Source organism: Lynx canadensis, chromosome C2 (genome assembly GCF_007474595.2).
Source record: "Lynx canadensis isolate LIC74 chromosome C2, mLynCan4.pri.v2, whole genome shotgun sequence".
NCBI classification, from domain to species: Eukaryota; Metazoa; Chordata; class Mammalia; order Carnivora; family Felidae; genus Lynx; species Lynx canadensis.
In genome coordinates this window covers 59064706-59208884 of record NC_044311.2, presented here as the reverse complement: position 1 = coordinate 59208884, position 144179 = coordinate 59064706, and the positions used below count along the sequence as shown (strand labels likewise).

General features: G+C 35.7%; 1 protein-coding gene across 1 annotated transcript; it reads left to right on the top strand.

Annotated features, from left to right (window-relative positions):
• Positions 1-45155: 45155 nt before the first annotated feature.
• Positions 45156-111690, top strand: BCHE (butyrylcholinesterase). Its single transcript, XM_030330461.2, has 4 exons — positions 45156-45288; positions 51007-52531; positions 102495-102661; positions 109204-111690. The coding sequence occupies exons 2-4, from the start codon at positions 51015-51017 to the stop codon at positions 109326-109328; spliced, it is 1809 nt and encodes a 602-aa protein (XP_030186321.1). The 5' UTR covers positions 45156-45288; positions 51007-51014; the 3' UTR covers positions 109329-111690.
• Positions 111691-144179: the final 32489 nt, after the last annotated feature.

Sequence of the window (144179 nt, the reverse complement as noted above, 5' to 3'; positions counted from 1 at the left end):
CACACATATATACCAGAATACCATTTAGCCATAAAATGGAAGAAATCTTGCCTTTTGTGACAACATGGATGGGTCCAGAAACTATGAGGCTAAGCCTTATAGGGAAAGACAAACATTGTTTGATTTAACTTATATGTGGAATCTAAAGAAATAGAACAAATGAACAAACAAAACAGAACAGAAACAGACTCATAAACACAGAAAACAAACTGTCATTTACCAGACGACAGAGAGGCCAGGGGGCAGGCAAAATAGATGAAGAGGATTAAGAGGTCCAATTTTCAGTCATAAAGTCAATAAGTCATGGGGATGTAATGTACAATATAGGGAATATAGGTGATAATATTGTAATAACTTTGTATGGTCACAGATGGTAACTAGACTTACCACGGGGATCACTTTGTAATTATAAAATTATTAGATCACTATGATGTACACCTGAAGCTAACAGGATATGATATGTCACTTATCCTTCAGCTAAAAAGAACGAAAAAGAAGACATGAGGGCGAGAAGGTGGAAAAGGGAAAGGAATGGAGTCTCCCCCTGAGCCTTTCCTTTCTGAAGGAATGCTGCCCCTCCAACACTTGGATTTTCACACAGCAAGACCACTTAGAACTTTTGTCCTCTGGACTGTAAGACATAAATTTGTGTTGTTTTAAGCCACTATGTGGTAATTTGTTGCAACAGCTATAGGAAAATAATGAATGAGGTCACCACATACAAGTGAGATGGGTGCTTCACTGTAAAGAGGCACATGAAATAAAAAGCACAGGAGAGTCAGCCACACATCTTTATTTCCAGGAACGTGACCAGCCCCCACAGCTTGAATTGAAACTATCTCATGGACTCTTAAACATATTTCAAGCATCTCCACAACAGTGGGGAAATGTCACGCTCTCTCTTTAAAATCGAGTCAGTTCTTTTTGTCTCTACTTACACCCTTCCTGTGGCTACTATTAACTCTTCACTTTTAGTCTGCATATCTATGCTGCACTTCATGGCTTTCGCTTAATCTTAGCTTCTGGTTATGCATGACTTTCCTTCCTCCTTGTAGGTTTGACACACATGTCTATCCTCTGCCATTTCTGTTTCTCTTTCAGTTCTGCTTCCAAATGCCTGTCCTCATCTCCACATCTCTAGGTCAGTATCTGGAGGAAGAGCATATAAGTGGTCCAGATCTTATCGGTTCTTCTGTTTGGATTCAGCTTTCATGTCAGTCCTCGTTAGGAGTCATAGCTGGCCAACAGTTACTGGCTTGGCTTGCTCTGGCACATATGTGACTTTCGGTTCACTACATTTATGCTTTGCCTCTAGAACGTGATTACAAGAACTTTGATGTCTAGGACCAAATATTATACTGTATTCAACCCATCATCCTATAACTTGGGGCCCAGAGTACCTAGGTTTTAATTAATTATTTTGTCAACTGAGGAAGATTGAGAGTATTGACATCACTCCTATTAATGAATAAGAAAATGACAAAATATATTTCTGCCAAGTCTGCCACTTCTTCATTGTAAGGTAGATGATGAGTACCACAAACTTAATTCTTAAATATTGTCATCATTTTTCATATTTATATATATATATACATATATATACATATATAATAAATATGCACATGTATATATTAAATATACACATACACACATGTATATAGGTCCATAACTGAAAATATATGTATACATGTGTATCATTGGAAACATGTTCTATAGTTTATTTATAATGCTGCAAGTTCAACAAATATGTAAATTCTCATTGACTTCCCAGTTAAAATATCTAATCAGTTACTGTTTCATAAGAATTTTAACTTCAAAGTATCCATGTTACTAGAAGATATGAACTTTATCCCTAAATAAAGTTTACACATTGTCCTATGGTCATATTTCTTTTAAATTAATGACCAGGTGTAACACTACAGAAACTCATGTAACATGATAACATTGATATAGATATAAACTTGATTAATTTTGCTCTATATTTTGATACTCTACTCATGTTATATTAGGTCCCATTACTGATGCCTCTCATTTAACTAGAAAATAAACAATCATAGTTTCCTAAACAATGAATATAGCTAGTTTAATTTATATGCTTAAATATTAGTTTTATTTAAAAAGGAGAAACAGACACCAAGATAAACTAAGAATCATACTTTGTCAGGATAAATTTCATGAAACACACTAGAGAAAAATAACTTGCTTTACAATAGACATATTTTATATTCATATATAATGAAGCTTAGATTGTGTCTAGAAAATTACATTTTTTGCCAGAAAAGGAGCATGAATTCACATGAAGCACCCGTTAATAATGTCTTATTATGAAGAGTTTTAAATGATAATGTGTTTCTATTATTATTTATCAGGAATGTACCTTTCCTCTTATAGAGCTCAAATACCACTACAGAAAAGCATATTTTATAATGTTATACATACAGTTAAATTCTCCCTTGGTAGGAAAATCTTCCTGAAAGGGATTTAGGAACCTTGGTATGCAAATTTCTCTTTTGTGCTATCATTTCATAAATAATTGATTAATTAGAATATAGAGCATATGTCTCATTTTTTTTATGCACAGAGACTAGATAGTTCACCAGCTTTCAAATGAAACAGATGAGCAATGAACCCCATAATGCTTCTTTCAAGTAAGTGGTAAGTAGTGCAGAGAGTGAAATTGATAGCGTTCTCACTATTGCATAGAGAACATTATTTTTTTTAAACATGATTGGTCCCTATCATGAAGTGCTTTCTATCTCTTCTTTAAGTAGGAACAATAAAACTACTATTTAAAAACTCTAAAGAGCAACAAATAGTCTGAAGATAACTCACTCTGGAGGTAGTTGTTTTCTTCAAGTCCGTTTTTTACTTCCTTTCAGATACCTGATGCAAGGATAAGAAAATGAAAGTGAAAAATTGCAAATGAATAACAAAGGAAGATCATAGATTTGTTGCAATATCCTCTTGATTACACCCTTCAACTTTTTGTGGAGGTTAAAGACCTCATGGCACTTTCACTCACTCCATAACATTTCGGAGTCATACACTGTTGAGAAGTCCGTGTGCTCATAGCTTATAGTGCAGCTTTCTGTAAGGGGTGATGTTTTTGTACCTTTTCAGTCACCTAAAATCTAAAAAGTGAGTCTTAATGATATTGTTTGTCTGCCTGATGGCAGCCAGAGAGCAGGGACTGAGGGGATGGGCAAAATGAGTAAAACGGGGTGGAAAGTACAGGCTTCCAGTTATAGAATGAGTAAGTCATAGGGAAAAAAAGTACAACATAGGGAATACAGTCAACAGTATTAGAATGGCCATTGTGTGGTGACAGATGGTAGCTATATTCCTGGTGAGCACATCATAACATATAGAGATGTTGAATCACATGTTGTACACCTGAAACTAATGTAATATTGTATGGCAACCATATTCCCGTGTTAAAAAGTATTGTTTGTCTACTTGTTCCAGATTTACTGCAAAATTAATACAAAAGTAATAACTCTTTTGACCAGGTTCCTTATAAAAGAAAATGCATTGTTTAAATTTTTTTTTCAACGTTTATTTATTTTTGGGACAGAGAGAGACAGAGCATGAACGGGGGAGGGGCAGAGAGAGAGGGAGACACAGAATCGGAAACAGGCTCCAGGCTCTGAGCCATCAGCCCAGAGCCCGACGCGGGGCTCGAACTCACGGACCGCGAGATCGTGACCTGGCTGAAGTCGGACGCTTAACCGACTGCGCCACCCAGGCGCCCCGAAAATGCATTGTTTAAATTCAAGTGGCATTGTATTAATTTAGGGCAACAACTAGAAATAGAACAAGAAAGGTAAAAGTTTCTGTGACTGGCATGTTTTGTTTCTCTTGACTGGTCAATTTTGTAATCAGCAATAATAATGTTAATAGCTAATATTAAATTAGAACTTAGGAATCCTGATAGGAAACTTTTACATGCTTATTTTTATAAAATTCTTTGAATAATTTCATAAAATAGATCTGAGAAACTAAATCTTGGAAAACTTTGTGTACATTTATGGTGTTTTTCTGTGACTGGAGATGTGTGAGCAAAGAGAAGAGCTAGCATAGGGAGAGATAAGGTTGGAGAAGGGGTCGCTGCATTGAAAATAGACTGAAGCAGAACAAGTGTGAAATGGAGAGATCACGGAGAAGCTCTTGCAATCATCCACATGAAGCATGATGATAGCTGGGACACGTGATAGAAGTGGGCAGAAACTGGAAATGTTTAGAAGGTGTCTCCGATAAGAATTACTTACAGCTTCTATGGATGTGAGAGAAGAGCCAAAGATAACACTATTTTTGCCCCCAAATAATTGAAAGGATGAAATTGCTTTCACTAAAATCACAAAATTATCATTCAGTGGTCTCTCCCTTGTTAGGTTCCAGTCACACTGACCTACTTTCCTTTTATCCAACAGATAAATCTCTATCTCCCTTCAGGACTTTCAAACTTTCTGTTCTATTGCTTGAAGTGCTCCCCTGCCCCTCTTCCTTTAACTAGCTTTTGCTCAACCTTGAGGTGTTAGCATGAATATTGACTCCCAAGAGCCAGGTTCCCTGATGGCCCAATCTGAAGTAGAATATTCTGTTATTTGTTAACTCACCTACCTTCCCTTATAGTACAGGCACATATCATTTCATTGTGCTTTGCTATATTGAACTTCATAGATACTGTGTTTTGTGTGCGTGTATGTGTGTGTGTGTGTGTGTGTGTGTGTGTGTGTTTTATATTGAAGGTTTGTGGCAACGCTGTGTTCAGCAAGTCTGTTGGCACCGTTTTTCCAAAATAATTTGTTCACTTCATATATCTGTGTCACATTTTGGTAATTCTCACAATATGCCAAAATTTCTTATTATATTTGTTGTGGTGATCTGTGATCAGTGATCTTTGATGTTACCATTGGAATTGTTTGGGGGCTCCACAATAAAGGCTGATGATATAAGATGGCAAACTTACACAATAAATGTACATGTTCTATTTCCCCATCTTTCTCCCTCTGCTCAGACATCCCTATTCCCAGAGAGCCAACAATATTGAAATTGGACGAATTAATAACTCTACAATGGCCTCTAAGTCCTCAAGTGAAAGGAAAAGTCACATGTCTCTCACTTTAAATCAAAAGCTAAAAATAACTAAGCTTAGTGAGGAAGTCGTGTCAAAAGCTGAGGTAAGCTGAAAGCAAGGTCCTTGCACCAAACAGTTATTCAAGCAGTGAGTGCAAAAGAAAAGTTCTTGGAGGAAATTAAAAATGCTACTCCAATGCACACACAAATGATTAGAAAAAGAAACATCCTTATTGTTACTAGGGAGGAAGTCTGACTTATCTGGACAGAAGATCAAACCAGCCGCAGCATTCCCTTAAGCCAAAACCTAATCCAGAGCAAGGCCTAACTCTCTTCAATCTATGAAGGCTGAGAGAGGTGAGGAAGCTGCAGACAGAAAGGTGGAAGCTAACAGAGATTAGTTCATGAGGTTGAAAGAAAGAAGCCATCTCTATCACATAAAAATGCAAGGTGAAGCAGCAAGTGCTGATGTAGAAGCCACAGTAACTTATCAAGATCTAGCTAAGATAACTAATGAGGGTGACTAAGCTAAACAGCAGATTTCCAGTGTAGACAAAACAGCCTTCTATTGGAAGACAATGCCATTTAGGACTTTCATAGTTAGAGAGAAGTCAATTCCTGGCTTCAAAGCTCCAAATGACAGGCTGACCTTCTTGTTAGAGGCTAATGGAGTTGGTGACTTTAAGCTGAAGCTAATGCTCTTTGGCCATTTTGAAAACCCTAGGGTGCTTAAAAATTATGCTGAATCTACTCTGCCTATGTTCTATAAACTGAACAACAAAACCTGGCTGACAGCATATCCATTTACAATATGGTTTCCCAAATATTTTAAGCCCCATTGTTGAGAACTACTGCTAAAAAAAAAGATTTCTTTCAAAATATGACTGCTTATTGACAATGCACCTGATCACCCAAGAGCTCTGATGGAGATGTACAATAAGATTAACGTAGTTTTCATGCCTGCTAAGTTAGTAATCATTCTGTAGCCCATGGATCAAGGAATAACTTTGAATTTCAAGTCTTGTTATTAAGAAATACATTTTGTAGAGTTATGACTGCCATAAATAGTAATTCCTCTGATGGATCTGTGCAGAGTAAATTCTATATTCTAGGATGTCATTTTATACTCTAGATGCCATTAAGAACATTCATGATTCATGCAAGAAGGCAAAATATCAACACGAACAGGAGTTAGGAAGAAGTTTATTTCAAACTTCATGGAAAACTTGAGGGGTTCAAGACTTCAGTGGAGGAAGTAATTGCAGTTATGGTGAGGATAGCAAGAGAACTAGAATCAGAAGTGAAGCCTGAAGATGTGACTGAATTGCCACAATCTCATGTTAAATTTGAATGTATGAAGAGTTGTTTCTAGGGATGAAGAAAGAATGTGGTTTCTTAAGATGGCCTTACTCTTAATAAAGATGCTATGAAGATTGTTGAAATTACAACAAAGTATTAAAAATATTCAATAAATTTAATTGATAAAGAACTGGCAGGGTTTGACAAGATTGATTCCAATTTTGAAAGCAGTTCTACTTTGGGTAAAATGCTATCAAACAGCATCACCTACTACAGAAAAAATTACTCATGAAAGGGATAGTTAATGGCTGTGCAAACTTTATTGTTGTTTTATTTTTTTAAATTGCCACAGCCACTCCATTGTTTAGCAACCACCTGATCAGTCAGCGGCCATCACCATCAAAGCAGGACCCTCTACCAGCAAAAAGATTACAACTCACTAAAAGTTCACATGATGGCTAGCAACTTTAAGCAATAAAGCATTTTTAAATTAGGGTAGGTATGCACACTGTTTTTTTTTAAATAAATGTTTATTCATTTTTTGAGAGAGAGAGAGAAAGAGAGAGCATGAGTTGGAGACGGGTAGAGAGAGAGAGAGAGGACAGAGGATCCCAAGTGGGCTCTGCACTGACAGCAGTGAGCCTGGTGCAAGTCTCGAACTCATGAACCGTGAGGTCATGACCTGAGCTGAAGTGGGACACTCAACCGACTGAGCCACCCAGGCACCTCAGTATATACACTAGTTTTTAAAACATAATGCTATTGCACACTTAATGGACTTCAGTGTACTGTAAACATCATTTGTATATGCACTGGGAAACCACAACAATTCGTTTGACTTACTTTATTACAATATTCGCTTTATAGCATAGGTCTGAAACTGAACCGCAGTATCTCCAAGATATGCTCATATATTCATACATCTGAATATACATACATACATATGGGGATATATTTGCATATATTAGCACATACTATATACATTTATATATGACAATCTTATAAACATTTTTGTTTACTAGATGCTTATTTATTTATTTAATTTTTGTTTATCCATTCAATTTTAGACCATGAGGATAGGATTTACTTCTGTATCCTCAAAAATTATCACAGACCTTTGACCATAGAATATGTGGACTAATTAATTTACTTGCTTTGGTGATATCTTGTTCTTCCTTTAGTAACCACGTTTCACTTCATTCTGTATTAAAGAGACTTTATTGAAGCTTAATCTGGTCAACCATACCTTGGTGTCACCTTCCCTTTTAAGATGACTCAGCAGAACTCTGTTTTGATTTTGTAAATTTATAGTCCGTCATTTTACTATAGGAGATAATTTTTTTCAATTTCTAGATTTAGGAAAACACCTGTGGCAGTTATTAACTGATTCTATCACCTAAATTTTATTTTATTTGTTTTTTTGTTTATTTATTTATTGAGAGACAGACAGAGTGTGAGCAGGAGACAGGGATAGGGAAACAAAGGGAGAGAATCTTAAGCAGGCTCCATGCTCAGCAAGGAGCCTGATGAGGGGCTCAATTCCACAACTCTGGGATAATGACCTGGGATCATGAGATGAAATCAAGAGTTGGATGCTCAACTGACGGAGCCACCCACGCACCCCAATCACCTAAATTTCAAATCAGCCTTTTGTTAACGTGACTAAAAGCTTGAACATACTTTCTTCATGACAGCCAATTGGGTGTATAGTGGCGAAACTCTGGAATGAATAAGTCCATCTACAATGCAAATACTTTAAAACAGTCCAAAGAGGGACTACATCTTTATTGGTAAAATTGTCTGATTTACCACTGGAGTCACAGAAACTTCTCTTTAAAGTAATCCTGCTGATTAATGCAAGATTAACAGAATCAGGAGATTCTGTTTAGTTGATTCTCAGGTTGTGTGCCTCTGTATAAGGAAAGATTACATCCAATTCTTTTTTAATAACTATTCTATTCTTAATTCTTTGAAAATTGAGGATCATTTCAGATAATGACAATATTCAGTGCACGAGAGCATTATTTTCTTTACCTCTCACACTTTTTCCTACACAGGCCAACTCTTGGGAAATCACTCAATTAGTATCAACAATTATGAGGTCCTTTGGGAGCCCCAAATAGTTTATGTAGGAAAGGTAAAGGAAAATAAGACAGACTCTTAGTCTGACTTTTAGATGCTATATTGATTATTATATTTAGGTATTAATATTGAGGACAATTTATTGCAGTAAAAGACAAAGAATTGAAGTGTCAAATGATTTAAGGAGGCCATGGTAGCAAAAAGAGAGATGAATTGTAATTAAAGAATACGGGAAACTTTAACAGTGATAATTTTACTTAGAAATTTCATTGTCTGTTCATCTTGTATTCAGAAAGAACAAATGGAATAACTAATACAAAAAACTACTGGTACAAATGAGGTGAGTTCCTGCTTAAGGACTAGCACTAGAAAATTCTCTGGATTCATTTTTTTTCTTAATAAACGAAATAATCCCCATTCCTTTTTTATCTGGAAACATCATATGTTAAAATAGATTTTTTCTTTATTGTTCCAGCTTTCAGTGAACCTATTTGTAAATTACATCAGCCCACATTTCCATTTTTGCAGGTAAGAGTTAATACAATGTATTTGTATTTTAGAATTTATGTTGTATAAGTATCTTAGGTTCACCTTCTTGAACGGCTGTTAAGATCACACCCTGTATTGTTTTTAGTAGATTGTCTAAATGCAAAAATATTCCGTAGTTTAGAATTAAAAATCAGTTAGTTTTGTTATATTTTTTTTCACAGCTCTCTTTTGGTAAAAGAAAGAAAATTGTATTTAGCTGAAAGGTCTAGCTATTGGGGTTTAATAAGCAAAACATTAATGCTAACAGAAACATAAGATATACTTTGATTCATAATTTCTAATTAATATAGGAATATATTAATTATTTATGTGTTATCAATTATAATTTGACATCACTAATATCTAAAAATGTTAGTCTAACTTGGGTTTGAAAAATGAAGTAATATAGCTCAATTAATAGCATTTGAGAATATTTATTTAACTTAGAATTTTACTGAATCCATCTTTGTACTTCCATATCCTTTGTCTGTGATGTAGGCTTACAAAAAATCCTGCCCAGATTTTCTGACTTTGGTTTGGCAATCTAATTCCAGACACACAGAAACATGGTCAAGTGAGATATTAGAAGACTTACTACTTCAGCCTCTAATTCCTTCCCATCCCACATAACCCTGAATATCAACAAGAAAGCTCTATCATAAAACCTCCACTATAAGATCCTTAATAAGAATCAAAGCCCATTCAGACTCTGTTTGAAAATGTTCAAGAAGGAGAGAGCTGACTTCATATTGAATGCATGACCCACAATCTTATGTTGGAAATGTATTTTGAAACAACGCACTATGTTTCAAGAGAGTCTTAACCCTGCACCAGTGGGGCACGCAGAACAGTGTGTAGACGCTACCTCTAACTCCCTCTATCCTAACTTACAGTGTTCCTCACCGGGTAACCTAAGGTTGAATCCTGATCGCTATAGTTCTGAGATGCTCAGTAAAGTCTGGGAGCATGCTGACATTTTCCTCTCCTGCCTATTCAGTGCCTTGCACAGAGTAGATAGTGAATAAGTGTATTAAATAATTCTCACAATGTATGAGAGAGAAGAACCTTGAAGCATTGTAATTCAGCCACATCCCCATGAGAAAATGCTTTTTAAATTTTTGTGTTTTTGAGACAAGTGCTTATGACAACTATAAATAGCCTAGTTCTGTGATAACGGCTCGTGGAAACCACAGGTCCTTGCTCTCCCATGGTTTATATCACGAAAGCGGAATGCTTGTTTTCATAACCTCTTTGCTCGGGTCATTCATGTGAAGAGCAAATACGGGCAAGTACAATTTTTACTCAAAATCTACCACTGTCAAGTCTCTATGCTACAAACAGGGAAACAAAGATAACACTGTGACTCTACCTTCAAAGAGCTTATATTTTAGTAGGATTGATAAAAGATGTTCACAGAGACGTGCCGCACAGACAAGATTTCAAGAGGCAATGTGCTGTGTGAAAGTTACAAAGAAAATGATGGTTTCTGACACTCTCTTGTGACAGTACCTATATTGTTGTGGGAAGGTAGAGCCATGATTATAGACACATGTCTAAGGGGCATCCATTTACCAATAAAAAAAAATTAATTCAAACATTGCTTGAAATTTGATGGCAAAAAAAGTAGTTTTTTTTCTTTTATATCACTCTTTTCTGTAGATTTAAAAAGAGGAAAATAGTTGATATGTCACTGATACATTCATGAACATATAACACTCCGGTTTCTGAGTAATGACTCAGCCTTGACAATTATGGCTTTTTAACATATGGATCATTACTGATTTCATCTTAATTGATATGACACTTTCCTCTACACTCTGTAGCAACATTTGGCATTGTGGTTTTATTCAGAATAAGTAACTCAAATATCTGACAGTGTAATTTGGAGATATCTGTCAGTCTAAACTAGAAGTGATCATTGATTTTTCAGCATCAAAATATTTAGAACGTAAAGTGATAAAGTACAAAATAATCTCTGAAATAATTGAACTTTGATTACAAATTATATATTCATACCAAACAGAATATTCTATGTCAAAAAGGACAATATTTTATAAATCACTTTTTATTTATAAATATTATAATTTGTACAGTAAAATTTATTAACTATAATTTTGTGTGGAAACAATACACTTTCCCTGTCACTGAAGAGCAAATTGGTTTTGGTCCTCCTCTAATGAAACAAGATAAAATGGACTCTTCTCTCAGCTAGTTTCTGAAAATCTTGTGGTTCAGTTGCTATACAGATGATGCTCGATTTACAAATAAATACTTTTATGAATATTGCCAGTAATATATTCTGCGATTTTTTTTTTACCAAGATTCAAAATAGCACACTATTGAAATTAGCAGTAGTAGTGGTTGACAAAAATGACACCAAGGATTCTCAGCTAAACCAGGGGTTGTATCAGAATGATGTAAGGAGATCATTTTAATTAAGCAGGCCCCCCACCAACAGTGTTCTTCTTATACACATCTTATTCGATGCTTTAGTCAGCCACTCTTACTGACAGTGCATTCTATTACTTAGGTGTGTGGAGGGACAGGCAAATAGTTGAAAATCATTGGATTCTAATACATTAAAAATAATTTCATATTTAGTAAAAACAAACTCACTTCTTCTAATGCCATAGTATTTGGCCAATTTTCATAGATAATGAAAGTAGACATAAATTGTTTCTACCCCATTCCAAAATCTGACTTAATAGAGAAATTGGTCTTATTATTTATTCCTTGTCTTTGCAGATATGTTATTTATTCCTTGTCTTTAGCTCTTATGAGAACATACGCACTGGAGTTGTTTTAAGAATTACTGTGAATTGAGCCAATTTTAATTATTACCTTTAGATGAACACATAAAGGAGCTGGTGTGAGGCCAAAGAGTGCGTGTTTCATGAACGCTGGTGCAAATGGTTCATAGGTCATGCGCATTGCCATGAGAGTTGAGTTGAAGGTCTTTGGACTCATACTGTTTAGTTTTGATTACTGGCTCCGCTGCTTTTCAGTTGGGCCACCACAGGTATCTATAATTTAACAGAGTTCAGTCTCAGTTAATTTTTTTAAGTTTATTTGTTTATTTTGAGAGAGAGAGAGAGAGAGAGAGAGCAGAGTAGAGGCAGAAAGAGAGGGAGAGAGAGAATTCCAAACAGGCTCCATGCTGCGAGTGCAGCGCCCGACATGGAGCTTGATGTCACAAACCTGGAGATCATGAGCTGAGCCAAAATCGAGAGTCAGATGCTCAACCAACTGAGCACCCAGGCTCCCGGATGTCTCAGTTAATTTAACCACAAACCAGGGATAATAATGATGCTTATTTCCAGGTAAGGATGCAATGAGGTGATTCATGTAAAGCATTTACCTAAGAGTCTGGCACTAGGAAGGAGCCATTAAGTTCTGCTATCATCATCATCACCATCTAACGGGCATAGAACAGCACTCTATATTACAGATGTTTAGAAGCAGCTTCCCTTAATGCTTACTATTTATTTTGATAATATATTATTTAAAATTTCATTTAATCTGTTTGAGTTATTTGAGTTTTGTTTTGTTTCTTGGTTGATAATTTTCTTAACATATAATATCTTTAGAGCTATTTTTATGACAGCAATTTGCATTTTTGTAAATGTTGCAAATTGCCAAGCCATTTTAGGGGAGCAAAAAACAAAATATCAAAATATGTCTAGCTGGAAAACTTCAGCTGAAATGTCTAGAAAGAGTGAGTAATTTGTTAATCTTCATGAGTGAATTTTTATTTCCTTCCTTTTGATGAAAGCACACATTATGCTCAGTGAAATAACTCATACAGAGAAAGACAAATACTATATGAGATCACTTACATGTGGAGTCTAAAAAGACAAATGCATAGGAAGAGAGAACAGAATGGTTACCAGAGGCTGGGGGTTGTGAGAAATGGGGTGATATTGGTCAGAGGGTACAAACTTGCAATTAGAAGATGAGTAAAATCTAGGGATCTAAGATATAGTATGCTGATTGTAGTTCACAATACTATATCATATATATGAAAGTTGCTAAGAGAATACAACTTAAATGTTCTCACCACACACACAGACACACACACACACACACACACACAAACAGTAATGATATGATAGAATGTATTAACTAATTCCGTGGTAATCATTTTTCAATATATACTTGTATCAAATCATCACCTTATACACCTTTTGCTTACACAACGATATGTAGCAATTATATCTCAATATCTGGGAGGGGGGAGTAAACATCCCAAGAGTGGTAGAAACCCTTCTACAGAGAGGACCCACCCACACAGATAGCTCTTTTCTCCCTTGTACCACACAGGGGAGACAACTGATAAGATGGAGAGATGCGCTGTCACTTAGCTAAACTACATCTATCTTTCAGTTGGGTCTAACAAGAAAGGTCTCAGGTTTCACGACTTCTGCCTTGAAACCAACAAATAGATAAAGTCTATTTTTGTGTTTAAGATTAATGTTTCCACAAGAGATACTGGTTGAGAGACACTGAGGAAGTATCATGTTGCTTTATGGGGACTTATTATTATTTCATTAAATGTTCTACATTCCCCCCCCATTTTTTTTCTATTAATAGTATTCATTTGCACAACACAGTCTCATCAGTAACACTCCACAGGCCAAGCTAGTATATCTACTCCCGCCTCCTCCTTGTGATTCATGGGGAGGCATATTTTTTGAACTATACTTAATCTTGGATAGCCTCTTGTTTTCTAAATAAGGTCTTTTCCCACTTTTGTGTGTAAAATTCCCCTTAAAATTAAGAACAGGTAATATAAAAAAAAATCATATAATGTAAAAGTTACCTGAAAGTTTCCGAGGTAATGGAAGTGTTATTTGTATCAGTTGGGTTGTTGGCTTTATGGGTATATGCATTGGTAATAGCTCACTGATTTACACAAATGAGATCTATGCATAAATTCCTCATATATAAATGTCGTCAAAAAATAGAGTGATCTATGCTGATGTCTTTTGTTTGGATTTTAAGATAGAGTTTTACACTGGTCATTTTTCTGTGTCATAAATGATATGCTTACTTATTCCAGCTCAATCAAAAGAGTTGAAGCCTTGAAGTCTAGACTATGTGGCAATATTATCATCTAGTAGCAGCATATTACCATTGCAAAAAAAAAATGAAACTTAAAAGGAAAATTGCAGCACATAGCTGCAAACAATGGCAAATCATGGCTTCTCAAGGATCTTATCTTTTAGTTACCATAGTTCCAAATATTTTGTTTCTTGAGACCAATGTAATATTTCAATCTATGAAGAGTATCTAGGACTTGAAGAGACCTAATAAACATTTCTGACCACCCCCAACATTCCTAGCATTGAGAAAAAGATAAAAAAAAGTCCAAAATGTCAGCTTTCCAAAGCTACCTTGGTGAATACAGTTTAAAAACAAGAGTCAAATGGATTAACCCTCAGTTCAGGTTTTTGCAAAAGGTTGAAGACTGTAGAGCAAACATGCTTATTCTGTTGTCTGTCTTATACTGGTTTGACATGGAGGTGCAGAAGAAATAAAATTCCCAATGCTTGTATTTTTTGATACACAGGTCAAACCAAAAAATTCATTATAATACCTATTATCTAGCAACCAGATAATTGGTTCTGCCTGTGTGAGTAAAAGTAGTGGTGGAAGAAGAAGAAAGAAATGTCCAGGGAACATTGAAATCAGGAGCATAAAAGAAGGCCCTTCTCTATTTATGAAAGAGACAAAATGCATATGAAGAAAATATGTGAAATCAGGACATGAATTGTAGGCATCACTGGCTGCAGTCTTGGACCTTATGTAACACAGATCACTATCACTGGAGTTTGGTGATATACAAATTCTTTAAAAGAGTTCTTTGCGGACTTCGACAGATTTTTTAAATGTTATTACAATACCAAAACATCAATGTGAAAAATAAAGTAAAAAGACATTCATCCAGTAACGTTTGGTTAAAAGGGTATTTGTCAATCCCTGTGTATTATTTTCCAAGCCATATTAAAAGAATGCATGTGGCTATCTGCTGCTGAAGTTGAGGGCAGATACAAGGTCAGGAGACTTCTGTATGTCTGATAGGATTATTATTGCTTGCAGGTAGAAAGGCATAGAGACAGAAATCACTGACAAGGGAAGACCCTGAAGCCTGATTGTAGGTGTAACATAGGACTAATGAAATCTCTGGGCTTCTTGTCGTTTGTCAAAACTTTCCAGGGGCTTCTCATTTACTCAGGGTAAAAGCCCAAACCCTATTAATGGCCTACAAGATCCGACCTGATAAGGTTTCCTATTACCTTCTATCCTAATCTACAACTACTTACCCTCTTGTTCACTCCACCCAGACACATGTGCCTCCTTGCTATTCCTCATACACAGCAGGTATGATCCCACTTCAGAGTATATCTGTTCAGCTCGTACCCTCACTTCCTTCAAGATTTTTTTTTTTTTAATGTCACCGTCTCAGTGAAGACTAATAATTAGCTCACTACTCCTGGAAACCCTTGCCCTATTACTTGTTTCCCAAGGAACTCATCACCTATCACCATATAATATACATATTTATTATGTTAGAGTTGGATTCCCTTGACTGGAATATAAACTCCAGGAGAGAAGGCATTCTTGTCTCTTTAATTCACTGCCATATCTGATGAATGAATGAGTAGTCACACATAAGATGACAAAAGCAAAGGGCGTTCAGGATTCCCTGGTGCTGCAGGATACATGCCTTCTATCCGCCATACTCTGTTATACCCCTGACACATGCGGCGAGCTAATCGAGCAGCAAGAAATCATCCATAGACACAACCCAGTTGTTGGGTATTTTCCCAGGATAACACTTCAAAGGCCCTCGTGCTTAGCCAGCTCTCTGAACCTGTCTTTTTTGGTCCCTGGCTTCATACTTCAGGCCTGTACCTCAGCCTCTGTTCCCTTCATGTCGATGATTTGTTTGGGCTCTAGTTGGGCTCTTTGCTCTTTCATCCAGATCTTTATATTGCGTCCATGCTCACCTCCATCCAGGGTCACCCCTCATCTTGCACAAAGGGGGAGAAATAGGGAGCAGCCTGCTTCCTTTTTACATTTTTAAAATATGCAGCCCTCAGGGAAGTAATTTGCCACCTACAATTTTGTACTTATAGCCATGTCTGAAATTTTAAAAATCCCAGATATAACATGCAGAACATAAGGAGGAGAGACTTTTTTTTTTTCATTTTAATCATATTATTTTCTCTGTTCTTCAATTTTCCTCTGCTCTCTATTGAGTTATTTTATTTTCTGCTTGCCTCGGGGTCTCTTTTCCCTGAAAGTATCCTAGGGGCGTATTTCCCATGGCTTGCATCTCTATATGTTAAATTTCAGAAGCAGGTGTGGAGTGCAGGCATCTGAAACACATCATCTACCAACAAGGTACAGGGGTGAATACTGAGTGGAGGCCAGGGATGAAGGGGGAGTGGGAGGTGGAACCAGGGTGGAACTGGCCTATGATGCTGAAAGGTGCAATAAAAGTCACAGAACCAAGAGAAAGAGCCAGATATAAACTTTTCACCGTACTAAGATTTTCCTTCCAGGAACAAGAAAGATTTATTGTTAAGTCTTAGTGTCATTATTTGCTAGTGGTGTAAGACTTGAGAGAAAATTTTAGTTCAGCTGTTTTCATCTGGGGATGATAAAACCTATCTCTACTGAACACAGCTGACATACTCTAAGATCCCTCTGTTCCTACACTGTGATTCCAGCCAACTGAGATCCATGCTTTTGTGGAAAACTCTCCCTCTGAGTGTGGATAGAACCACACTTGCTTCTAACCAACAGACTTGCTTCTAACCAACAGAAACTGGCAAAGGTAGATGATGGATATCACTCCTGTGGATATGTTACATTAAATAAAATTCCGTCTCTCTAGCATACTTGCTCTAGACTCTCCTTGTTGACTTGATAAGGTTAAATGATATGTTGGGAAAGCCACTGTGACTAGCAACTGGGCAACCTCTAGGAACTAGGGCAACTCCTAGCAGCTGAGGATGACCTTGAACTTTTAGCCAGCTACATTAAGAGAGGCAGTCAACCCTATAGCTGCGAAGAAATGAAGTCTGTCAAAAACCTGAGTGTGTTTGAAAACAGATTCTTTCCCAATAAAGCCTCCAGATGAGAATGCATCACCAGCTGACCTGTATGGCAGCCTTATGAGACTGTAATATTTAATGATTATATCATTATAAGCAAATAGTTTATACCTTATAAGCAAATAAGGAGGCTAAGCTGCACCCAGACTCCTGACCCGTGGAAGCTTTAAGATAACAAATCTGTGTTGTTTTAAGCCTCTAAATTTGCAGTAATTTGCTGTACAGCAGTAGCTAACTAATACACTGAGTTTGCAAACCTTGGTGGTTTGCCCATGGTAAAAACACTTAAAGGATGCTGTCAACAGTGATTTTTACCAAAGGAATCCATTTCTCCTACTTTCCCAGTCACATTCTACCATACTAGGATTGGGCAACTGCTAGTTCATAAACTAAAAGATATGACTTTGGTAATCTTGCTTGAAAACTGAACTATGCCAGTTAGATTTTCTTCACCCAGTGAACACTAAAGAGCGCCTTAAATTGTCACAGATTTTTGGGAGGAAGATCAAGTTTGAGAGCATAATGAATGTATTTACTACAATATGCAGTTCTATCTACATATGAGGTATTGATAATTTATTCTTATAATTTTCGAAATAAAAGGTACATAAATATCAAATATAACCTTTACAATCAATATTAATTTACATTTGTCTCTACCCACTTGTGTTGGTATTTCTATGTTAGATATCTTTTTGACAATATTACATAATGAATGCATTTATATTATTAAACACTTGCTAATGACAGATACTTAAATCAGAATCTTTTTGATGAGAAGAAATAAAGATAGCACGGGGCTCCTGAATTTAGTCATATATAAAAATGTGTAGGTGGCAAAGTGGGTGTTAAAAAGTGCTGAGGGTATAGAAGAGCAAATTTGTAATTTTATTATGGTTAACATTGGTAGAAATCCAAAACCAAACCTTTTTAGTAGCCATCCCATAGTATATCTGATTTATTTAGTGTTTTTAAAATAACAATTATTGGGTAGTAAATTATAGCAGATAACAGGTACCACTGATAGATGAATGAGACACAATACATTTAATCAAATATTTTACACTCAGAGAAATGAACATTATATATTTCAAATACATTTTTTCAGTCCTTAATAAAATTGTTGAAATCAAATGCCACATTCTTGAGAAAACCTTGAAGGAAAGCTTGATATTATATCTTAAAATATAACATTGGATAAACATTACTTTTTTAATAAAGAAGGAAAGAAACATTAACAAATATAGCTGTCATAGTGAAATCTACACTTACGCTCATCAGAAAGTTGAATTCTATTTCACTTAATACATTTCCCAAGGTCAGTCCTAAGGACTGAAAAGTTTCCTTTTGTAGTTCCAGACATTTTTGACTAGTGCTTTGATAGTATGAATACTATTCATAGGGAACTAAGTGTGTTAGGATATTTATTGGGAAGATATTGATCCACTTAAACTTGTAAACGATGCCATAGGAGATAGGCAGGATTGCAACATGTACATGGTGCTCTGGGAACACGGAGAAAGGGGAGCCAACAGAAAATAGAAGAGCAAGAAATGGTTAAGTTTCGCTTTGAAAAATAAACATCAGTCAAAAGCAGAGAAGGAGTAGGAGAAATGGACACAGAAATACAAAAGAATGGCATATTAAGGGCTTAAATGTACATTTAATTAAAATATATTGTCACTGGGGCACGTGAGTGGCTCAGCTGTCTGAGCACCCAGCTCTTGATTTTGGTTTAGGTCATGATCATGTTTAGGCTTAGGTCATGGAATTGAGCCCCAAGTCAGGCTCTAGGCTGCACCTGGAGCCTGCTTAAGATTTATTCTCTCTTTCCTTCTGCCCCCCTCGCCCCCCCGCTCGCACATGTGCCCTTGTTCTCTCTCTCTCTAGAATAAAAACAAGATATGGTGTCACCAAGTCTATTTGAGAAGGTTCCTTTAAACGTATGTGATTTATGGTGCAAACGTTTTAGTAATATTCTTACTCTTATAAATTAATGTACTTTTTTTTTTATTTTTTTTAAATTTTTTTTTCAACGTTTATTTATTTTGGGGGGGACAGAGAGAGACAGAGCATGAACGGAGGAGGAGAGAGGGAGACACAGAATCGAAACAGGCTCCAGGCTCCGAGCCACCAGCCCAGAGCCTGACGCGGGGCTCGAACTCACGGACCGCGAGATCGTGACCTGGCTGAAGTCGGACGCTTAACCGACTGCGCCACCCAGGCGCCCCATGTACTTTTTCTTTTAAAATAGATCTAGAGTAAAGATTACATACAGATTTTATAAGCAGTGTAAAAAATTCTAGACAAATGTATTATCTAGTATTTATTCAACATCTTAAAACCAATTACTTAAGTAGGCATCTTAGTTCAGTTAATAGGGAAGTCATACACTTAAGACATTTTTTAAACATATACTTTGTAATGCCAATTTCATACTGAATTCCTTAAAGGGCAGGTGTTGTGTAACAAATACTTGTGGGAGAAAATATATAAAAACCCAAACAGTTCTCCAATCATTGTTAATAAAACATTGAAGGTGCAGCATATACATTAGTGTGATGGTTAATTTTTACGTGTCAGGTTGGTTCAGTGGTAGTGCCTAGAGATTTGGCCAATCATTATTCTGGAAGTTTCAGTGAAGGCGTGTTTTTGATGAGGTTAACATTTAAATCATTAAATTTGACTACAGCAGATTACTTTATAATATGGGTAAGCCTCATCCGATCAGTTGAAGGCCTTAAAAGAGCAAAGACTGACCTGTCTTAAGCAAGAAGGAATTCTGTCAGTGTACTGCCTTTGGATTCAGGCTATAGTTCTTCCCTGGGTCTCTGGCATGCTGGCCTGCCCTACAGATTTTAGACTTGCACCTTCACAGTTAGGTGAGCCAATTCCTTGAATTCTATCTGTTTCTTTGTTTCTCTCCATTTCTTTGGAAAACCCAGACTAATACAACTATCTCTGTCACATGAATACTTAATCACACTGAATACTAATTTCCCCATCAATAAAAGAACCAGACTGGATGACTTCAAAATTCCTTATAGCCAGAATTTCTATGAGCCACAATTTAAGGTGAGATATGAGATATGAGATCTTGCAGGACTTGGATTCTATTTTCATTGTTGATCACAATGTGCTTGGGAGCAAAAGTTGTAATTACATACAAATTAAGTAATTATGTATATAGACTCTGTTTCTAAGGAAATAAGTTATATCCATATGATACCAGTACAAATGGCAAGAGACAAAAATAAAATCTAGATACAAAGACTTTTTTCCCCAAATATTGTCACTTTGTTACCTTTCTTCATACTGTTTTTCTTCATGAACTGACCAGAACAACTAATACATGGTTATCATTTTCATTAAGAGTCATTGCTTTGATTGGAATTATGTTTATTTTCAAGGATTACTCCATCTTTGCAATGTTATTTGGCCTTTAGAAGCTAATGATCTATGGAGACTTCACATGCATATATCATCAAGAGCATTTGCATAAAGACACAAAATAATTTATTTTCTTGATCATCCATCCATATTGGCAACCATGTTTTTTAAACAGATGGCACTATGATAAATTATCCAGTATGTAGAAATCATGGCATGACTCTGGAAACTTTGCACAGATGCTTGTAATGAGATGTTCATGATCACATACCACTTGCACATTCAGAGAACGACAGAGCCTCCTGTTGTGCAAGACGCTTAAATGGTGAGATTCCCTTTAGTAATGTTTAGAGATGCTGCTTGCTTTAAGGGTGATGCATTCCCTAGGAAGTAAATATATTTAGTGGTCTCAGTCATTCAGGTAGAATATTTCTAAGAGAAGTTTTTGATGGAAAAGATCAATTTAGAGTTTATTCATTTTAATAAAAGGAGATGAAAACACTCAGGCTTCAAGGAATTTACAAAACTAGCTTCCCAGATCTCAATAAGATTTTCATTTCCAACCACAGTGCTCTCCAGGCTGTCAGGAGAAAAACTTCAATTTGTTATATGGAGAAAATGTTGTTTCAAGTGAAAAATAAAATGTTGATATCAAGACATATGAATTATGGTGCTATGTTAATTCTCCTTGAAATACAGGTCACAGAATAGCAGGTTAACTGGGCCACTCTGGAAAAAATATTTTATTCCAAAAGCACAGAGGCACTCAACTTGAGTTGTAAAAGACTTTAAGATGATATTAATAGGGAGCTAGTGACTTAGAATGTTGAGTGATGATTCCCAAGAAAGGCAGATAAATCACTTGACATAATATGAATACAAATAACTGGCAGAAACATGGATCATAACAATCTATATCTTGGTTCTTTGCTATTGAAATATTTAAGAATCTAACATTCTGGCGTATGAATCTTAGCTCCAAACACAATTATTAGTTTCTCTGGTTTATATATGGAGAAAAACACATGAATCCTAGCATATTCTAGGCCCTAATTTACTTACATTTACTATATGTCTCTTTGCCTTTCTGTCTTTGTCTCTCATACACGTAGCACATGTACATACAAACATGCTTTCTAAAAATTCAGTGAGGCAGACATGGGACCATAAGGAACATACACAAATATTACTAATTATTTTAACTTCATTTTAAACTTGACATTTCTAAGTTATACATGAGAAATTCTCATCTGTCCATATATATATCATATTGGCAGTCATTATTGAACTTTACGTCTGCAAATCAATAGTGATGAATTGCAAACTAAATTATGTGCCACCTGTCTTTGGTTTTATATTTCTAAACTGAATTACGAACACTTGTTACCTAGGCACACTTGAGAGTTGCTTGAACAAGGTATAAACTTGATTGACATATAATAACTTCCATGTCTCTATTATAAAATTTTTAAATGTTATCAGTGACTTCCATGGAGACAAACTGTGATAATATTGAAAACTGGAACTTAAACTCTGTAATATTTTGATTTAATTTATGTGGACCATAAATTATCATTTTCTGATTAAGAGGAATATAATAATACCTTACTTAGTCAATAAAAAAATGTAGGAGCTATTTTTAATTCCTTGAATTTATTGTATTTTTATTAATTTTCCTCTCTTCACTCTTTACTTTTACTTATTTTTCTCATGTTGAGGTATTGTGTTTAGTTGTTATAACAAAACAAGAAAACTGTCAAGAAATAACCAAGTCAACATTTAAAAAATATGGTCTAGGGATCCCTGGGTTTCAAGGAGACTTTTTCAGGGGTTCTATAATGTCAAAACTATTTTCATGACATGGAGACTTTATTTGCCTTTTTCACACTCTTTAGCTTATGAGTGTACAGTGGAGTTTTCCAGAAGCTACATGACATGTGATATCACAGCGGATTGAATGTTGAAACAGATGTGGAAATCCTACCGTCTGTTAAGACAGACATTACAAATATTTTCAAAAATATCAACACTGCTTTTCTGACTAAACTGTTTTGTGATCTAGAAAGCCGAGTTATTTTGTTTAAAATGGATTTAAATGAACATGTGATGGGCTTATTACTATTTTAAATGAATTCATACATTTTAAACATTTCTCTATCTTAAATTCTAGTACTGTGAATATTAATATATACAAATCACATCAAAAAGCTATTTGAAATTCTCAATGATTTTTAAATATATAGAAGAATCCAAAATTCAAAAACTTTAAGAAACTCTACCATAAGTTAATCTTCAGTACCTGAGATTATTGCCATTTTCCATAACAACTAAAGTGGCCAGGAATGCCTAGTATACACATCTACCTCTTCTGTTAATTTATTTAATTAAAAAAATTGAAATTCATCATTTTAAAATCACTGTGCTAATTACTGGGTGTAGAATGATCAACAAGACCTTATGTCTATCATTGAAGGAAACTGTCCTGCATTATCATGTTCTTACAACTAAGAGGTATCCTCTTGTGAAATTGGAGCATGTATCTGATAAGAAGCATTGTTTACTGAATCCTGCGTTTTGCATTTTTATATTAATTATTATGCCTTAGCTATTATTTAACTGGAATTATAGCAACGAATCAAGGTGACTGCTTTTCTGCACCTAACGTCATGTTGCCTTAGTTACAGAAGTTCCAGACCACACTGGGGCTACGCATACTGACTTGAGAAATGCTATTATGGCAGAAATAGAAAAAGAAGTAAAGGAAAATATCCTTACAATATAGGCTTTGGGGAGCCTATTTTAAAGTCAAAGCTTTTGGGACATCTGGATGGCTCAGAGAGTTGACTCTTGATTTTGGCTCAGGTCATGATCTGTGCTGAGTGTGGAGCCTGCTTGGGATCCCTTCTCTCCCTCTGCCCCTCTCCCACACTTGTGCTCTCTCTTTTTCTAAAATATACTATAATAATATAATATATAATATAATATAATATAATATAATATAACATAATATAGTCAAAGCTTTTGATTATAAGGGATGGGCTTTGTTAAGAGAACACAGTATTCTTGAAAAGCTAAATTGAAGGCACTTAGCATAGAAGAACATAAGCTTATGTCACAATAAAATTTGAAGAGATGATAAAGAAAGACATATTACTTAGACCCAGGAAGATGTACCTTATCTGGCATGGAATGGGGTTTAGGATAAGACACTGCTATAAGAGATGAGACTTAATGGAGGCCATGTATGGAGAAGCAAATACAGTATCATAAGCCTGGCCAGCATGGGTCACACCACCATCAGAGTTACATGGGATTCTCACCAATACATGAAGCATTGTCTGTTCCCACATGAGCACGTGCTTCATGTGTGCTGGGCTGAGGAATCATGTAGGCTATACTTCTCATCATCACCTGATAAGGGCTTTCATCAACAATTTCCTGCAGGTTGCTCGTGAGTCATCTCAGGAAAATGATTCTCATCTGTGCTGCAAGATTTTTCAGAACTCCATCCAAAACAACCAACACAGTGCTCCAATATTTATTTCTGGACTTTTTGTAAGCCTTTTGAATAACACAGAGAATTTATGAAGTTAGAATGATATGAAGGGAAAGACCTTAGCTACTGGACTATAGAGGTGTAAACATCCCAGACTCGTTACTCATGGGGATTTATGTTGGCACCACAGAGGTATTACTAATCCCCGGGAAAGAAAATAGAAGCCTAGTCATTTGAACCCAAGGTCATGACCCTTTAAGGAATAAAAGTATTATGCCAAGGAAAAATCAGGTTATTCATGGGTGGGTGGGAGTGGAAGGACAAAGAAAAAAAGGAGAAAAGAAAAATAAAGGGCATAGAAAACAACCTTTAAACTTGGTTCTTGGAATTAGAACTTTCAAAATATGGTACCTCTTTTTGGATACAGAATACAAGTTTCCACAGCTCAATCCCTTAGTGTTTTGGCCTAAAGAATATGTGAAGAGGTTGGAATATGTAGGAAAATATTGGTATTCATAATCAGCTTAGAAAGAAAATGTGCTATTGGTAAGGCAGACACTAAGTCCCTCTGGAGATGTCTTGGGAAGTCAGTGAAGAGTCTTGTCATTATTTAGGATGTAAGGTCACTTGCATTCCTCTTGAATCAGATGCAATTGTGACTCATAACTGGAAAAACGCTGCATAACTACTCAAAGAAAGTTTTGCCTATGCTGGTGGCGTAGCTACTGGTGAAGGAAATGAACATTCTTAGGCCCACTGCAGACCTACTGAACCAGAAACTCTGAGACTAGTTCCTAGGGATTTGCTCCACCAAGCCCTGAAAATGATTCTGATGTAATTTGAAAATCACTGTTCTAGGATAAGACTAATGTCCTCTAGTGTTCAGATGTTGGAGAAATGGCAAGTGATAGAAAAATCAAGTTTGACAATACTTAGCCCTCAACGTCTAGTACAAAATGGCATAAGACTAAGTATTTTACACCTTACATAAGATTAAGGGTCTTTTTCAAGAAAATATTGTTTTACTGGGGTAGGATGAAATTGAGGTAATATAATAGAATTCTATTCCCAATATCTCAGTTGTATCTTGGCTTCCATACCCATTGATTGTGCATTAGTTTCAGAAGAAGTTTAAATTCAGCCTAAATAAAGTATGCATTGATTAATTTTGAATTTCAAGTTAGATATTTTTTAATCTACCAGAAGATAATAAACATGGTCTTTATTTTTTCGTGCTTTTTAAGAGCTTATTTTTAAATATCGAGATGAAATTTAGAGGTCTGAGCATGACATTTTGCCAACACCAACGTATAGAGAGAACATAGTATATAAATGATATCAGGACAGCTTTACTGTGACTTAGAAAGGAAATAAGTGTACGTAACAGTGACAGAAATATAAATATATACAATAGAAGGCTTGTTAAGTTATTGAGTAGGTCTCTGATAAGGGATCAAAGGCCCCATCGGGGATGAGGAAAAGCTGGAGCAAGCTGAAAGAGAAGATCTGGAACCTGACACTCATTGCAACCACAGGAGAATAGAACTAGCAGCTTGACATTCACAAGCAGAAGGAGAACTGGAGATGGTGCCACTGGGATCTATCTCACAGCTTGCTTAAGCATGCAAGAGCTACAGAGCTCTTCAATTACTCTCTGAGCATGCAAACACGAGGTAACCCCGAGAATTTGTGACCTGCAAGGTGCCTCAAGGTGAAATAAGGGAGCAGCAGAATCTGGTAAACCTTGTGATGTGAGGCAGTGGAGCTACCCAGTGTCATCAATGAGTACCAGCCTGATGGTCTAAAACCAGACCAAACTTGCTACACCAGGGCGGACATCAGTTCAAGAGTGACTGTCAGCTCAGAGATCAGGGAGGACAGGAAGATGTGCATAGACAATGCCTTCCACAGAGATTAAAAAGTTTCACTCTGAACCAAGGTATCAAAATGGAGAGTCATGATAAGAAGAGACCTTTGAAACAGAAAATATCCTGATAGTATGCTTAAACTTTATATGGACTAAATATTTAAGGAAAACAACTATATTAAACCAAAAGAGATCAAATTATACTTAATAAGCCAATGAAAGGTCCACTCCTCCGTCAACACCATCAGCAGGAAAATATGCTCCAAGAGACAATGAGGTGAATTACAGATAATAAAGTCATGTTTTCAGAGTTAAAATGTATAACAAAACCAGAAGCAGTAGGACTCATGGACTTATCTTCTCTAATAAACTTCTCGGATCTTCCAAGTAAAGCCTGCCCTTGCAGCAAGTGAGGCATTTTGTTAATTTCTCAGATAAATAGATCAATTCCATGTCCAAAGTGATATTATATTGCACCCAAGTAAATGCACACTATCTTAAAAAACAAAAACAAAAAACAGTTACAGGTCATCCATGCATTTTAAATAACAGCAATAAGTTGTATTTGTTGAAGCAGAATTTTCACTAACATACCAGAATCTCTTAAAATAAATTTGAGAAGCTATAACAATTGACGAGTTTCCCAGGAATATTTTTGAAAAGTCAGAATGATTTAGTTACCAAAACTAAGCTGAGTAATCTGACATGTGTATTTTTCAAATATTGGCATCCATTCTAAGGCCATCAGATAAAGCTTATAGCCAAAGTTTGAGTGCAAACAATTCAAGATATGCTATATAAAATGATGCCAAATACAATAATAAATGCCTTCTATAAAAACAAGACTTACTCATAAAAGACATTCTTTGTGGACAGATAACTCATGCTGACAGCTTGTGAATTCCAGAATTCTTCAGGCAACGCTTCTATTGGCTATCCTCTTTGGCCCAAGTTTACAATGTTGACTGATTATCACAAAAAGGTGACTAAGAATGCATTTTAAGGAGAGGGTGGATAATTTTGGATTTGCGGTGGCAGACAACGGAGACCTTTAACATGTTATATTATCCTTCTAGATGTGTAGACAAGAGGATTAAGCACTAAAAAAATGGATTCCAGCAAAGCACGCATGGTTATATAATTAAGACTGTAGCCTTATCCTACAAACAAAACTTTCCGAACAGCACACATTTAAAAATGCAGCCATAAATCTATTTAAAGGGCTTCTTCATTCAGGCCTGCAAACATAGCATTGTCTTTGTCAATTTGTCTGTAGTCCATTCTGGTAGGTGACATTGTTCTTGAGTACTAATCAATTGATGTCTCCGTGCCATCTGGCATTTTGTTGCTAAGCACAGCTGCAACACTGTACGGTGAAGTGTGAGTGGCAAGAAGCAAGGTTTGTGTTCATCACGATGTCACAGTCCAGACTACACAGTCAATAAATCCTTGGTATGCCAGGCTTATCCTACCAAGGGAAGAAATGCCTTGGCGATGCATTGAAGAAAATATGATGAAAAGTAATTGCTCCAGTGAGATTCTGAAGATCTTTTGCTTTGTTTATAGAGTGACCTCAAGAAAGGATACTGTTTTTTACTTATTAACATCTAAATCACTACATAAAAGGACACTTACTAAAAAATCTGAGTTCATATTTGCTCTTTACCAGTTGGCTACATGTATAATATTTCTCAGTGACTCATTTTTAACTATCAGTAGGGGCCTTTATAATTTGTTTTTCAATTTCTGAGAGTGGAAGGCAGCATGCAGAGAAAACAGGCATATACCAGGAGTGACCTAGACAAATATAATACGAGTCTACAATTTGGGAAAATGGAATCCATTAAATATTGTAATGTTCAAGTAAAAACTTAAGTTCTTATCAAAATGTTTTCAAAATACTGATGGTTTGTTTCCAGAACTTCATAAATAATCAGCTGTTGTTAAGCTTGGGGTGGTAAAATTTTACACAAATCTTCCTTAAAGTAATAATGGTAAGGTGTTGATTTCAGTAATAATTACTAATGCATAAGATCAAGAGTTATGGTGTACCTATCCATTCCATGAAGTCTCTCTTTGCAGTTATGTTTCATGATACCACAATCAGCATCCCTACCACCTTAGAAATATGTGTGACTAGATCAAGAACATCTTGAATTTTATACTCCGAATCTCCTATTGCATTCTTTAGACAAAAGGCACAAGACTAACCTTCAAATAAATCACTTCATTGAGTGTATCCAGCTGGAATGGAAGGTGTTCAGAAAACACCTTTGGGAAAGATACTGAGAAATTCCTATAGTAGATAACCACCTATAACAGTTGAATGGTTTCAAAGAAATCCCCAGTGATGGGAAACATTTCTTGCTTAAAAAAAATGTTTTCTCCTTCTAACAATGAAACTCTTAGAGAAATAGGCACATTGTACATTTAAATGGTTTTGAGTAAATTGTTCTATATGTTTTATACATTCCTTTATACATTCAAACAACTACCAAGTTTTTATACGGTACTTAGTATATACCAAGGAATTTGCAAGGTGCTGAGAATACAAATACAAACATAAACAAAATTATGCCCATTTTATAAATCCAAATGCAAAGGGTGACACAAGAAAATCAACTTAAACTACAATAAAGTATTTACTCTAAAAGCATGCCCCCTCTTTTTTCTCTGATGCCCTCACTCATGATGGCCTGTTCAGATGTTTTAACTGAAGCAATCAGTGAGTACAATATTCATTTCAAGGCTACTGTTTATTTGAGTAGTATCAAAGGGAGAAGAAATAGAAATAGGAGTAAGCATCTGTCCTTCTATTTTCACATCCTTGCTTCAAAAGTGATATATTCTTACAATATGGCCATCCTTCCTCAAGATCATTGTGACTGCCCATAAATGTGCTTACGTTTGCTCTTGTATCTTGACGTGGCTGCTTCCGGAAATCCTCCAGTGACTGGTGTCATAACAGAAATGGGCATTTCTCTGGGCGCCTGGGTGGCGCAGTCGGTTAAGTGTCCGACTTCAGCCAGGTCACGATCTCGCGGTCCGTGAGTTCGAGCCCCACGTCAGGCTGTGGGCTGATGGCTCAGAGCCTGGAGCCTGTTTCCGATTCTGTGTCTCCCTCTCTCTCTGCCCCTCCCCCGTTCATGCTCTGTCTCTCTCTGTCCCAAAAATAAATAAAAACGTTGAAAAAAAAAAAAAAAGAAATGGGCATTTCTCGCTTTTGTAAGACCAAGTGCAAAGAGTGGCACTAGATCCTTACTAGCACTGCAATGTTATTGTGCTTCTGGAGACACAGTATGATTACCAACAGACATAAAAATATTTTCCGGTCATTTATATGTATAAACTATAAAGTTGAGAATGATAATTCACCACATCCTTTCCTTACATTACCTCATGTGATTTTTCACAAAATTGAATAAAATAGACAAAACAGAAGTACATGTTCTCTGCTGAAGGCTCTTCATGTCTTATCTATATCTAGTAATAAAATTACACATCCATAAGTTAATAACTACTGCATAAAAATAAGCTAGATATGTATAATCTACTTGTAGAAGAATACTTTGCAAGGTCTACAAATAGGTCACCCTTTCATATTATATTTCTTGGTATTTGTAGTACTAATTCATGCTTTATGTCACGTTGCTTATTTAAACAGAGCCAGAAATTTGACATCAGAGGAATGATTGATGGCACAGAGAAGTAAAATGCCATCTGATGGGTTTAAGGAAGAAATCAAAGGTAGAACCATAGCTTGGAGGCAGTAAATTATCTTAAGTTTTCTCGCGGCCCCCAAAATAAGCTTCTCCATGTTTAAGACTACACTCTGAATAAATTTCCTTTATATGGTTAAATGATTCTGTGAATGTAATCACCAAATATGAACAGACCGAAAAACAATATTAAGATGCAGACGGTACTCAGACATGGTAAGATTAATTATTAGTTGCCTGATTATATTTAGTAACTGCAGTCATGCCCCAGCAATCCAGCCCTCCGCTAAGCGTCAGACTCTTTCGGCAACACGTGCACACTCCAGCTGCACAGCAAAGGTGAGTCTCAGCAGTTTACAATTTCTGCATTGCGGCTTTGACTCTATTTCTCCTTACTCTCTCCAAAAATAATAAGATTTAAATACTGGCATTTGAAAAGTCATCCTGAGGTGATAAAAATAGTTGCTCTTAAAAAAAAAAGGCAGAAAGAGATCTATGGAAATATTGCAGAGATGATGAAGGGAAAGAAGATACAGGAGACAGAAGTTGGGGGTGGGAGGAACTGAGGAGACATTACCCTGGGAATGAAGGCAGGATCTTCCTGGGGAGGGGCCACCGTTGCTCTTTTTTTTTTTTTTTTTTTTTTTTTTTTTTTTTTTTTTCAACGTTTATTTATTTCTGGGACAGAGAGAGACAGAGCATGAACAGGGGAGGGGCAGAGAGAGAGGGAGACACAGAATCAGAAACAGGCTCCAGGCTCTGAGCCATCAGCCCAGAGCCCGACGCGGGGCTCGAACTCCCGGACCGCGAGATCGTGACCTGGCTGAAGTCAGACGCTTAACCGACTGCGCCACCCAGGCGCCCCATCTCTTTTTTAACTCTTGTGTCAGAAGTCGCTGTATGACTCCAAAATGTGCTCCTGTAAGGATTAAAATTATTTTATAAGAAGCTTATTTTTAATTAAACATATTATGTGTAAATTAGAAAAGTTTTCAATTACGGAAGTGAAGAAAGCAAAAGGTTACAATTTCCCACCTCAGAAATATAGTAGCATAACTATTTTATTTTATACCACATAAATCTCTCTCCTTTTTCCATTGTAGGTCTCTCTGCGTATTTTTGCAGCCAGTGTCTCTGAGTACTTACACACACACACACACACACACACACACACACACACGTGCACGCGCACAGTCACACATACATTTGTTCCAGAATCATTGAAAAACAATGTTAGTCTATACTACCAAACTCAACCTTGAGGATTCTCAGGAGGGATTTACACCTCACTACAAGTATCTTCCCTTCCTGAAAGTTTTTCTTATGTATGTAACTCCCCAACAATTGCACTCTTTAGGGCAGTTCCCCAAATCGCTTCCCTCTCCTTAGCTTGTTCACCTCACCCACCCTAAAATCTCCTTGCTTCAGCTTCTTTAAACTGCAACTTCTTGTTTTGTTTTTCTTTTTTTGCCCTTAACTTATTTTGCCATGAAGTTTGTATCATTTAAAAAATATCAGCTGGGTAGCTTTTCCTCTTTCCAATTCCCTAAACCAGTTAACACGCGCTAAGATCTCATTAGATCACCTGAGTGTGAGGTCCATGGTGGAATTGTTTCACCGCTATTTATTTAAATTTGACTCTCTATCTGGGTATATATACATAATGATTATAGGATTATAGGAACAATAATTTTGCATTACAGAAAACTGGAAAACATAGAGAAACAAACATTTAGAAGTAAATATTATATATACTCACTACACAGCTGCAACCACCATTAATATCTTAATGCACATCCTTTCAAATCTTTCTCTGTATATGTATGTGTGTGTGCACTACCACAATGGGATGCATTTCATAATGTTCTGTGACCCACTTCTTTTAATCAAGAATTTTCACCACAGTTTTTCTCATCTAATGTAACACCCAATAATTATTCAGATTTTCAAAAATGACCCCCCAAATAACCTTTCTGATATTCAAACCCATTTCTATTCTGTGCCACACACTGTGTCTGATTATGTCCTTTATGTGTTGTCCAATCTTACATAACAGAACCCTTCTTCACTGTTTGGTTGAAATTACCAGGCCCAAATATTCCACTTTCTGGAGTTGTCTGGTTATTTCATTGTGATATAATTTATTTTCTCATTATTTTCTTTATTTCATATAAAGTATAAGTCATATCTTAAAGCTTGGTGATGAAACATTTAATTTAAAATTTTTTAGGTACACTAGATGCTGTTCTATGCCAGATGTTCCATTGATCCCACTATCCATGATGCTAAATTTGACCCCCTGCTTAAATAATGAAATTCTGAACATAATTCAGGTTTCTTGGGAATATCAAACATCCAGTTCTCCATCAATCATATACCTAATGATTTTAATATCAATTGTTAATTGTTGCCTGACTCAATATTTTCACCAGGGTTTGTCAAATTTTTGCTTCTAGCATATTATTCCTTCTATGTTTATTAGTTGTCTTTTTTTAAGTTAGCCTTGCCCCTCGATAACAGAGCTGTTCAGTTGTGTTCTATTTAGCACACTGCTGATTGAATTCACTTATATCAACAGCCAGAGGATTTTCATAGATTTTATAGGACAGTTTAGGGTAAAGGATATCCTTTTATTTGTTTGTTAGTTGCAAATAACACTGAAATAACTCAGAAAAAAATAAGAGGCACATATGTATACATGCACATATATTATCATATACATATACGTGAAGAAAAAATGATATTGAAATGGGTCAAAATATTAACATGTGAATCTGGGTAAAGGTATCTGAGACTTTAAACAGTTTTGAAACTTTTTCATTCATTTGAAATTACATCTAAGTAAAAGTTACATTTCAGAAAACTAATAAACACAAGAAAATCGTAGCAATAAGCAAATGAATTAAACATAATAATATTTTATCAAGTGAAATGGGAAAATAAATAACAATCCATTTTCTTTGAGCATTAGAAAAGAAACATTTTCTTAATTTGCATTGGAAATTTAAATTGATAATACTTTGTAGGTAGTTGGTTATATATGTCTTAGCCATAAACTGTAAATTACTTTTGAACAATTCGGATTTAGGTAATTATTCCATGAAAAACAATAGATGTATAAAGATATTTGCAATTATTATGTCCATTTTTATATTACTATCCATGATAAATTTAAAACAATCTACCTTTATAATGAAAATGAGTTAGTAACATTATAGTAAAACCATAAAACCAGTTAAAATACAGGCAATAAAATTAAGCTGAAAAGAAATAAATGATAGCAGTTATGTGAAAGCCTACTACAAAATATTATATTTGACACATTTCCAAGTTAGCGTAAAGTTAAAGATATAATTGCACATGAGTAGATAGGAGGAAAAAGATAAACTGTACATATGATAGACTAACAATTTCCTGAGGAACCCAACCCTGGAACCCTGCCTCTTACAGTGTGGTCTGTGAACTTCCCTAGTCAACCCCACAGAGGAGGCTAGTTTAGAAGATCCCACCGCTGATCTTCTAAAGCCAAAGCCCAAGGATGTGGTCCAGGAATCTGGATCTTCAAAGAGCACTTGGATTGATTCTGTGGCATGTTAATGTACAGTTTTTCTGAAAGTAGAACTCCAAGATGAATCAAATGTTTGGCAAGAGTATATTGAAGCCAGTTCAATAACTTAGATGATAAACAAGGAAAGGTGCCGCTTCTTTTCCCTTTTTTCATGTTTAGAACAATGAGTTTCTCTTTCTTTGTTTAAGCCCTGTGTGATTTAGTTTCAGAGTGTGTTTCCTTAGAGTCTAGTGTTCTAGACTCTAACCAAATTGTTGGTGCCTACAAATCTCTATCCAGAACTCCTTTATATAAACTACCTGTATACCCATATAAATAGCACAGGGTTACTTCAGACTCCCCTTCATCCAGTCTTGCTTAACTCCAAAAGATCTCTGTTGTAGCTCTAATTGTTGCCACTGCCTGCAGGCACTTCCATATTTGCTACCTCCACACTCTTAAATAATTTTATTGTTTGCAGGGCTAGGCCCACTTCTAAAATTTGTCCAAAAATCCACTTTTAAGCACCTTCCACACCCAGGTATTTGAATGTACTGTCTCTTGGCTCCAGAGACTTCCTCAGATTTATTCTGATTAAGAAGATTTCCCCTTTTTTTTGCCAGAAGGTGGGAACTTTTTTTTTTTTTTTTTTTTGAGAGAAAGAGAGAGAGAGAGCACCAGTGGGCAAGGGACAGAAGAAATCTTAACCAGGTTCCATGCCCAGAGCAGTCTCCATCTCAGCACTGTGAGATCATGACTCTAAGATCATGACCTGAGCTGAAATCAAGAGTCAGACACTTAAGGGACTGAGCCACCCAGGAGCCCCTGGAAACCTATTCTTATTTAAAAGTCTGTGGAGGCTCTCAGAAGATTGCAAAAAAAATAATTTATTTTGTACTAGTCATATTCAGTTATTCCAATTCTGGGAAAATAAATTAAGAAAATAAGCAAAAGTTACATCTAAATATCCATATACAAATCTGTCAATTGTAATAGTGTTTACATAAAAAATACTAGAAAATAGTTTTATTACCTGTATGATTTTTGTCAAGTTTCCTAAAACTTTCATGGCTAAATTTCCACAACTGTAAAATGAGGATAAAAACTGTCTTATTTAAAAGGTGTTTTTAAATTTTAAATGAGTTAATATATTTAAAGTTCTTGGAACAATGTTTGCAAGCAGTAGTTATTAGCTAAAATTATTATAATAAATATAACAAATGTGCAATAAATTATGGTACATTCACTATAATATATCACTCGGTCATTAAAATATTTTAATAAAAAATAATATCATGATAAATTTTTAAAAGGAAACAAATTATGATAACCTATTTGACTACTGCTATATATAACTCTATAATTATGTATACATTTTTTAGAATAAAATACATCACATGATTTTTTCCATCTCTGTGATATGTAAAATGTAAAAATGTCCTTTCTGTAATCCATATTTTCTTTAGAGAAGGCATTATTCTTGTCAAAAAACAAAGTATTAATAAAAGATTAGGACATTTTGTGGCATCAGTATACCTAAGGAAGACTAATGTGTAATATGGGATTAGGATTCCCCACTCTTTCAAATCTCCTTGAATGCTGCTCTCTAGAAAACAACTAGCTCAGTGGTACCTAAGTTACAATGAAAACTTAAAGGCAAAAAGCCACCATGATAGACTAACTGAAAATGAGCATAGAGTCAAGACCACAATGGTTGTCTTGCCTGAGCTTCAGCATATGTGGCTGCCAAATCTGAGCAGTGTCCTATGATATTTCAGCAGCATCACTTACAAGGCATACTCAACAGATAAAGCATGAGCCCCGCTTAGGGTGAGCTCAGCCCCCTTTGGGTGAACGGGAGCTCTGCATGGGGTGAATACAAGCTCTGCTTCAGGTGAGCCCTGCTTCTCTCTCTCTCTCTCTCTCTCTCTCTCTCTCTGCTCCTCCTGGGATTCTCTCCCTCTCTCTGTCCCTCACTCACTTGTGCCCTCTCTCTCTCAAAAACAAAACAAAAGCAAAACAAAAAACAACAACAACAACAAAACACAACTCACTGCCTTTGACCTACATGGTCGGCTGGATATATGTAAAAGAAAAAAAAAAAAATAATGACATCACAGAAGTAAAACAGCTCTCCCTAAGGAGAGAAAAAAGAGGAGAGAAAAGAAAAAAAGAAAAAAACTTCAAGGTAACCTGGCTATGCGCCTACGTGACAACATCCCTCATGACCTTGTAAACTGCGACTAAATCAGCCTACATGTTTGTGTGTGTTACCATGTATGGGAGACAAAGAAACAGAAAATGTATTTAAAAAAAAAAAAAACAAACAAAACAAAACAAAACAAAACAAAAAAAAAACTATGCCCTGGGACGTTCGGGGCTCAGTTCTTCAGGTGTGAACCTAACTGAGCAGTAATGGCAGGAATAAAGTTGCTTCCCGGAAAGAAAGGCTTCGGTGTCACCACTCTCTGTGCGAGAATCCTGCTACATTACCTGGGGGCTCGCGTCCAGGATTCGGAGATGGTGTGTTTCCACCTCCTTTGCCAAAGAGGATATGACCTCAGGGCACCGGGAGAGGCAGCTCACCTGGCGACAGTGGACCACTTGATTTGCAGGAGACTATCCCTCCTGGCGCACCGGGGTGAGGATGCCGTGTGCACCAACAGAATCTGTGAGGCCCAGGAACCAGCTTAAGGAGCACTGCCCGTCAGACTGGTAAGAATCAGGGTTTGTTTTGGCAGACCTGTCCCTAAGAGACAGAAGGGGAGCCTGATCACCTCCTAGAGTTGCCCTAGTAGTCCCACAAGGGACGAGGAATGAAGCTGCAACTCTAAGGCACTGGGCACTGGGTAGCAGGTTGGAGTCGCCTTGTGACTGCTTGTGGGGACTTGTCTCTCCTTCATTTCCTGGGTCAATGACAATTATAATTAGAGCCAACTGTCTCTGGTTATTCTACCTTAGAAAGGGCACTTTAAGGAATATTCCTAAGCAGTTGCCGAAACTCCCTTTGTTTTGGGGAAATTCCCTATCTTCTCTGGACTGACATGGACTGCCTAATTCCACTAATGGAAAACAAACCAAAAAAAAGAAACCTGGAGTCTGCTCCTCTGTCTGAGTTGACAAGATTTAAAACAGGGGATTCTCTTTCTCTACCTTCTGTTGGCACCTCTCCTCTTCTGCCCTCCCTTCCCCTGCTCCTTTACTGCACCACCTGGGGGGGCAGCCTGCATAACTGGCTCCTCAATGCCTCAGGCACTGTCAACTCCTCCTCCCACCCTAGAGGTCTTGGAGCAAAGACCACACACTTCAGATTTCCCCACTGATGCCCCAGGTAAAAATAGACAATGGGGAACAAATTGATTAACTTTTAAATGGATGCAGATGGAACATATTTGGTATTTAAGTGCAGTTAAGTTTTTTGGTCTTTATATATCTTTAGAGTTATCAGCATTAAATATATAAAACTTTTTTCTACCTAAGGTTTTCTAAAGATCAAATAAGCTCTTGTTAACTCTGTTGTAATCTGTTAGCAAAAAGGTGACTTAAAATGATGGTTAATTTTGTCTGTCTCAAAGTTTTCATGGGTAATTGTTAAGACAGCTTTCAAAGTCTTTGGTAACCCAAAATGTTAAATGTTTCCTTGCATGATAAATTAAGACTGAATTCATTGGATATCTAAGGAGATAAGAGGCTAAAGCACTAATTACAAGATGTAGGTTTGTGCTTCTGACTTGCTGCAGAGAAACTAATGCTATATGGATCTATGGGAAAACATATTTTATGCTTAATGGTTTATAAGTTTGCCATCTAAAAAAATTCTGATGTAACATAGAGTTCACTATTGGTTGCTACTTAGTTTTCACTGGAGACTTAGGTTTATAAGAGTTAAAATTCTCCTAAATGTAGTTAAAATGTAGTTAAAACTGATAAAAATTTAAAAAAGCAACTCTGTACGTAGAAATGTAGGAGATATGAAAGAAATAAGAAATGGAAATATATTTTTGTTGAAGGTAAAAGAAAGTAATTTTGTCCTAAATGAGACTGGTTATTTGGAGAGAAATGGCTTGGGACAAAATCTAAATGCAAAGAAAAGTTGTAGAAGGTTCATGAAGGAAAATCTTTAAAAAGAAGTTTTAGGGGCGCCTGGGTGGCGCAGTCGGTTAAGCGTCCGACTTCAGCCAGGTCACGATCTCGTGGTCTGTGAGTTCGAGCCCCGCGTCAGGCTCTGGGCTGATGGCTCCGAGCCTGGAGCCTGTTTCCGATTCTGTGTCTCCCTCTCTCTCTGCCCCTCCCCCGTTCATGCTCTGTCTCTCTCTGTCCCAAAAATAAATAAACATTGAAAAAAAAAATTAAAAAAAAAAAGAAAAAAAAAAAGAAAGAAGTTTTATGTGTGGTCAGGACAGATTAAGGTTAAAATAAATGGATTTTAAAAGTACACTGGGTTAAGATTAAAATTCCTCCTGATTTGATCCAAAGGCTGCGAAAATGATGGTAATACCCTTGGTGCCAGCCTCCAAATCCTCCACGTTTGTGTTGTTCCTGTTTAGCAGAGTAATGGATGCCTCTGCCATATGAGTGATGAGTGATAAATGAAGGGCTTTTGCTAAGATACATAGGAGTCATTTTACTAAAGTTAGCCCGCTGTATGCCAAAAATGGATATCCACATGGCTGAAACATATTTATGCGGGCATTGTTGAAAAAAGAAGTGAAATAGACCTTGATGTTGGCCCCTTAACCTCCTTCCTCAATGGCCAGTGAGCAATATGTAAGTTACTGTTGGGTCAAAGTAAAATTAGTGCATCCTACGATAGCCAGGAAAGTCTTGCTTGATCACAGTCCATTCCCCCAAGATCCTGCAGGCAGGAAATGGAGGGGTAAGAGAAAAATAGGAAAGACCAGGTCAGCTCTCCGAGATAGGGTCAAGCCAGGTTAAGAATGACTACTCCCAGCACCTCGGGAGACTGACAGGGCTTTTGGCTGCCAGTCGCATAGCCAGCCAGAAACCTCATCTCCTGGCCAGCTATAGGAAACTGAGAGAAGAGCCAGCTTTCTTCCTTTTTCCTATAGATGGGTAATTCCCCAACCAAGGCCATTATTCCTTTGGAATGCATTATGACTCATTTTCTTTTGCACAAAGGCTTGGCCCCAATACATATTGGAATAGGGGACCTGGCTGCCAGGGGGAAATTTCACTGACAATACTGTTCTACAATTGGACTTGTTTTGCAAATGTGAAGGGAAATGGGGAGAATTCCCATATGTTCATGGTTTTGGGGCCTTAATAAAAGAAATCAAGATATATGTAAGCAATGTAAGGTGGATCCTGATTTAATGGCAACCCTTTCTGAAGTCCAGCAATCAGGAGGGGAAACAATTAGGGACCCCTTACCTGTATCCAAACCAGACCTAGAGAAGGAGGAAGGGAAGGGAAGGGAAATCTTCCACCTCAACCTCCTCCTCCTCGGGTCCTGGGTCTATATTTAAAAACAAAACACAATTCTGCGCCCTGCCACCCACCTTATTCAGACCATCCCCGTAATGTAACAAACATGTTTCCCTTACAATAAGCTAAAATGCCAGAAGAAAAACCCTTTACATTACAAGGTTTAAGACAGATAAAAGAAGATCTAGGTAAATTTTCTGATCAGACAAGTATATAAATGCTTTTTCAGAATATTATGTATGTTTTTGAGTTGACCTGGAAAGATACAATGCTTTTGTTAAATCAGACTCTTAATGAGACAGATGTTTTGAAAAAATAAATAAATAAATAAGTAAATAAATAAATAAATAAGGAAATCTAAGATTTAACCCTTAAATTATGCTAAATTAGCCACTATTTTACAAACACAAAGTGAGAGCCCAAGGGCCTTCCTGGAGAGGTTGTGGGAGGCTGTCATTAAATATATGGCTATCTTCCCTGACACCCCTAAAGCTGAGATGATTTTAAAGGACAAATTTGTCACTCAATCAGCCCTAGATATTCAGAGAAAATGCAAAAATTGGCTGTTGGCCTTGAAGGGACCCTAGAGGAGCTCTTATGAGCTGCCAGTTGGGTATATTACAACCAAGATCAAGAGGAGGAAAAAAAAATACAGAAAAGGAGGCTTAAAAAAAAAAATCTGAGGCCTTAGTTGTGGCCTTATGTACTATGTCAGACCAGACTTCCCAAGGTCCTGGCACCAGGTGCCATTTATATGGCCGTTCGGAGCACTAAAATGAGAATGTCCTCAGAGGGGACAACCAAAATGAAAACCCCATAAGCCATGTCCCTTATGTGGAGACAATCACTGGATATCTGAATGCCCTCGGGGACCTCTATCTGTGAGGGTTCCGATAACCAATGTCCCTGGAAAGGGACTAACTGGGGCCTAGGGCTCTTCACTGTGGCTCCCCTAAACCAACTGTCTATCAGAAACCCAGAACCTCAGGTAACTCTAAATACAGAAGGAAAACTGGTTGATTTCCTTCTTAACACCAGAGCTACCCTTTCTGTCCTCCTTTCCACTCCAGGCCAGCTATCCAAATGCAGCATAACGATTACAGGCATCTCTGGAAAACTTCTAACTAAATTTTTCTCTCAGCCCCTGGGATGTATATGGGAAAACCAATTTTTTTTTTTTCTTCTCATTCTTTCCTGATAATGCCAGAGAGCCTTACTCCCTTGCTAGAAATGGACATTGCTACTAACTCCAGGACAGAATAAACAATGATGTGAGTTTTGGGAAATTACTAGATATTTTAGGCTGTAGATACCAGGGTTCAGGAAAATAGTTTGCCTGCTATATCAATTATTAAAGGAGACTCAATCCGACCTACTCTCCCCACCCCCCCCCCAAAAAAAAACAAAAAACTGGGGTTTGACTCCTAGACAATGTCTCCAGCCCTTGGAATGGTTACAAACATAGCAGGGCAATTATTATTACCAAGCTCACAGGGCTAAAAGATCATTAAAACACAGCATCGAGCCTTTCATTTAGGGAGAGACAAAACTTACCAAATGGCCCAAAGGATGTTTACTGAAAGTAGTATCAGCCTGTAAGGTCAACCACAAACTTGCTCTCCCAGGCAATCAAGAAACTGGAGGCTCTCCAGAAAAGACTGACAATTAGGTTTCAATACTTTTACTAATTGGGTAAAGACCTTCCCCTTCAAGACAGAAAAGGCACAAAAAGTAATAAAAATCCTGCTTTATAAAATAATACCCAGGTTTGGCTTACCTAAAAATTTACCAATTAATAATGGTAAATAGCTGCCTTGACTCTTTCTCTAGGAGAACGCCTTGCTCTTGGAAAAGTTTTACACCTCAAAATAAAGCAAACTGTCAGCCCATACTCAGGAAATCTCTAAATAACACCTCACAAGCATTAGATGCTTTAATTTTTTTTTAAATTAAGTTAGGACCAAACTCTTAAAAATAGAACCACCATTAATTACTTACTACTCCTGCTTCTCCATCACCTGGGTTATGAGAGATTCCCTGACATGTGTTTACATAGCCAGGGTCTCTCCTAGATTGTTGGACAGGTTTGGAAACTATATACATTATCTTAAGATGCCATCTTGTTGGTCAATATAATCTTTACTTTGTTTTTCTCTTTGTGTCTCCTAACGTTTATGCTCTCTTATGCCTGCCAGCCTTCCTATAAAACCATACTGTGGGCCACTTGACTGACCCTTGGGAAGACTCTAACTGCTGTACCCTACACCGCCCCTTATCAGCTTGCAGAAGCCAGAGCGGTCATCATCCCTTTTTCCTAACAGCAGTTACAGGCCCTATTTCAGGGGAGAAATACATAGGGAGAGGGTTAACATTAGGCAGGGAGAGATAAGGGACCTTCAGGGAGGCAGACTGCAACTGCAGGTGGGAGGCTAAAGCAGATGGGGTTCTCCCTTTATAAAATCCTTTATGGGCACCAAGGGCATAAGGCAGGGGGATCTAAGTGAGACAGGCAATGTAACCCTAAGACAACAGATGCGGGCCCTTGGCTTTACCTTAACCACCTTACACCACTGAGTCAGGGAGCGATAACATATGAATCTGACCACAGACACTCACCCCTTTAAACCAGGAGATGCAATATGGATAAAGGAGTGAAATAACCAAACCCTAAAACCCCTCTGGAGGGGCCCATTCACTGCCATTTTGTCCACCCCTACTGCAGTAAAGGTGGCCAAAGTGGGTCCCTGGATTCACTATAGCAGAGTGAAGCTGCCCTCTCGAAACTGGGAGTGTATTCCTGATTCATCAACGCTGTGCAAGCTGACCATAGGAAGAAGCAATCTGCAACTCCCCAGGCTCCAACAGACTGGAGTCCTGCTAATCTACGTATGGCAAAAGCTTGAGGAATCCACGATCTGGTGAAATGAAAGACTGTCCTTATTTTCTATATCTGTTTCCTTACTCTGATGCACTGTCACGCTTTAGTTCTCACTATTATTGTGATTCTTGCTCTACTCTTTGCCATAAGATTGGCCGAGGCTGCCTGGCCAGCTGGAAATGTGGTGAGAGGTTTCTGTTGACACTCACCTTCCTTTTGTGGAAAGGATACTTCATTGGCACTGACATGGGGCAACAATGGCCATTAGAGCCTAGAAAATTAGATCGCCACAAACCTTATAGTAAAACAAAATACCCCAGTCCTACTACTGGGGTTTGGCTTCTCAAGAGCTCAATTATTGGGAAAAACTGTCTTGAGTAGTGGGGAAAAAGTTCACTGTTGTCTCTTTTAAAAACTTAACATGCCTACGCCAAAGATTTTATAACTCAACTACCCGAAAAACCCAATTGTCGGGGGGGACCCCAGATCACCTTGAGCCAGATCCCCACCCCTTGTCTAACTTGTCTCATCTCTGAGAGGCCTGAGACAATGTCACAGCCATCAAATGGCAGGTCCAGGTGGACTATACTAGATCTGTGGAAGGACATCCTATATAATACTTCCCTGAGCCTGGTCAGGGTCATATGTGCTGGAAACTATTCGTCCATCTTTCTCCCTGCTCCCACTTGCCAGAGGGAAATATTTGGGAGTCCAAGTGTATAGGGACAGGGAGACTTAAAGGAAGCAGTGTGCCTTACAAATTGGCAATTAAAAAGATGATAAATGGCCTCCTGAGCATATAATCCAGTATTATGGCCCTGCCAACTGGGCAGAGGATGGGTCCTGGGGCTGCTGCACTCCCATTTACGTGCTAAACCACATAATCAGACTGCAAGCAGTTGTAGAAATTATAACCAATGAAACTGCCAGAGCTCTTAACTTACTAGCCACGTGGCAAACCAAAGTGCACAAGGCCATCTATCAAAATCGCTTGGCCTTAGATTACCTGCTTTGCTTCTGAGGGAGGTGTTTGTGGAAAACTTAACCTGAGCAACTGCTGCCTACAGAGAGATGATGAGGGAAAAGTCACAGAGGACATCACAGATCAAATGGGAAAGGTTGCTCAAGTCCCAGTCCAGACTTGGAATGGTTGGAAACCCGGGGAGTTATTTAGAGGATGGTTTTCAACTCTCAGGGGATTCAAAACCTTCGTGGGAATTACTCTTCTAATTTGGGGAGGGTGCTTAATCTTACCCTGCTTAGCTCCCTTGATTGTACAGTCTGTCTCCAGTCTCACTGAGGCCATGATTTAAAAAGGATGGCCATTCATGTAATAATGCTATAAAAATATAAACCTCTAAACCAAGATGATGCTCTTTGACCCAAAATAGAGGGTTTTGAGCATCAAAGGGGGGAATGCGGTAGGGTGCCCTCCCTAAGGAGAGAAAAAAGAGAGAGAAAAGAAAAAAAAAATCAAGGTAACCTGGCTATGTGCCTACTTCACAACAACCCTCATGACCTTGTAAACTGAGACTACTTAATTTTGTGTGTGTTACCATATATGGGAGACAAAGAAATAGAAAATGTATTTACAAAAAACAAAAAAAAACAAAAAAAACTGTGCCATGGGATGTTCCTTCGGGGCTCAGTTCTTCTGGTATGAACCCAACTGAGCAGTGCTGACAGGAATAAAGTTGCTTCCTGGAAAGAAAAGTCTCTGTGTGAGGACTCTGCGAGATTCCTGCTACATTGTATGTTGAGCCACAATGGAAGAAACCTTCAAATAAAACAGGAGGAAGAAATGCACTGAAATAATGCATCAGATAATGTAGGATAGCTGAGAAATCAAAGAAAACAAACTAAAGGGGCAGTGGCTAAAGATGCTTCACTGAAGTGAAAATACTGAACTGAGGAAAAATTGCCAGGTTTTGTAGTCAGCTGATGCTGCTAGTCAGCCAACGCAAACATGTGTTCAAAATAAAAATCTGCTTGCAACAGATTATTTTATTGTTTGGCTTCTTGTTTACCAGATGAAAATGAAATATGTGTATTATCCATGTGCTATATTTTACCTGGTGGTGAATGGATAGTAGGAGTGTGCAAAATGCTCTGCCGAATTCGCTAATATCAAAAACATCCCTTGACAATTGCAGGATTTGAGAATAAGTCATGCTGGTCCAGAAAACAGTGCAACAGAGCTGTGTTGGAGAGAGTTTTGACATTTGCATACCAAATCACATTTATTAAACCAATGAATGCTCTTTCGCCAGAATGACTACATTTTAAACAGAAATGCCATCACTTTACAAAGCATTGCTTAATTGTCAGTGTACTCCCTTTTAAAAAGCCCTCCTTCCTTTTAGATAGACCGTGTATTTTGTAACTTTTTTTGTGACTAGGTAATCATTATATAAACTACATTCTAAATGCATTAGGGATCATTGTGATTGGGAATTTTTTATGTCATAAATACCTCCTGGGCAGCAATTTTTGCAGAAAAGATCATTTTTAAGACCAAAATTGCTGTTATCTTAGAAATGGTTACCATAACATGACATCAGGCAAATCAAAGTTAAAATTTTGATTCCAACAATTACTAGCGGTAGGATATATATAACAAGTTTCTTATCTTTGTAAGCCTTAGCTTCTTCATTGAGAAATATGACTAGTGATATTTAACTTATATATTTTTTGGAATAAAATAAAATAATTTATGTAACTGTCTATTATAATGACTGGAACAAGATAGTATGCATAACAGATGACAGCTCTTATGTTTGCATGTTTGATATTTCAGCACAATATTAAAAACAAAAATGGGTTTATCTATAAGTACATGCCTACTGATTAGTCCTCAGTGAGCCCAATAGTGAGAGATTTAAAAGTTAAAACTCATTTGCAACAGATAAAGAAATAACTGCACTGAGAAAGAGGCATTCAAGTTTATTTTTTTCATTTTCCTAAATATATATTTCAAGGAAGATAAAAGCCCGAAAGTTATAAATACATCCCTGGGAATTCATACTCTTCCAGCTGATAAATGTGTCTTTTTAAGAGTTTGGTGAAGATTGTTCATTGTATTTTTGTTTTGACGAGAAAATTGTTGCTTCTCATCACACTTGACTGCTTGCAGGGCCCCTGAATAGGAAATTACCAATGCTGAGATTTGTATAACTTAAAGAAAGTATCGGGGCACAGTGCTTGGAAGGACATAACTAATAGAGACATACATTCAGTTAGTATAAGTAATCTTTTGATTTGCATAGTTTTATCTACAGAGTAATTATTTTGTTTCCTATTTCCTCTTTTGCACTCCTTTATAACTACATGCAAGGCACAGATTGAAGGTACAAAGAATTTCAATACCACACTTCTTCAGGACAATGTGCACGTCTTTAAATCTTAAAATAAGCACAAAAATTTCATATTCTATAAAAGAGGAAAAACACTTAAAAGTTCTGGTAGTGTTTAAAAAAGGAAAACACGTGCATTTTCTGTTCAATATCAGCTTCTGTTAGTTAAAGCAGCTTCTCTTTTTTTCCCCTCACTCTGAAACTAGCGCCTGCAATTCGTAAAGAACCTGGTGATACTTTTGTAAATGAATCACTATTGCATTCGTACCATTAGCCTCTGAACAGATGTCAGAGTGTAAAGATTGGCTGCCTCTAGATTAAGTTGCTGCTGCCAACTCTCGCGAGCTTTGTCAGTAACAGTTGATTGTAATGTCAGTGCAGTCCAATTTACAGGCTGGAGCAGCAGCTGCATTCTGCATTTCCCTGAAGTATTCCATGACTTCCACTCCTTGCAAACTTTATCATCTTTTGTTGCAGTGAGTCAGGTAAGCTGCTCAGAATTTACGTGTTCGTGTAGAGATGCAACTTGCGGTGAACCTCATTCTGTAGGAGGATTGTTATCCCTTCACTTGTCTGCTGTGCCCCTTTGGTGCTCTGTGGAGGACAGTTATTGCAAATGGGACAGATGAAGCGAGCCAGCAGACACATGCATCAAATCTGCCTATTATTCAAAGAACGCAAACTGAGTCCATTTAACTGCTGAGAAAATAATGAATTTATTCAACTTTGTGTAAAGGACCGCAGCACTTGTGGAATCACTGTGATGTATGTTCTCAGGGCACTCCCTGAAGGAAATATTTTTATGCTCTATTTTGCCCTTAAAAGCACGATTTAGTGAATCTCTCCTGAAAAGGGTAATAAAAGTGGTCTTTGACCTGTCTTAGTCTATTTTTTTTTCTTTTTTTCTTTTTTAAGTGGAATGAAATGAATAGTCCTCTTATTGTCTGGCCTGACAGGGTACTTTTCTTAATCAACATTTTGTCATCTGAAACTTTACCAGTATCAAACTGGCAAAGAATGAGGTGTAAGTTTCTTGTATCTAAAAGAAAATTCTGTTTTCTAATTTCATTTACGAACTCCCCCCACCTTTGTCCTGTTCGTCCTCTTTTTTTTTTTAATATGTGCATTTAAAGTATAGCAAAATATTGGAAATTTTCTATTATTACTATTATTATGGAAACAATTAGAAATATAGATTTTCTATTCATCCTGTCGTCTGGCAAATCTACTCTTATTTTGATGATATCAGTACTTATTTAATCAGAGTATTGAACATTGAGTGTAATATGTATGAATGATAAAAGTAAACTGAAATGTGAACAAAATTATTTCATTGTTTATGATTTCCATATATAATTTCCTTTTATTTCAAGAGTAGGCCTTCCCAATCTTTATGAGTGTATAACATAGTAATAAACTCAACCCGAAGTTTCTATCCCTAGTCTATGTAATATCTTCCATAATATAAACTATCTCATACTGATGGTAAGCTTAATTATATTTCATTTATGTAAATAGGAACTTTCTTAAGGATGAACATGAGTTTTTAAATGTCTTTATACTTTAAATGAAGATCTTCAGAAATTCTCTGTGATTTTGAAATAACATTATCTTTGAATGACAAATAAAATTTCTAATTGGATTTGCAAAGTTGTTTTATTCTCCTAGATTTGTTGTTCTTTCGTTGTTTTTTGTTTTTAATGCTCTGCTTCTTTAACCTTAAGAAACTGCTTGAGATCTATTCCACATTTCAGTTTTTGAAATATAAGTTAATAATATCTTAGCAAGTCACATCTTGTTTATAAATTTAGTTTCTGCTTTGAGTCGTTTTTTGATAAAAATTAATAACATGTTTAAATTACATGTTGTCTTCATACTGATGCTTTCATGCCAAAATCTGCTTATTCTTAGAAACTGAACTGTACAGGATGTTAGAGAATTATAGTTGAATAGATGTCAACCTAAGACCAGACTCAACTTTCAAAGAAGACCCAAGTTATCTCTCTAATATTAAATGTTTGATTTATTCACACAAGGAAGACTTTGTGAATATTCTTCCGAGTTGAGGAGAGATACAGATCTTAACATTTCTAATACGTAACATCGTGTCTTCTATCTGTACACATTCTTTTATTGCCTAAAAGATATCAGAAAGATCCCTGAAAGGCAGTGGTAGAGTCTATTATAAACAGACTTCCTCAATTGCCCACTTCAGATAGCCTGCAACAAAACAAGCTTTTTAGGTTTGGTATAAAGGTTTAACTGTCTTACTTTGGCCAAATACATCTTAGAGACGCTTGTTCTAGATCATATCATCTAGATGTCTCCTGCCCGACTATTTTAAGAAGCTTTATTTTTATATAGAAATACATATTATACTGTTTTTAAAAACGGAAATTACACTCAGAGAAAACTGTTATCAATATTTGCTTGACCGTGGGTGGCCAATTATTTTGAAAATGTGTTTGATAATCAACTATGGCAAATTTATGGCAAATAAATAGCTCTTTCTATCGATCGTTTTACACCCATATCTTATAGCATAACATATTTCTTAAAACTGATGCTTTCAAAATTAAATCAAAAATCCAAAAAATGTATTTTTGCCTTTTTTTTATTTTTCAAAGTTTTACTATTCAAAGTTTAGAATATTTTCCAAAGATGGCCAGTAGATTTTGATATCCTAGAGCACTTGATATCCTTAGAATACTATAGTCTTAAATATCTTTCAGCTTTTTCCTCTTCCCACTTCCATCATTCAATTTCTTTTGCAATTCCAAACAAAAACTCCTGCCTTTCTTTCAAAAACTATGACAGTAAGTTAAGTGATCTAAATTTAGATATTCAGTTGTTCTTGGTATGAAAATTTTCCCTATTCTTTATAGTAAACGTGTTATGTATTCTCAGAGTTTAAATTGTTTATTTAATGTGACATTAGCCAATTTGCACTAGAATTTATTGAAGAAAATGGTTTAATTATTAATAAAGATTTAGATATATATGGGGTGACTGGGTGGCTCAGCTGGTTAAGTGACCAACTTCGGCTCAAGTCATGATCTCACAGTCTGTGGGTTCGAACCCCACATGGGGCTCTGTGCTGACTCTTGGAGCCTGGAACCTGCTTCAGATTCTGTGCCTGTCTCTTTCTGCCCCTCCCCACCCCTCTCTATCAAAAATGAATAAACATCAATTTGGTTAAAAAATAAAGATTTAGACATACAAACTAATAAAATTTTCTTAGTCTCCTTTATTTATCTTTTGATTATTTAATCATGTGATAATTATTTATAAGATGATGACTCACAGATCATGGTTGAAAAAGCAAGCTTAGTTATTATCTGGATGAATCATACTATACAACATTAACACCTATTCAGCACAAATATAAATAAAATCATATAAGAAACAGTTATGTAAATCAAGCTAAGTGGCATGGGAATGATATGACAAACTTTTAACTGTTATAGTAGATATTTTTTTAAATAGTCAAGGAAGATTATTGCATATATTAATTACATGCAAAAACAAAACATTTCGGTGGTATTATACTTGCTGTGCAATAAAATTAATAAACTGTACAACAAATGTTTGAAAAGTATCAGAGACCAAAAATTATTAGCATTAGGTGTTTTGTTAATAAAGGCAAAATAATATTTATATAAAACCAAGAAAAAAGCCCAGACAATCTCTGCTTCAGACTCAGAAGAACATAGCTTGAGCCAGGCCACAGGGAGGAATGAGGCCAACCAGAGATGCTGCAATTAATCTATTGAAATGCAGCTTAAAGTAAACCCACTTGGTATCTTAATTCTTTTTTTCCTTCCCAAACAGGTTTTTAAAAAAGAAAAAAAAATCCATTGCAGCATTTTGTTCTCCAAATGTCACTGAAATTTATTTAAAAGAAAGAGCTTAGAAATTATCAAAAGGAAAAAAAAAAAGACTGTGGTAGCCATGCCTCTAAAACTCCTAAACTGTCAGAAATATAAAATCTCATTAGCAAGTGTCAAGTCTACAGGAAACTTTACATTATTATTACATTATCATAATAGCGTGAGATTATAATATAATATAATCATAAATAATATAAATATTATATCATAGTATAGAAATATAATAATATAGAAATAGTATTAAGATATTATATACTTCAATAATATATTTCAATGGTCTTAACACAGATTCAATTATATCAAATTTGAGAACATAAAATAATTTCACATTTTGATTTTTTAAAACTTGATTATCATAAGAATAATCATTATATATAGACATATATATAAAAATATGCATATACTTATGGACATTGAAAGAATAAGATCTACATGTATAGCTATATAGATATAGACAGAGGCAGAGATAGAGATAAAGAGATCTATAAGTACACTGAACAAAATACTGTATACAATTGATCAATTTATTTAGTTCTTTTGGGGGGCTCAAGAAATACTTTTTGATCACTAGCTGCACTATTAGCAGTGGTAAATGAGGTTGATTTAAAATGTGAAAATTGTAACTCTGGCACAGTTTTCAGGATGATGCCTTATTCTCTGCCTTCTGAGATAATCTAAATTAAACACACACACACACACACACACACACACACACTAATACAATTTCTCAATGCTCACATGATTAGCTTCTTAGACACATAGATTGTTTTACCATTATAATACCAAAAATAACAAAGGAAAAAATTTTGCACATTTATGGACCTTTGTTATTATTGTGTAGATGGAGTCAGTGTTTGTATTTGACCGTTTTAATCAGGTGTTCTTTCAATTATATAAAGATGGTAGTTTTTTTTATTGATATGGGCATTGCATTTTTGTGTCCCTCTTTGTCATTTGGAGTTTCAGAATCTGAGTTTTAAATTTTATTAATTTCAAAGAAATTCGAGTGTGAATTATGAAATTTTAATAAAACTTTGATTTCCATAAGCAATCTCTTCATGTCATCAATAAATATTTTTTAAATGTCAAATATTGCTTTTTCTTCTACCTTTTCCAGTAATTTCTCAGCATTAGTTCTCTTAATTTCACTAATTTTGTCCACTATCAAAATGCAACTAATCTGATCATGTCAACATATTTATCATCACAAGTTGTTAATCAATTAACAAATAATAGATGTGCATTGAGTAATACCTGAGTGTTAAATTCCTTCAAACTATCTTCTCCCACACGATATATTATCAGCTACTGGTTCTCTCTATTGACATTGTAATTCCGGTATAGAGAAGGAATTTCTTCGTTATTCACTTTCCAGAACCTGTGTGTTATATGTCTGCAGCCTTCTCTTCCAGTTTTTCCCATAGTTCTTTATAGGAGTCACAGATGTGTTGGTTTTCACAATTTTTAAGAAAAATGACAACTGCTGTATTTTTGTTACTTAGTATTCTATGAACAGATTGTTCAAATTCTCTTCTGAATTGTGTAGAGGAAGAAACCATGAGGCAGAAAGGACCACAGAAGGGACCATGGAAACAGAAAAATACAATAACAGAAGTCTAAGCTGGCCATGAATAGAACAGTGCGTATTTCAGAAAATACACAAGCTTGTATTTCCTCCTCTAACCAAGGTAGAAATTATATCTGTCATAAATTGACTACTACTTAATTCCACTTTTGGTGGGTCTATGTATGGTGGAGAAGTATATATATATATGCCTGGGACAAACTTCCTCTTGAAAATATTAAATTTTCTAGGGTGCCCGGGTGGCTCAGTTAGTTAAGCCTCCGACTTTGGCTCAGGTCATGATCTCACGTTTCTTGAGTTCAAGCCCCACTTCAGGCCCCTGTGCTGACAGACCCGGAGACTGCTTTGGATTCTGTGTCTCCTTCTCTCTCTACCCCTCCCCCACTAATGCTCTATTTTTCTCTGCCTCTCTCTCTCTCAAAACTAAACAAACACTAAAAACATTTAAATACTAAATCTTCTTTGCAGACACTTGATAATGAATCTTTCCAAAGTGAAATGATTTCTGCTTTTCCATTCCACTTATTTCTATTCTAAATTGAAAACTGAAATATCTCCAAGCATTTTCTGTTTTTTTTTTGATAAAACCTTAATAGTGGTAGCAGATTTATTAGTTTTCATAATTGGTAGGGTTAATTAGAACTACTGTGTTTTAATTAATTATCATAAATAAAATATAATACTTGATGCATGAGGCTTTTAAAACTCCCTAATCACCTCTCTTTCAGAAATCAATATGCAGAGCAAGGGTACAATCATAAGCATCCAATTTCTCTTGCGGTTTCTTCTGCTCTGGGTGCTCATTGGGAAGTCACACACAGAAGAAGACATCATAATTACAACCAAGAATGGAAAAGTCAGAGGGATGAACTTGCCAGTTCTTGATGGCACGGTGACAGCCTTTCTGGGAATTCCCTATGCACAGCCACCTCTTGGTAGACTTCGATTCAAAAAGCCACAATTCTTGACCAAGTGGTCCGATATTTGGAATGCCACAAAATATGCAAATTCTTGCTATCAGAATGCAGATCAAAGTTTCCCAGGCTTCCCTGGATCAGAGATGTGGAACCCAAACACTGATCTCAGTGAAGACTGTTTATACCTGAATGTGTGGATTCCAACACCTAAACCAAAAAATGCTACTGTAATGATATGGATCTATGGTGGTGGTTTTCAAACCGGAACATCATCTTTACCTGTTTATGATGGCAAGTTTCTGGCTCGGGTTGAAAGGGTTATTGTAGTTTCAATGAACTATAGGGTGGGTGCCCTAGGATTCTTAGCTTTACCAGGAAATCCTGAGGTACCAGGGAACATGGGCTTATTTGATCAACAGTTGGCACTACAGTGGGTCCAAAAAAATATAGCAGCCTTTGGTGGAAATCCTAAAAGCGTAACTCTCTTTGGAGAAAGTGCAGGGGCGGGTTCAGTTAGCCTTCATTTACTTTCTCCTAGAAGCCAGCCATTGTTTACCAGAGCCATTCTGCAAAGTGGATCCTCTAATGCCCCTTGGGCAGTAATGTCTCTGGATGAAGCCAAGAACAGAACACTGACCTTAGCTAAATTTATTGGTTGCTCTAAAGAAAATGACACAGAGATAATCAAATGCCTTCGAAACAAAGATCCCCAGGAAATTCTACTGAATGAACTATTGGTTATCCCCTCTGATACTCTTTTATCTGTAAACTTTGGTCCAGTCGTGGATGGTGATTTTCTCACTGATATGCCAGACACACTACTCCAACTTGGACAGTTCAAAAAAACCCAGATCTTGGTGGGTGTTAATAAAGATGAAGGGACAGCATTTTTAGTATATGGTGCTCCTGGTTTCAGCAAAGATAATGACAGTATCATAACTAGAAAAGAATTTCAAGAAGGTTTAAAAATATATTTTCCAGGAGTGAGTGAATTTGGAAGGGAAGCGATTCTTTTTTATTATGTGGACTTGTTAGATGATCAGAGAGCTGAAAAGTACCGTGAGGCCTTGGATGATGTTCTTGGGGATTACAATATCATATGCCCTGCATTGGAGTTCACCACAAAATTCTCAGAATTGGGAAATAATGCCTTTTTCTACTATTTTGAACACCGATCTTCCCAACTTCCTTGGCCAGAATGGATGGGAGTGATGCATGGTTATGAAATTGAGTTTGTCTTTGGTTTGCCTCTGGAAAGAAGAGTTAACTACACAAGAGCTGAGGAAATTTTGAGCAGATCCATCATGAACTACTGGGCAAATTTTGCAAAATATGGGTAAGTGTTGATTTTTGGAATTGTTTTGATTGTGATTGCTTTTGCTTAACTCTGCTTGCTCTGTGGTGTAGACTTCATTAAAGGCACAGACATGTTTTAGTTTTTTATTCTTTTTGTACCATAAGCTAGTTTTGGTTTTTATTATGTAGTGAATTTCAATTTCTTGCATCAGGGTACTTAACATAAATCATCAAATGACTTTTACAAAAAAAAAAAAAATTTCTGATTTCATTTCCAAAATACTGTGAAGTACTTCAGTAATATTAGCCAAAGTTTGTATGGAAGTGGATGTTTACCTTGAAAACTAAAGCTCTGTGACCACACTCTTGAACCTGAAATGTATAATGTTTACAGGTTTAGGGAAGAGCAGGAATATATCTTCTCTTCATGCTTCTAAGCAGAGGTAGTGAAAAAACACATTCCTGATCAGGAAAATCAAAGGGCAAGATGGTGATGGAGTTGGCCCTCAGATTACTCCAAATACAAATGCAGAGTGTGGCATTTTATCAATTTTTCCCCTACTAGGTTTGTTCAGAGTTTTCAAGTGATCTGTATTGGACAAGGGCGTCTACAAGGGTCCCCATGTTTAGCTAAGCTGTTTTGCATTTGAGCAGTCATATAGCTAACATTAGATAACCAGACATATGACAAAAGAACCCATTTTTCCTCATCTGTTATAAATATTGTGATATTATATCCTCAAGAATCAGAAGAAAATAATCTGTTCACATGTATTTTCTAATTTGTGTATTTCTGAAATATATAAATGCATGTGCATTGATATAAGGGTTTTTTTGTAATCCTAAAAAGAATTTTCTATAGGAAGAACAAAACAAATAGAAATTTGAGTACCTATGTTTAAAAGAAATACTTATAGACACACAAATTGATGGATGTGCTAATCCAATCTGTCATAATATCTTTTATAACTGAAAAAATGTTGATACTAGTATTATTGCATTCCGGTTTTCTTTTCCAACCTCCATTTGAAATTCATTGTACTTCATGTCACTATATATATATATATATATATATATATATATATATATATCTTTCTACAAAGGACTTGTATAATATAATTCTTCTCAAAACTTTTTAATGCTTATCCACTGTGTCTAAAGCTAAAATTCTATCTTTCATTAAGAGGCTTTTATAATCTTACTGCAACCCATATTCCCCAACAATATCTGGCTTCTTGGCAGGGCAGTTATCTCATGAATGCCAAAGATTTCAAGCTTAATACACCTTAGAGCCTTGCTCTTGCTCTGCGCCCTGTTTAAAATGTCTACCTTTCTTTTTAATGACACACGTCCCACTCTTTTTTTGAAGATCCTGAGCACCCACATGTTTCACCAAGCATATCTTTAATTCTTAAAGTTATAATTGCTTTGGACCTCTTTTCACTCTCCACAGAAGTGATTGACTGTAATTTGTCTCTGTGCTATTTTTCATCATATGCTGAGCCTCCTAACCTAGACTAAACAGGCTTCTGAAAAGAGAAACTGGTTTTACTGGATGCCCACTCATTAGAGTTACTGCCATTGGTATATAACATATTTATCAAATATTTGGCTATCCAATGTTATCCAATGATTGAGCAAAAATAGGTACAGGCTAGAATGAGTAAAAAAAAAAAAAAAAAAAAAAATATATATATATATATATATATATATATATATATATATATATTTTAAGATTTGTGGGCTATTAATTTACCTGTAGTTGTGCAATATCTTTTGCCTTCTCAACATCAAATTTCTGCTGAAGAAGGATCATCATTACTGGAGAAGCATTAGAATTATTTCTATCTCATTTTGTTCTCTGCCTAAAGGCTATGCCCATATTAAATCATTTTAATATGTTTTAAATTCTTTCTTATAATTCTAGAGATTGTAAAGAATTTAAGGAGATATATTTCTTAAGATTGTTGATGGGCCTGTAATTTTTAAAGGACTTTATATTTTGCATATTGAAATTACCAGAAAATTTATATTTTCTCATGTCACAATGGAGAACACTGAGAATCAGATGTGGAATATATCTTGACACACAGATAGCAAGAGTTCCAAGAAGAGAATCTTTGACACTTAATAGAATATATTGTTTAACCCCAATCTACTTCTATTATTAATATATTTTAATGAGAAATATATGAAGGTTAACACATTTCAATCATAAAGACAAGTTCATATAAGTAAGATTTTAAGCCATAAAGATTAAAGTAAACTTTTCAGTGTAGTTTAGCTATCACATGATGTCATTTCAGTTAGGGAGTGTCTTTACAGTTCATATTCACACAGTTGAACAGAAATAATAATACTTCATACATGCTGACAGTTAACTTGATGGCAAACATAATGTTAATCTCCTGGTATAAATTGTCTTTTTTCAAAGTATATCTATGAATAAATATAAAAGTTTAAAATAGTTAACTCCAAAGGAAACAAAGTTGGCAAATAACACAGTTTGTAAATCCATCCACATCTATCTTACCACAAACATGATGTTCTAACTCTGGTTTTCAATACTGGGAGATTAATCCTCTACCCTCTCATGCTCTCACCGCCCCCCACCCCCTCCCCAACACTTGGGAACATTCAATAATGTCTGGAACTGTATTTGAGTGTCACAACTGGGAGTGGGGGTAATGCTGGCAAGGAAGAAGCCAGGGATGCTCCTACACTTCCAGCAAAGCACAGAACAGCTCCCACAACAAAGAATTAACTATTCATTCCCAAAATGAATAATTCCAAGATTGAGAAACTACAGGTTTCTACTTCTTCATAACCCAAAAACAATGCATTAAGAAAATAAAAAAAGTAGAAGTAGGAGTTGTAATAATTCTTCAGAAAAACAAGGTATCAAGTTCATGGCTCAGAAAATGTTTTAACAAATTTAACAAATAATGTCTAGTATATATTGTACTGTTTGTTATAATTAAATTCAAAATAATTTTGAATTGTTCTATGTGATTTTTTATGTTGCCAATGGGTCATTTAGTAGACTGTTATTTAACCTCCAAGTATTTGGATAATTTCTATATATTTCGTTGTTGATTTCCAATTTAGTTCCATTCTAGTGAGAGACAATACTCTAAGATTTTTCCCTGTGAAATATATTAAGAACTATTTTAGGACCCAGTATATGATCTATATGGGTGATTATTTTAAGTGCTCTTTAGTTTACTTGGTATGATTCGTTCCATAAATTAATTAGTTCACAATTGCTCAGGTCTTCTAATACTCTTCCTTTTTTTTTTTTTTTTAATTTCTTTTTCAACGTTTATTTATTTTTGGGACAGAGAGAGACAGAGCATGAACGGGGGAGGGGCAGAGAGAGAGGGAGACACAGAATCGGAAACAGGCTCCAGGCTCTGAGCCATCAGCCCAGAGCCTGACGCGGGGCTCGAACTCCCGGACCGCGAGATCGTGACCTGCCTGAAGTCGGACGCTTAACCGACTGCGCCACCCAGGCGCCCCTATTCCTAATAATTTTGTCTACTTGCATCAAATGCTGAGAGAGGGGTATTAGCATCTTCAATTGTAATTGTGGTGTTACTCATTTCTCCATTTTGCCCTCCTAATTTCTTTTAGTATTTTAAAGCTATGCTATTAATTTCTATGCATAGTTAGAATTATGTAGTCCTGATTAATTGGCTGTTTTACCATTATGAAATGTCTCTTCATCCTGAAGTTGGATTTGCCTAATATTAAGATAGACAGGTCAAGGTTCCTATACTTATGTTTTCATGTTTTGTTCTATCCTTTTCTTCCACTTACATTTTTAAAGAAATCTTCCTTACAATCGGTGTGATTAATCCACCAATTTTTTTACCCTAATTGAAAGTTTTTTTTCAATTTAGTTTTTATATAGACATTTTAATTTGCCTTTAATATGTTTTCCAGTGGTTGCTTTAGGGCTAACAATTGTGTCTTTAACTTATGAAAGTCAACTTAGAGTTAATATCGAAACATTTTTCATTTTGCAACTGGAATTTCCCACTTTCTTCACAATTCATGCTTCCCATTTTCTATTTCACCCTTACTACCTCACGAAGTCAGGAGACTAACAATATCATTTCATGCATTCTCGATGTTTTTCAATATTGCTGCCACATGTTTAGGCAATGTGTAATATAAAATCTCTCCTAAAATCTTATTCACTTTAACCATAAGTTATATTTATGTAAATTTATGGGAAAAAAAGAAAATATTTTGTATTTACCCACAGACTTGTCATTTCCAATGTTCTTTCTTCTTACCTGTGGATTCTAGTTTTCATCTGGTATCATTTCCCTTCATGGTGAAGAACATTCTTTAGGATTTCTCATTGTGTACATTGGCTAGTTACAAATTTTGTCTGTTTTCTTTTATATGAAAATGTCTTTATTTTACCTGAATTGAAGGATTTTTTTTAGGAATATAGAATTCTGAGTTGATCTTTTTTTCCTTCTCTTTCATCAGTTTAAAGATGTGTTCCGTAATGTTTTTATCTCTCTAGTTCTGATGTGAAGCTTTTACTCATATGATTTTCTCCCTGTATGCAATATCTGCTTTTTCACCCCTCTGGTTGATTTCAAAATTTTCTCTTTATCTTTGGTTTTCAATAGTTCATTCATGACGTTTCCAAGTATGAATTTTTTTTTTATCTCGAGTTTACTAAGATTCTTCTTGTTGACTTTTAATGTCATATTTGAGATATTTTGGGTATTTCATCAAATATTCTTTTTGTCTCCTCATTCTCATCTCCTTCTCAAACTCCATTTATACATACACTAGGTTGTTTAATATTATTCCACAAGTGACTAAATTTGTTTCTTTTCTTCAATTTTGCTTCTGTTTTTCAAATTAAATAATTTTTATTGATTTTTTTGCAAGCTCACTGACCCTTCTGCCTTCTTCAATTTGTAGCTGAATGAATCCCATGAATTTTTTATTTTACTTTAGTTTTCAGATAAAAATTTCCTTTTTTAAAAATACTTACATTTCTTTGCCAAGAGTCCCTCCCCGTCTCCTACATAAAACATATTATTTTTTAAGTTCTTAAACATACTTAAAATAACTTAAGGTTTTGTTTGTTCATATAATATCAGGGTTCAGTTTCTATTTTTCTATGTCTTTACATGCTTAGTAATTTTCAAGTTTATACTAGACTTTGTGGATTATATGCAGCAAAAATTCTATATTATTTTAACCTTCTCCGAAGAATGTATGCTTCCACTGAAGAATGTTTTTTTTTCTATTTTACCAGGCCATTCAATTAAAGGATGTATATAGAATTGAATTTTTCTCAAATGTGTAATCAGCATGGTTTTATATTTTGTTCAAATGGATCCAGGGAAGGTCCAAGATATTTTATAGATCCTCCAACTTGGCAGGACTTAAACTCGAAAGTCTGTGTTCACTGAGGGCTTTGGGGGTAGTTGGTTTAATAGTCTGTCAGGGTGGGGATACACTAGGTCTTATTGTATTCTGTACTTCTAAGGCATGACCATCCGTCCAGCTGGACACTGAACATTAAAGAGGTATTAATGAGACGTAAATTAAGTACTGACAACTTGACGATAGTTATTCACTTTCCAACTTTTCCATCTCTTTCCTGCTCTTAGCCCTGCAGCATCTTGTCTCTGGTCAGCCCCTTTATACTCTCATCCTATATATATTTAGTCCAGGTCTGAGTCAAAGATCTGTAGAGAACCCCTGAAGAAAATTTGAGCCTTCCTTCCTTCTTTCTGGAGTCCTGCTCCACAGATTCTAGCTCCTTCTATATCCAGGAACTCTTATTTCTGTCTCTTGACCTTAGTGAAGCCGCTCTACTGCTTAGGCTTAAGCTCCCTGCATCTTGGATAAGAAATTATGCTCTTGTGGGGTGCCTGGGTGTCTCAGTCAGTTAAGCATCCAACTTCAGCTCAGGTCATGATCTCACAGTCCGTGAGTTCGAGCCCCGTGTCGGGCTCTGTGCTGACAGCTTGGAGCCTGGAGCCTGCTTTGGACTGTGTCTCCCTCTCTCTCTGACCCTCCCCCATTTATGCTCTGTCTCTCTCTGTCTCAAAAATAAATAAACATTAAAAAAAAGAAATTATGCTCTTGTGAGTAACCACGGTAAACATGGGCTCACCTTGGAGTTCCCTTCTCTCATATAACACAGACTTCTACTGCCTATTATCTGGTTCCTGAAACTCATTACCATTTTTTGTTTGTTTGTTTGTTTGTTTTTGTTTGTTTTTTATATAGTATTAAAATTGTTTATGGTGGGAAGGCTAATTCATTTTAAATCACTCCATCATGGATGAAGATGAAAGCCCAAACTACTCCCATTTGTATTTTGAGGGTACTCTAACCTTTATATTTTTCATTCCCTTATATGAAGTGCATTTTTTCCAGTTACTTTAGAATATTTATCAATGTCCAATACATATGAAAGCTTTTGTCACTTACTTCTTGGAAAAAATAAGAAAACATTCTTTGGTAGCACTAAATTGTATTCACATATGGTATCCTTAGTTGTAGCGTTTTCAATTCCTTATAAAACAGAAGCCACAATATCATGTAAGACTTTGTTAACCACTTATATGTACTTTGCTTGCTCCTGCTTTTCCCTCAGTCCGATCTCTGAAAATGAATTTAAAACCGTACCCAAATAGCACACGGGCCCGTATGTGCATTACATCCAATATTCTGTGCTAATATATGTTGAAATATCAATTCACATATTTATCCATCAATCATTTGTCCACGTAATAACTTGATGGTCAAGGAATTAAATTAAACAGCACTTAATGACATCCATTCAGCACTATCCCAATTATGCAGGAAACTGGTGAAATCAAACTTAATTTACCAGGGAGGCCAGAACAGCTAAAGAGAGTAAATAGCCAAAACGTAATTAGTAGCATAATGTAAGATAGAGTAGGATCATTATTCCAGGACCCCTCCAGTTGTTTCCTACTGTTTCAGAGCATCTTTTGTTTACTGTAGGCTCCCAGGTGCTATATCCAGAGCACCTCCAGTGTGCAACTTCAAGGGGAGACATTCACAGTGTAGTTACACAGTCTTCCCAATTGTATGTGACAGGTCTGATGTGTCCAGTGGTAATCTTTCTACAGATCTTGTGTTTCTATCACTTTAGGCAAATTACTTAAAATTCCTTACTTCTCCTTATCTATAAAATGGGCATATAAATATACCTCCTTCACTGACATATTTAAATATTACCTTCTCATTTGCAGGGAATTGCATTCGTCCTTCCCACTAAAAAAATTAATCCCCCGTTCCCCACCAGTCATAAACTACTCCAATCTATCCTTATCTAAAATCAAACTTGCCTTCCCCCCAAAGTGTACAATTGTTTGACATCCCAGTTCCACATTAATTAATCAGTTCAGTTTTCAAACAAATAAACTGCAAAATCAAGGCAGCTAACTTCCTTCTGTCTTTTTGTTGATAATTCGTTTATTCAGAATCCCTCTAAAGTGGTTAATGTTTCCTAACACACTTTTGCCAGAAATAAATATTATGGCACAAAACACTTTTCCTTTGTACTATTTTGATATCGTGAAACAAAAAAAAAATTACTTAACAAAATATTTGTAATTTCACATAAGCTTATCCACTGCTACTCTGGTGTATTTTATTTATTTATTATTTAGTCCCTTACACCGTAAGAAACTTTATCGCACATGAACAATTAATTATATGGGAACAAAAATGTAATACTAAACTTTCAATCCCATGATTCACTTATCTATTAAAAATAAATAAGAACTGTTCTTGATTTCTCTACTGGGAAGTAGGTGTGATTAAATTAAATGCTAAGCCATAATTTCTTAGTGCACAACAATTTTTTTTTAATAATTGAGACAATTAAAAATAAGTATGCTTCCGGGGCGCCTGGGTGGCTCAGTCGGTTGAGCGGCCGACTTCAGCTCAGGTCACGATCTCGCGGTCCGTGAGTTCGAGCCCCTCGTCGGGCTCTGGGCTCATGGCTCAGAACCTGGAGCCTGCTTCCGATTCTGTGTCTCCCTCTCTCTCTGCCCCTCCCCCGTTCATGCTCTGTCTCTCTCTGTCTCAAAAATAAAAATAAAACGTTAAAAAAATAAAAAAAAATAAAAATAAGTATGCTTCCATGTACTGAATTCTAATTATAATGTGTACAATTACAGATTTGCCAGATTTCTAAAGCAATGACATTTGTTTCTCATCTGGAATATTTGGGATATATATATATGTATATAGACACACACATACACACATGTACAGATATATGCATACATACACACACATATATATATACACACACATATACATATACATTTGGAATATTTGGGATGTATAAATATATATTTAGAATATTTGGAATGTATATATACATATGTACGTATACATATACATATGTACATATACATAACAAATATTCCAAATGTATGTATGTATGTATATATACATGTATATAGATATATCCCAAATTTTCCAAATCAGAAATAAAGTTCATTTATACAAACACACACATACACACACACACACACACGCACACACACACACACACATCATGCACCATGGGATGGGTGTTTCATATACATTATTATACTCACTACACTACTAGGAACACAGTCTATAATAATATATTTTCTGATATTTATAATGTGAAGTGGATTTAATAATATTATTGTTTAATAGGTATGTTTATATCTTGTTTCCTTATATATGACACAGGAAATAAAGTAATTGAAAGAACAACATTTCAACCCCACTTATTTTTCAAATGAGTATATTTTCTTTGTGTGCTCTTTTTCTTCCTCTCCTGCAGTCATTTTGTGTTTTCAAAAGATAATAGAAAAACCTAAGGAAATCAAAGTATGTGTAAGTAAAGAAGCAGTGCTTCTTCATTCTTAATCTCTCCACAGGAATTTAGTGTGTGTCCCTATTCATTATGTAAAGTTTATACAAACCCCTTCATCAAGAAATTAATTTTCAAATTACACTTGAAATTATTTTTATTATTTTTTAACTCAACAAAATAAATATCCTAGGACTTCATTACAACCCATTTCTTTTTTTTTTTTTTTTTTTTTAAATTTTTTTTTCAACGTTTATTTATTTTTGGGACAGAGAGAGACAGAGCATGAATGGGGGAGGGCCACAGAGAGAGGGAGACACAGAATCGGAAACAGGCTCCAGGCTCCGAGCCATCAGCCCAGAGCCTGACGCGGGGCTCGAACTCACGGACTGTGAGATCGTGACCTGGCTGAAGTCGGACGCTTAACCGACTGCGCCACCCAGGCGCCCCTACAACCCATTTCTTAATAAGAGATGCCTTAAGTAGCAAAACGAGAGCAGTAAAAGATTGTTTTAATGTGAATGATACCATTGCACTGACAAGGTAGGAAGTATAGGGATTCTATTATTAGGATGAAAAAAATGATGAAATGATGACACTATCTAACATTTCAGATGGGAAAAGTGTGGTCCACAGAAGAAAAGTGAATTGGAGCTAATAGGTGACAGAACAAAGATTGACTATGACTCAAGACTATTAACTTCATTTCCTTGTACTATTCATTCACCAGGCTGCCATCACCATGAATTATTGAAAGCAGTCATTAAACATTTTTAGGAAATGAATTTGGTGACAAACTAATAATTTTAACATGTTAGCACGCTGATACCTACCTGGTTAACGTTACAAGGGTAAGGACAGAGAACAGGCTAAAATTAGACATCATGAGATATAGAGACAAGTTTAAGTTTGTGAAAGACTGTCATCTGGCCATCTACTGCAATTATTATCAGGCTTATAATTAGATTTTCTGACAGATAATAGTTCATGTGGTTTCCAGAGTGAAGAAAAAATCCTTACCCTCTGATTCTATAATTATTTGTGGTACATTATCATAATTAACCTAACTGAAACATTTTGATGACTTTGCAAAAGGGTCACGGTTCCAGTCCCCTTGGATTTATTTTATGGCTATCATGACAGCATCAGTGTTCTAGTACTTGAAGTTCTGTGCGCCCCTCCACCAACACTTTAGGAATTAGGTGAGGAGTTACTCACTAAGGAATAAAACAGTGAATCTTAGCTGCTGTGTTCCTGTAAAGTACCTTAAATTTAGCAGATAGAATATAAATGTATATTAAAAAAACATACATGCATTAGTGTAACTTATTTGAAAAGGAGGAATTACATTATGGGACAGTTTAACGTGTATATAAGATCACTTGCAAAACCATTTCAAAGTGCAGCAATATTTTACCATCAGTGACAGTGGACTGAAGAAAAACCAGATCTCCCAAAGGGCTACATCTATGAAGATAGCTATAAAACTAAAATATGTTTGACTAAGTGTTTTGGAATACTTAATCACAGTGAAGTAGGAGAAAGCTAATGCTTTTATAGTATAAGGGGCTCAATTAAAACATGGAAAATCACATTGATATGATCCATTTACTTGGAAATAACAATGTGATTAATTCTGTATTTTTTTACACATACTTTCTGTATTTGGAAAAATTACGTTTTTCTTTAACCTGTAAGTCTTAAATTCAATCTGAAATTAGATTAATCAATTATTTTTTAAAAAAACAAGGTTATAATTTCAGTAACATATAAATTCAATACTTCAAAAGACTTGTCACATACAAAATAATACATAATATTTCACTAAGTAACAAAATGCAGTAACCATAGTGTGATTTTAAATATTTTACTGTATAAAATACTATTTTTCGGACTGTTTCACAATCAGATATAACTAAAATGTATTTGGTCAGGTTTGTGAGTTCCAAGAAATTATTCTTGCTCCAATTTTCCTTCCTAGTCAATAACATTCTGAGTACTAAAAAGCACAACTGCACCCTATTTTTATTTTTATATGTTAATATTTTATCTAGATTCCTTCCTATTAGCTTAATAGGTACTATTAACCCAAAAGGATGATATGTAGATTTATTGTGAATGAAATGCTAATACTAACTTGTTCACAGACCTCTATTATATACATCAAGTATCTTATACAAATTACATTATTTTTGATGTATCTGTAAGGATTGATATCAAAGTAATATTTGTTTTAAGACAAGAGTTAAAATATTAACTACAAAAATATATTCGATCTGATAAACCTTTGCAAACCACCATAATAATCCAAGGAGGTCACAAATGTTAGAATTCCATGTTTTGCTTAAAAGCTATAATTCCAATCATGGTTTTACTGGTTTCATAATGCTTCTGGAAGTACGAAACTTAGACATTTTGTAAAACTCCTTGATATAAAAATCTGCATTTTTTATAGAGCGCTATTAGTCACAAGTTAACCTTTTTTGTATGGTTGGGTCATATATTATGCAGGCCTGAATAGAGGGAAAGAGAGGGAGGAACCGCAGGTGGGCAGAGCAGTCAGAACACATACATTTGTCAATTAAGTTGTCTGTCTTACACAGGCAAGGTTTGTGGTGGCCCAAAGCAGTTATGGCAATAACATCAAAGATCACTGATCCCAGTTCACCACAACAAATATGATAATACTGAAGAAGTTTGCATATTGCAAGAATTACCAAAATGTGACACAGTGACAGAAAATGAGCAAATGCTGTTGGAAAAATGGCACCAATGGCCTTGTTGGAGGCAGAGTTGCCACAAACCCGCAATGTATAAAAAAATGCAATTATCTGTGAAGTGCACTAAAGACAAGCACAATGAAACAAGATATGCCTGTACTCTGAAGGAAGATCGGACAGGATTTGCTGATAAATCGGGTGTGGGATATGTGAGAATAAGTAATGGCAAGGATGCTCCGAGGTTTTTGACCTAAGCCACCAGAGGTGCCATTTTCTGAGATAAGGATACCTATGGGAGGAGGTGGTTGGGATTTTGTAACCAAATGTGATATTTTAAATATTTTTAAGTTTCAGGTGCCTATTTTTCAGACACTTGTATCAATAAAATAACAATTCGGACACTGAAGTCTAAAACTCCAGGGAAAGGTAGGGGTTAGAGATATAAATTTGGTATCTAACAGCATGAGGATGGTATTTAAAGCCATGAGACAGGATTGTCTTACTCATACGGGTTTTAGAGGGAGCAGATATCTGAGCGCCCCTAGACTAGAGGTCGGGAAGAAGAGCCACCAGCAGAGACAATGACTAGCCAATGAGTTAGAAAAGCAACTACAAGAACAAAGTATCTCCCCAGAGCAAATGAAGAAAACATTGCAAGGAGGAAGTGATACCAGTATCAAATATAGAATGAGTATAATGAAAACTACATGAAACTTATACAAAGGCCTATGGGTTATTGGTGGCAAAGACATGATGTTTTGATGCAATGGTGGGAAGTACAACCTTAATGGAGATGCCAAAGAGAAAGGGAGAAGAGGAATTAGAAATTTCAATTTGAATCAGTTTTTGCAAAAGGCTTACTCTGAAGTGTAGCAGGGAAGCCAAATCAGAATCAGGAGATGTAGGGACAAGAGAGAGCAAGAGCCTTTCTGATTATGTTAGCTTAAAATGAAGAGCCAGGATGAGAGAAAAAGGAATGTTTATTTGTTATAAAAGAATTGCAATTTGGGGAGCACAGATTCAGGTAGAAACCCAACCAGTGTTTGACTTGTAGGTGAAACCAGGGCTGATTTATGAGGAAAAGGAAAGAGGCAATTACATGAGTTGAAGGAAAGCAAAAGGTTTTCTGTGGGTGTTAACAAGCTTTCCATGTGTGTTAAGTTGCAAACCACTCTGGGTTATTTTCTCTTCAGTTATCAATTGTGGACTGAGAGTCCACAGAAGTCAGTCTTGTGATTGGGTATCTGTTCTCCCACTGATTGCTAAAACAGTTGCTCTTTTGCCCAGTACAGAGGTTTTGACCCAGTGCAAACAAAGGCAGGTAAAGCAGTTTCTCTGCAGTGGCTGCTCGGGCTCTATTTTAAAATGGCTCCAGTCGCGTCGATTTTTTTCACAATTGTTTCTGCTTTTTTTTTTTTTTTTTTTATAAATTTTTTTTTTTTTTTTCAACGTTTATTTATTTTTGGGACAGAGAGACACAGAGCATGAACGGGGGAGGGGCAGAGAGAGAGGGAGACACAGAATCGGAAACAGGCTCCAGGCTCCGAGCCATCAGCCCAGAGCCTGACGCGGGGCTCGAACTCCCGGACCGCGAGATCGTGACCTGGCTGAAGTCGGACGCTCAACCGACTGCGCCACCCAGGCGCCCCTGTTTCTGCTTTTTTATGAGAGCCATCGCAACATGTTTGTGTGTGATGGGACCAGTAGAGTGATTAGTGTGACTACTTTGGTTTTGTGTCAGCATCATAATCATCTACCTAATTTTACTCATTTATTTATTTTCTATGTTGGAAAACAATGCATCCCAATATAATGCAAACCCAGTTGGTTAGAAGTCAGGCCATCAGTAACTTGGATTTTGCAGAGCACACACTAAGGGAATCAAGAGATGGAAATCAAAGGGAAAATAAATGAAACCACCACCCAAATATTATGAACATCAAAAAACCTATCATGAAATATTTCCTTGATATTTATTCCACAGAAAAGGTGGTATTTCATCACTTGGAATCTTTTGGTTTCTAATGTACCCTAAATTCTGAAAGAACCATTCCTTTATTTTTTAAGAAGAGACAAATCAGAAGCAGCAGTTTTCTGAGAATTAAGGCAGGAAGTAAGCAACTTTACAACAGTCTGAAAGGTCATAGGAACAGCAAGACTGGGAGCTGGAGGGGGAAATAACCTCTGATATGAGAGCTAGTGTAAGTGATAATAAAATATTGACTGCAGATCACCTAACATGTTATGTAGTGCCTTCTAGGTGTCCTTTAACATTCGGGGAAATATTGTGCAGCCCTGTTAGGAAAATTAATTTGTTAAAATAAAATTAATGTGGTTATAATTAAAATAACTGAACCCTTAAGGAATATGCTTTGCACAGGACCTATAATTAATAATAATCAAGCCTTACTGTGTGGCCAGAATCTTCTGAAGAAAGTACTGACTATGGGGCACCTGGCAGGCTCAGTGAGTTAAGCATCCAACTTTTGGTTTCAGCCCACTTGTGAGCGTGCGCTCTCTCTCTCTCTCTCTCTCTCTCTCTCTCTCTCTCAAAATAAATAAACATTAAAATCATTTGTAAAAACGAAAGTAATAACTAAATGGCCTTGGATTAATAATTGTAAGCCTATATAGTGTTGTTTATATTAATAGCATCAATTAAAATAAATCAAATGCTAACATGCACTGTCTTCTCAGGACTTCACTTTCATTATGCAGCTCTCTAAGGAAGTATGGTCATCATCAACAGGTAGTGTGATAGGACACTGAAGCTTAAAGAGCTTAAGCTTCTCAAAATTCTACAGGTATTAATAAAAACCAGAGCTCCAATTTGAATCCTGTTGTCTCATGGAGGAACACAGGTACCTCTTCCCTATACTTTGATCCCTGTTAGAATTTTTGTGTGCCATTGGGAAAGGGAAAGAGCAAGTAACTGAATCCTGTTTACCTTTAGTTTCCTTAGATTTAATATGGGAGTGCTAATGTTGAAGGATGTTTTACCTCAATACATGGGGGCAGGGGCAGGGAGGGTCTCAGTATGATAGGAAAAGATAAGATTCAGTAGGCCTAGAGGAAAAGGTTAGGACCTGAGGTCTCTGGGTGTGGAAAAACACCTATTTTGGAACAATGATGGGAGTGTCTGACCACATCAAACCCCCTCAGTCTTAAGGTTCCACTTAAGAATGTAACAGACACCACCTAGTCCCCCTCAGGTTTCCCTCAGGAATTTGACAAAAGACCTAACTAAAAATAAGTAGTAGACCATCCATAAAATATATGACTCACAAGAAGGGATATGGCCATAGACCACTCTTCATACAATAGAAACAAGCCAATCAAAAAGTAATGACTAGGCATTTAGAGTGACCTAGCCAATAAGGGTAGAACCTAAGAAGAAACAAGGGAGGGGGAAGGGAAGGGAAGTCTGACCAGAACCTTATAACACAAGGACTTTTGATGATAGTCCCAGGCATTCACTTTCAAATGCTCCCTTTCTGTAAAGAGAGCTTTCATACAATGATTCTTCTTTTCTGATCTTATACTCTAATAAACTTTTGCCTGCTGCTCATTTTGTGTCCACTTCTTCATTCTTTGAAGTGGTGAGACAAGGAACCCCAGGTTTTCAGTTAAAGAATCCTCCAACATCACCCTTCCCCCTTGTCCCTTCTCAGGTTTACCCTAATTGGCTGGATAACTCTATGTTCTGGGTTGTCCATTCCTGATTGGCTCAATTCCATTGTATGAAGAGTCAGACTACAGTCACACTGTCCCAGTATAACATAAGTTTTAAGGTTTACTTATTTTTAGTCAGGTTTTTTGTTTGTCAAATTCCTAAGGGAAACCTGAGAGACCTTAGGTGGTGTCTTACATTCTTAAGAGGATCTTATGCCTGAAGGAGTTTGCTCCGGTCAGATGCTTCCAGCATTGTTTTAAAATATGTATTTTTTCCTACCCAGGGACCTCAGGTCCTAAACTTTCCTTCTGTGCCTATTTAATTCTATCTTTCCATATCATCCTAATACCTATCTCCTGGGTTGGCATGGAAATTTGAAAAAAAAAAAAACTTTATGCAAAATAGCTGACGGATTTTCAGAAACATATTACAGGTAGTGTTGCCAGATAAAGTACAGGATGCCTAGTTAAATGTGAATTTTAGCTAAACAACAAGTAATTTTCCTTAGTGTTTAGTATGTCCCATAAATCTGCATAGGGCATATTATATTAAAAAGTAAAGAAAATCACATGTTGTTTAGCTAAAATTCAAATGTAGCTGGGAGTTCTGTTTGTGGTTGTTGTTTGTTTTATTTTTGCCAAATCTGGTAACTCTAACTGCAAGTCAGATGGCTTACAGAAAATATTCTGAGTTGGAGCAGAGTTTGGCAAAAGCTGAGAAAGGTGTCAGAGGGAAGTTTGGTAAAGGCCCCACTGAGTAGGTAAGGGAAACAGAAGGAAATACAGGGCACTGTAGTGAGAGCTGGCTCTCACATCCCTATGAAACCAGCAGGGACTGGAGAATGGGACTCTCAAGGGACACCCTGCATTTCTAAAGTCCTGGCTACATTTCTCAAGATTAGTTCTAGGGCTAGTCAGAGCTCAGCTTGCAAGTTTACTTTACAATAGATTAAGTATTGTGAGCTGAGGTAAGTAAAGATTAACATCATAAAGACAAAAGTTGATCTAAATAGCAATCCTTATCAAAATAACACCAGCATTCTTCACAGAGCTAGAACAAACAATCCTAAAATTTGTACCAGAAAAGACCCCAATAGTCAAAGCAATCTTGAAAAAGAAAACCAAAGATGGAGGCATCACAATCCTGGACTTCAAGCTGTATTACAAAGCTGTAATCATCAAGACAGTATGGTACTGGCACAAAAACAGACACTCAGATCAATGGAACAGAATACAGAACCCAGAAATGGACCCACAAACATATGGCCAATTAATCTTTGACAAAGCAGGAAAAAATATCCAATGGAATAAAGGCAATCTCTTCAACAAATGGTGCTGGGAAAGCTGGACAGCAACATGCAGAAAAATGAACCTGGACCACTTTCTTACAACACACACAAAAATAAACTCAAAATGGATGAAAGACCTAAACATAAGACAGGAAGCCATCAAAATCCTGGAGAAGAAAGCAGACAGAAACCACTTTGACCTCAGCCACAGCAACTTCTTACTCAACAAGTCTCCAGAGGCAAGGAAAACAAAAGCAAAAATGCACTATTGGGACCTCATCAAAATAAAAAGCTTCTGCACAGCACAGGAATCTATTAACAAAACTAAAAAGCAACTGACAGAATGGGAGAAGATATTTGCAAATGATGTATCAGATAAAGGGTTAATATGCAAAATCAATAAAGAACTTATCAAACTCACCACCCAAGAACCAAATAATCCAGTGAAGAAATAGGCAAAAGACATGAAGAGACACTTCTCCAAAGAAGACATCCAACAGACACATGAAAAATGCCCAACATCACTCCTCATCAGGGCAATAAAAATTAAAACCACAATGAGATAGCACCTCACACCTGTTGGAATGGCTAACATTAACAGCTCAGGTAACAACAGATGTTGTCAAGGATGTGGAAAAAGAGGATCTCTTTTGCATTGTTGGTGGGAATGAAAACTGCCGCAGCCACTCTAGAAAACAGTTTGGAGTTTCCTCAAAAACATTAAAATTAGAACTACCCTACAACCCAGCGATTGTGCTACTAGGCATTTATCCAAGGGACACAGTTGTGCTGTTTTGAATGTTTATAGCAGCACCATCAACAATAGCCAAAGTATGGAAAGAGCCCAAATGTCTATTGATGGATGAATGGATAAAGAAAATGTGGGGTATATATACACTGGAGTATTACTTGGCAAGGGAAAAGAATGAAATCCTGCTCTTTGCAACTAGGTGGATGGAACTAGAGGGTATTATGCTAAGCAAAATTAGTCAGAGAAAGACAAATATCATATGACTTCACTCATATGAGGACTTTAAGATACAAAACAGATGAACATAAGGGAAGGAAAACAAAAATAATATAAAAACAGTGAGGGGGGACAAAACATAAGAGACTCTTAAATATAGAGAACAAACTGAGGGTTGCTGTAAGGGTTGTGGGAGGGGGAATGGGCTAAATGGGTAAGGGGCATTAAGGAACTTACTCAGGAAATCATTGTTGCAATATATGCTAGCTAACTTGGATGTAAGTTAAAAAATAAATAAATAAATTTAAACATTAAAAAAAAAGTTGATCTAAATATTAACATTATAACAGAAATAAGGTTTCCTTCTCCCTCAGCCTGAATCTATAAAGCTCTGAATATGCATTTGAGTTTATTTTATTGTTTGCTTTTGAATCTTTTTTTTTTTTTCCTTTTCCACCTAAGAAAAGATAACCTCTGGGAAATGAGTGTTTCATAAAATGTATTTATGAAGACTTTTGAATCATATTAATGAACCCTGAAATAAAGAATAAGAGAAAAATAAGATAAACCAGAAACATTATTTTCAGGATTTTTAATCTAATTCTATTTATAACACTAGACTTTGCAATCTCAAATTTAATTTTCAAATTATTTATTACTAAAAACTTTTTGCAATGCTCTGTTTACTTATAAATTTGAATCATTAGAAAATAAATTATTCAGACCTTGTAATTATATAAAGGGTTTTATTACAAGGTAAACATTGTGGTAGTCAAACCTAACAGTTACAAAAATGATTAAAATTCAAGGAAGTACAAAGCCTAATCTTGTCTTCTCCATCAACTTTGGATTCAGATATTCTGTTACTTAGGCCTGTAATTGACTGTGTGTAAATTAAGATTGGCCTTTGATCTCTACCTAAATTATTGCATAAAGCCAAATTGATTACTTTATATCTTTTGTATTTAATTACATTCTGATGAGGGAGCACAGGCAGTCTGAGGACAAAGTACAAGCTAGCACCTCCCTCCCACCCTCCCCCCACCACCTTCGCCCCAGGTGGGATATGTGTGATATTCCTTGGACACTTCTACCTACCCAAAAAAGGAAAGGACAAAAAAAAAAAAAAAAAAAAAAAAAGGCTAAACTGAGAAGAGTGTCCACCAGCTTATAAGAAAAAGGCAATGACATCAATGGCCTAAAGTCCAGGAACTCCTTACTATCTTAATGTTAATGCTCTTCTAGAGGGAGAAACCTCAACTTGACAATATCTTGGCCTCCAGTAATCTGTGAGTCTTTAGCATATGAAAATCTCTTTGGAGGGGCGCCTGGGTGGCTCAGTCGGTTAAGCGTCCGACTTCAGCCCGGGTCAGGATACTGCGGTCTGTGAGTTCAAGCCCCGCGTCGGGCTCTGGGCTGGTGGCTCAGAGCCTGGAGCCTGCTTCTGATTCTGTCTCCCTCTCTCTCTGCCCCTCCCCCGTTCATGCTCTGTCTCTCTCTGTCTCAAAAATAAACATTAAAAAAAAATTAATAAAAAAAAAAAAAAAAGAAAATCTCTTTGGAAACTTCCCTTTTGACTTTACCTTCCCCAGTCCCATCTATATAAGGAGCCACTCTTCACAACTCCAGTGCAGCTCTCTCTGCCTACTGGTCCTGTCCTCGTCCTTTAATAAAATCATCTTTTTGTATCAAAGACATCTTCAAGAATTCTTTATTGGCTTGTTAGCTCTGAAACCCACGAACCCCACCATCACCCAAAACCTCATCACATTCTTTTTCTACCATTAGTACAATGGAGATCATTTATATGTAATGAATAAATAATATTAAAGTGAGAAAAATTATTAATCTTTAAACCTTAAATTGAGCATCATCTTTATAATTGGCCTTTCTTTTGTTAAAACATTTACAGAAAATTGGCTTAAAATTTACAAATTTATATTTATTGCTGTCAAATGACAAAAATGAAACAATTTAGTAATAAGTTTGATGTCCTTTGTTTAAGTAATAGCAGTGCATGGATTGGGGGAGTATACAGTGCTTATCAAGCAGTAGAACATTCTACCCCCCGGGGATGTTTGGATGAGAGCAAATTTTATAGAGCTTTAGAAGCAGTAATGGGAAGGCAGGACTTTACTAGCTGGGTTTGCATATCTGATTTTATGTACAAATATCAAGAAACAAATAAGTAGAGAGTCATGAGTTGACTTGGCATTTGGGGATCAGCTGACTGGGTGTTTCTGATCAAGTGGAAAATTTACAGGGATACAAAAGTTATCTAAGTTTGGTTTGCTGACCTATCACCTCAAGCAGAAACAACTCCCATTTTGGGCCTGGAAATTTATTTCAGCCTTGTGTTTTGAGTTTCCTTTCTTTTTCATTTTTAGGACTAGGGTAAGATTTTGGTGTAAATAAGTAAATCTAAATGGTGGATCCATTATGGTTTAAACAGAATATTCTCTCAACCAACTTTTCAATGGGATTAAGTTAAAGATCAATTATATTTATTTTATAAAACAGTATTGACTTTACAAAGTATTGGTATACATATTTAAGTTCTCTGATTGGAACCTACTCTTGATATAAGCATAATCAGGTATCTACAAATGGAAAATAAGATGAAAAATAAGAATTGATGTTCAATCTTTAGTGATTAGGAACTGAAAATTATTTACTTCATAAGAAAGAAAACCAGAAGAGATAAAAGACGATTGTAGTAAAATGACCAAAAATAATATTTAATAATTCAATACCTAAAAGAATATAAAATTATTTCAACATCAAAAAGATTCTACCTACAAAGTATCTTTTAAATTATATTGGTAAATCATCAAAGTGAACTTACTTCTTGTTTATCAACATGCTATAGAGCACTGATTTATTACAATTTTGCAGTTTGTATTGTTTAATTGATGGCAGCTTCTCTTTTTATCATTTTTTTTTTCCTGGTAAAAAAAAAGTTTTGAACCAAAACTCTGACAAAACATGTATGCAGAGGACCCTCACTGAATAGTTGTAAATGAAAGTAAAGATGGTCTAGCAATTAGAGAATTGTGGAATCTTATGACATTATGAAGGACATCTGAACATTTTTAGTAACTAGAAATGATAGACAACAGAGAAAGGGTTCTAGACAAAATCTGGAGTAACTAATGCCAATGTTCAGTGTTTTGGAGCACAGTCTGCTAATGACTGGACTATACATCCGTATTTAAAAGGCATACCCTCCCACATCACATGCTATTAGAGTGCATGCTTATTCACAGTATTATGTTTCTTTCTATGGAATATTAGTTAAATATTTTTCATCATTGGAAAATACCACATTAAAGACAGTGCAATTAAATAACAATTGTATTACCAGTAACTAGTAAATAAATACATATGGAAATATGTAAAATATTTAATTTTCTTTTATTTCTCTAGTGCTTTAGAGCAGTTATAAAAATAATGCAAGCGGCGAATTAAAAAGAAATAAAGATATTATAATCCACAAAATTAGAAATGCCTATCCAAACACATTTTAAATTTTGAGCACGCTGTTTATTTGAAACTATAGTAGTTTTACCGTTTTCTTTTATCTAGCATGTGAAGTAAGCATGGCTAGATTATCATGCCAAGAAAAGCAAATTAATAACTAAAACTTAAACATAGAATATAAATAGTGATAAATACGTTTGTATTTTGTCTTGTCATAGAAGCACAAAAAGGTAAAAAACTTATGAGATCCAACTTTTATCCAGTTATGGATTCATATCTAACAAATCTTTAGATAAGGATATGATAGTATTTTCTTTTCTTTTCAAACTAACTATTATAAAATTATATATTTCAGATGTGGTACCAAAATGTTGAGAATGGATAAAGACGAGATTATTTATTTATATAAATTTCTGTTAGTTCCTGATAGAATTGATGTGGTCACTTATCTGTTCTTGAAAGTCACAGTATTCACAGAGTCTTTAGGATCTGACCTGAAGATCCTCTGAACTCTTGAACCAATCTATAGTAAAAAGAGTCAATAGAGAATGAATGAGAAAGAGAAAAAAGGAAATAAATGAAAAGAGGAAAGTTTATCAAGTTTCTAGCTTTGGACTAAGTGCTTTCACAATATTAACCCACTTAATTTCCATAACAAATTTGCTAAGAAATTATTATCTCTGCTAATTAAATGAAGAGGTAGGGTGAGTTAAGTTGGGCAAAGTCAGATGGCTGGAGGTGATTTGAAATGAGATACCTAAGGAAGTTGTTATGACACCAAAGCCCATTTCTTTCCACTAAGTCACCTAACCCTCTTGTCACTCTAGATTTTACCATTTTATCTATTATTATATAATCCCCATTCTGCTCAGTACTTATAATTCTGGGCTTAGATTGGCACTCTTTACAGTAGGAAGGTAAAACAATGGTTATCCATGTACCCTCCCATCTTGCTGAGGAAATAATGTCCAAATTATCAGATTAAATTGTCTTTATTTCAAATGTACAAATTAAAATTTTAATGCTAAAAACAAATCCAAAAAGGGAATTTTTGAGGAGAAAATCAAATTAATTTTTGGTCAGTTGAGGTTTGATTGTTCTGTTTTTTTGTTGGTTTGTTTGTTTTTTGGTAGATGCAGAAAATTCAGTTATTCCTAAAACATTTTATCATTGTTCATGCAAGACTTCTCTCATGTCAGCAAAATTATTTTATTGTTTTTTTCACTTATCCCACATTCCTGCCTCTCCTCCATACAATTACACACTCTGTTAAGAATGTTTGCACAAGATGGGGCATCTATAAATGCATATATAGGTACATATGCCTTCACTTTCATTTCAGACTATTGTCCTTTGTCTAATGAAAATTTAGTTAAAAAAAGAATTAGACCTCCACTTGCATATGCAGAGTCATTTCTAATTTCACTTCTTCTGTGGGTATCGTAACTTCATGCCAAATGGAGATCTAAATCTCTCAAGTTTAGATTCATTTGCAATTTGGGTCTTCCACTTGTGAGCAAGAACATTTCATTCATTGGGTTGTCATATTCTACTAATTAACATTCAACATTGCTGCCGTGTTACAATGACTGACTTTTTAAATTAATGATTTATTGTATGTATTTTAGTTATCAATTGTGCAATTTTATTTTTATCATCACTACGAAATAAATTTTAGTCCGAAAGTTTAATTTCTAACTCTTAAGTAAAATGTTTTGTTTTGTTTTGTTTTTAAAGGGAGTACTCCCTGCGTGTTTTAATGTATTAACACTGAGTTAGACGTTTCTCTTCTTCCAAAAGTTACCCCTAGTTTTATCTTCTAATCTGGCCACAGTCTGTGCTTTAAGATAAAAGTTCCACACCAGTTCTTCATTTAATGGTATACTAAAGAACAAAACTTTTCAAAAGAGATAAAAGGAATAACAGGTTGCTTCAAATACTGCTAAGGAGGGGCTTATGGGTGCTCAGTCCCTTAGGCGTCCAACTTCCGCTCTAGTCATGATCTCTTGGTTTGTGAGATACAACAGGCATCTGGCGCTGTTTCAACAGCTCAGAGCCTGGAGCCTGCTTCAGATTCTGTGTCTCCCTCTCTCTGCCCTTCTCTGGCTCGTACTCTGTCTCTGTCTCTGTCTCTTTCTAAAATAAATAAATAAATAAATAAATAAACAAACAAACAAACAAACAAATAAATAAAACAAATAAATAAACATTCAAAAAAAATACTGCCAAGGAAACCAATGTCTAACTTCTTACTCTTAATTTCAAATGGAGGAACTTGATTCTCTGAATGGCCAGAGGGCAGAGCTGATGACAATGCATCCTCAATCCCAGTGGCTAGAGCTGTTTATCCCCAAATCATAGCCAACCTAAAAACTGAAAAACTGCCAACAAAATAACACACCCAAGGACAAAATAGAAACAAATGTTATAAAGTGATAAAGCTGTGACAAGTATACAGAGACTCTCCCAAAATACAATGTTAGCACACAAATGAAGGAAGTGTTAAGTACTGGGAATCTATACACCTTCCAAGACACTGTATACGATGTATATTAAGATATTTTGAGAGGGCATAATCTTCCTGATAGGAACAATATGGAAAACCCTCATAAATTTTTCTCTGTGAATTGGAATCTGCTGCTAGAAAAATCACAACTTGAACAGAAAAATATTATCCTTAACTCATACTGAGTATAACTATAGACAATAAAACTTGTTATTATCAAAGACCTATTTTTCTAAAAATTCAGCATGCAAGAATATAGCCTGCCTGAAGCTTACTATTTTTGTCTCAAAAATAAATATCAATTTCTTGTAACTGATGTGAAAATAGAGATTTTCAAAAATCTAATCACCTAATACAATGTATGCCATATGGTAAGCATTATTAAAAACAGTAATTTTAATATTATGAATAATCATAAATATAGACACCATCCTAGGAATGTGTAAAACTCTGGTGACTTCTATAAAATACCAAAGAAATAGGGGTATTTTCCAATAAATTATAATAATGAAAGAATACTTAGCTTGGTAACACTTTTTGTTTTTAAAGCTTAACAGTTACAGAAATTTAACTAAGGACCATGCTCCACTAGACATGCTTAAAGTCAACTTTTAATATTAAAGTTTTAATAAATATAAAAACTTTGTCACTTTTCTTAGAGAACCTAACGTTATCATATTATGCACTTTAATGTGGAAAATAATGTAAAATGAAATTATACTATGCTTGGATTATAAAATGCATGCTAAAATGGATGAGATAGTTAGAAGGAAATATACCTAACAAATATTTGCCTTGTGTACCCCTGCTAAACTTATGCTAAATATGAACATTAGATCTAAACAGTTATGCATATGTGATTATATAGAATGGGAAGTAACATGTTTTAAATCATCTCGAATCTCAAAAAAAAATTTAAAATCTACTCATTCGTTCTATGTTCTTATTATATAACAATTTTAAAAAGTTGAAAAGTGTCCTGTATTTAAGATGTATTTAGTATGCTGCACAAGAGATCCATGAATATTCCAATTTAGCAAGAGTGTAGTCTTGACCTAAAAGTTGAAAAAAAATCAGTTTTTTAATTGAAATCACATGGAAATTGGGTCTAGCTATACTTTATACCTGAACTTCAGTATTTTCAGTTATACTGGCTTAATGCTGTCCTTCCAACTCCCCAAATAGCCCACATAAAATAATAGTTGTTTCTAGAAGATCACAGTGTTCTAGTAACGCTATTCTTTTCTAATTTAACACAATTTTTCATTCTCTATCAACACAGCCATGGGAAAGAACCCAGTTTGGTCATTAAAACAATCAGAACAATATTTGATCTATTTTGCTATTATTCAGGCAGATCAAAATAAACTACATAGTCATTATTGTAAAGATATGATTATACCATTATTTAGGCATCTGGTTCTAATATTATCCAATATTATGAACAAAAAATCTTGATTATACAAAATCAAATATTTTATATTAAATTGTATCCTACATCTCTATGATATTTTATAATTTTATTCATTGAAAAAAAAATTCTGAGCTCCAATGATAAGCCAGACACTGTGGTGAATGTTGTAGAGTTAGTAGAAATATACTTCAGAATAAAATGCAGACCTGCCACCTAAGAGGTACCACTTACTGCTGAAAGACAGCAGCAAATAACAATTTTCCATGCACAGTGACAAGGGCTACACCATGAGTAAAAATAGGCTTCTGTAGAATAAAGCATCGAAGAACCTCAAGTCAGTCCTAGAATCTTATGGAAACCTTTCTCAAGGAGAGAGCCCTTTGGAAAGATAAAATAGTATTTGCAAAAACCCAAAGCTGATAAAGAGAGCAAGAGAAAGCAAGAAGGCAGGAGTGGGGAGACATGAGTCTGAAGAGTTTTGCAGAAACCAGTTTGTAAATGTGTCAACTCTACTAGTTTTAGGATTATATCAGAAGGGCACCATGTGGAAACATCTTGTTTTGTTGCTTCCTTGTTTGTTTCAGTCAGGGCAGAATGCTATTAAATTTGTATTTTAGTAAGATCATCCTGTCTGCAGGGGAAAGATGGCCTAGAGGTGAGCAAGAAAGGTGACAGAATATGATTTAGAGATGTGTTTCAATGGCCCAGGGCAGCAATAATAATCCTAGATTAGAAGGGTTATGTTGAGAATGAAAAGACCTGGCAGCGGGCACCTGGGTGGCTCAGTCAGTTGAGGGTCCAATTCTTGAGTTCAGCTCAGGTCATGATCTCCTTGTTTGTGAGTTTGAGCCGCACATCAGTTTCTGTGCTGTGTGGAACTTGCTTGGGATTCTCTCTCTCTCTCTCTCTCTCTCTCTCTCTCTCTCTCTCTCTCTCTCATCTCCTTCTATCTCTGCCCCTTCCTCTCTCTCTCTCTCTCTCTCTCTTAAAAATAAATAAATAGGGGCACCTGGGTGACTCAGTCGGTTAAGCTTCCAACTTCAGCCCAGCTCATGATCTCCCAGCCCCGCATCGGGCTCTGTGCTGACACCTCAGAACCTGCAGCCTGCTTCAGATTCTGTGTCTCCCTCTCTCTCTGCCCCTCCCCTGCTCATGCTCTGTCTCTCTCTCTCTGTCTCTCTCTCTCTGTCTCTCAAAAATAAATAAACTTAAAAAAAATTAAAATAAATAAACTTAAAAAAATTAAATAAAAAAAACAAAAGACCAGTCAGATGATCGATTTGAGAGGTTCAGTGGATATAAGTCAGTTTGGTGATTTGATGATGATATAAGATGGTTTGATGATTACTTAGATAGTTATAAAGGGTATTTGAGAAGGGGAAATCAATGAAGTTTACACAGTTTTCTGACTTGACTCAGTATCTCTTTTTTTTTTTTTTAATTTTTTTTTCAACGTTTATTTATTTTTGGGACAGAGAGAGACAGAGCATGAACGGGGGAGGGGCAGAGAGAGAGGGAGACACAGAATCGGAAACAGGCTCCAGGCTCCGAGCCGTCAGCCCAGAGCCTGACGCGGGGCTCGAACTCACGGACCGCGAGATCGTGACCTGGCTGAAGTCGGACGCTTAACCAACTGCGCCACCCAGGCGCCCCCAGTATCTCTTTTTTTAAAAAACAAATTTTTCTTTTTAATGTTTATTTATTTTTGAGAGAGAGACAGAGACAGAGCACGAGCCGGGGAGGGGCAGGGAAAGAGGGAGACACAGAATCCAAAGCAGACTCCAGACTCTGAGCACGGAGTTGGACTCCCAGCTCGAACAAGTCAGACACTTAACCGACTGAGCCACCAGGTGCCCTGACTTGTCAGGATCTCTTACTGAGTGAGATACATGTGAATGACAGAAGTAATAAATTGAGGAGTTCAGTCCTTCACACATTGAGTTAGTGTCTATGAAAGACGCATGAGTTTTCATTGTTAGGTACTTGGATATAAATAGTAATTTAATCAGCCAAACTGGGTGTGATCACTAAGCTACTTTATGCACAATGGGAAACCTAACAGGACTATGATACTTCGCAATATCCAACGTTAGGGAGGAAGAAAAGCACAAGCTGCCAAAATTCAGAGTAAGAAGGAGTGGCTATATATTAAAAAAAAAAAAAAGAAAAAAGAAAAGAAAATAAATTTGTGCTGTTTCTGAAGGCACTGAAGTAAATTTCTGGAAAAGAAAGGTAAAAAATTAGCAAAATAAGCACCAAAACAATGACCTTTATATTTAATAATCTAGGTCATTGGTGTCATCCATCTGTGCTGTATCTTAAATTTTTTTAATGTTTATTCATTTTTGAGAGATGGAGACAGACAGAGCATGGGGCGGGGAGGGGCAGAGAGAGAGGGAGACAAAGAATTCGAAGCCGACTCCAGGCTCCGAACTGTCAGCACGGCGCCTGACTTCGGGCTCAAACCCATGGACTAGGAGATCATGACCTGAGCTGAAATGGGATGCTCAACTGACTGAGCCACCCAGACGCTCCTGGTGCTATATCTCAGATCTTCCAGAATCATATGAAGAGAGAAAAACGTCTCTTCTTCTCCCGCTATACATATGAGTGTGCACACATCAATTTAAATAATCAAAATACGTAACAAAACATCTTACAACACTATGAAACATAAGCTTGTATTTAAGAATCCCTTTGGAAATGTATTTGTGTGTCTTCAGTAACCTATACTGAAAGACACCCTAATCAAATTTCCACTTTTGCCAAGCTTCCAAACCCCTCCCACTGTCCCTTCTGGGATTCCCGGTCTGTCAACAAAATTCACTGCAGTTTCAGTTTTTAAGCGTTTCCTTCATTCTTTGGTCCTGAAGATTCTATTTTCCCTTCAGCACATTCAAGGGACGACTGTTTTTATTTCAGTATTCATGTACCAGAGTCGTACAACTGTCTACCTGAGTGCTCATCACTGTTTCCAAAACATCATTCCACCCACCTCCCTCATTCCACTCTGAGGCAAATTCTGTTGAACAATGTCAGACAACGCTACACACTCCCCGTTCTTGCTGTAGGAGTCTGCTTAAATCCTAGTGAATCCTACTCACTCACCAATTTTGAACATCTAGCTTCCTTGTCCTCTTTCTACCATAAATCTTGTAAGCATTTTTAATTATTTCAGTGTTCATAACAATAATCCATCCAATGACTCTTTTTAATCTTTCTCACCTGCAGGAATCACAACCTTCTTTATGTCTAAATATACAATTGCAACCAAACAGTTTAATGTGGCTGTACACACACACACACACACACACACACACACACACACACACAGTACTAACTTTAAGACCTTACACTCAAGATCTTTAATGTTTCTTGGTATTAAATGTTGCTAGCCAATTTATTTATTTCTCCAACTTTTCTAGAGAATATTATTATTTACTCACTCTTCAAAGCCTAAACATTCCTCTGCCAGTCACACTTTCAGTTATAAACCTGCATTTTACACACACACACACACACACACACACACACGCGCGCGTGCGCACACACATACACACAAACCCTGACTCTTAGCTCACCAAATCAATCATCTTATCAGAATTCACGCCTAAGTACCCTACCTTCCTCCTTCTGTAGCTAACTTTCTGTCTCCTGTGCCCACCGCAGGTGGGATGCGTAGAGCCCATCCACTCATGACTATGCAAGAATGTAGCTTTTAAAATTATTTTCCTTCTCTTTAGGGACGCATGGGTGACCCACTCAGTTGAGCGTCCAACTCTCGATTTTGGCTCAGTTCATAATCTCATGGTTCGTGAGATTGAGCCCTGTGTGGAGCTCTGGTCTGACAGCGTGGAGCCTGCTTGGGATTCTCTATCTCCCTCTCTCACTGCCCCTCCCCTGCTTGCACTCTTTCTCTCGGTCTCAAAAATAAATAAACATGAAAAAAAATTATTTTCCTTCTCTCTTTCATCATTTTTCTTTATATATCATTCCTATTTTTATTAATGTATAACATCTTAAAAAAGACATCACATTATTCAATAGCTACTTTCTCATTTTCCTATTCTCTTTGATAGCAAAATATCTTTACCAATTGCCTACTTTTCTTCTCTCATTCTGTATTTAGACTATTCCATTTTCCCAGCCACCTCAAATTGACTAGTCTCATAATGGTCAGCAGTTGCTTCTACATTACCCAATTATATAATCCTTCCTCAGTCTTCTTACTTAACCTTTTACCAGTGTTTGAACTTGGTGCATTCTCTCCTTCTTGAAGCATCTCCTTCAGTTGGGTCCTGCAAACCCAGCCATCACCAAGATTTGTCTAACCTTTCCAAAACTGTTTTAGTCTCCTTTGGGGTTTCTCCTCTTCAGCTCACCTCTGCATGTTGTAGTGTTCCAAAACTTAGTCCTTGAATATGTTCTCTTTTCTGTACATTTTCATCCCATAGGTGATCCCAACCAGCTTCATCCCTTTAACTACCATCAACATAATAATGACTTCCAAAGTTGTATCTGCAGCCCAGACCTCTCCCTGATTGTCCTGGACCTTATGTGTGTATTTGTTTAGATACTATCATAAACGAAATAGTCATAATTTTCTTTTAATATTCTCCTCTTAGGCTTTCTTATCTCCATTAAAAACAACTCCATTCTTCCATTTGCATATGCCAAAAATCTCAGGATAAATGTTGCTGCCTCCCTTTTTTTATCATTCCCCATATCCAGTTTATCAGTAAATTCTGTCAACTTGACCTTTACAAAAATAAGCAAGCAAGAATTCTCTTAAGGTTACATACTACTTATAGTTATTAATGCCCGTTACATATCTTTTCATCTAAAATAGTCATAAATATAGTCTGGACATTCAGTGATATTTAGAAATTATTGTTAAATTTATTTGGTAGGACACGTTGGTTTTGGCTAAGTAGGAATATATCCATTTTAGGGAGAGGAAGATGAAAACTAAATTGCTTAGGTACAGAATGTGGTGTCTGTATTACAGCATAAAAAATGAATGGATGAAAGGAGTTTAATAACTCTTGACTACTTCTGCTCCTACTACTTAGGTTCAAACCACCATCATGTCCCATATATATTTTTTCACTAGCTTTGTGCCTGGTGTTAACTTTCTTGTGTTTGCTCAACCTTCATCTGTTGTCAACACAGCATCTCTATTCCACACCTTTCTGTTTCCTTAATGTTTCTTGAACTTATAGGGCACACTTGATGCTGTTTATACTCAGAACTTTTGCAGAGTCTTCCTCACTGATCTCTGCCTCCTTCTTCAGATATTTCATGAATATACCCTTCATTTTCTTCAGCCCAAAATTCTGCCCAATTTTCCAGGCTGCTCAATTTTCTATGCATTTAACATTTTCCTTCTCTGCATATTTTTGTCCTCTTAACACATATTATTGAGCAGATTGGTCTTATTCACCATCTCACTCTCCCACCAAAATATAAGATCCAGAAAAATAAGGCTTTTATTTAAAACTGTATATCCAGTACCTGTAACATTGTTAGGCACATAATAGGTAGTCAACGAATAATTTTTCAGTAAGTGAGTAAATAAATAATTAAATGGATTCTTCTCAAGTTTTCTACCTAAGAGAGCTTAGTTCTTAGATCTCTTCCCTTTTTTTTCTTTTTCTACACTCTTCCCTAAGTAATCTCATCTATTTCTATTGTGTTAGAAATAGATGAGATTACTTATTATATATGTGTGTGTGTGTGTGTGTGTGTGTGTGTATAGTGTTTAATATATATTATATATATATAAACATTAGTTAAGCACTATATATATATATATATATAGTGTTTAATATATAAACATATATAGTCTTTAACATATATATATATATTAATTAATTCCATATGTAAATGTCTCCTACATTTCAAGTTACTCAAAACTTAAACCTTCCCTATCTTTAAATCCTTACTTTCTCCATTCTACATCAGCCAGTTCTATCAGCTCAACCTTTAAAACAGATCCAAAAATAATTTAGGTCTCACTGTTTTCAGATACAAGCCTATTCTACACCACCAACGTACCTGTTCTGGTTTACTACAATAGCCAGTCTCCCTGGTCCCTCCTTTGTCGCTTTATAGTTTATTCTCATTCTTTATAGCTGCAGTTATCTTTTCAAAATGTTAGCCAAATCTTGTCACTGCCTAGATAATAGCTCTCTAGTGATTTCTTATTTTATCTAGAATAAAATCTAAATTTCTTATCATTATCTAAAAGGGCCTCTATGAGATGTTCTTTGTCTACTTCTATTAAGATTCTGTCCCTGCTTACAATGCTCCAGCCAACCTTGTGGTCCTCTTGAGATCACTTATTAAAAATGTATGGATAAACAGGCTCTGAGAAGTTGAATAACGTCATGCGAGTTCAGCCAGTTTTTAGTAGGAGAGTATAGTTTCAAAGCTTGTGATTCCAAACCACATTTTATGCAGCCCCTCAGGGTGTAATGTGATACTGGGAGCAAGTTGAAGACATTAACTGAATCTGAGAACACAGAGTGCTTTCATGGAGGTTAAATATGGTGCAGTCTCATAGAGTTGAAGGAAAAGCAGAACAATAAATGTAGGTGTATATGCAGTGGCTGGGATTTTATGACTTGAGTCCAGCAAGGTGTTGTGGATGAAAGAATGTGGACAGAGACATGTGAGTTCATCATGTACAAGAATAGTTAAAACTGAAAATGGATACATTTGTCAAGAAAGGGGACAGAGGCAAGAAGCAAATTTGAGTGAAAGTTAACACTTGTGAACCCAGAATCTGAATAGCAGTTTGACTTTTAATTTAATTTTTTTAATGTTTATTTATTTTTGAGACAGACAGAGACAGAGCATGAAAGAGGGAGGGTCAGAGGGAGGGAGACATAGAATCTGAAGCAGACTCCAGGCTCTGAGCTGTCAGCACAGAGCCCGATGTGGGGCTCGAACTCATGGACTGTGAGATCATGACCTGAGCCAAAGTCAGATGCTTAACTGACTGAGCCACCCAGGTGCCCCTTGATTTTTAATTTATTACAAACATTTGAATAACAAGGTCTTTACTTGCCTCCAGAATATTGGGTCACAATGACCGTGATTGTAAAGATAAAGAAAAGGACTTACACCTTTATCAAAAACTCTAGGTGAGCAGGTGCAATTTTAAAAGGTCCTGCAAATAATTCTGAATAACCTCTAAATAGATGTGTCTCCTTATCACCACCGTTTCTCCTCTCTTATTTCTCTTCACATTAAGAATTACTGCTTTATAGCATAAGAAACAGAAACATACTTAAAATATTTTTTTCAACTACACAGACAAAAAGCAGGTTAATATAAGAGAAAATAATGGTGGTAGCAAAAGAGATATAACTTAAAAATGTGTATTAAATTAAAAGCTATTTCATGCATAATATTCTCATCAATGTGCAAATAAGATAAATTGTGGTAAATTCATGTCTGAAGGAATAGGTTTTCTAAAAAAGTGTTGGGATGAAGATTTTTTTCTTTTTATTTATGATTTATTTATTTATTTATTTATTTATTAAATTTTTATTTATTTTTTTTAATTTATATCCAAGTTAGTTAGCATATAGAACAACAATGATTTCAGGAGTAGATTCCTTAATGCCCCTTACCCATTTAGCCCATTCCCTCTCTCACAACCCTTCCAGCAACCCTCAGTTTGTTCTCTATCTTTAAAAGTCTCTTATGTTTTGGTCCCCCTCCTGTTTTTATATTATTTTTGCTTCCCTTCCCTTATGTTCATCTGTTTTGTATCTTAAACTCCTCATATGAGTGAAGTCATATGATATTTGTCTTCCTCTGACTAATTTTGCTTAGCATAATACCCTCTAGTTCCATCAACCTAGCTGCAAAGGGCAAGATTTCATTCTTTTTGAAATGCTGAGTAATACTCCATAGTGTGTGTGTGTGTGTGTGTGTGTGTGTGTGTGTACCACATTTTCTTTACCCATTCATCCATCAATGGATATGTGGGCTCTTTTCATACTTTGGCTATTGTTGATAGTGCTGCTATAAACATTGGGGTGGGTGCATGTGCCCCTTCGAAACAGCACACCTGTATCCCTTGGAAAATACCAAGTAGTGCAATTGCTGGGTGGTAGGGTAGTTCTCTTTTTAATTTTTGAGGAACCTCCATACTATTTTCCAGAGTGGCTGCACCAGTTTGCAATTCCACCAGCAATGCAAATAAGATCCTCTTTCTTCGCATCCTCACCAACATCTGTTGTTGCCTGAGTTGTTCATGTTAGTCATTCTGATAGGTGGTATCTCATTGTGGTTTTTATTTGTATTTCCCTGATGATAAGTGATGTGGAGCATTTTTTCATGTGTCGGATGGCCATCTGAATGTCTTCTTTGGAGAAGTGTCTATTCATGTCTTTTGCCCATTTCTTCACTGGATTATTTGTTTTTTGGCTGTTGAGTTTGATAAGTTTTTATAGATTTTGAATACTAACACTTTATCTGATATGTTGTTTGCAAATATCTTCTCCCATTCCATTGGTTGCCTTTTAGTTTTGCTGATTGTTTCCTTTGCTGTGCAGAAGCTTTTTATTTTGATGAGGTCCCGTGAAGATTTTTTTCTTAATTACAAGTGTGTTTAAAAGATAAAACACTGTTTTATTTTCATTACTTTTTAATTCCAAAAAGATTGAAATAAATCACATTAAAAGTTGAAAATCTAACACACACTGAACTGATTTCTTGGTTCTTCTTTCATCCAATAAAAATAGCCTTGCTTTTTTGTTGAACTTCCAACTATAATGGATCAGAAAGAACATGGCCATTATAGGAAGATACACTTGATCCTTGCCATATAGTTTCCAAGGTGATTAATTCCACCATGTCTCTATTTCCCTAATAAAACCTACCTCACATCTTTATTGGGAAAATATGTCCAGTAAGTAATATGAATTCTACTATGGAAAGCCTGTAGGCAACAGCCAGAGTGGCTTTGGTGGTTATAGGACAGTGCTGTTATCACCTTTACCATTGCTGTTGTCATCTACTTATTCATCACACTTTCCACTTATTAAATGTTTTATTAAGACTAAGACCCATTTGTTAAATACTTTATTAATGTTTACTATTAAATATTCTATTATGATTCTAAACATTCTATATAGATATTTCATGCATTCTTTACAATGAATGTGTGTAAAATGCATTAATATTCCTATTCTACAAATAAATTGATGATTGGGGAGTTTAGGCAAATTGCCCAAGATCACACAGCCAATAACATTGTTTTTCTGAGAGAGAGAGAAAGAAATTGTGCACAAGAATGTGAGTGGGGGAGGGGCAGAGGAAGAGGGAGAGAGAGAATCTTTTTTGGGAGGGAGGGTAGGGGGAAAGAGAATCTTAAGCAGGTTCCACGCCCAGCATGGAGCCCCATGCTGGGATTGATCTCACACCATGAGATCATGACCTGAGCTGAAATCCAGAGTTGGACGCTTAACTGATTGAGTCACCTAGGTGTGCCCCGCAATAGTATTTTTAGTAAATACCTTTTCCACCTTGTTTCTTGATATTAAAGTTGTTTCTAAATTATGGTACCTGAAATAATAGTTTAGAAACTTAAACTGTGAGATAAATACATTGTAACCAAGATCACTTATTCCTCTTCTTCTTTATATAGCTACTATTTCTATGTAGAAAATAAATTTTTTCCACCTCTCAGATTAAGAAAGTTTTAAAATTTCTAATTTCAAGTATATATTTATTAATTTTATATATTATATTTCATAATTTATATTTATTTCATAATTATATATTCATATAAAATGTCAAAAATATATCTGATCATAGGAAGATAATTATTTCTATAGCTATAATAATAAAACAACATACAATTTAACAGAAAATAATATATTTTTTAAATTTATGTATTTTGAGAGAGACAGAGACAGCATGAGCGGGGAGGGGTAGAGAGAGAGGGACAGAGAGAATCTCAAGCAGGCTCCACACTGTCAGCACAGAGCCTGATACAGGGCTCAAACTACATCAGCATGAGATCGTGACCTGAGCCAAAATTCAGAGATGCTTAACTGACTGAGCCACTCAGGTGCCCCAGAAACAAATATTTGTAATTCTTTAGCATTACTTTAGATAGTTTTACATAAAATTCATGAAAAAGTGTCCAAGGAACACTGTCTTTAAATTCACAAGTTATTAAATCTTACTAGCCAATGTAAAATGATTATCTTTTTGGTTTTTATTATGATACATCTGCTTTGTATATAAGAAATAAAACCCAATGACTGACTTAGCCGCAATTTGCAAGTCATTCAGAAATTACAGTCGTCATTGTCTCTAAGGAAGTCCAGGAGGGACTGCTTGAGCTGTACTTAGCATCTATGAGAACTGCAAAGTCCACTCTGTTCATCCTTCTTAAATTTCCTTTTCTAAGGAAAAGCCAGAAAACTGTAGCCAAGAAGCAGCACAAAAAGTAAGGTTTGCTTTCAACACCTGTCAGCTCATCTCAAACTTTTCCATGAATCAATAGCCAGTTCTGAATTAGTACATGCTTATTAAAGATGTTTGGCTATACTATTTGTCTTTCTTCATCAACAATATTACTATCTGAATTTTTTATATCTATTACTTTGTTTATATATTGTCTATCTCCACAAATTAAAATAATGGATCTCTGTGATCAGGGACCTTATCAGTCCTATTCACCGTTATATCCATTGTCCAGAGAGGAGTTCCTGGCACACACTAGGTGATAAAATTCAATGAAGAAATAACAAACAACTTCCTGAAAAAAAAATTAACTTGATATTTTATTGTGGATTAAAAAATTTAACAAAACACTATTATGTGATACATTTCCAATTAAGAATAACCTCACTGTCTCACAAGTGAAGAGGTTACATTTAGTCTGGAGGGGAAAAAAAAGGTGTTTGTTGTGGCAGTGAGTGTAGCTGGTTTCAAGAAAAAAAAATTATGTCATAAAAGAGAGTTTAGATATATTCTATGTGGGCACAAAGCAGAGAACCTTTGGGTAAAATTCATATAGAGACCATTTTTAACAGTATAAAAAAAGAAAAAAAAAACATATTTCTCTTTGAGAAAGAATAAAAAAAATCCACAGTGCCTGGAATTCTAGCAGGGCCTGAATACAGGTCTGTTTTATCAAGTAGAATTAGTAATGAATAAAGTTGTCAGGGATTGGAATGACCTGGTCCAGAATGTGACACACATCCCATTATGGAAAGTGAATGAACAGAAGCTGGAATAGCTTTATGTAGATATTTTACAGGGAATAAAATACTGCATAGGAGATTGGACAACATTACTTCAGGAAACCTTTATTTATTATTGAGTAAAAATATTTAAAAAAAATTTAAGTAATAGAAAAGCTAGAAAAATATCCAGAAAAGAGTTAAGAACAGAAAATCATTGATTATAAAACATTTCCAACTCCATGTTAATAAATAAATATAATTCTTTAATGAGAAATGATTGATGCTGGGATAGGACATCATAAAAATTTTAAATAATATTTAAAAAATATGGATAGGATAATTTCTAATCTATTAATTATTGTTCAAGTAATGTAATAGAATTATTGAAAAACAGCATCCTATTTTATATTGTAGATAGAAAATATATAATTTACTGTTATCTCTCCAATGTTCATATAGACTTAATATCACTTAGATCAAATGTTTTTACCTCTCATTAAAATGAAATAAGATTGGTTTGTATGTATAACTATTTTAATGATTAGAAATTAAATATGCTTGAGTGCTCACTTTGGAAAATTCATTGAGTATAATTTGAAGCACTGTATGTATGGGCATTGCCATAAAAGTTACTACTTAAATTATTTGTTATGCTGACAGTTTCTCCAAAAATGATATTATTGCTATCCATGTACCTTAATGTGGCACACTTGTTTCCATTACTTTACTTTCCCTAAAAACAATGCCCTGTAAATATACAAATAAAATCATATATAGATAGTTGAAAATTTATATTTTGTAATATATTAATTAGCTAAATCTTTCTTTGGACATTAGAAAAAATTATATTTATATATTTATACATAAAATTATAACAAGTTGAAATATAATCAATTTAATGGTTTACTTACTTCAGCAAGGTCTAGTAAGCTACCCAGTGCCTTTACTGAGCACTGACTATACTAGGCTATGGGAATGAGCACACAGTCATGTTCTCTGCTCTCATGGAGCTTTTCAGTCTAATGGAAGTGATTACTCAAATATAGGGACCTCCAGTGAATAGTGATATAAAGAAAATAACGTTTAATTCAAGGAGAATTATTTGATATGCTCAAACTACCCATTAAAGAAAAAAAATTGCAATAATTGCGATTTTGTATAATTTTCTTAGAGTATTTGATTTCCCAAGTCTCTTCTAATGTTCAAGTGTTCCCTTAAAATCAAACTATTTTAAGATATATATGCTACTACAAAACTAAGTTTCCAGGACTTTTTCTTGGCATTTCCTAGGCTTATTCCTGAAACTGTGGGCTTGCTGCCATTATCTTTATGGCAGAGACTACAGCAAACCAACATGAAGTACAAAACTGATAGAATTTGGAAGACTCAAAAGAGAAACAAATTTGTTTCCAGTTTGGGATCATTTTCTTATCCATAATTAATGTTAAGTTTGCCTTTTATTAAAATAAGAGCTCTAGTGTTGTTATGTAAAAATGCTTCTGGAATTTCTACAGACCCTTGGACTGTAGTGTCTCTGGGAATTCATGTGATCATATACAAATGATAGTGGTTGATCTATTGCCACTAGAAACAAAATTATAATGCAAATATAATGCATTTGGACACTTGGAAATTAGGCAAGATATATGGATGCACTTGCCAAGCTAACAAAGAGAAAAGAAGAAAGAAAAGAAGGAAAGGAGGAAGGAAGAAAGGGAGGAAGGGAGGGAGAATAAGTTTCTGCTTCTCTCTAAGCTTCTGCACAGCAGAGGAAGTGATAAATGAAACTAAAAAGCAACTTATGGAATGGGAGAAGATATTTGAAAATGATTTATGTGATAAAGGGTTACTATACAAATATACAAAGAACTTCTAAAACTCAACACCCAAAGCACAAATAATCCAATTAAAAAATGGGCAGAAGACAAGAACAGACATTTCTCCAAAGAAGACATACAGATGGCCAACAGACACATGAAAAGGTGCTCAACATCACTGATCATCAGGGAAATACAATTCAAAACTACAATGAGATATTACTTCAGACCTGTCAGAATGGCTAAAATCAACAGTACAAGAAATAACAGGTGCTGGCATGGATGTGGAGAAAGAGGAAAGCTTTCACACTGTTGGTGGGAATGTGCACAGGTACAGCCACTCTGGAAAACAATATAGATGCTCCTCCCCCCACAAAAAAACTACCCTATTATCCAGCAATTGTAAATACTGCTAGGTATTTACCCAAAGAATACAAAAATACTAATTCAAAAGAATACATGCACCTCAATGTTCATAGAGCATTATCTATGATAGCCAAATTATGGAAACAGCCCAAGTGTCCATCAACGGATAATGGATAAAGAAGTGGTATATATACACAATATTAGTCATAAAAAAATGAAATCTGGCCATTTGCAATGACATGGATAGATCTAAAAAGTATTATGCTAAGGGAAAGAAGTCAGACAGAGAAAGACAAATACCATATGATTTCATTTGTATGTGGAATTTTAAAAACAAAGCAAACAAACAAAGTGAAAAAAGAGAGAGGGGAAGGTAAAACAGACCTTAACTATAGAGAACAAATTGATGGTTACCAGTGGGGAGGTATGTGGGGGATGGGTAAAAATAGGTGATCGGGATTAAGGAGTGCACTTGCTGTGATAAGCACCAGGTATATGCAGGTATTGAATCACTATATTTTACACCTGAAACTAATACCACACTGTATGTTAACTAATTGGAATTTAAATTAAAACTTTAAAAAGCACTAAATAAATAAATAAATCACTCTAGTGTTCAACCCAGTTCATTTTCTGGAGAGCTAGAGGAGCCAAACATTGCCTGGTATTCCTGTTTAACTCTCCAGATAATTAAACAAATCATTCTGTTCAAACAATGCAGAGGAAAGAAGAAAGAATAATTTACCAGACCAAGAAAGCTTTGGTCATCCATCATGCCATACTTTACCAGGATAGTAAAGATCTTAGAGATCTTTTGTTTGGCAACCTTTTGCTCTTTCAGCTGATAAACAACTGAAGATGTGCAGTGAACACCAATTGCTAAATGGGAACTGCGTCTTGGAAATCAACTTGTTTGCATGACTCTATCCAACTATTGCAGTGCAGTATTTAGGAGAGTGGGTTAAGTACAGTGGCCACATTTAAATAGTAATTAAGATTTAAAAGTTCTTACAAAACAGAAATGTGTTTTAAGTTGGGTAACTTTTTCTTAGTTATTAATTTAGGGAAAACAAAATACTACATCTCAGCAAAGGTGAATATGTGTAGGAGGACTTAGATTTGGATTAAAAGGAGAAACATGTTTGTGTGTATTTGAAACATTTTCCTCCCACCCCCTTTTTTTCTTAAATATGATTGGGTTCAGCAACATTGATAACCAGTGCCAGGTTCTCTGTTAGGCACTAGTTAAAAAGAGGAAGAAGAGGAAGAAAGAAGGAAGAAAGAAGAAAGAAAGAAGAAAGAAAGAAGAGGAAGAAGAAGAAGAAGAAGAAGAAGAAGAAGAAGAAGAAGAAGAAGAAGAAGTAGTAGTTGTTTAGACAAGTTTCCTGAAGAACTCTCACCTCATGGGTGGCTCAGTCGGTTAAGTGTCCAACTCTTGATTTCAGCTCAGGTCATGATTTCACAATTCGTGGGTTTGAGTCCCTTCTGGGGCTTTGTGCTGCCAGCCCAGAGCCCACTTGGGATTCTCTCCTTCTTTTTCTAGCCCTCTTATTATGTCTCTCTCTCTCTCTCTCTCTCTCTCTCTCTCAAAATAAGTAAATAAACTTAAAAAAATCTTACCTTACCTTTAATATTCCACAGTTTTACTTTTTATGATCATCCTTTAGACTAGATGTTTCTTTCTTACCAGGCATCCACTTTCATAGCACATATCTAGCTATACTATATTATAATGGGCCTTTGCTTATTGCTAGTGCTGAAACCTCAGCCCATATGCTGCCTACCTTCAGTTACTACAGTTACTAATTATTCTCAAAGTTAGAAGATGATCTGCAGCTAAACATATCTCATTTAACTAATGGTATTTATTTAACTGAAATGTAATCTGTTCCTTTTTATTAATGGTGAGTGAAAATAAACCTCCCTCTCTTTTTTTCTTCCATAGGTGGTTTAGCCTATTGATATGGTTTGTTTTTTGAGCAAATCTGGTAACAGGATCATACAGTTTTTTACATGGCCTTTAGGATTCTTCTCTTTTCTTCCCTTCTTTTCTTTTCCTCTTCCTCTGATCTCTCTTTCTCTCATAAATATCTGTATTCCTATTTTACTGTGAGGTTAAGAATGTATTCCAATCCACTAGTTAGGAATGATAAATAATAAAAATTTAATAACCAATTTGACCATGGACTGTATCCACACAGTAGATTTAGATGCAAGAAGTCATTGTTAAAGAATTTCTGAATTACTGACAACTTCTGTGTTGTACTAATACAGTCCTGCCCTTCTGGGTACCCAGACTCTTGCCTAGAATTACGAACCTGTTGGAGTAAGGGGGAAACTTAACAAACCAATGAATCTAAAGACTTGTTTGTCCATAATTACTTCTCTCATCTCCACAGTTTGCACTGGAAATGTCAAGAGATGGAAGGAAGCAAACAACAAAAGTGAACTAGGTTTAGATATTTGCATTAAATATAATTTAAATTGCAAATAATCTATTTATAAAAAACTCTCTATGCACAACTACATTATTATACACTACATATTGCTTTAGTAACTAATATTTTTGCCCTTATTGCCTACAAAGGGAGAACAGTACGACCATAAAAACCTTCCTAACAAGCTACAGTGAATCTAGATGAGGCCAAAAATGAACCTTGGAAAAGAGCTGAGTTTCAGTTTGTGAACAGGGCTTATGAGAAACTCAGAAAGTCGTGTATATTGTGACTCCTCATCAGCTGATGTAGGACTTGGGCATTAAATGCACTATTACTTTAGACACTTAAAGAGCTAATGTGAGTTTTCAAGTTTTTAACCTGAGAAGAGTATTATTTACAAGACTTTTTGTCATCTTAACACATGAGAATAAAGTTAATTCCTCTCTTCTAATACTGTGAAAATTAACATTTTATAACTGATATTAAATTCATCTAAAATACATCCAAAGTTCTGAAGGCTAGTCACTTAGTTCTCATTTAAGCAAGGATTTATTGAACGTATAGTTTCTGTGCAGGCTTATGATACATGCTGAATATGCAAAAATAAGTAAGATGTTATTTACTCTAAAGCTCAAAATATAGTTGTTATCTATATAATCTGGTACTGGTACTTTTACAGTGAGTTTCAATAGTATGATATAAATTACATTTGTATATAAGTGATATTTGTTCAATTGTTTTTGGTACCTCTAATATTCGAGTTGCAGAATACACACACACACACACACACACACACACACACACACAGGGTCAGGAGTCAGATACATAGAAATATGCATGTTTGTGTGTTTGTATGCAAAGAAAAAATATTTAAATTATTCCATTTGTCTTTAAAGATTCATCTTGGAAACTTGTAGGAAACGATAAAGTTTAGTATAAGTTCTATAATATTAATTGATCAACCTAGGATACAGCCTTATAGGTTAAAATGGAGGCAGTATGTTTGAATTATTGGGAATGCATTCACAAATTAATACTAAGTTGATTTAAGAGAATGCAGTGGATATTTAGTTGGTTATATGATTAAGAATATATGTTACAATTGGGGCACCTGGGTGGCTCAGTTGGTTGAGCGTCCAACTTCAGCTCAGGTCATGGTCTCTCAATTCGTGAGTTTGAGCCCCGCGTCCCCGCGTTGGGCTCTGTGCTGACAGCTCAGAGCCTGGAGCCTGCTTCGGATTCTGTATCTCTCTCTCCCCCTCCCCTGCTCATGCTCTGCCTCTCTTTGTCTCTCAAAAATAAATAAATGTTAAAAAAAATTTTAAAAGAATTTTAAATGTTACTATTAATTTAATTTAAAAAGCTATTGTTTGGTCAGTTTTAAAGATTGAATAGTTTTTAGCACACTTAAATGAAATCAATAATGGCACTTTGTCAAATTTATAAATATAGTCACAGAAAATGTCTCTAGAAGGAATAAAACTACTTCAAAATGTATTTAATGTCTATATTTATCGTAAGGAGTTGCCTGTATACAAAATGAAGCAAAGAATATGATCTTGAGAGAAACAGGATTTTATTTATCCCTTGCTATGTACTAGCATCACTGTTTTACCTGTCTTCATATTTTTCTAAAACAGATTATATTATGAATTCATGTTCATCATTATATACTTATATATGAAGAGAAAATTTGTTTACTATGTTAAATTGCTTTGTTTGCTCTTTACATAAATGTCAAAATAGAAGCAACTTGTGAAACTTTTCATTTTCTGCTACCACTACTAATCATGATATTATCTCCTTTTTAGTTTCTTTTTGATCAGTTTTGCTCAATTGGTTCCTAATTTTTTTCTAAGAATAATAAATCTGCACATCTCACTTTTTAAATGAGATCTCCTAGGCACAAATTTATGCTATGTTATCAATTATGTTTATTTAAATGTTAAACTGTCATGGTAAAAAATAGTTTACGTGTAAGGCACATGTTAAAACTATCCCATAGACTCTTATAGTCATATAAGTCATCTTGGAAATATAATTTCCCATGTGGTGGTGGTTTTTAAATGTGAATATTTACTATAGTTAAAGACAAATGAGATAAACTACCATGATGTTGTGATGTTTCTTATTTTTTTCTTCATATTTATTTCCTAAATACTATGATTCAGCACAGTTTTAGGTTGTAAATAAATGATGGTTTGCATGGAGCTTACCCTCTGTCTTAGTCCATTCTTGCGATACCAAGATACCACAGATATGGTAGCTTCTAAACAACAGCTCACACTTTTGGAGACTAGAAGTCAGAGATTAAGTTACCAGCATGGTCAGCTTCTGGTGAAGACCCTCTTCCTAACTGATAGCCAGCTCCTTCTCGTTGTGTCCTCACATGGTGGAAGGGGCAAAGGATCTCTATGAAACCTTTTGTATAAAGACACCAGTCCCATTCATGAGAGCCTGCCTTTATGGCTGAAGCACTTCCCAAAGGCTCCAGCTTCTAAGACCATCACCTTATTTTGAGAGCATGCAAACATTCAGACCATAGCACTCTGTAATGAGGAAAGAGGAAATTGTGCAGTTAAAATAAATTTTGAGAATTATTCAGCCATAAAAAAGAATGAAATCTTGCTATTTGCAATGACATGGATGGAGCTAGAGAGTATTATGAAAAGTGGAATAAGTCAGAGAAAGACAAATACCATAGGATTTCACTCATATGTGGAATTTAAGAAACAAAACAAACGAACAAAGAGGGAAAAGGGAGGCGAATCAAGAAACAGACTCTTAACTGTAGAGAACAAACTGATGGTTACCAGAAGGGAGGTGGGTGTGGGAATGGGTAAAATAGGTGATGAGGATTAAGGCATACACTTCCTGTGATGAGGATCAAGTGTTGTATGTGAGTGTTAAGTCACTATATTGTACTCCTGAAACTAATATTACACTGTATGTTAAGTAACCAGAATTTAAATAAAAACTTAAAAAGTAAATTTTGAAGTGTGAGGAAATTGAGACTGGCCATTTTAATGGAGTCATCAAGGAAGACCTGTCTGACAAGATGGTAAGAGGAGCATTAGACCAAGGAGCTACAATATAGGAAGGGACAGGTGCTGTGTGTCCTATGAATTCATTTATTGCAAGGTGTATATTTTTAAATGTCATTTCTGCATTGAAATTTGGAAACTGAGTCAGAATATTGGTGTTCCTGGGGAATAGTACCTTCAAGAGCTTGTGAATCCATTTGTAAGACAGAGATTCCCTCAGTAAAATAAAGATTAGCCACTAAATTCCAACTGTCTACTTCCATTCTGTATTTGTATCTCAAATTTAACATGCAAAGAGCTGAATTCTCAATATTTTCCTCCAAATATGTTCTTCTTGCAGCAGTTTCTATCTCAGTAATGGCAACTCCATTCATCCTTCCAATTTTTCAGGCCAAAATCCTTGGTGTCATCCTTGACTGCTCTCTCTCTATATCTACTCCATTGGCAAATTGCAAGGGTGCTCTCTACCTTCAATACACTCAAGATATGACCACTTCTCTCAACTTCTACTACTACCTACCTGGTTCAAACAACCATCATCTCTCACCTAAATTATACAGTGGTCTCCTAGGTGCTCTCTCTGATTCTGGCTTTGGATTCTCTGTAGTCTATTCCCAGAATTCCAGCCAGATAATCTTTTGAAAAATATAAGTGAGATCTTGTCTCTTCTTTGTGCAAACCCGCCAATTACTTCTCCCACTGAGAGTAGACATAAAAAGCTTACAAGGACCTATAGTTCACTAATTAATGTGGTCTCCTGTTACCTGTCCAACTTCCCCTCAGACTACTCCCTCCCTGGCTGGCTCTACTCTAGCCCCACTCTTTTACTCACTTTTCATGGAAAACTCCAGATGCTTATCTGTCTTGTAGCCTTTGCTTTCTAGCCCTTCTGTTGAAATGTTCTTCCTCCAAAAAATTGCATATCTCAGTCCTCTTCTTCTTCAAGTCTTTACTTAAAAGTTCCTTTCCTATCAAATATTGCAGCTTCCCTACCCTGAGGTAGCCAAATCAAGGTTAATGGCTCAGGCCTTCAGACTTCCAAGTTAGCCCAAGATTTCTGACACTAGTTGCAAGTTCAAAGCCACCAGATCCACCCTCACTTCAGAATAGTGGGCTCTAAATTTGAAGTCTCTGTGAACTTCCTCAGATTTAATCATGCCCCAGAATGACTCACAGAACTCAGGAGAGTGCTATAATTACAATTGAAGTTTTGTTTTCTTCAATATTTATTTGAGAGAGAGAGAGAGAGAGCGAGCAATCTTTTTTAAAAGATTTCTTTATCTATTTTGAGAGAGAGCAGGGGAGGGGCAGAGAGAGAGAGAGAGAGAGAGAGAGAGAGAAAGAGAGAGAGAGAGAGAGAGAGAGAGAGAGAGAGAGAGAGAGAATCCCAAGCAGGCTTTGTGCTGTCAGTGCAGATGAGGGACTCAATTTCACCAACTGTGAAATCATGACCTGAGCCGGAATCAAGAGTAGAAAACTTAACCGACTGAGCCACCAAGACGCTTCACAATTGCAGTTTTTATATAATAAAAGGGTATATATCAGAACCAGTCAAAAGAAGAGATACATAAAACAGGATCTGGTACTGACAGGATTCCAAAGGCAAAGCTTCTGGGACCTCATAGATGCATTACCTTCATGGCATTAATTGTGGCAATGTGTACATGGAGTATCACAAGCCCAGGAAGCTCACCTGAGCTTAAGGTTCAGAGTGTTATTGTAATTTCATTATATAGGCATAGTTGATTAAATTTTTAGCCACTGTGTTTGAACTCAATCTTCAGCCCTCTTCCTCTTCCTGGAGGTCAGGTTGATATTACCTAGCTCAAAGTCCCAACCCTCTAATCACATGGTTGGTCCTTCTGGAATGGCTGGTTCCTTCCATAAGATATCAGTGTGAACAGCCCCACCCTGAGTCAAGCCTTTAGCAAAAATCATTGATGCCCACCATGAGTCGCCGTGTTAGCATAAACAGTTCGGTATGGTGCAAAATTCCAGACATTCAGAGGTTACCTCATAGGACCTATGGACCAAGGCCAATCAAATTCATTATTGCATATTCCTTCACCACTGCCCCCTCTCTAGAACTATTACTACCCAACATATTGTATTTTCCTTATTTATCTTGTTTATTGTCTATCTTCCTCAAAGAATGAATACTGCAAGGGGCAAGAGTTTTTATTTTTGTCTTTGTTGATTTTCTGTGACTTAAATAAACCTGAAATCGTATGCATTCAGTATTTGTTGAATGAATAGATGATTTTTTTTTTGCTAAATTCAGATTCTCTAATAGCCCTTCTACTCTTTAAATTAATATACAATTTTATTCAAGTGTGACTTAACATAGAATATAAATCTATAAACATTTTCATATTTAAGAAATTATCCAGTGTCATCTGTAGCCCTCTCACAGGAGTGGAATATTTCAGATGGCCTTTCAATTTACAACTACTAATCGTGGCTTTATCTTACTAGAAATATATTCACTTTAAAATCATTGTATAGCTTTCTTAGATACCATTGTTTCAAAATTCTTAATCAAAAAGAATCTTAATTCTTATGTTAAGATTGATAGGCAATCCTGGGATTTATAATTCCAAGAAAACTTGATGCACAGAGCTGAATACATACTTTTTCTTCATATCAGGCATCCTGAGTCAATTAAAGTCTTTTTTATAAGTCTATTCATAAAATAAGACATCAAATCTTTGCTCAAATATCAATGACAAGCAGGTAATTTCCTGAAATACAGATGTTAGGAAAATACTCTGCCTTTTTGGTTAAACAAGCTGTGTCTTAAAACTTTTCAAACCTACATAAGAGGAAAAGTGTAATGAATGATATTTAAACCACTTCTGTATACCACAAAGTAGGGAAAAAATCTCATAGTAAAAACAGAGCAGAGATTTCTCTATTTTATAAAAAAAAAAAATTTAGGTATTAGCACTTTGAAGTCTCTATTTTGTGACAAGAACAGGAAATATTTTTAAAAAACAGCAAAGCCAAGATGTTTAAATATATCTTATAGTTTTGAGACTAAAATTATATAGTGTTTCAGAATTGTGTATCTGGAAAATACGTTGTATTTCATAAAGTCTTTAATTGATGCGGATAGAAAGTGAATTATATCTCTTGTTAAGTTTTAAATTCTTCGAAGATTTCTTCAAATTATACAGTAAAATGCTCCATCGCTTCAATAGCTCTTTCAATCACTTTTTGAAAACTATATCTGCATCCATAGGCAAAGGAATTTTATTATCTCTGAATTGCATTTTGGAATTTCATGAGTTATTTCATAGAACAAAGTTTGTCAAATGAACACGGGCAGTGCCAATAGTGCTTTGCTCTTGAACTCAAGTACGAGTCAGCTCACTTTAAGTCACCATTTGCAGCAGCCAGAAATGAATGAGCAGTTAAAATCGTGCCATAAGTTAATTAGAGTGGAATTAGAAGGAAAGTGGGCAATTTAGGAACATAAGAATTGCTGTACCGAATCAGACCAATGGTTCTCCTGGTTTAATATCCAGCCTCCAGCAGCTGTACTTGTTAGCTTCTAAAGCTTTAAAAGAAAGGGAAAAGACTACATAATTCACCTAGACAAGTGTGCCATCTGTGATCCAGAGAAATTTTCTTCATGACCTCTCTCAAATAATACCCTAAAGCAGGAGGTTTCAATCCTGTTATGATATTGGTTTAGCTTGAATAGCTCTGGTTATTAATAATTCTTTTTAACCATCCAATTCCTACATAAAATCAACTAGTCCATCAAGAAGCTATTTATCTCCAAAGCTCCTGAATTCATGGTTGAATATGTCTACTTTTATGATAAAATATGAATTTATGGTGCTTATTTGATACAAGTTCTTGATGGCAAAATGTGCCTGTAGATAACCACGCTGAATGAATGCCTGCTTCTCTTTCCAAAATCTACTGAGTTCACAGGCTTTTGGAAAACAAAACAAAACAAAGCAACAAAAAAAAACCTTGTATCTGCTGTCACTACTCCGAACTTTCTATCCATACCAATCTACAGAACTATTAGAATGACAAAGAAATTTGTGCATTGAATTTTTAGAAAAGTTCAACTAGAGTTTTTCTTACATAATTTTACTTAAGGTAGACTCTAGGAGAAAGGAATGAATTACTTATCACTTTAGTCTTCTGTTTATGATAGAAATACCTGTGACTATAGGTTCTTGATTATTCTGGATAAATTCCAGGTCAGTATTTCTAAAATGTTATGTTCAAAATAAGTCATTTAGTCAAAAATCCCTTAAGAATAATAAATGCCTACAGTTGTACTTCAAACCATTTTCCTAGGCTGTCAGATGTTAATGCAATAATACTGATATCCTGAAGCTGTAACTCTAATAGGATGTCCTTTATCCTATATTCCAAGAAAACTAGTTTTTTCATTGTTATTTGACTTAAGATGAACACTCATTATTTATACTTATGTTAATTGTTTTCCCCTTCTCTAGTTTTCCCAACTTCTCTTCCTGGATCAGTTCTTTATTTGCTCTTCTTATGTCAGTTAGAATCTCCTTCCTTCAGGCAATTTTCTTGCAAACATGTAGTGATTGTTCCCTCTTCTGATAATTTGTGTCCCTTTGTTTATGTTTGGTTTAGGCTACCATATATTGATTCTTTGTCTTCATGAATGTTCTTCCTTGCACATATGTACATATGTTTCCCATATTTGTATTTCTAGATCTTAGAGCAGAGTCTAATTCATAATCATAGCATAAAAGTTCATTAAAGGGAAATCTAGGGACTCACCAGTGGCTATTTGGAGTCTCAAAATGTTTACTCTTTGAATTTGTGTTTGTGTGATCTAGGTAAGAACACATTATTGAGTGCTACAAAGGTGCAAATAAACCCCAAACTATAAATTTCTAAAAAATAGAGGGGTGCCTGTGTGGCTCATTCCGTTGAGTGCCCCACTTCAGCTCAGGTCATGATCTCATGGTTCGTGGGTTTGAGCCCTGCATTGGGCTCTGTGCTGACAGCTCAGAGCCTGGAGCCTGCTTCAGATTCTGTGTCTCCCTCTCTCTCTGCCCCTCCCCCACTCATGCTCTGTCTCTCAAAAATGAATGTTAAAAAACATTTAAAATTTTTTTCTAAAAAATAGAGACGTGTTATTGATTTAAAAATCACAATGAAAGATATAGGAAATATCAGCACAAAAAGAGAATATAAAAAAGAGAATTGGAATTGACCTAGACCCATGCTATTAGGAAATGAAGGGATTCCAAGCAGAGTAGCTGTGACAAGGGCAAGGAAGTGAAATAGAGGAGAGAATTACTAAGGAACTGTCCCTAATTCCTGTTGGTTGCCTTATGCAGAGACTATCTGAAAATAAGCTTGGAAATATGGGTGGCACCATATTAATTAAATTTATCTGAACCCACAGTGAATCACTGAAACAATTTTTAACCAGTGAGCAGATCTATAAGAATGTAAGATCAACTTAAAAGTGAGACTGGGGCACCTTGGTGGCTCAGTCAGTTAAGCATTTGACCCTTGATTTTTGCTCAGGTCATGATCTCAGGGTTCATGGGTTTGAATCCCTCATCAGGGACTCTGCACTGACAGTGCAAAACCTACTTGGGATTCTCTGTCTCCCTCTTTCTCTGCCTCTCCCCCCCCCCCGCCTCTCTCTCTCTCAAAAGAAATAAATGAACCTCTATCTTTAAAAGTGAGACTGAAGGCAGTTTCCTATAGTAATGAAGTTATTGCATAATAAGATGTGTAATCAGTCACAAACTCAGACAGTAATGACAGGAACAAATAGAACAATATAGATGCAAGATACTGAGAATATGGTATTAATCTTCATTGTGAAAAGATTGGATCTGAGGTAAAGGAATAAAAGGAAACAAAAAGAATACTGACCCTTCAAGCTTGTTTAAGTGTGAAGAAAACATTAGCATTCCTGAAATAGAAAAAATTTTTTTTCTTCCTTGAATGTTAAGCCAAAATGCATGGAAAAAGTTTTTCTTTAAATTTTAATTCCTACACTTTTAACTAATTTAATGCTTCAAGTTACTGAAAACATTCTACCCAGTTCATTTTTACTTGACCTCATCAAAACAAATCCACATTTTTTCTGACTTTTTAAAAGCTCTTGTTGGTTTTTGAGAACAATATTCTAACAATGATTTTAGTAGAACTATACTGTGTCTCTTTAATTTTTTAGAAATCCAAATGGAACCCAGAACAACAGCACACGATGGCCTGCCTTCAGAAGCACCGATCAAAAATATTTAACCTTGAATGCAGAGTCACCAAAAGTATACACTAAACTACGCGCTCAACAATGCCGATTCTGGACACTATTTTTTCCCAAAGTCTTGGAAATGACAGGTATGTGCTTTTTAGTAGTTGGTCAAGTAATTGATTGTGGATTATGTAAAAGGGAGAAAAGGTACACTATCCAAGGCACAGTGATGGTATTAACTTGTGATTTTACAATTACTTGATTCCAGTGAGTAGATAATTTTAACAACTTTCTTCCAGCAAGTTTAGATGTGTTTTGAGGTCTTACTATATGAGTAGCACTTTAGTACTAAAGAAAACTAAAATAGAAATTCTCCCATAGAGGAACATAAAACGTGGTAGTGGAACTAAAATAGGGCACTGCTTGCTAACACATTAGTTAGTCTATGTGTAACTAATTAATGGATAAATGAACAAATAAATATATAAAGTAAGCAATGTATAGAACTAAAAATATAATTAATAAAATATAGAATGAAATATAATTTATACTCAAAGACAGGTAAAAACAAATTTATTGATAAACAGAACTCTTGATTTCTAAGGGGGGAAAAAACACTCCAGAATTAAGTGTTTAAAAGCAGACTCCAAAAATTTCTAAATATTCTGAGGTTAGAGATATTTATCTTGAACACATACATGTATTCCATAATACAATAAACAGACAATAATTTAGTTAACTAATCTTTAAGAAAGGATTCCATAAGCTTATACAAGGAAGTGCTAGGAAAACTGATTCATATTATTATGTTATTTCAAAATTCATTAGTAAGAAGATATTTAAATCTACTCGAGCAATCAGCTTGAATGATCGCCTCTTCTGTGAGGAAATGACATGTGTATCTCACTCACTTGCTGGTTTTAAAACGCCCAGCTGTTTCTAACCCATGTGACTCCTCAGGTCTTTATTTTTCAAGTAAAAGTAATTGACTGTCAACCATCAGACATATTGCTGCCCCATTCCTTTAGACTTTACCACTCTGTTCATCATAATACTCTGCAATTTTCAGGCTGTGTTAGATACCACAATATAGTAGCTGTTTTGGTTTAATGTTTAGAGAGGTTGGGGGTTAGTTTCAGGCAAATATGGGCATCTCAGAGCTATATTTGATTGTTTAATATGTGTTTTAATTATCAGACATTACTCACCAAAATTATAATTATGTACTCCATCTGTTTGGGAGATGTTTCTGATATACCCGTGCTCTGTGTATTACCAAATGTTCTGTGACATAATATATATCCAGAGATGGGTTTCTGCATCCCTTGGCAAACCTACAGTGCTGCCCTTGTGTCCTCCGGGTGTGAATAACAATGAGGTAACATGTTTAAACTGCCAAGAGACCAAAAGAGGTACCATTTAACATATCACAGATGGCACATTCTTAATCTTTACTTAAAATATTTTTAAATGAGAAGGTTGTACTTGAGGGACAATGAAAGGGGAGTGGGGAGGATTTTCAATGACTAACTTATCATAAGCCGAATTGACTTGTTCTGGTTTGAGCTTGTGCAGCCTATTGTAATTTATTTGTTGACAAAATAAAACTTCAGTATCAACAATTTTTGAAGATGTACTTCAAAATCTCTATCTTTAAATAGTGAATTGTCATAAAGCAGGTTGAATAAACAAACTGTTAAGTTTTTGGCTAGCTGCCACTCCTTCCTATCCAGTGCTGAACCACTCCCTAGTTGAGCAACACTGAGCTGTTTGGAAATACCATACCTTGCTCTGGGTTTGTACGGTGCTTTGGAATAGTTCCAAAGTGTCTTTAAAAAACACAATTTTATACTTTAGCATTTTTCAGATAATTCTCCCCAAAAAGTTATATTCAATATATTTTATAAAATTTAAAGTAAATGCATGATATGATTGTTGTAAAATCAATGTCTTCATTAATAATCAACAACTTTTTTACATTTAAACAAAACCAGTTTGAAGTTACATGTTTTTAGGTTTTATAAATAAATAATAAATAATTAAAAAGATTAAGAAAACATGTTCTTACCATATTTTGTGTATTTCAAGTTGCAAAACCTCATACATTTCAGTCTTTGATATTTTGAAAATTGGGGTTATTCAGATGACCTGTGCTGACGTTTCTATGGCAATATTATTAAATGCACACACACACACACACACACACACACACACACACACACGCACACGCGCGCGCACACACACACACACACACACACACACACAAAACAGCTGTACACATAAGGGAAAAAAAACACTAACTGGATTTCTTAAAAGGAGAAATATTTACCTCACTCAAGATGGAAACCCAATGAGCTTTATAAGTACCACTTGAGCAGTAGTTTACTTTTGAGCAATAAATGTTCTCAAATAAAATGATCCTTAAGATTTGTTTAAACACATGAATTCTAGCACTTAACTTTCAGACTATACTTCAGCATATGCCTGTGCTATTATTGCATGCACCTGCAAGAAATAAAATGTGCAGTATTTGTTTCAGATGTTATCAACAATTTTCACTCAAAATGTAACTGCACAGTACTTCATAATTGTTTGAAAAAGAAAGAAAAGGAAGTAGAGAAATGATCCATTCAATGTCAATAAGATACCAATATTTTTCACTAAAAGTGAGAGTAAATTTACCTAAAGGAAAAACCACTTTGACCTTCAAATCTTCCCAATGAAGAAAAGCATTAGATCTAGTGTTGTTTTCCTTTGTTGCATTTTAAAAATACAGACATACATAGAAGATATTGCCATTTGGTTTCAGACCACCACCATAAAGTGAATATCACAATAAAGCAAGTCAACGAACTTTTTGGTTTCCAAGTGCATATAAAAGTTATATTTACACTATACTGAAGTCCATTAAGTAGTAGAAATAGTAGCATTATGTCTAAAAAAATAGTGAACACATCTTAATTTAAAAATACTTTATTGCTGGGGTGTCTGGGTGGCTCAGTTAGTTAAGCATCCGACTTCAGGATTCTGTCTCCACCTCTCTCTCTGCCCCTCCTCTGCTGGTGCTCTCTCTCTCTCGCTCTCTCTCTCTCTCAAATATAAATAAACATTTAAAAAATTAAAATAAAAATACTTTATTGCTAAAAACACTATCATCTGAGCTACTTGATAGCATTTGACCCACAGTAGAACTTTCAAAATTGGGGTCAATCCTCTCAAACCCTGCTGCTGCTTTATCATTTTGTAATGTCTAAATTCTTTGTAATGTCTAAATTTATGTAATGTCTAAATTCTTTGTTGTCATTTCAACAATCTTCACAGCATCTTCATCAGGAGTAGATTCCAGTTCAGGAAATGACTTTCTTCGCTCATCCATAAGAAGCAACTCCCCATCCTTTACAGTTTTATCATGAGATTGCAGCAATTCAAATAGAATAATAATGAAAAGTTTGAACTATTGCAAGAAGAACCAAAACATGACATAGAGACATGAAGTGAGCAAATACTGTTGGGAAAATTGTGTGGATAGACTAACTTGATACAAGGTTGCCATAAACTTTCAATTTGTAAAAACGCAGTATCTGCAAAGCACAATAAAGTAAAGTGCAATAAAATAGGTATGCCTGTAAGTGATGTCTTCATAACGCCTAGCCTGAGCTTATGGTAATTCACTCTGTAGTATTAGTATAGATATAGTTCACTCTAATCCCACACTCAGAATTATAAAAGGACAATAAATGTGTTTCTGATCTGTCTCATAAAGAATTATGCATTCCTTGGTAATTTTAGTAATTGAATAACAAATGGGAAAATAAGTAATGGGGACAAGAGAGATTTTCAATGAAATCTCAAAGTACATGAATCACTTTTTTTTATTATAATGATCAGAACAATTCAATATCCATTTTATTCTTTTCTTCTACCTTTACCTCCATTTACAATTTTGAGTCAACTCACCTCTCCTGTATTCTTTCTTACCTCCTTCAACTTGATTAAATAGACTCCACTCTGGTGAAATATGCTCACTCTTTTTTAATTGGCAAGACAAAAAGTAGGTTTATTAGTATTACTCTTTCTGTAAGGAAGAAAGCCTGACTCTTTCTTTTTCCAAGTGAGACAACAATGTGGACAAATCAAAGAGCATGAAAGTCCTGAAAAAGTTGTGTCAATATATTTATGAACTACTGGTATTGATCTAGCTGTACATGGATTCGATAAAGAGCAAAGTTAAGAATAAATTTTTGTAATAGGGCAGTAAATTCATTTTTGGAGCTCCCAATAGCTGTATCGAGCTTGATTTTATAATGTACATACCAGCTGATTTATCCTTCACAGTAACACTGCACAATAGTGAACACCAACCCCATTTACAGTTGGAAAACTAATTTGAAAAGTTAAGAATTCTTGCTATGTCAGAAATATAATAATAAGTGGTCAAGCTGGAATTTAACCCACATCAGTCCAAAGCCTAAATAATGTATTTTGTTTCACATTATAGTACCCTGTTAACTACAAGATGATAGATCTACATCTCACAGATGATCAATCTATAGCCACTTAAGTAGTATTCCAGTTTGGAGGAAGAGGAGAAGAGGAAGAAAAATAACTAATTTTGGTTTGATTTATGTCATGGATTCAAAATTTTTGTTATCTTTTTACTAAGGTGTATTCAGTTCTTCTGAGTTGTATTAGAAAAAAATCAAATGTTTCATATTTTATTGTCTCAGTCAATGTTCAGTATTATTAAAGAAAAAAATTATTAAGGTTTACAATGCATTTGTGCACTAAAAAGCAAAGTATAGTGTTTGATTATGATACATAAGGAAATAAGTTTATATTTATATGAATTAATGGATTTGGCAACATTCTATGTACAAGAAAAAAATTTAAATCTAAGACTTTTTTTCTGAGTATTAAAATTCATGGTGTAAGTGCTAGATTACCAATCATTTATTTCTTTTTTTTTTCATTTATTTCTTATAACAAAAATTTTGTTCTTTCTGAACTTTAGAGCCCTTATTTTGCATAACACTTAAAACAGCATTTAATTATAAAAAATATCATAGGAGTGGATCATTTGGCATGATATTTAATGTCTTTCACATCTAATGTTTTTTTAGAAAAGTTCTATTATTCACAAAATAATTACAGTCATTGACCTTTTAAAAGCCATTTTTAAAATGGGAAATTTTTGTATATATTCTCAAATATTTATCCAAAGTCCAAGCATTATGAACATTTCAAACTTAAATATATCTTAAATTACAGGGGATATTTTAATAGCTGTGTAAATGTTTTAAATATTTTGATTTTCATATAAACTAAAAATAAATCACTGAATGTGCTCCATTGTTAACAGTATGAATGAAACAAAGACACATTTTCATGTATAATGTAGTGAGATCATATGAACTGCCTTCTCCAAATTAATATCTTACAAAGTTATAATTAATTTCAAAAATTCCTAACTGAAAAGTATATAATTAAAACACTGTCAGTCTTTATTCTCAAGGTAACTGAAATAACTCAAAATGCTGTTTTTAATTCAATGACTATAGCATAGCATTCTAAGAGTTTAAAAAGTAAAACAACAAATGTGTAAAATACTTATAGATTAAATAACTTAAACCATCTTCTAGCTTTATCATATATATTAATATTAGGAGGGGCTTCTGGGTGGCTTAGTAGGTTAGGCATCTAACTTTGGCTCAGGTCATATCTCAAGGTTCATGAGTTTGAGCCCCGCATCAGGCTCTGTGTTGACAGCTCTGAGCCTTGAGCCTGCTTCAGATTCTGTGTCTCCGTCTCTCTCTGCCCCTCACCCACTCACACTCCTCTCTCTCTCTCTCTCTCAAAAATAAATAAACATTAAAAATTTTTAATATTAGGAACATATATACATAATTTCAGAAGTTTGTGTTCAGGAGTTTCTATTGCTCACAAACTTTATTCTTTAATGTAATAGATTTTCAAATAAATCAAGGTTTCAAGGTGCCTGTAGTACACATAGACTGTTTTTGGTTCATTGCCTCACATTATTCGTGACATAAACACTCCTTTCTCCTGACACATGCATACACTTTGCAAGCTACTGAAAAGCAGAGATTTTCTTAGTCATCTTTCTAATTTGTAAAGCAATTAATAAACTGCTTTCATGTAGTAGTTTCAATAAGCTGCTTTCAATGAGTAGGCATTGTTTGGAATTAAAATAACTCATATAGGGTGAGTGTAAAATCTTCATGGAATGTCAATTACAAAGTTACCCTTATGCATTAATAAATATATACAAATATTTTCATCAGAAATAATAGTCTGTTGTATCATATATAAGTGAAATGCATTAAATGAGATTTCTGTTATGCAGAGGGGTTCAAAAAAAGATAACATCTATATATATTCTTAGAAACTAAATATATGTTATGTAATATAATTTGACATAATATATCAATTCATGTTCACATTTTTATGATATATTCAATTCACATATATATTATTTGCATTTCCATGTAAAGTATACAATTTTATTAAAGCTTTTCAGGTAGTGAAAGAAGCTGATAATAAATAATGAAAAGTAAAAAATTACTGCACAGTGTACTTGGAGAAAATAGCATCTATAATCAAAATTATTTTTCAATTAATGTAAACAAATTAAAATTTAGATTAATACAACTTATTCCATGTTTTACAGGAAATATTGATGAAGCAGAACGAGAATGGAGAGCAGGATTCTATCGCTGGAACAATTACATGATGGACTGGAAAAATCAATTTAATGATTATACTAGCAAGAAAGAAAGCTGTGCAGGTCTCTAATTAATAGATTTACCCTTTATAGAATGTTCATTTTCCTATAGATCAAGGTAAAAATATCACTAGCTCTCTTACACACCATGTAAGAAAGCTATTATACTGCTGAAACAAAAATGCCAGAAGGATAATATCGATTCCTCACATCTTTCACTTAGTATTATACCTAGCATTTCAAAACCCAAATGGCTAGAATATGTTTAATTAAATTTCACAATATAAAGTTTGACAATTAATTTTATGCATATTAAAATGATTTGTAGCTTCAAACTCTCTTTCCTGAATAACCTTAAGAATTTTTTCTCTCAAAAAATACCTGTATTCTATTTTTAGTTGCATATGTATGTTTATGACCACTCATAAAAAAGGTATCTTTTTAAAATGAACTAGGTCTTGAGGGGCACCTAAGTGGCTCAGTCAGTTAAGCATCTGGGTTAGGAGAATTCTTGCCTGGACCCAGAAATATTAGGATTTTCAAAAGGAAATTGTTTAATTCCAGGAAAGAAATTGTTGTACTTTCTATAGACAAATGATAGTATTATTATAATTTAAAAAATTACAAAACTGCATTTACTAACTGGCATGGCAACTAAAGACATCCATGAATAAATTAATCGAGTAGTTCAGTAAAGAAGAGAAGTCAGAGACTTTAAGTTCCAGAAAAGGGCAGTGCAAGTTGATTGTGTTAATTAAGCATTGAAAACTGACACCCAGGATAGGACAAAGTGAGTTCGTAGATCTGTAGACTGTTGATTAAAGCATGTCTCATTGTTCATTGGCCATAAGGATGTTCATAGTTAGAGACAGTGTGGTTTTGCCATCCTCACTCAAGGTCATTCAGAGTTCAGGCTACCTTATCATCTTCAGCTGGTTAGAGGGAGTTATACAAGTCAAGTCAGTTTTGATAATCACTCCAGTGCTGCTGTAAATGGATATTTTTGCTTTATAGTTCTTCCTTCATCCTGTGATGGAAGGAAGGAAAGGAAAGGAAGGAAGGAAAAAAAAATACCACAAATAATAGGTGAATGAGCAGGCATTTCATTCCACACCACCATCTTTGTTTTGGGTGCCATTCTTCCATTATGTTTTTCTGAATCATTTGAGCCTCCTTTTGATGTAGAACCCTCTGAGATATGAAATGAGATGATGCCTGTTCAACATCATTAAAGACCCTTTAAAGATACTCTTGATGAGACCAATGATTAGGAAAACATGATTATGTTTATAGAATACCTGTAACCTGCCTTAAATGACATGCTCCAGTCATCTGAAAAGATCACGTAGATCACTTTGTCCTACCTTGGACAATCAATTGATTTGTTCTTGAATTTTATTGACACAAGCCTTGACTTACTCTGAAACTTTTACCTAAATGCAACAAGGAGAGTCAACCAGCACATAAACTCCTTCGTGTTTGCTCTGTAAATAAACTATTATGAATCCACTGTGTCTAGCACCATTGCCGGAAGTTAGGTTAAGGCTTTTGGAGAAAACACTGTGTAGCAGCGTCTATACAATTTCTCTTACTATGAATGCCATTTAAAAGGCAGTTTCAGTGCAGTATTTTAATCCAGGGACCCCAAGCCAAGGGAGAAACTTCTGCATAAAATAATGGAAACTAATTCTTCTGAATAGATCTTGCAGATTTACATTTCAGCAGGCTCATAGATGAAAAAAGTTTTGATTGTCTCAGATACTAACAGTACAGAAGTATTAAAACCTCAAAATGGCATAAACCCTTCCCAGAAGCAGAGTATGGGCAGATATTAGCATAAATTCACAAAGCCATGGAGGTTATCACCTAATTCTGGTGAAATTTTAAGGTACATTTTTCAAAAGTATGAGGGAAAATTATGTCTAAGGTCACAACTGAACAACTGGAATTATTCCAACCAGTATCACAAGACTCAGCTTGATCAATTATTTAAGTGAAAACATTATTTCTTGTGGTGTGGAACTCTCCACAAGATTTTGCATTATAAGGTTTATTACAAATTGATCATCATTTATGGTTTGGTATCCATGTAATACGTATAAGGATTAAGGTAACAAGTCACATACCTTAAAAAAATACCATTATAACTGATTTTGTTTCTCAAGTAAGTTGGCTGCTGAACATTATTAGCATGAAAGCAAGGTAATTAGTTTCTGACCAATCAGAAATTAAATTTCATGGATAAATCTTAACGTAGTTGCAGCTGTGACATTTTTAGCAGAATATTCAAATAAATGGGACCTTCCTGACATTGCTAAAGAAAGGACAGACTCATCAGCTAGTAAAATTCTTGTTGTGCCTGTAGCCTTACTGAATTGAGCAAAAGTATTCTCTTTACAAAGAGTTTGTTTTAAAATGAGGATGGTAAGAGTGGCGCTTGGGTGTCTCAGTTGGTTAAGTGTCCAACTTTGGCTCGGCTCATGATCTCATGGATCGTGAATTCGAGCTCCTTGTCAGGCTCTGTGCTGGCAGCTCAGATCCTGGAGCCTGCTTTGGGTTCTGTGTCTCCCTCTCTCTCTGCCCCAGTACCACTCACACTCTTTCTCTGTCTCTCTCAAAAATAAACATTTAAAAAAATTTTAAATGAGGATTGTAAGAAAAATAAGGCATATGTATTTTTAAACCAAACATACTTAATGTAAATGTAAACCAGCAATGCTATTTATCAATACAATCTCGGTAGAAACTTGAGACTGTTAAAGAACAAAGTGAACACCAGATTTTAAAATACACACACACAAGTAGGTACACACATACACACATACAGGACTATTCTATTCATGTCCAGCAGGTGGTCACATTGAAGAATTCCCTGAACAGTCCCAAGATAGGAGAAAAACAGGAGGTTTGGAATACAGACAGTCCCCTAATTATGATGGTTTGACTTACAATATTTTGACTTTACAATGGTACGAAACCAATAGGAATTAAGGAGAAACTGTACCTCAAATTTTGAATTTTGATATATTTTCCCAGGCTAGCAGTATCTGTACAATGCTCTTTTGTGACGCTGTACAGTGGCAGCGACCCGCAGGTCCCAGTCAGCCCCACAATCAGGGGGGTGAACATTTACAAAAATTCTGCACCCAGTCATTCTGTTTTTCACTTGCAGTACAGTATTCAATAAATTACATGAGATATTCAACACTTTATTATAAAATAAGCTTTCTGTTATGGAGTGCATGGGTGGCTCAGTCAGTGACTGACTCTTGATTTCGGCTCAGGTCATGGTCTCATGGGTTTGAGCCCCACATCGGGATCTGTGCTGGTGGCACAGGGCTTGCTTGGGATTCTCTCTCTTCCTCTCTGTGCCCCTCCCCTGCTCCTCCCCACCCCTCTCAAAATAAATAAATAAATACACACAAAAAATAAGCTTTCTGTTAGACAATTATAGTCAACTGTAGGCCAATGTAAATGCTCTGAGCACATTTAAGATGACCTAGACTAAGCTATGAACTTCAATAAATTAAGTGTTTTAAATACATTTTTGACTTATGATATTTTCAACTTAAAATGGGTTTACTGGGATGTAACCCCATGCATGGTAAGTCATGGAAGAGCAGTGTTAGAAAAGAAGAGTGCATGATGGTCATATGATGGCCATCTAATTATGCATTAGACGCTAACTGTGAAATGTATATTTTGTTAATACATATTTATTGTGTATTAGTATACAATTATAAAAATATTATGAAATTATATAATAGACAATATATCTTATATTAGGACCAATTCTGATGAAACACAATAGTCACTTTGACATACCATTGACAAGAGCTACTGTAATTGTAAAATATTTTACTTATAAATTTATTGAAGAGACTCATAACAGACCAATTATATTGTCAAATACTTTGTGAAGGATGTTGTCAATCAAAATGCAGGAAGGGCATTACAGGTTGTAGGGCATAGAAAAAGTAAAACTTTTATATAGCCAAGCCACAAATCTAATTCTATATCCCAATGTGAACAACATCTAAAATTACAATTTTCCTGAAAAGGAAGAAAGAAAAGGAAGGAACAAGGAAGGAAGGAGGTTAGGAAGGCAGGAAGGCAGGAAGGCAGGAAGGCAGGAAGGAAGGAAGGAAGGAAGGGAAGAAGGAAGTAGAAAAGGAAGGAATTCCTCAATTAGGCCATAGTTTCCATGAGTTCAGCTTACCTTGTTCTGTCTTATCCTTGGTCCAAAATCTCACCATTAGAGTTACCAATCAATGAGATAATAAAGCAATAGAAGTGGCATAGTTATATTAGAGGTGAATTTTAACACCAATAGCCATACACACCTAATACAACACTTACTTACCTCACCAAAGAAGTCTGGTTTCTTCTCTATGCATTGTCCATTTTCATAGAACTTTACAATTTACAAACCTACTTTAACCTTTTACAATTACCCTGAAAGTTGGAAAACCTGAATTCCCAAGGCAATTAACTGCCAATGTCTTGATGTTATGAGATTCATCACTGGATTCCCAACTAGGAACTGCATGCACAATGCCGCCACACTGTGTGGTGCTTGTTCACTCAGTGGATAAATGAGAGGATAAGAAACAGTGGAGGTGATGGGTCCCTGGGTGGCTCGGATGGTTAAACGTCCAACTCTTGATTTCTGTTCAGGTCATAATCTCACGATTAATGGGATCGAAGCCTGCATCATCAAGCAGACAGTGTGAAGCCTGCTTGAGATTCTCACTCTCTACCTCTCTCTCTATCTCTCCCTCACTTGTGCTCTTTCACTCTAAAAACAAGTTAATTTCTGTTACTTAAAAAAATTAATATTTATTTATTTTTGAAGGAGAGAGAGGCAGAGTATGAGCAGGAGAGGGGCAGAGAGAGACGGAGACACAGAATCTCAAGCAGGCTCAAGGCTCCAAGCTGTCAGCACAGAGCCTAACATAGGGCTCAAACTCACAAACTATGAGATCCTGACCTGAGCCGAAGTCGGCCACTTAACTGACTGAGCCACACCAGGTGCCCCTCAAAATGAATAAATAAATTTTTTAAGGAGCGTCTGGGTGGCCCAGTCCGTTGAACATCCCCACTTCCGCTCAGGTCATGATCTCTGAGTTTGTGAGTTCCAGCCCCAAGTCCAGCTCTGTGCTGACAGCTCCAAGCCTGGAGCTTGCTTTGAATTCTGTGTCTCCTTCTCTCTCTGCCCCTCCCTTACTCATGCTCTATCGCTCACTCTCGAAAATAAATAAACATTAAAAAAAAAAGACTAAAATAAATAAATAAATAAATAAACAAACAAACAAATAAATAAATATATATTTTTTTAAATGGAAGAAGAGAAGGAGGAGTATGACAGCCTCCGTTTGTAATCAAATTTATCCAAATGATCTATCACTTGAGCGTTTCAGGCTGGAAGAAGTGTGAGATAAGAAACTGGAGATAGATAGCTAGATAGGTAGATAAATTTTTTAGATAATTTTACATTGATATAGGGATGTTTAACTCAGCAGTTTTCAACCTATATCCTCAACAGCATGTTAGAATTCCTAGCTCTATGACTGTTGCCTGAACCTACCAGACCAATTGAACTAGAACCACTGAGAGTAGAGTCTAGATATCTATCTATCTATCTATCTATCTATCTATAGATAGATATTTTTTAGTTTCTCAGATGATTCTAATATTATCAGGCTGAGATACACTGATTTATTTTTTTCTATGATAACACTGTTTGTCTTGACAGGTTTAAGGACGATACTTTCTCTAGAGAAAAAATCATAGGTCTTAGATCAATAATTCCCAAGCTCTGTTACATATTAGAATTATCTCAAAAGTTATTTTGAAAAACTCCTAATATCTATATCACAGCCAATACCAATACTAATTAAATCACAATGTGAGGGTCAGAGCCAGGTACCAGCATTTCTTAATGGTTCCTGATTGGTCCTAATATGCATTAAAGGCTGGGAACTAATGGCCCATTCTAGATGGTCAATTTAAAGAACAGGGAGAGTATTCATATTGTGTTAATACTCAGAAGCAGAAAATATAAAACTTACAATTTCATGTGACAAAGAAGTGTATTCATTACTGATATCTGAGAAACTAATAGTTTTTCTTTGAACAAGGAACTGTAACAGAGATGACTGAATATGTGGAATAAATTTGGGGTGCATACTTTCTTCCTCTACACTAGAAATCATGTTTACCAATAAATATAGGATTGGGTAGAGATATGTTTGAAAAATAAGATGGGTAATTGAAATATATATAATATTTTATGGTGGTGTGTAATAGCAGTTATTACAGAAGATCATTGTTTGCATTGAGGCAACCCACATTGGCTCACTTGATAATAATTGAATATAATAATTTAGATTCAAGATAAGGAATCAGAATTTTAATCCTCATTTTCTAGTGTCCTTTTCACTTAAAAAGTGTTTTGACAGTCTTGAGAATTCTCAGAAATGCAAGTAGGTTTTCATTCTTGCCAGACTCATAAAGAGATGTTGTTAGGACTAAATACTTAATGATTATTAAACTAGGTAGGTGAGTATTAAGAGTCGTTTTTCATCTCAGAAGAATTAGCAGAAGCCTCTTGCTTGAGGCAATTACTGTATTACCTTGTTTCTCTGAAGCGAGACCTTCCATTCTAATTATTTTGATTTCCGTTAATAATTTAGGGAGAAGGGGGGGAACTTATTAAAAATGTCTCTGGAGGATAAACTATAAAAATGTATTTAATAATGTTAAGCATTCTAAAATCCTTAAAAATGAATACGCCAGAAAATGATATCTATTATCTATCTATCATCTACTTGTATCATCTCTCTAAAATTGCCACTCCCAACTTTAGCAAACATGGGCAGTGGTGACCAGTGGAATGGAACTAATAAATCTCATCTAACTTGAAATATAAATTCAAAGTCCTTGTTTAGAGGAAGATGGCCTTAATGGTCCCCTCAGCTCATCTAAAATTTAGACAGATTTCTTGCTGTCTATACCCCTTTAATCACCTGTTCCTTAGAGCATCTATATTAAAAATCTTGCAATTGTAAGTTTTTTCTCTGCTTTTTTGACATGTATGCAAATATCCCAGCCTTTTGCCAGTGTTAGTACTAGGAAATGCCTTTTTGAAGGACCTATATACTAGGGCTTCAAAATTAAACAGTAAAAGATAGAGTGGCTCTGTCTCCCAGTCCCTCCAACTTCACTGAGAGCCAAGTACCAAACACAGATGCCCTAACCAGAGATAAAAACATTTGCAGACTCAAGAATAACTCAGTGTGCTGAATGCCTACCATCAGTCAACCCTTCCCAAAAGTCCCCTCGTACTTTTCTGCCAACTCACCTCAGCACTTAAATACTCTTACTTCTTTAGTTTCACAGAGTTGAGTTCAGTCTCTATGACTGTAATAGTCTTGAATAAAGTCTCCCTTGCCTGTTTATTTTGTCCAATGCAACTTTTACTTTAACAGTCTAAACTAAAATCCAACACTTTTTTAAAGTGCCTGGGGCACAGTCACATTTCTACCAATTTTTTAAGCAGATAATAATTTGCATTTCTGTGTTAATCTCAAGTCTTTGGTGTCTTTCATTTTTAGCATTTCTTAATATTCTGGCATTTTTTCCCCTTCTATATCAAATTTAAGTTTTCATGTTCATACTGTTTTCCTATTAGAGTGGCCATGAGCAAATGGATTCTCTCATTTTGCATATATGATTTCTTTTATTTTTTTCTTCTCTCCTTTACTCTTTCTTTTTCCTTTTTATTAATGCAAAGGAATAACTATAGATCTTTGTGCTGTTGTCTAGAAGCCACTAGTGATATAAAGGATTACATTTACATCTGTAATGCATATTTCCATTATACTGCTAGGCCTTTGGGAACAGATGAAAAATAACATTTTCACAGAGAAAGATTTATCATGAAGTAATATAACTTAAGGAATCTTCACTTGCAAGGACTCCTCTGAAGGCACTATATGTAATTTTGTATTTGTAATTTCATATTATTTTTTTAAACAGGTTTACTAGAAAGATATGAGTTTTTGAGAGGAACACAACTTGGGTTAGCTTTGGTTTTTCACCATCAACAGAAATGAATCTTTAGTTTATAGTTCCACGCAGAAAACAACATTTTTAATCCAAAAGGATTCTTCTCCCACTGTTCTTAAAGATATTTCCCTGGTTTTCTTTAGCTTCAATGTGTTATCTTTGTTTTACAACATTGTAATATGCTAATTTTGGAGTTACTATCTTTGTGCAAGGTAATAAGTAAGTGAAAAACTCAAATGCTAACATCTGCTGTGGTATTTCAATTTTAAACCAAATGTGTGTATAATATTCTCTTCGGTAAGTGAATTAACATTTTCACAAAACCGTGAAAGATAAAATTTTAATAACCTCCCTTGGAGTTGTCCCTTTGAAGGCATGTGCAAAATATTAAGTTAGAATTCTAACAGAACACCATTCCTTCTTTAAGACTTTTGAAGCTTTCAAAGACAGAGGGTGAGTACCATGTCCCCTGTCTGCTTACCTGGTATTACAGTCAGTTACAGAGGCAACTATTTATTTATCTTGGAGTAGATTGAAGGCTACCAAGGAATGCATCAAATTCCAGAGCACCTAAACTTCTTGACCAATGGTTGGCACTGCTGCATAGAATTCCACTATTCCATATAAATTTTATATCACCTGGAAAACATTCTTTTTCTTTTCTTTTCTTTTCTTTTCTTTTCTTTTCTTTTCTTTTTTTTTTTTTTTTTGAGATAGAGAGAGCACAGGTGGGGGAGACAGGCAGTGGGAAGGAGAGACAGAATCTTAAACAGGCTCCATATTGAGCTCGGAGCAATCCCACCACCTTATGTTCATAACCTGAGTAGAAATCAAGAGTCAGATGCTCAACCAACTGAGCCTCTAAGCCTCTAAGGATGTCCTTTGATCATCTTTTAACTCTTTTAAACTGTGACTATCTTTTAGAAGAACAAAATTTAAACTATTATATACGGATGTCCTAACAAGAAGTATTTGATTTATCACATTACTATGATCATTGTCAATTTAAGTGAGTCTGGCTTGGACCCATGTAAAGAAATTTTGTAGTGGAATGTCTTGGAACATTTTCCCATTTAAGGTACTCCTACTAAACAAATTTTATTTTATTTTATTTTTGTTTTGTTTTATTTTATTTTTTAAGTTTATTTATTTTGAGAGAGACAGAGACAGTATGAGTGGGGGAGGGGCAGAGAGAGAAAGGGGGAGAGAAAATCCCTAGCAGGCTCCTCACTACCAGTGCAGAGCCCATTGCAGGGCCTGATCTCACAAAATTGTGAGATCATGACCTGAACAGAAAGCAAGAGTCAGAGGCTTAACCAATGGAGTCGCCCAGGCACCCCTAAACAAATTTTAAAGGTAGCTTTAGAAGAGGACTCCTTGCCATATAAAATGGCAGCTACCTTCATCTTCAAAAAGAACTTGATGATTGCATATCCATACACCAATTAATTATTCTCTCCTTTTCTGTCTTATTCATCTGTAAAAAATGTTAATAGCACAAGTCCTAATTTTAAAAATATTTGTTGGGGGTGCCTGGGTGATTCAGTCTGTTGAGCCCTTGATCCTTGATTTCAGCTCAAGTCATGATCCTAGGGTTGTGGGATCAAGACCCTCATTAGACTCCATGCTGAGTGTGGAGCCTGCTTACAACTCTCTCTCTCTCTCTCTGCTTTTGCCCCTCTCCCTCTTTCATGCTCTCTGTCTCTTAAAAACCAAAAAAAAAAAAGAAAAAAAAATTCTGTTTCTTAAAAAAATTAAAAACTAAAAATATATGTTTATTGAAAAAACTTAGAAAATATGAAAAAGTAAAAAAAAAAACAAAACAAAACTATACTCATACTGACCAAAGAGAATCTTTTTTTGTGGGGAGAGGGCATTCCATATGCATATATTCATGAATTATTATATATTACATACATAAAAATATATATGCTTACATGACATATATATTTCAAAATGTGTTTCAGAATATACTGGGATAAATTTTTTTTCACTATTTTTTCATTTAATGTGTTTATTGAAAAATATTAACAGCTGTTATTAGTTGTTATATATACTTTTAAGCCCAGGGGATATAGCAATGATCAAAAAAGAAAAAGCCTCTGCTCTTATGAAACTCACATTCTAGTGGTGTGAGATATACAATGAAACTGTAAATATACAGTTGTGTAATGTCAGACCCATGAACAAATTTTTGGCAGAGTAAGGAAATAGAGATTTATGGTGGGGCCTGGACAACAGGGGATATGTGAGCCAATCCTGAAAGAACTGAGGCAGCCAGCCATGCAAGTATCTGGGGGAACAATTCAGTGAAAAGGGACAAACATAAGGCTCTGGAAGACCTTCCCCTAACTCATGTGTTAAGGAAACAGCCAGGAGGCCTAACTCTTGGAGGAAATAAGAGAGGGTGGTAGGAGATGAAGTCAGGAAGTGACAGGGGCAGCTTGCAAGCCATTGCAGGGCTCTGAGCAGCTAAGTAATGCAGTCATGATCATACTTTAGTTCAGGTCACTCTGGTTCCTTGGAGGCTGGACTATACAAAGGCAAGTGTGGGTGCAGAGCAAGATGTTTAATTATTTGAGGCAAGAGAGGAGAATGTCTCCAGCTAGGTAGGAGCCACGGAGTGAGAGGTGTGATAGTTCTTATATCTCTAAACAACCGCCAATGGGATTTGCCAAAAGACAGGGAAAAATAAACAATGGATACAAGATCTTCTGCTTAAATAATTGGGTAAATAGATTTGCCATATTCTGAGACAGGGAAAGCTAAAGGTTCACCAGGTCTAAATAGAGACACAAGAGTTTGGTTCAGGGTGTGTTAACTTTCAGATGCCTATCAGGTATCTAAGAAAAAGAAAAAAACACGGTTCAGTGAGAGTTGACTTGAGAGGAGACGCCTAGATTAGAAATATAAATCAGGTTGTCTCCAGCATACAGATGGTATGCAAAGTCACAGGACTGAAGGAGAGTACCTAGAGACTGAGTGTAAATCTGGCCTGAGCAGAGAAGCACTCCAGCATGGAGATTTAATTTGATGTTTAAGTCTCTGTTAAGCTACAGTGCTTATTGCCAGACTTTTATAAAAAACTTCCCTCTTTTTAACTTTCTAACCTTGAATCATCTCCCATCCATCTGTAATGCAACAAAATTTTATCTTCAGGAAAACTAAATTGAGCTTTTTTAGAGCTGAGAAAATCTTCTGGTTGCCTTTGCAAATAAATGAGTATTTGGTTGAATTTGTAATACCACCATGTTTCCTCAACGCTGTAGAATTCTCTACAGAATGATAGTCTAAGAACAACTAGAATTTTGTTTCCATGTATGCAATCTGTATCTTGTGCTTGGAGGCTTACAAAATTTATATATACATGCATACATGCATACATACATCTAAATCACAGGCTAAATAATGGCCCCCCAAAAGACATCCACTTCCTAATCCCCAGTACTTATAAATGTTGCCTTATATTGCATTAAGGAATTTTGCAAAAATGATTAAATTGGAGATCAAGAGAGAGAGAGCGAGAACACTGGATAATCTAGGAGAGTGGTAAATGTAATCACATGCATGTATCATTGTAAGAGGAGGGAACGCTGACACTGAGAAGAGAAGGCAGTGTGACCACAGAGGCAGAGGCTGGAGTGATTCAGCCACAAGCCAAAGAATGCCAGCCGCCACCAGAAGCCAAAAGAGACAAAGAACAGATTCTTCCCTAGAGCCCATGGGGCAGGTGGCCTTGCTGTCACCTTGATTTTGACACAGTGAAACTGATCTCAAATTTCCTACCTCTTGAACTGTGACAGGATAAATTTGCATCGTTCAAGCCATCAAGTCAGTATTAATGGATTACGGCAGCCACAGGAAACAAATACATAGCCATCACAGTTCACCATGATAAATGTAAATATTATTTATCTAACATAATTTTCCCTAGGTTTTCAAAGGTATTTGCAACCTGCCAGTTGAAATATGTCTTTATCTGGTGAAAGTTTTCAGACACATGTCTTCGTTATTTTTATTCTGTCCACTCTGTCCTCACCAGCATGGTATGTGATACGTGGGTCTGATTACCTGGATCTGCCCCACTTCAGACCTACTTTCACTTTATTTTATTCCTCTCCTCAGAAATACTCTGATTTGAACACTTTCCCTCCAGTGCCTTTTTCTTCTCCAAGATTTGTCTTCTATAGCTAATCCATTATTTTTATCACCACCATTATTTTCATTAAATTTTATAACATGTGTTTTGCACCATACAGTTTTTCTTATTTCACCTTTTTCTTTCTTCATGATTTATTGTTATAATTTCATAAATGCAGAAACTCCCTTTGGTCTTTTAAAAACAGATTCTTTTATATTCATAAATATTCTAAAAATTCCTTATTTATTTACTAACAGAATTTCAAAAGCAGGTTGTTGTTGGATATAGTCATTTTTAGATGAATTATTTTTCCATAAGTCTATGCCAACACAGTATTATGTGATACAAATGTTGAGATTTGGGCAGAAATAGGTAAGTATTTCTAGTCTACTCCTTCAGACACAAACAAAAGGAGAGAAATTATCTTTAATAGAACTTTAATTTAACATGTGGAAATCTGACATCTGGTAGGGTCTATGGAGAAATTCTTGCGGTGGGTCCTGCCACAAAAGGGATATTTATCTGGGTTCCAGAGAGTTTCTTCTCTAAGATAGATGTGATAGACAGAAATTGCCTCAGCAATGTCCCACTCCAGTTTTCTTTTCATTTTACTTATTTGTCTTATTTTTCATTATTTCAGCCTTCCATGGCCCTGGGATTGCATGAGCATTTTCCTTCAGAGAACTGTTTACTCTTTGCCTGGCTCAGTTTTTAGAACTTGAAATATGATTAGTTTAAATGATAGAGTCCAAATGCTGCCGACCTGTAGAGGTAAAGTTTTAAAAAATCCTGAAAATGGAAAGCAATAGATAGGATGGAATTATGTGTGACACCAGGGCAGAAATTCCTGTGCTAGAAAAAGAAGAACAAAATTACATCCTCAAAAAGTGTAGGTAGACCAGTGTGTCAAAATCTTTTATCAGAAACGCAAGGAGGTATATAGCCCAAGAAAAGTAGGTGAAATAGTGATATCAGCTGGTGATCACAATATTGATATTAATTGTTCTGTAAAAAACAAAACAAAAATGTATGTCAACACCATCACATAGGAATATAAGATTATTTTTTTTTAATTTTTTTTAATGTTTATTTATTTTTGAGACAGAGAGAGACAGAGCATGAACGGGGGAGGGGCAGAGAGAGAGGGAGACACAGAATCTGAAGCAGGCTCCAGGCTCGGAGCTGTCAGCACAGAGCCCGACGTGGGGCTCGAACTCACAGACCGTGAGATCATGACCTGAGCCAAAGTCGGACGCTCAACCGACCAAGCCACCCAGGCGCCCCTATAAGATTATTTTTACTGAACACAGCAATTTTCAGTTTGAGTATCACGTCTACTAACGATTTTATTTCTCTGCAGTAGGTTCCATAGCTCTCAGAATATATTATATAATATGCTTATATGTTCAATAGCATTTGAGGACTCCGGTTATTTTTCATTGAGGTGTCCTTTTCAATTAAGAGTCAAGAGGCCTGATGCTGCTAACCTTGAGTTGGAATAAATCAACTCTTATTGCCCAGACATATTAAATCACCCAATTCTTCTTCTTCTTCTATCTTTTAAGATAGCCTTTGTCAATAAAGGCCAAGATGAACATTTGGGGACCATTAAGCCAAAAGATGTTAAATGCCATCATTAATAGCAAAATTTATTTTGAATATAATAATTTATTTCAGTGATAAACTAGGAAATACTGCTTTAATTTAATAATGTCCTCGGGCGCCTGGGTGACTCAGTCAGTTAAGCATCTGACTTCAGCTCAGGTCATGATCTCACGGTTCATGGGTTCAAGCCCCACGTGGGGCTCTGTGCTGACAGCTCCGAGTCTGGAGCCTGCTTCAGATTCTGTGGCTCCCTCTCTCTCTGCCCCTCCCCCATTCATACTCTGTCTCTCTCTGTCTCTCAAAAATAAACAAATGTTTACAAAAATTTTAAAAAATAATGTCCTAAGAAAAATTCCTGCCTCACAATAAAATTTTGGCAGATTATTGGTCCCAGAACTGAGTTCATTGAAATTAAGAAACAAGAACAGCGTTTACAGGAAAATGCTAGAATAAGATTAGATTTAAAAAATCTTAATGATAAAGCAAAAAATTATATGACCTCAAGTTCAAAGCAGAGGTGCAAGAATCCAAGGCAGATATGGTAGATAACAGAGAAAGACAGCACATGAGTTAGCAAAGCACAGGAAAGAAGTAAGAGAAAAAAAATAAAATCTCAGGTATAAAGCCCACATTAGGAGCAACACAAAAACTATCCCCACTGAAAACATGATAGGATTGAAAAAGAAGTGAAAAAAAAAAAAAAAAAAAAAGGAATGAAGGAGTAAAAAAAAAAAAGACAAAGGTTAATAGGAAAAAAATTTAAAAAGAGATCTAATACAATCAGCTTGCTAAGCTTGAGAACTAAAATAGGAGAAAAAAGAATTCACATAATCAAGAAATTTGTTAAGTACAACTTTTTGTCTATAGATTGAGAAAGGACACAATTTCTCAGCGGGGGTGGGGGTGGGGGAGAGTACTACACATATCCTAGGAATTCCACAAGACTTTTTAAAAAAAAATTTTTTTTATTAGATAGTTAAAAGCACAATTTAAATGTCCAATAACAGGAAAGTATTGAAGGTAATTTGGTTTATCCATAAAATGGAATACCATGCAGCAGTTAGATAGGAAATTTATGTGTGAATATGGAAAAATCTCCAAGATATTTTGGAATAAATCAATGTGCATAATATTATAGATGGATTATGATTTCTATTTAAAGATAATATGCATGGGATATCTGCTTGGATGTACTTAGATTATCTCTGGAAGCACATCTAAGAAGAGTAACAGTGAATGCTTCTAAGGAACTAGATGGCTGTGATAAAAATGTGGGACTGGGGTGGCACCTGGGTGGCTCAGTTGGTTAAGCATCTGACTGTTGGTTTCGGCTCAGGTCATTATCTTTTGGTTGGTAAGTTCAAGCCCTACATCGAGCTCTGTGCTAACAGTATGGGGCCTGCTTGGGATTCTCTCTCTCTCTCTCTCCCTCTCTCTCTCTCTCTCTCTCTCTCTCTCTGTCTCTCCCCTTATCTCTCTGCCCCTTACCCTCCCCTCAAAGCAAATAAGTTTTTTTTAAAAATATGGGACTGAGAATTATTTTGTATGTTCTTTGAGTGCCTTTTATACCTTGCATCATGTGCATATATTATCTATTCAAAACAAATAATAACATGTACTTTTAAAAAGGTAGCCAGTCTGTTGTTTAATTATTGTCAGGGGGAACAAAATGCAACCACAATAAATACCCATACTGTTCCTTTGGGCAGACATTGTTCAGCAATATAATGGAATGATGCTAAATAATTCCATCTGACCTGTTAATACCTTCTACTACTTAGAGCATCATTTTGCTATGGACTAATCCTGGAGGACTCCTGAAGGCAGTGCTAGTCAAAATTCTACACTGGGCAAGAGATTTACTAAAGTTCCTCAATATCTACAAATAACCAGTAACAACTGCCTTTAACATTTCCATGCCAAAAATGACTGTTCCATGCCCTGTGGCACAGAACTCTGGGATTTCAATCAGGGCATTGATTCTTTTACAAAAAAAAAAAAAAAAAAAAAAAAAAAAAAAAAAAAAAAAAAAAAAGCCCCAAAACTCCTTAAATAAAAATACAATTTATAGTTTTAATTTCCATAATGGAATGTTTAAATGGGCACTTACAGTTTGCTTCAATCAATATCAGAATGTATCTATATCCTATGTTGTTGGAATAGATAAAATGGTTGTGAGGCCTGCCTACCCCAAGCCGTTTCCTTCTCTGATAAGACGGAGGAAAAGTAACGCCAACATTTTGGCATAGTAACCAGACAGAATTCCTTTGATATTCATGTTATGCATACGTGCTCCCTTCATCCCATTTCTGTTGATAAATAAAAGGAAGGCAACAAAGGGAAAAATACGTGCCCAGATAGGTGCTTTGTCAGATAATCAGGTCTGTTGTCCGATTGAGATAAAGCTCATTCTTCCCAGAATTTCCACCATACTGCCTTCTGTAATTTCTGAATAAAGCAAATATGACTCATACACATAAGATATTATAGTTCACATTTTTTTGTTACACAACTTTCTTGATAAAGAAAGCAGTACATTGTCTCACATTCTGTTGCAATTTTCTTATTCCCATTTCCAACCACTCAGGGGTTTTACTTAGAAGAGCAGTGATAATGTACTTCTGGATGAGGTAGTTTCCATGGTCAGAAGTGCCCCTCTGCCCCGGCAAGTCAGTGATACCTACACCTGAGATGAAAATAACAAGAATGGGATTGTCATGCCAATATCTGAGAAAGAACATTCTAGGCTAGTGCAAAGACCTCAGGGCAAAAAATAAGCTTATTGTGTTTGAGGAAAAGATTGGAGTTTAGAAAAGATAGCACCTGCCACAAGAGATGAAGTTGAACCATGCAAGGTCTCCTGAATGTTAGGACTTTGCATTTTATTCTAGAATCTTCAGTGGACAGCTTTTTAGGAGGGAAAAAGGCAGAATAATGTGATTTTATTTCGATTTTAAAAGATCATTCTGTTGTGTGGCAAATGGATTCGGGGGAAAGGTAGTCCAAACAGAAGCAGGACGACCAATAACGAGTCTATTATAATAGTCCACGCAGGAAATGACTGTGGCTTGAAAGTGAATAATATTGGTGACGGTCCAGATAAGAAGACGGAATATGCTTTGAAGATGAAATTAAAGCTTTTTAATGTTTTGATATGGGGTGTGAAAGAAAAGAAAGACTGGAGAATGACTCTAAGATTTCAGATAGATTCACTGGGTTTACTATGGTGCAGTGAGATGGGGAAGCTCAGGAAGTGGAACAAGTTAACTAGTGTAATGTTCTGTTCTGGACATGGCCTATATTGAAAGCAGCCCCATACTCCTTAGGATAAATTACTGGATCTTCATGTCTGATCCAAGACTATCTCTCCAACCATATCTTTAGTTATTCCCAACAAACACAATAAATCCCATTTTCCAAAACAAACCATTTCCCTTTGTTCAAACTGACTACATCTGTGTACTTTCCTAATGAAGTACACATCCTGTAAGCCTTAAGTACATACATCAGTTTCTTTCTATTGTTTTCCTTGACCCTTTTCAAGCACAATTGCCTCTCCCCCAGCAGTACTACTTCCTTTATTCATACTTTTTAGTGGAAGGTGTCACACTGACATTCTCATCAACTCTACCATGAGTTCCTCAAGGGTGAGTCTATCTCCAATTCATATTAAGATTCCTGGAAACCAGCCAAGTGCATAAATTCTCACTAAAGACAAATTTTCAGATGCACTCATGCTGAAAAATGGCTCATGAGCAGTATTTTCATACATACATATAAATAGCAATCACTCTCTCCAGATATATCTTCAAGTTTGAAGGACAAAGGAGTATTTGGAAAATCAAAGGTTAAACTTGAAAAATTAACAGCAAAAATATGACCTTTTTAAAAAGACAATCTCTTTTTAAGTGTATTTTTATGTTTGCTGTAAAAACATTTCATTTTGGATTCGGAAGAAAAAGTGTCTTAATTTCTACTTTTTTTTTTTTTTTGGTAGTAAATATTGCATGAAGGAACACATTATTTCCATACTAAATTGACACATTTATAATTAAACCAAAATGGTTTCCTTACAAGTTGCAGATAGGGGTTAAGAACCTGACAGTGATTCAGGGACTAGGAAGCAATGATAGCAGTGAGTCTGGCTCACCATAGGACCCATTGCAGAGAAGGATGAGTGCCAGTTGAATGAGTATGTGCTCTCTCTTTGCTTCTTTTTACAACCGTGGGGGTCTGCCAAAAATCTGTAAATTGCTGGCCAGCAGGCAAAGCCAATCCAAGCACCTGTGTTGCAAAATGCAGCAATTGTGTGATTGTCATTACTGATCCATCTGTGAGGCTGGTACTTGCCACATGTCAGTTGACTCACATAAGGTGGGTTGGAAGAGAAATTCCATTAGATAAGGAAGACAGCAAAATTAATATATCATCTGTTCTTCTTTATGATTGAAAAAATGTAGCAAGCATGATGGAAAGTGAGAATTTTGTAAATGATTTGAACAGATTAGTAATGGCTATTACATGACAAATGGGAAACCTTTAATTCAAAAAGAAAAAAATAATATTATATAATTTTAGGAAGAAAGTCTTTACTTTCTCTAATGACTCACTGCACACAAATGGAGTACCAGAGTTGTTAGTCCAGAATAGAGGTAAAAGAATGATGTCTTACCAAAGACTATAAAGCACCAGGTAAGGTTCATTATCTTAGATTCTTAAATAACAAAATCTCATTTACCAAGGCTCAAAAAATCCAGACTTTGTGGTGTCAGAACCTGTCTAAGCTAAAGATAGGATTGCATTATCAATGAAAAAGGGCATAATAAAAATACCGATAATGTTAAAAATTATTCAAGGGAAAATGTTGAAACTTCTTTTGAGTATAAATGATTTTTGCAGTTTGCTCTGTAAATATGCTGGCAGTGTACAAATCAAAAGTAATGTACTAATAGAAATTATCTCTTACGCTGACTGGGCATATGGCATATACTGGATGAGGTGCTACTAGCATGTTATGTTACTTCTTTTAAAGTTGTTCAGGTTTAAGTACTAAGGCTCAAAGATGTTGCCTATCTTAACCATTCAACAAAATGACCTGTTTAATATTTCTTAAGATGAGTTTTATTTCCTTTATATGATTTTTATGGCACTATTCATGGTGATGCCTATTAGGCAGTACTTGATAAACACCTCAGTCCCCAAACTACTGAGAGAGTACAATCCAATAATATTGTATTATGAAATACATGTACAATATTGTAGTAGCTGAGAAAATCAATAGAACATAAAATACCCATGGAATAGGTCAATGAGAAATCTGAAGGGTAAAAACAAATATTTGTCATGATAAGGTGCAAGTGGGAAATGATAAATTTGGATTTTAAGAAGCTGAGTTTCTGGCCCGATCTATTAAATGACAAAGATAATACATACTTCCCATACATTTGCTTTAGTCTCTCCAAATTTTTAAAGTGCATTTATTAAAGCAAATTCTAGAGAAATGTACACCAAATATCTCTGAGTATTGAGGAAACAGATAATTTATATTTTCAGATTTTGCTCTTGTGGATTTCTGAAAGACATAATTATTCATTGTGGAATTAAAAACTTGAAAGGAATAACTAAGATGACCCATTGTAAACAGCAAGTATGGTACACACTGAACTTAGAAACTTCAAAGGTAAGTGGGGTTAAAGCAATGTAAAAGAGCATTGTGGAGGTAGTAGGAATAGAGATTTTTCTAGATTCTCAAATGCATAGAAATATTGAGAAGGAATTTTTTATATTATGAGGTGTCAAATCACTAGATGTTTATTTTTTCCAACATTTCATTATGATAATTTTAAACACACAGAAAAGCAGAAAGAATTTCAGAGTAAAAATTCACGTATACACTATGTCAGGGCTGAAATCAACATTTTATTATATTTGCTTTATCACATATCTATTCATCCATACTCATATACACATCCCTCTGGCCATTGACTCATCTATCTTATTTCTTGATGCATTTCAAGCAAAGTTATAGAATCAGTATATTCCCACAAAAACTTCAATGTGCATATTATTAACCAAAGCTCTAAATTTGTTTCTAGTACTTTTTTGTTGTTTTTGAGGTGAAATTTATTTACGATTAAATGCAGAAGTCCTTAATGCCCTTTCAATGAAATCTGAAAAATACATTTAGATGTCTATTTTTAAAGGGCATTGACTCATGGTAAGCCTATCTTCTTGTTATTATTTTCTCAATAACTTTCCAGATTGGTGGATTGAGGGCTACAAATGGAAATCAAATATACAACATTAATGAATTGTATTTTATGAGTACTTTCACTATTTATTAGAGTTTTAAGTTGCAAGCAACAAAAACCAACTCAACTAGATCTGGATCTTTTATGCCTAAATAGAAAATAAATTTATTGAAAATCTATTGAGTTTATTTATTTTAATTAAAAGCATAGAAAAAGCACTAGCAGGCTAGAAGAGCCAGGCTTTGAAACTAAAGGAAACACGGGGTCAAGGTATTAAGTACGGTCATCAGATCTGGTCAGCGCTGTTGCCATGGCCCAACACAATATCCTACTCATGGCAATTCTATGATGCGCCACATGCAGTCCCTTATGAGTGCCCCTGAGTAGCCCATGTAGGTCACATGTTCATGCTTGAGGTGTTAGGGAGACTTGGAATGTGAGAATCTAGCATTTTTAACTTCTATAGTGTGTGCAGGGAGCTTAGCTTTCCAAAAAGAACCACAAAGAAAGAAATTCTTTACTTATAGTGAAGAAATTTAAATGATTGGTGTCAAAAAATTTGCAAATATTATTAATATACATAATTTCATTTTTCTACTAATCAATTCTATAAAGTCATAACCAGGGCAAGCAAACCATTCTTGTTTTATGGATGAGACCGTTTTTGAGACAACTGATACATTATTAGCTCAGCCTTATTATTATAGTCTCTGGTTTGACTAGTGAGTACTGGTCAGATTAGAAGACTAAGAACAATAACCAAAAGAAAAGAAAAGAAAAGAAAAGAAATGGTAAAAAAAAAAAATAATAATGTTAAAAAAAATAAGAAGAATAAAGAAAAAAAGAACAGATGGGTCACCTGGGTGGCTCAGTGGGGTAAGAGTCAGGTCATGACCTCACAGTTCATGAGTTTGAGGCCCTTGTTGTACTCTGTACTGACCAGGTGGAGCCTGCTTGGGATTCTCTCTCTTTCTTTGCCCCTCCCCTGCTTGCAGTGTCTCTATCTCTCTCAAAATAAACAAAATTAAAAAAAAAAAAAAACAACAAAAAAACAAAAACAATGAGATCTCTTTCTCTGAACACAGTAATAGAACCACAGGATCCACTGTGGTCAGACCAGGAGTGGTGATCTATTGACACCAACTGGGCTGAAGAGTTCCTTAACAAGGAATGTAGACATTTTTTTTTTTAATGTTTATTTATTTTGAGAGAGAAACAGAAAGAGCACATGACTGGGAGAGGGGCAGAGAGAGAGGGAGACAAGAGTATCCCAAGCAGGCTCCGTGCTGTCAGCTCAGAACCAAACACTGGCCTCGATCCCACGAACTGCAAGATCATGACCTGAGCTGAAATCAAGAGTCAACCACTTAACTTACGGAGCCACCTAGGCACCCCAGGAATGTAAACATTTAATCTCTATTATGGCACCCCTCTTCAAGGGAAAATTCTAAATGAGAGGTAACAGCAGCCATTTTCAGCTACAAGAGGTTGGTCAGTAGAAAGATTGAACACGGAAACAGCCCAGAATGATAATTGAAAGCCCTAACAGCAATGATGTGGTGGTTCCAGTTTCTTTCCTAAGGCCTGGCCACATGAGACCCTTGAACTGCGAATTACCCTTATATTCCATCCTAGTCATACATTTCCCATTTTGACCAAGAAATTCTCAACAGGTTTTTTATTTGTAGGAAGAATGATAACCATTATATTAATTATAGGCAGATGATCCTGTTCTGACACCTCCTTTCACTCACATTGCAGGGATCGACCACAATTAATTAAACGTGGACCTCAGCATTTTTCTAACTATAATCTTTCATGTAATTAATACTGAATTTATTCTCTCCTTAATAAGTAGTGCCATAGAATAACGAGTTTTTTCTTAAAACAAGGAATGCCTGCTTGTACTCTTAGAAGTAGCTGAGAGACCAAAAAAGGACCAAAAAGTATTGAAGAGCCATCTCATCTTCATTTAAATTATTATCCATTTTATCTTCTCCACCTCATTTCTATAAAACATTAATAAGGCTGTAAGTCTAAGCTCTTATGTCATTGTAACTGTGTGTAGCTTTTGGACTCTACAAGAGATTGACTCCAAATATGGTATTTTCTTGCTACAAGTAATGTGCATATGAGAGGCAATAACTCATCTCTGCGAGGTCTAATTCCATAATAATTTATTCCAAGGCCTTGGCAGCTAATGCTTCACTCACTATTAATAGAACACTGTGCAAGTGGTGTAGGTGGTACTTTCAGTTTAGTGATGCTGTAGTTAATTTCTTTAATTTATAAAGTATTTATAAATCTCATCTTTGCAAAGCTGCTGAAACTGTGTAGGCAGAAACCAGTTATCTCCTTATCTCCCATCCTTCCAAATTGTATCCACTCCTGTAGCCTACATAATCACTTATACTCTTACTAAATCTGCTGCATGACCCCATCTGCCACTTTGTATCTTGTGAAACAGCTGACTATTTGCATGGCTCATGATTAAGAAATATTTTGTTATTGCCATTACTCTACAGCAGGTTTTGTTACAGAGGGCCTGAAGGCTTACTGCAGTCCAGATTCCTGGGCTCTATCTCAGCAGCGCCTGCAACTCTTTCAAACTTTTGCCTTTTTGAATTCTCCTTATTTGTATCTGACAAAACCTCTCAACCTAAAGCCTCGTTTATTTGATATCAGGAAAATCCTATCAGCTGTATCATGCTAAGTGTTTGCATGATCGATCTTTTCTCATCCTTTTTTTTTTTTAAGTTTATTTATTTATTTTGACACAGAGACAGAGAGGAAGAAAGGCAGAGAGAGAGAGAGAGGAAGAGAGAAAAAGAATCCCAAGCAGTCTCTGTGTCCTCAGCACAGAGCTGGAACTCATGAACCAGGAGATCATGACCTGAGCGGAAACCTAGAGTCAGACAATTAACTAACTGAGGTATCGAGGAACCACAGATCTTTTCTCATCCTTTTACTTTCCTGTGTTATAATAAAACTTAATGTTTTCTGAAGTGGAATTTTATATAATTTTAACTCGTCACACAATATTTTCTGCTTTTGATTTTTTTCCTACCACGTACAATACAAAAACTAATCTTAGCTTTGGATCATACAAAACAAGAAGTGGGCCAAATTTAGGCTAGGGGCTATGTTGACTAACTGTTACCAACACCTACTCTACAATACACAATAAAGTTAATCCTATTTAAAATGTTGGATTCACCAAAGGCAAGGGAATTAAAAGCAAAAATGAACTACTGGGACCTCATGAAGATAAAAAGCTTCTGCACAGCACAGGAAACAACCAACAAGACTAAAAGGCAACCAACGGAATGGGAAAAGATATTTGCAAATGACATATCAGACAAAGGGCTAGTATCCAAAATCTATAAAGAGCTCACCTAACTCCACACCCGAAAAACAAATAACCCAGTGAAGAAACGGGCAGAAAACATGAATAGACACTTCTCTAAAGAAGACATCCGGATGGCCAACAGGCACATGAAAAGATGCCCAATGTCACTCCTCATCAGGGAAATACAAATCAAAACTGCACTCAGATATCACCTCACGCCAGTCAGAGTGGCCAAAATGAACAAAGCAGGAGACTATAGATGCTGGAGAGGATGTGGAGAAATGGGAACCCTCTTGCACTGTTGGTGGGAATGCAAATTGGTGCAGCCACTCTGGAAAGCAGTGTGGAGGTTCCTCAAAAAATTAAAAATAGACCTACCCTATGACCCAGCAATAGCACTGCTAGGAATTTATCCAAGGGATACAGGAGTACTGATGCATAGGGGCACTTGTACCCCAATGTTTATAGCAGCACTCTCAACAATAGCCAAATTATGGAAAGAGCCTAAATGTCCATCAACTGATGAATGGATAAAAAAATTGTGGTTTATATACACAATGGAGTACTACGTGGCAATGAGAAAGAATGAAATATGGCCCTTTGTAGCAACGTGGATGGAACGGGAGAGTGTGATGCTAAGTGAAATAAGCCATACAGAAAAAAACAGATACCATATGGTTTCACTCTTATGTGGATCCTGAGAAACTTAACAGAAACCCATGGGGGAGGGGAAGGAAAAAAAAAAAGAGGTTAGAGTGGAAGAGAGCCAAAGCATAAGAGACTCTTAAAAACTGAGAACAGGGGCGCCTGGGTGGCGCAGTCGGTTGAGCGTCCGACTTCAGCCAGGTCACGATCTCGCGGTCTGTGAGTTCGAGCCCCGCGTCGGGCTCTGGGCTGATGGCTCAGAGCCTGGAGCCTGCTTCCGATTCTGTGTCTCCCTCTCTCTCTGCCCCTCCCCTGTTCATGCTCTGTCTCTCTCTGTCCCAAAAATAAATAAACGTTGAAAAAATAAAATAAAATAAATAAAAAAAAAAAACTGAGAACAAACTGAGGGTTGATGGGGGGTGGGGAGGAAGGGAGGGTGGGTGATGGGTATTGAGTAGGGCACCTTTTGGGATGAGCACTGGGTGTTGTATGGAAACCAATTTGACAATAAATTTCATATATTGAAAAAAAAAAGATAAAGCAAGTGAAAATCCAAGCTTAAAAAAAAAATAAAAATAAATAAATAAAATGTTGGATTCAATATTTACAGTTTATTTGTTCAATTGATATTGATTAATTATCAAAATTGGGCAAAGTGTTATAAGCAGAACTCTAACAGGGAAATAATACATATAAATATCCAATATCAAATGTAAATGACAAAAGGGCATTATGTAGAATACTGGACAGTACTTTGAGGTTTTGTTAAGATAGAATTTAAAAGCAATAAAGTGCAAAGATTTAAGTAGATAGCTAAAGGAGTTTGGCAAATGTGTACTTCTGTAAAACTCCCATCCCAATCAAGGAAAAAAGTATTTTTTATCACACTGAGAAAATACATCTTGCTGTTTACAGACAAACCCCCAACAAAACCAACCATTATTGAGATTTTCCTCAGATGAGATCAGTATTTTGGGTTCTAGAAATATATGTAAATAAGAACATACGGCATGTCCAATAATAATGATGGATTTCTGTAGCTTTCCCTTTTGCTCTGACAGTTATTACTTTGTGCTTTGTTGAGATCTGTTAGTAGGTGAATACAGGTTTAATATTTTAGATCCTCTTGTTAAATTGACTTTTATATCATTATGAATATTTCTTATATCTGCTAATACCCTATGTCCAGAAGTCTTTATCTGATATTAGTATAGTCGTATCAGCTTTACTATACTGTTTTCACATAGTGTACTTTTCCATGTTTTTGCTTTCAACTTTCCTATGTTGAAAAATCATCTCTCTCTCTCTCTCTTTTCTTTTCTTTTTTTTTTTTTGAGAGAGAGAACATGCATGAGCAGAAGAGAGGGGGAGAGGGACAGAGGGAGAGAGAGAGAGAGAGAGAGAGAGGGAGGAAGGGAGGGAGGGAGGGAGAAAATACTAAGCAGGGTCCATGCTCAATGCTGAGCCTGATGTGGGGCTTGATCCCATGACCCTAGGTTTATGACCTGACCCAAAAATCAAGAGTCTGATGCTCAACCTGACTGAGCTACCCAGGCTCCCTAAAATTCATCTCTTATAACTTGAATATAGATGAGTCTTGCTTATTTATCTAGTTTGACAATCTCAGACTCTTTTTTTTAATTTTTTAATGTTTATTTATTTTTGACGGAGACAGAGAGAGAGAGAGAGAGAGAGAGAGAGAGAGAGAGAGAGAGAACAAGAGTGCGGGAGGGGCAGAGAGAGGGAGGCACAGAATCCAAAGCAGGCTCCAGGCTCTGAGCTGTCAGCACATAGCCCGACGTGGGGCTCGAACCCACAGACTGTGAGATCATGACCTGAGCCGAAGTCGGATGCTTAACCAACCGAGCCACCCAGGCACCCCATCAATCTCTGACTCTTACTTGGAGCATTTAGTCCACATTTATTTGACATAATTGTTGATATATTTGTGTTCTCTCTATTTCTATTTGTCTTTTATTTTTCATTATCATTTTCATTTTTCATTCTTTGTCCTGTTGTTCCTAATGACTTCTATTTTTTTTTTTTTTTTTTTTTTTTTTTTAGGAAACAATGAAATCACTTTGTTATTTTTCATTTTGAATGGTCAGTTCAATGTCATTTGCAAAATTCAATGAGGAAAAGAGCCACTGGATGATGTGTCCTGGGAATCACTGGGATACATCCATCCTGTGTGAGATAAATTGAAGTGTGTGAGGGGGGAAAACTCCACAAATTGGCATTTCTTCTTGTTTTCTCCCAGCCCAATCCTGAGCGAGACAAGGCTGAGTGGCCTGAAGGTTTGGAAGAAACCAGGGTTATCTGTGTTGAAAGCACCTGGTTGGGGCTGGGATGCAGACCACAGGGTTCCCCTAGGCTGAATATTCAGGTAGGTGAGCCTTTAGTAGAGACCGCCTGTGGACTGAACCCAGCCCCAGAACCAACCGGTGGAAGGTTTGTGGGTCCCAATATTTCCATCTACTGAAAAGTGACCCGTGAACCCTTTTGTTGGAAAACTCTCTTTCACGATGTTCTAGACTGGGACCTCGAGGTTACTTCCAGTTTCACAAAGAACTTGCCAAATGTGAAAGAGGGGAATGAGGGTCCCCACAACTGCTGCTCCCACACCTTAAGTCAAAGTCTGTATGAGGGCCTGGGTGGACACCTCTGTTAAAAGATTTTCAGAGAAATAAAGTGCAGCTCTATTTCTTATTAATTTTCTGGCTCTTACCTGATCCCTGAGGAGCTAGAGTTGAATAATGCCTTTGGGAAGCCCTACCACATCCAATTCAAAGAAAGATCTTTCAGTGACATTCAACATCCCAAGTTACTGTCTCCAAAGGAGGACACATTTAACATCTCATTTAGAATTCCAATGAAAGTACCCCCTCTTTGGAAGTTTAATTTCTGCAACGTAGCTCACACAGTAGTTGAATGCCTCACCCAGCTGACCTTGAATATTCTGTTTACACAGAGTTTCCCATCTTTGTATGCTACCAAGCCATTTTCTTGAAAAACATAGTCATATTCCTCAACACATCATTTCCCAGTTGCTCCTCTCAAAGTCCTACCTGCCTAGCATTCCAATTTTCATCTTCTCCCTCAGTTTTTGTAAAAATCCATCTATTTCTTTAGTAATTTTCTGCTGCAGGGTCAGCAGAGTTCAGTTCACCTTAAAAAAGCAAAGCACTGAGCTGGGAATCCCCGTTTCCATCCCCCTGCAGCTTTCTTTTGAAATCACTGTTTTCAGTATTCCATGTTATCTTCTATATGGAATGTTATTATTAACTCCTTCAATTAGCTTCATGGTGGTTATTTTAGGAAGTAAAATATGCTTCCTTAACTTTTCATCTACCTTGAATTAATATCATACATCTCCACATATAATGTAAGAATTATTCCCACTCAATTTTCTTCAGCCCGATTCACTTCCTATGGTGGCTCTTGCAGTAATGCCCATTCTCTTGAGTTTTGTTCATCTGAACGTGTCTTTATTTTGCCTTCCTTTTTGAAGTATACATTCATTATCCTTAAAATTCTAAGTAAGTTTGTTTTTTAAAGCCTTTTAAGATGTCATTTTATTGCCTTATGTCCTCTGTTACTCCTGATAGATTAGTTATCCTGCTTATTGTTTCTCCATGGTATATATCACTCTCTCTCTTTTTCTTTCCTTTTTTACTCTCTTTTTTCTTTTTTTTTTTACTGGTTGCTTTCAAGATGTTTTCTTTATATCTTAGACTAAGTAGTTTGGTTATTTGTGACCCTGAGTGGTTTTCACTATGTTTATCTACCTTTGGGTTTCCTTTCTTCTTGGCTGTGTGGGTTGATACTTTAAAGAGTTTTTTGAGGGCAGTGCTTATATATATATATATATATATATATATATATATATATATGGCAGTGCTTATATATATATATATATATATATATATATATATAATCACTTTTCCTCTGCCTTCTAGGACACCAATTACACATGTTATAGATGGCTTCTTATTATCCCCTAGGTCATTGTGGTTCTGTTTATTTCTTTCAATCTTTTCTATCTGTGCTTCAGATTAGATAAGATAATTTGTGCTTCAGTTTAGTTTCTCTTTACTGGTCTCCAAGTATACTGATTCTTTTCTCCGCAGTGTTCTATCTGCCATCAGTCCCATTCAATAATTTTATTTTGGGGTGCCTGGGTGGCTCAGTTGTTTGAGCATCCAACTCTTGATTTCAGTTCAGGTCATGATCCCAGGATTGTGAGATTGAGCCCTGCATCAGGCTATATGCTGGGCATGGAACCTGCTTAAGAGTCTCTCTCCCTCTGCTCCTAAGCTGCAGGTACATCCTCTCTCTCCCTCCCTCTCTCTAAAATAAATAAATAAACAAAAAAGTAAATATAACTAAAAATTAAACAATATAATAAAAAATAAATTACTTTATATATATATTGAATCTTTTTAGTTCTGAGATTTTCTTTGGCTGCATTTAAATTTTTTTTAAATGTTTATTTTTTGAGAGAGAGAGAGAGACAGAGCACAAGCAGAGGAGGGGCAGAGAGAGAGGGAGCCACAGAATCTAAAGCAGGCTCCAGGCTCTGAGCTGTCAGCACAGAGCCTGACGTGGGGCTTAAACCTACAGACTGTGAGATCATGACCTGAGCTGAAGTCGGATGCTTAACTAACTAAGCCACCTAGGTGACCCTGGGTGCATTTTAAAGAGATTTCATATCTCTCCTGAAATTCCCTATTTACCATTCTATTCATCATTTACTGTAAATTATTTAACATATTTCTAGTAGTTATCTTGAAGTCTTTGTCTGCTAATTCCAACAAATCCACCATCTGAGTATTTTTTTTTTTTCTATTCACTTATTGTCTCTTTTGATTATGGATCACACTTCCCTGCTTCTTCACATGTCTATTAAGATTTAATTATTGGGGCACCTAAGGTGGCTCAATCAGTTAAACTTCCAACTTCCTCTCAAGTCATGGTCTCATGGTTCATGAGTTCAAGTCCCGCATTGGACTTCTGCTGTCAGCACAGAGCCGCTTTGGATCCTGTGTCCTCCTCTCTCTCTCCTCCCTCGCTTCCATGCATCCTCTCTCTCTCTCTCTCCTCTCTCTCTCTCAAAAGTGAGTGCACATTAAAACAAATATTGAATTATATGCAAAACATTATAGATGAAAAGTTGTAGGGAATCTTGATTTTGTTATCTTCACTGAGTGTTCAATTTTTCTACATGACAGTTAAATTGTTGGTGGATCTTTTTTATCCTATAAAGGTTTTGTTTTGGTTTTTGTTAGGATGAATCTATATTTATTTTATTATTCCAATAATGTATCTCTTTATTTTCAGAAAGACCCTTACTCCTAAAACATTGGCTTATCTGTGTTTCGTTTGAACTCCTAAAGTATTTGCCAAATGTCCATATGACCTGTTCAGGCACCTATAAGAATTTGACATATTTCCATCAATTTTTTAGCATTTTTTACTTTCTCATGTAACAAGAATTTCCAGGCTCATCTTTTCTACTTTCTCTCTTCCATACTTAAAATATGCTCTAAGGAGTACTGGCTCATTTTGGTGATTAATAATATTTTAAAACAAAGATCTAGGTACCGGATATCCTTATGTTCATAATATGTCATTATTTCTGGACTCTTTCAGTGAAAAGAAATAGGACATTTTTTTTTTTTCCATAGCTTCAAGGGCATTTTCACTTCTGTCAATGCAGTGCTATGAGAATGAACCTGCTTGTATCTATCTATCTATCTATCTATCTATCTATCTATCTATCTATCTATCATCTATCGTCTATATATCTACAGGTTTCAGACATTAGACAACAACCAGAACAGGACTGTGATCCCTGAGAGAAAGGAAACAAATACATCAACCTTATGATTAACATAGGTTATTTTCTGAAGGCAGTTTCCAGGTTGTCATCCAGGAAAAGAGAAACCAAAACAAACAAACAAACAAACAAACAAACAAACAAGCAATCTCAGTGAGATGAAGAGCCAGACATCAGAGTCAAAGGAGATAAAGCTCAACTGTGCTGGAAAGAATCCTTGAGAGGAGTCAAGAGCATAGAGAGAGATAGAGAGAGCTTCAGAGAACTAAAGAAGGGTCTCTTAGAATATTTACCTTATTAGTGGTCTATAAGCGGAAGGGGTGAAATTCCATGAGGTGGTTAGAGTATGAGCAATCTAAACAAATCCTAGATTTGAAAAAATATCAAAGCAGAAATACATTTAAATTTATGGGGCCTCAGGGATAGTTCACATATGGTGATAGTATCACTTCACAAGTTGAGCCAACTCAGCTGTAGACTAAAGACTTCTTTGAAACCACCTTCATCATGTTTAATAGCTGTCCCAAAAAGATCAAATTGACTGCAAGTAACTGTATGCCCCAGAAAAGTCCAAACCTCTTGAATGAAATAAGACAAAATGAATCACCCAACAATGTAAAATTCATAAGGTCCAGGATCCAATACAAAATTACTAGGTATGCAAAAAAGCATGAAAAAAATGTGGCTTTTCATGGCAGCAGAAAAAATGAATCAAATGAAAGAGATGCAAAAATGATTAGGGATAAGGGAATTACCAGATAAGTATCTTAAAATAGCTATAAATGTGTATGCCCCAAATATGCAAGAATATAAACAATATTACTATTATGAGGAATGGACTAGAAGATAGCAATGGGATGAAAATTTGTAAAAAAAATAAATAAATAAGACCAAGCACTTTTGGGTGTAAAGCAATATTTCAAATAAATCGTACCCTAGATGGTATTAAGATTAGATACTGTGAAAGAAAAGATCAGTGTGCTTGAAGACATGGTAATAGAATGAAACACAAAGAGCATATGGCCAGAAGAGGGAAGAAAAATTATTTAAAGAAATAATGGCCAATGACTATCCTAATTAGATGAAAACTATGAACCCACAGATAAAAGTTTAACAAGTCCAATCAGAATATAGAAAAGAGTACCAACGCACATCATAGTCATATCTTGATAACCATTGAAAAAGAAAAAGAAACCTTAAACTTTTAAAATTCAGTATTAATAAAGATTTAGTGAAAACTCTTAAATGTAGATTGATTGTTTTGAATCTTTACTAGATCAGTTTTCTTGCCAGAAAATAACAAAAGGGCCTAAAGGTGTAGAAACAGAATTACTAGATCAAAGGATAAGAAGTGAAGTAGTACAATAAAGAGATTATAATGGAAAACTGATAAGGAGTTATTGACTAGTAATTGTACTGCTTAAGGCAATATCTGTTTTGCTCACACTATTATTTATATTAATGAGCTTTTTAATGCCTTCATCTTTACTTGTGAATACCCAGACCTTAGAGAACTCTGTGTACATTTGTAATTTAACGGCATGCTATTTTTAGCATCTGCTGGAGATGCTGCAAAATTAATAATGCTGCATATATGATATAAAGAGTCCTGCCACTTTGAATTTGCTGCTTGAGCAACTTTGCTTTTAAAAAAAGTATATAAATTACACAGTGGTATTTAGTGAGTTGAGACATTTGCAATGATATTAACACTCTAAAATCATTTATTCAGAAAGAGGAGTTTTCTAAATACATTTTGAATTTTCCTTAGAAAATAATCTTTTTAAGAAAAATCTGAATACATATACTTTTAACTACCTATCCACCTACCCATCCATCAATCTATTTACCTTTTTGAGGAAGCTACACCACCCCTGAAACCTAATTACTCTGGAATTATGGAAACTATTCAGAATTAACTGAGAAATGTTAGTATTTCACTTAGTAGCAATCTAGTAATAATTTTGTCACATTTGCGTTATGTTTTATACTTTATAAAGTACATTTATATATATTATCTCATTAGAATTTCACATTCCTGCGAGAGGAGAAGAGAGCTAGTATGACACCCATTTGAAATACAAGAAAGATCAACTGCAGAAGAAACAAAAGCTTCGCTCATTGCCACGTGGCTAGTATTGGACTTGGAAGTCAGATATTTTGGTTGCTCTTCCAGTGTTTTTTTTCCATTAAAACACAAAGCCTCTTTGGAAACTGATGCAAATCTGTGTACTGCCCTTACATTAATTATGTTTTCTCTAATAGTAAATACAGTGTCATCATTACAATTCCTTAAATTAAACATACAATTAAATTTAATTAAATTTATCATTTTTCTCTGTGATCAAATCTCTTAAAATCTATGAATAACTTATCAAACTAAACACTCAAAAAACAAATGATCTAGTTAAAAATGGGCAGAAGTCATGAATAGATATTTTTCTGAAGAAGACATCCAGATGGCTAACAGACACATGAAAAGATGCTCAACATCACTCATCATCAGGGAAATTCAAGTCAAAACTACAATGAGATATCACTTCACACTTGTCAGAATGGCTAAAATCAACAACACAAGAAACAAAAGATGTTGGTGAGGGTGTGAAGAAAGGGGAACCCTTTTGCAGTTCTGGTGGGAATTCAAACTGGTGCAGCCACTCTGGAAAACAGTATGGAGGTTCCTCAAAATGGTAAAGACAGAACTACCCTATGACCCATCAACTGCACTACTAGGTATTTATCCAAAGGATACAAAAATGCTGATTTGAAGGAGTACATGCATCCCAATGTTTATAGCAGTGTTATCAACAATAGTCAAATTATGAAATGAACCCAAATGTTCATTGACTAATGAATGGATAAAGAAGATGTACAAATACACAATGGAATATTACTCAGCCATCAAAAAGAATGAAATCTTGCCATTTGCAATGAGGTGTGTGGAACTAGAATATATTATGATAAGTGAAATAAGTCAGTCAGAGAAAGACAAATACCAGCTTATTTCATTCATAAGTGGAATTTAAGAAACAAAACAGATGGACATAGGGGAAAGGAAAAAAAAGAAGAGGGGGAAGCAAGCCATAAGAGACTCTTAATCATAGAGAACAAACTGAGGATTGATGGAGGAAGGTGGATAGGGGATGGGATGAATGGGTGAAGAGTATTAAGGAGGACACTTGTTTTTTTGTTTTGTTTTGTTTTTTTAAGGGTCATAAAGTCTGACCCTTTCTTTTTTAAAAAAACAGTTTAATGTGTATTTATTTTGAGAGAGAGACAGAGCGCAAGTTGGGGAGGGGCAGAGAGAGAGGGAGACACAGAATCCAAAGCAGGCTCCAGGATCTGAGCTGTCAGCACAGAACCCAATGCGGGGCTCGAACTCATGAACTGTGAGATCATGACCTGAGCCAAGGTCGGTCACTTAACCAACTGCACCACCCAGGCACTCCCCAAAGAGGGCACTTGTGATGAGTGCTACATATTGTAAGTGATGAATCACTAAATTATATTCCTGAAACTAACATTATACTTTATGTTAACTAACTAAAACTTAAATTATAAATGGAAATATTGAAAAATAGAAACATTGCAGTGTTGTCTCAGTAACTAAACCACAATAGTAATGGACATTGCTTTGGACACCCTGTTAGATTTCTATTACTGCATAACACATTACAAATGTAGCAGCTTACAACTACACTCATTTATTATCTCACAGTGTTAGCAGGTCAAAAGTCAGGCATAGCATAGGTAGATACATAGCTCAGTGTATTATTACAAGGTTGAAATTAGAGTGTCAGCAGGTCTGCAATTCAATCTAGTGCTTCGGGTCCTTTTCCAAGATGACTAGTTATTGGCAGAATTCATTTCCTCATGCTTTCCACATAGTCTCCTCCATACTCAAGCCAGCAATAGCAGATGGAGTCCTTCTGTGCTTCAAATCTCTGATTTATCTTTTATCAGCATCACTCTAACTTCCTCTTCTGCTTTTAAGGGCTCATGTGATTGTACTGTGTCTATTAGATAATCTAAAATAATCTTTCTATCTTAAAGTCAACTGATTAGTAACCTTTATTACATCTGCAAAGTCTTTTTTGCCATGTATTGTAACTTAGCTGTTGGTATGACACTAGGGAGAAAGGTGGTTTCTAATATAGAGATATCTTCTGATAAGAAAGAGATAGCTAATGCATTTTTGTCTGGGAATAAAGTTCTATCTACTTAAAATTAAACTTTAAATGTTAAAGAGAAAACAGATTAAAATTTATTCAAAAAGTATTTATTTGGTGCATAGTAAGAAATAGTCAAGAAATACATATCATGTGCTATAGACCAGTACTGTTAGAATCAAGACAAAACTATATCATATTTTTTAATGTTTTAAAATTTTTTTAATTTATTTATTTCGAGAGAGAGAGAGAGAATGTGTGAGAAGGGTAGGAGCAGAGAGATGGAAAAGAGAATCCCAAGCAGGCTCTGCACTGTCAGTGCAGAGCCCGACACAGGGCTCGAACCCATGAACTGTGGATCATGACCTGAGGTGATATCAAGAATCTGTTGCTTAACTGACTGAGCAACCCAGGCTCCCCAAGACAAAACTGTACCTTAATATCTTTTTGTTCCTGGTGTATTGCATAGTATCTGACAAAAAATATGCATGTATTTCTTTTTTTTTTTAATTTTTTTTTTCAACGTTTATTTATTTTTGGGACAGAGAGAGACAGAGCATGAACGGGGGAGGGGCAGAGAGAGAGGGAGACACAGAATCGGAAGCAGGCTCCAGGCTCCGAGCCATCAGCCAGCCTGACGCGGGGCTCGAACTCACGGACCGTGAGATCGTGACCTGGCTGAAGTCGGACGCTTAACCGACTGCGCCACCCAGGCGCCCCTTTTGCTAAAATAATCATAGGATAAAAATGTTTCATTTCTGACCCCACAACTCACCATATAAAAAGAGTAATTGGCATGCAAATTGTAGTGAAAGAGAGAAAAAAAAGAAAAAAAAAAAACCAAAAACCAGAA

Bases quoted from the DNA above. Each gene is read 5' to 3' on its own strand.
- BCHE (XM_030330461.2), top strand. From the start codon at position 51,015: ATGCAGAGCAAGGGTACAATCATAAGCATCCAATTTCTCTTGCGGTTT. The intron at 52,532-102,494 runs GTAAGTGTTGAT...TTAATTTTTTAG, and splicing joins GCAAATTTTGCAAAATATGG to AAATCCAAATGGAACCCAGA. The intron at 102,662-109,203 runs GTATGTGCTTTT...CATGTTTTACAG, and splicing joins CAAAGTCTTGGAAATGACAG to GAAATATTGATGAAGCAGAA.